Source organism: Nannobrachium achirus (genome assembly GCF_963921795.1).
Source record: "Nannobrachium achirus genome assembly, chromosome: 2".
NCBI lineage: Eukaryota > Metazoa > Chordata > Actinopteri > Myctophiformes > Myctophidae > Nannobrachium > Nannobrachium achirus.
The window spans coordinates 23,686,183-23,830,361 of NC_137811.1; the positions used below are offsets into that span (position 1 = coordinate 23,686,183).

The 144,179-nt window shown below is 42.3% G+C and overlaps 7 protein-coding genes, 1 long non-coding RNA gene and 1 pseudogene across 10 annotated transcripts in view; 6 read left to right on the forward strand and 3 right to left on the reverse strand.

The window, feature by feature from the left end:
* The first annotated feature begins 2,147 nt into the window (after window positions 1-2,147).
* On the forward strand, window positions 2,148-19,898 carry tbc1d31 (TBC1 domain family, member 31). Of its 2 annotated transcripts, none has more exons than XM_080747376.1 (24): window positions 2,148-2,527; window positions 2,749-2,837; window positions 3,348-3,488; window positions 4,184-4,299; window positions 4,911-5,089; window positions 5,986-6,137; window positions 6,588-6,747; window positions 7,836-8,036; window positions 8,559-8,732; window positions 9,191-9,270; window positions 9,645-9,791; window positions 10,390-10,523; window positions 11,394-11,527; window positions 12,583-12,762; window positions 13,591-13,823; window positions 14,616-14,688; window positions 15,488-15,567; window positions 15,673-15,808; window positions 16,202-16,294; window positions 16,704-16,832; window positions 17,638-17,832; window positions 18,918-18,987; window positions 19,202-19,384; window positions 19,501-19,898. In XM_080747376.1, the coding sequence occupies exons 2-24, from the start codon at window positions 2,767-2,769 to the stop codon at window positions 19,641-19,643; spliced, it is 3,204 nt and encodes a 1,067-aa protein (XP_080603502.1). In that variant the 5' UTR covers window positions 2,148-2,527; window positions 2,749-2,766; the 3' UTR covers window positions 19,644-19,898. The 2 variants fall into 2 exon arrangements, with proteins under 2 accessions (XP_080603502.1, XP_080603503.1); XM_080747377.1 differs by having other exon boundaries at window positions 2,148-2,372.
* A 2,227-nt stretch (window positions 19,899-22,125) lies between these two features.
* LOC308302690 (eukaryotic translation initiation factor 1b-like) lies at window positions 22,126-22,469 on the forward strand (the record flags this gene model as incomplete). The annotated part of the gene is made up of 1 exon (XM_080746981.1): window positions 22,126-22,469. The coding sequence occupies one exon, from the start codon at window positions 22,126-22,128 to the stop codon at window positions 22,465-22,467; it is 342 nt and encodes a 113-aa protein (XP_080603107.1). The 3' UTR covers window positions 22,468-22,469.
* An 879-nt stretch (window positions 22,470-23,348) lies between these two features.
* On the forward strand, window positions 23,349-26,861 carry LOC308301139. The gene is made up of 4 exons (XR_013962855.1): window positions 23,349-23,544; window positions 25,189-25,319; window positions 25,488-25,550; window positions 25,684-26,861. It is a non-coding gene; the product is annotated as an uncharacterized lncRNA (long non-coding RNA).
* Window positions 26,862-32,074: 5,213 nt separating this feature from the next.
* On the forward strand, window positions 32,075-33,022 carry LOC308297231 (serine/threonine-protein kinase Chk1-like; the record flags this gene model as incomplete). Its single annotated transcript, XM_080740647.1, has 1 exon — window positions 32,075-33,022. One exon carries the CDS (start codon window positions 32,075-32,077, stop codon window positions 33,020-33,022), a length of 948 nt encoding a protein of 315 aa, XP_080596773.1.
* A 3,489-nt stretch (window positions 33,023-36,511) lies between these two features.
* cUnh8orf76 (chromosome Un C8orf76 homolog) lies at window positions 36,512-45,080 on the forward strand. The gene is made up of 8 exons (XM_080738030.1): window positions 36,512-36,712; window positions 38,560-38,661; window positions 39,742-39,885; window positions 41,392-41,442; window positions 41,675-41,819; window positions 42,182-42,320; window positions 43,441-43,573; window positions 43,920-45,080. Exons 1-8 carry the CDS (start codon window positions 36,602-36,604, stop codon window positions 44,103-44,105), a joined length of 1,011 nt encoding a protein of 336 aa, XP_080594156.1. The 5' UTR covers window positions 36,512-36,601; the 3' UTR covers window positions 44,106-45,080.
* Window positions 45,081-46,143: 1,063 nt separating this feature from the next.
* LOC308304813 (single-strand DNA endonuclease ASTE1-like) lies at window positions 46,144-52,209 on the reverse strand. The gene is made up of 5 exons (XM_080749442.1): window positions 50,984-52,209; window positions 49,848-50,049; window positions 49,257-49,401; window positions 47,421-47,846; window positions 46,144-46,438 (listed from the first exon to the last, which is right to left on the reverse strand). The coding sequence occupies exons 1-4, from the start codon at window positions 52,196-52,198 to the stop codon at window positions 47,456-47,458; spliced, it is 1,953 nt and encodes a 650-aa protein (XP_080605568.1). The 5' UTR covers window positions 52,199-52,209; the 3' UTR covers window positions 46,144-46,438; window positions 47,421-47,455.
* Window positions 52,210-53,004: 795 nt separating this feature from the next.
* LOC308297241 (cyclin-dependent kinase 10-like) lies at window positions 53,005-60,445 on the forward strand (annotated as a pseudogene). The gene is made up of 11 exons (XR_013963385.1): window positions 53,005-53,184; window positions 54,149-54,221; window positions 55,403-55,474; window positions 55,832-55,934; window positions 56,491-56,572; window positions 57,380-57,438; window positions 57,677-57,729; window positions 58,184-58,253; window positions 59,328-59,387; window positions 60,029-60,145; window positions 60,264-60,445. The product of XR_013963385.1 is annotated as a cyclin-dependent kinase 10-like (transcript).
* Window positions 60,446-102,034: 41,589 nt separating this feature from the next.
* Window positions 102,035-120,820, reverse strand: zhx1 (zinc fingers and homeoboxes 1). Its single transcript, XM_080749638.1, has 11 exons — window positions 120,733-120,820; window positions 116,882-117,205; window positions 115,171-115,434; window positions 114,514-114,725; window positions 112,769-112,990; window positions 110,589-110,804; window positions 109,240-109,404; window positions 105,955-106,362; window positions 105,294-105,485; window positions 103,672-104,346; window positions 102,035-103,328 (listed from the first exon to the last, which is right to left on the reverse strand). Exons 2-11 carry the CDS (start codon window positions 117,084-117,086, stop codon window positions 103,029-103,031), a joined length of 2,859 nt encoding a protein of 952 aa, XP_080605764.1. The 5' UTR covers window positions 117,087-117,205; window positions 120,733-120,820; the 3' UTR covers window positions 102,035-103,028.
* A 2,590-nt stretch (window positions 120,821-123,410) lies between these two features.
* Window positions 123,411-144,179, reverse strand: part of atad2 (ATPase family AAA domain containing 2) — a gene marked incomplete at its 3' end in the record, with an annotated part of 27,682 nt that continues 6,913 nt past the window's right edge. Inside the window, exons 8-29 of the mRNA XM_080740668.1 lie at window positions 143,911-144,031; window positions 142,314-142,430; window positions 141,197-141,305; window positions 140,154-140,269; window positions 138,780-138,954; window positions 138,027-138,115; window positions 137,191-137,350; window positions 136,148-136,238; window positions 134,467-134,644; window positions 133,769-133,905; window positions 133,522-133,663; window positions 132,177-132,363; window positions 131,153-131,338; window positions 130,457-130,592; window positions 128,835-129,031; window positions 127,820-127,979; window positions 127,242-127,364; window positions 125,860-126,030; window positions 124,457-125,137; window positions 123,942-124,075; window positions 123,542-123,670; window positions 123,411-123,443 (exon numbers count right to left, since the gene is read on the reverse strand). Coding sequence (XP_080596794.1) covers window positions 123,411-123,443; window positions 123,542-123,670; window positions 123,942-124,075; window positions 124,457-125,137; window positions 125,860-126,030; window positions 127,242-127,364; window positions 127,820-127,979; window positions 128,835-129,031; window positions 130,457-130,592; window positions 131,153-131,338; window positions 132,177-132,363; window positions 133,522-133,663; window positions 133,769-133,905; window positions 134,467-134,644; window positions 136,148-136,238; window positions 137,191-137,350; window positions 138,027-138,115; window positions 138,780-138,954; window positions 140,154-140,269; window positions 141,197-141,305; window positions 142,314-142,430; window positions 143,911-144,031 — 3,572 coding nt within the window. The remainder of the gene's footprint in view (window positions 123,444-123,541; window positions 123,671-123,941; window positions 124,076-124,456; window positions 125,138-125,859; window positions 126,031-127,241; window positions 127,365-127,819; window positions 127,980-128,834; window positions 129,032-130,456; window positions 130,593-131,152; window positions 131,339-132,176; window positions 132,364-133,521; window positions 133,664-133,768; window positions 133,906-134,466; window positions 134,645-136,147; window positions 136,239-137,190; window positions 137,351-138,026; window positions 138,116-138,779; window positions 138,955-140,153; window positions 140,270-141,196; window positions 141,306-142,313; window positions 142,431-143,910; window positions 144,032-144,179) is intronic.

The following is a 144,179-nucleotide window of genomic DNA, read 5'->3' on the forward strand; positions in this document are numbered from 1 at the left end:
AATATAGCTCAATGTATGTGAGTTTCTTCTTTTACCACTGTGTTAAGGTCTCAACTCTTATTGTGACAACTAAACGGTGAAATCGACTGTGTGGTTTGTGTTCGACAACTTGACAACATTCTGGCTTTCTTGCTTTGCTTTACTTCCTCACCCGACTCAAGATAACTATAAAGAAGGTAGAGTCACCAAAACGGCTGGGCATCCGCCATTGACGCTCATGGGAGCCAAAACTGGGACCGGAAGTTGTGTGAACTGCAATGGAGTCCATGGCAGAAGGATGACAGCCAGCTGGACCATGCTTGTGAATAAATTATTTCTGAACGTTTGTCTCTTTTGTCAGTTAATCGGTCCAGGAATATAAAAGAATGCATATCACAGGTTGTTTTCCAATCAATTGTTTTTTTATGTGCACACTGTATAATTTTATTGAGGCATCTAAACAGCGTCATCCTCCGTCATGTATCGTTTCTGGTAGTGTTGCCAGGTTCTGAGAAATACGCAACCAGGCCTAGGAAAACAAGACCAAAATAACCAACCAGGGCCAGGCAGGTACTAGGCTTTTATGAGCACTTACTGCTGTATTGAAAATAACCATCAACAAGCTAATAGATCTGCTAAGAATTTGATAACTTTCTGCATAATGAGCACTTTCTATATTGGTACTTTTTAAATATTTTATTTTAATATCATTCATTTTTAATTCCTGAGTTTAACTTGTGAGATTATTTCTAAATTGCTGTATTGATTGATTACTTACAGTTTGCAGAGACAGGTACAGAGAAGTAGGCTACAGTAGGCTACAGTACAAGTTCTGCTAAAATTATTTTTCCAAAAAAGTACAAGTAGGCTATGGCTTGTTTCCATGGGGTCCTTTGTACTCAATTGATCGAAACGTTGATAATATTGATGATACTTTTACTCAAGTAAAAAACGTTGGTACCACCACCACCACTTAGAACCACTGGTTAAAACAATAAAAATCCCATTCCCTTGTTACTGCATATCCTATGCAAAGTAGCCTACTGTGCTCCATCGGTCTCTTTCAATGTTATGAGATACATAAAGTGGCTTAAAATAAGACGAAAAGCTTACTAGGATCTCCTTTTAGCTGACCTTGTACCAATGATTAGGCTACAAGTAGGCCTACTGTCATAAAACTGTACGTTTTCCAGGCTGTTAATACATTCTTCAATCAATAAAAAAATAAAAAAATAAGCAACTTGTTCACTTTAGAACAGAGGTCTTCAATGGAGCAGATTGAACATTCGGGTAGGCTATATTCATGTATGACATTGTGTTTCATATGTATTTTTTTTAAACATGAATACATAGGCATACCTTATTGAGAACAATGTCAATAATACTATCAACAATGTCAACCTCCGCAGACCCCCTGGGGGTCGTCGACCCCCCCCCCCCCACACACACACACACTCCCAAGACGCCACCTGCAATAACCAATATTTACAAGCAACTTCACAGACAAATAAGTCCAAAGTCGCTTATAATAAGCACACATGGCAACACTAAATCCTTGGCACGTTCAGAACGTACATTGTACTCTTTAGATACCTCTATAAAATTGCACAGTGTGCACATTGAAAAGTAACATAGCAGAAAAAAAGTTTTATATGATGTCTTTTATTTTCCAGAAGTGATTATTTGACAAAGGTCTAAGACAGTCAGAATAATTGTTTGTTGTTGGTTTGTTCATGAGCTTCTCCACGGACTTCCATGGAATCCAATGCAGGCCACCAAACTTCCGGCCGCAGGTCTGGCTCCCATGGTGAGACGAATCTGCCGTCTGGAATTGCATGATAGCGAAAATGACGTATATGTCCCTACCTTGTTTTTAATTTCCTTGACCCGACTAGGAACAACAGTGGCCTTTGAGAGAATTACACACTGGTGTCTTATTAATTCATAATTCATAAAAGTTCACATTTAAAATTATTGTCATTAGAATGTGCATACAACAATAGCCGCCCTTCAGTGATGTAACTTGTAACCAAAAACTATTCTGGAATTAGCGCTGAATCATTTATTATGGACTACAGCTCCCACAATGCACACTTCTGTTTACATGCGTGCGTGACGTCTAATTCAGGCGACGAATATCTGTTGTGAAAATAATTATCACAAAACGATTCTCCCGACGATTACATCAACGGGAGGACATTGGTTGATTTTCAAAATACATTTTATAGGCGATGCATAAGACGGCGTTTAGCTCTTGTTGTCAGTGAATTCGTGGAGAAAGTGAAATGTAATGCTCTTTCAAATTTCGCGCTGTTCACCCCGCCGATAGGCTGTGGCTGTGTGTGGCTAATGGAGGCTAGCTAACTGTGGTTTTCAACCTTTTTCATGTCGAGGTACATTAATTATTCGGCATTTGAGCCACGGGCCACCATTTGATGACATTTAGCCTCTCAGACACACACAACACATAGAATAGCTTGTTGTCGTTGGATAGATTTTGTCCACAATTCCATGCTGTATTGATGTGGTGCCAAAGGAGAGATAACAGGTCAATCAACATAACAATTCTTCTACATTCTGTGATTGTGTAGATTTCTTGTAAATTAAGTGATACAGGTCGATCTGGTTTCATTTTACGCTCTCAAGAGTTACAATTTGGTTACCAACTCTTCCATCATTTAGGTAGGGGGACCACCTGGAACCCCCTCAAAGACCACTGGTTGAGAACCACAACTCCTAACATTAACCCTCTCTTTATGTCACCTGTAGCTCCTGTCGCTTTCCAACATGCAAGTGACCGACATAGGAAACAAAGAGGAGGGGAAAGTATGGCACCGAAAGCCAGCACCAGGCATTGGGTGAGATTTAAATATTTTAATAATGATTGTACACCACGTAATGATGGATCAGATTCACATGATGTGCACCAGTGTTGTTTTTGTAACTGTATGCTGTGATTTAGCTGGGTTATGTCAATTTATGTGTCTCTGATTTCTTAAACATCTTACAAGGTTGTTTATTGAGAGACATGTCAGCCAGCCAACATCCACTTGTCTTTGAATACCTTATGATCCCAGCAGATTCACCCAGCTGCCAGCTGCTCAGAAGATGGTTACGGTTAGCGCTCAGGGAGGAGCACTTCAGGGTTAAGTGTCTTGTTCATGGACATATAAACTGGGGCCAAGGGGGATCTGGTGGTAACCTTTAGATTACCAAACAGCCGCTCTATCCACTGTCAGGGTGAAGCAGTAGTGACTGGTCGTCTAGAAACCCGTTGTTCAAATCCTTGTACAGTGCAGTTTCAGAGTTCAGAGAAAATAGCAATGGAAATGTTGCTTAATATGTAAAACGTATCATTTGCCTCTCAGAATCTTAGTGACGGTGATGCGCAGTGCCCAACAAGCCAAGACTGTGCGTTTCCTCCACGTGGCCTTCGACACCACAGGAGATTGCTTCCTGGCTGGAGATCATCATGGCAACATCTACGTCTTTGACATCAGCAGAAACAGGTCAGCTACACTGGCACCGAATTATGCTCCCGGGGGCTAAACCTGGTTAGCTATATTCCACTGCCACAGAACCAAATCACTAATCGATTATGTTCCCTAACTTCCCTTCATTGGCTTCTGGATGCTGCCAGCATCATTTCAAACCACTTGTGACGACTTACAGCCAAAACACTGGGTCAGGAGGACCCATTTGTGGGTCACAGACCGTTGTTATGGGTCTTCATGAAAAACCCAATTTTATTTTCCTACATTTAAAAAAAATACATGTTGTGTGCTTGTAGATCTGCTATTTTCACTAGGCAAACGTCTAATCTCTCTTTCGGGTCTCGACATGATACGTTTGGGAACCACTGACCTACAGATTAATCAAGGGCATGGCACTACATTATTCTACATTAATAACATTATTATTAGTCGCCCCGGCCTGAATAAGAGCGTCTGCTACTGTAAATGCCCAAATTGTAAATGTAACTATTGTATAATATTTTATAATGGTCTGTCTCCCGATGGTTGAATGTCATGGTTGAAAGTTATACTGTCCACTCACTGCCATGTAAGTGTCTTCCAGTCTGATAGAATTTCATCTGATTGCATTGCATTAATTTTTTGCACTGTTCTGATCTTCAAAACCACTTTCAGACTCTGTGAAGTGTATTTGTATCATTAGTCTTCCATCTTACTTTGACCTGAGACAGGTTCCGCCTGGTGCAGAAAACGGGTCTGGCCTGCACTGCTCTTGCATTCAACCTCCGCAGGACCACAGAGTTCCTGGTGGCCCTGGCTGACTACTCTATAAAATGTTATGACAAAGGTACGGCAGTTATTTCTACGTAAACAATGAGCCATTCCCTTGGCATTCCTTCAGTACTTGTATACTTTAATGGCATGCAGATATACACCACCAGTAAAGCATAGAAGTATTTAAGATTATCCCTGAAGAAGACTTCACACATCACAGTCTTTGTCCACAGTTTTGTTCAACAGTTTTACCATCATTTAAGACAGTGGTGGGGGAAGAAAGCTCTTCCACCCCATCTATTCAAATTCAAACAATATTGAGAGAACTGCAGGCCAGACTGTGCATCACATTCACTATAATTTGATATGATTTTGACCTGTGATATGCAATTTTAATATTTACAACCGTGACATATTGTGAGCTTGTAGATTGGCTATTCTGGAATAGCCAAAGTATAAAATAGGGTTTAAGGGGTTAAACTGAATTTGATGCTACATATATCAAAAGATTATTTATAGTGGAAAGTTGAAATGGACATGAAACAGGGAGAGAGAGGTGGGGGAGACTGCTGTAAAGATTTTTGGGGATGGGACTCAGGTGCCAGAACAGGCAGGCCACGGTCTTGGCCATGATAGTCTGTTGGTTGTTTAACTCTTCATTCTGTTCTACTCTTTTACCACCAGACACCAAGCAGCTGGTGAGCTGGATGCGGGGTCATGAGGGGGCGGTCTCTTCCATCTCTGTCCACAGCTCAGGCCGCTACGCCATCACCTCCTCCTCAGACACCGCCCAGCTGTGGGACCTGGACTCCTTCCAGAGGAAGAGGAAGCTCAACATCAAGCAGTCTGTTGGCATACAGAGGGTAAGCAAAGATGTTTATGAAGATAGTGCAACCTCATTGGATGCACTAGAGTGCGACATTGTACACAAAGCCTACAAATAGCCTCCTAAGTGGGTGCCGGCAAATCTCGCGAACGTCCTGATTACTGGTTCTATAGATCCTATAGAGTGTGTTTACTGGTGCTGCAGTCCCGTGAGAGTGTGTTGCTGGGACAGATAAAGGGCGATAAAGTATTATGTGGCTTGTGATGATCGGGTCCAATATTTAGTTCAGTGACCATGGAGCAAAATAATAGTTCAGAAGCTGTGTTCACGTTAGCTCTCTCATTGGAAATGAATAGACTCCAAACATGCTTCCGCCTCCTAAAAAGGTATCCACACACGTCACGCAGAAACGGGAAGTACAGGTCTGTTCCGCCCTCTTGCTATCGCCCTCTTGGGGGTGAGGAATCACACACAATATGAACCGTTTTGGCACTGTGAAATGTATGGGGTGATAAATGGTATTAAGCAATAATTAAATTAACGTAACTTTACCGTTAAAACTGTCATTTAATTAGGGCCCGGACTGCTGGTCTAGCGGTCCGGGCACTTAGGCTCCAATGTAGCTTAACAGTATATTGCAGGTTCGAGTCCCGTTCCTGACAATCTTTATGTCTCTTCCCATCTCCCTCTTCCTGTTTCCTGTCCATCTCCACTATTATCCGATTATTATTTCATTTAGTTATCGATTAGCGATTATTTCTTAGGATAGATTAAATGGATTAGTTTGATTAATTGTTGCACCCCTCTTTGGGTGCATTTGTGTTTGATGCACTAATGTTGCATTCTCTGAGGTGTACCTTGCCTCAACAACATCATGAAGTGCGTCCTGTTATTGATATTGTCGTTGTAATACAGTTGCTGTTTGTGTCGTAGGTATTCTTCCTGCCTCTGAGCAACACCATCCTCAGCTGTTTCAGTGATGACTCCATCTTTGCTTGGGAGAGTGAAACGCTGTCCTGCAAATACCAACTACCGGTCCCAGAGGAAGGGCCACGGATCTGCTACAAGGCCTTCGCTGTCACACGGTGGGTTTTCTATGGCAGTATCAATTAGGGCTGGGCAGTATATTGATATGAGTATGGATATTGTCTATATTTTACATATCATCATATGGCATAAGTTTAGTATTCCCCTGTTTTTTTCACTTAAACCCTATTTTATACTTTCAAATGTGAAGGCCAGACCGCACCAATGCAACTGCTTGCTACTGCCTTTGAGGACAATGGTTGCAAGTAGTTGCATGTTGCAACGAGTTGCAAGGAGTGGTTGGTGTGGACTGGGCTTTAGACATAATCAAGGCTAAAACAAGTTGGCTGGCTTGATGACTGCAGGTCTGGCAGGCAGACATTTGTCTTTTTATCCAGGGGGATAAAAGAAAGAAACATCAAACATAAACGTGACGTCTGTTCGTATTGCACTGATGTTCTTCTCCGTATGCAGTAACAGTGAGTGTGGTGGTGTCTTTGTGTTGCCAGTGATGGTAAGACTCTTGCAGCAGGCGGGCGCTCCAACCTGTTCCACCTGTGGTGTCTGGACAGCAAACAGCTGATCAGGGTTGTTCAGATGCCTGTCAAGGTCAGAACCATCCGACAGCTGGACTTCCTCCCCGACAGCTTTGATGCAGGAGCCAGCCAGGTACCCAGAGAGCCCCCCTTCTCTTCTCTTCTCTTCTCTTCTCTTCTCTTCTCTTCTCTTCTCTTCTCTTCTCTTCTCTTCTCTTCTCCTCTCCTCTTCTCTTCTCTTCTCTTCTCTTCTCTTCTCTTCTCTTCTCTTCTCTTCTCTTCTCTTCTCTTCTCTTCTCTTCTCTTCAGTGCCAATGTACAGTATACATAGTGTGTATTTGTGCTTGTCTGCCTATTTTGTTCTAATGTGGAGGAAGTACTATTTTATTTAATCACAATATAAAGAAATACTGATCTGCTGTTTTTGTGAAGTTTGACATAGGCCTTAATTGATTCATTTACATTTTGTAATAATAATAATCTAAATCTGCAAAGTAGCTAGTAACTTAACAGTTTCAAATAATTGTTGTGGAGTAAAAGTACTCAAGAACAATTCTGAGAAATTGCTTTATTAAAGTACAGTACTTGAGTAAAGTTACTTAACCCATTTAGGCCTGAACACATTATGACGCAATATTTTATGCTTTAAATATAAAAAAAATAGCAGATATACAAGCTCACAGCGCGGCACCGAGTGCCGCGCTGCGAGCTTGTAGATCTGCTATTTTTGAAAAATCGTGAAAATTAGAATTTTGACCCGATTCTATAAGTGTCTTTTGAATCCTTCTAAGATTTTTTGAAAAATCCAATGTTTCTATGTCAGCAATCTGGCCAGCCATCATCAAAGAAAAGGTCCTTTTCACTTCACTGGAGCTCAGTTAGTCTGTTCTCGAGAGACTACTATGTCAGTGATTCTCATAATTTGTCATGTGAAGGACCCCCAAAATGATATGTATTTGGCCACGGACCCCCATCTCAAAATATCTAGTTCCAGGGACCCCCCAGAAGCTGAATTTGAGTTAGAAACATTCGCCTAAAAATACATATATTCAAAGATTTGCACACATTTTCACGACTTTTTCAAAAATAGCAGATCTACAAGCTCGCAGCGCGGCACTCGGTGCCGCGCTGTGAGCTTGTATATCTGCTATTTTTCACTGGTTAAAGCAGTCCTCCACCACTGGTTCTAATGGATATGATTCTATTTCTGTGTCTTCCCAGACACTCGGCGTGTTGAGTCAGGACGGTGTCATGCGCTTCATCAACATCCACACCTGCAAGCTGCTCTTCCACATTGGCTCCCACGACGACGCCATCACCACGGCAACCGTCAGTCCTAATGGACGCCATGTTGTGGCCATTATGGATAACGGCAGCATCAATGTTTACAGTGTCCAGAGTCTGACACAGAAGATGAACAGGGTAACGATAAGTGAATGAAAATGTAAATTAGCAGCAGCATCTTTGTTGCTGCTGCTATGATTTATGTTGTATGAGTGTGGATTTCTATACAGAGCAGTGAGGATCATTCAGGAATAGAGCAAGGCATTGTGCTCGTTGGTGTGTGTGCGCTTGTGCTATCGGCTTTTTCTAGGAGTCGGTTGGATTGAGGGGGTTGTGAGTGGACAGTTTGCCACTGATGCAGAACCACACAGGCCTAAACAAGCCAGAGACATTTTCCCTTCCACATTTTAACTAAATACCATATTCTCAATCTCAACTCTCAATTCCTATACCACTCTGATCCAAAGCAAAGCTAGAAGGCTATTAATAGTGCTGCTGCTGCTGCCTGGGTTGTTGTTTTCTCTCCCTTCCAATCCTCACCAGCTTGCTCCTTTGTTTTCACTGTACCACCAAGAACCAATGCAGAACTAGGGAGTGGATACAGTATGGCATAACTCCTGCTCTGTTCAAACCTCAGTTTGTCCCTCTCTGCCCCCCCAGCCCCCTCCTCCTCAGGTGGCAGTAGTGTCAGGTGGAGAGGTTGATGGTGACTCCTCTAATCTAAAACTCAAGGTTGGGTCAGAGGTCACTCAGAGACCAGCCAAGACCTCCGGGAGACGGCCTCAGAGCAACGCCATTAAACCATGTCCTGGCTCCATGACAGAGGACAAAGAGGTAGGACTGGACAGTAACGTTTCTTTATCTTTTATGGCTGCATGCACGCATGCTAAAGTTCACTCACATCATCATCATCATCAACTCTTTGCTGACAGACACATAAGGTCCTATAAAAAGACACACAATACAAAGGTCCTCGGACCGCTGGTGTCAAAGCATGTGACATACACACCAATGTTGGCAAACCTCTTGCTATACAGTACGTCACACACATATCTTCACTTTCTTTTGGCAGAAGTGACATTGTATATACAATATTGTTTTTACACAAACATAGCAAGAAGTGACATGTCTTTATGACGTTTGAACAGTCATAAACCTTACTTTTAGCCAAATCATTAGGTACTCATTTTTGTAAGATTGTTTTGCTCTCCCCTTTGATGAAATTGAACAACTCTTTTGGTTCCCCAGGTGGTTGGCCAAGTCTTAACTTGTATTTGTTTGTCTTTGAACAGAATGAGCTTCCAGCTGGTCTGAATAAGAAGAGACTGGTGGGTTTGCTCAAGGCCTTTGGAGAATACCCTGCTAAATACAGGTAACTTTAGACAGGCAAGGCTTTTAGACTCATTGGTATTTCCTGTGTACTGATCCTTGTTTATGAATGCACACACATTTCTTTTGTCACTTCAGGTTTTAAAATTAAAAAAGCGACTTACAGCCCTGGGTTGTGTTCTTGCCTTTAAATTAGAAATGTAAAATATGCAGGGATATGTCATTGTCAGCTACACACGTTTGGAATCACAATTTGGGAATTAATATGCTGGATATCTGTTGGAAAATATTCAAGATTAAATTATAAATTATATTTTGCATTAACGTAATCTTTTAGCACATTAACAATCTAGATTTATATTTATTTATTCAGTCTTTTTATTGTCTGTATGCTTATGTTTTTCCTGTGTCTTCCAGGATGTTTGTGTGGCGCACGTTGTTGCGTCTCCCAGAGAACCATGCGGCCTACAGCAGTCTAACAGATAAAGGTCTTCATTTAGCCTACCTCAGCCTACATGAGAAATACCCCATCAAGAGCTACAAGCTACAGAGGGGTTTGCAAAGGTACATCACCAATTCACATCATAATGTTTGTGTGAACACTTTCTAAGCCATTAAAACCGGGAAAGCATCTGTGTCATTTTAGATTTCTGCTCACAGCGTGTCACTTTGTGCTGCGCTGTAAGCTTGTACATCAGCTATTTTTTTACATTTTTGAAAAATCTTGAAAGTGTTTGGGGGTCCTTGGCATGAAAACCTGTTAGAACTCAACTGATTACTGATATGTATTCGATTCTGCAAGTTGATTTAAATGCTCTACTGAAATAATTGGGTACCTACTTGTAATGGAAACGCGAGGCGTTGTGAGCATGTAGATCGGCTATTTTACAATTTCTGCCTCTAATATGTGACAATTGGCCAATGTTTAATTTGTCATTAAAAAGTCCTTAAATTTTCACTTTAGAAATGTGCAGATACCCTCTATACATTTAAACTTTGTGTTGGTTTGTTTACTGGTGAGTGAGAAAACAATGTTGCACATTAAGTTAATCATAGGGGGACCCCCACAAATTCATTTGGGAACGCCCCTGGGGGTCCCGACCCACAGGTTGAGAACTACTGCAGGCAGCAGACATTTCTATATCCCTTCTTCTTTCTACAGAGTGTTGTCTTCATTAGCCCACTGGGCGGCCATCTTTGGAGAGACGGAGTACCTTCCCCTGGTGGCGTTTCCTTTCGTCAAGCTGTTTGAGAACAACCCACTGCTCTGCTTCGAGGTGGTGGCCACAGTTATAGGTACACATTGTTGGTTAATAGGCAGGCAACAGCGCAGTTGGTATCGTTGTCACCTCACAGCTAGAAGGTCCTGGGTTTGATTCCTGCCGGGGGACGCTGTGGGCGCTAGGGCGTGTTCTCTCCTCTGCGTCCAGGTGGGGTTGGCGAAAGGGCCTCCCTGTGGAGTTTGCATGTTCTCCCCATGTCCCCTAGGGTAGGTACCCTCACAAAAAACGTGCCATAATCCCGAACTCTATAATGCCTCCCCCTGGCCAGCCGGGGCGCCTGATGGAGGGGAAAGGAACTGGTTGGAATAAAGTATTTCGTCAACAAATAAAAACTAGACTAAAATGTTATAGGGAGGGACTAGTGGAGAAGAGATCCAGTAGAACTACTGTAAAAGACGAGTCATGTTATTTTTGGTTGTGAGCTTGTAGATCGGCTATTTTCAGCTTGCAACCAACGTAAAATCAGGCATTATGATGCCATCAAAGCCTACCAAAATACATTTTAGTCGACAAAATTAACTATTTACTCAACTAAAATCTAACTAGACCATTTTAGATATAATTGAAATTTTATTCAAAAGACCATGACTAAAGCCCTTTGCACACAGGACAGTTGCGTTTTTTTCGTTTGCGGCATGAATAAAACGCATTGGATTAGGTGTGCAAGGCTGTGCGGAATCGGCGCTGCGGATCCAAAAAGGAGTCATAAAAGGAGTGATGAGTTCTTTACCGCATGCGACAAGACGCACAAATCGAACTGGGTTCGATCGAGAAAAAAACGCACGGCGGCAGCCACTTAGTACATTAATGCAACTGAAACAAATAAGTGAATATACAATATAACCTCAACTATTTTCTTTTGCTCATAAATGTGTGTGTGCAGTGAACTGGTGCCAGCATTGGTTTGAGTACTTCCCCAACCCTCCACTGAACATCTTGAGCATGGTAGAGAACGTGCTGGCTCATCACGACAAGGAGCTGCTCCAGCACCTGGTGGACTGTGGAGTTACTTCACAGGTAACAGCATTACAATACAAATCACTTGAAAGCAGGGGTGGGACGATATGAACATGTCATGTCACGATTATTGTGACCAAAAAAGTTGCGATTTGTGCTATTATCGCGATAATCAAAATATCCCCAACATCCATTATCTTGGGACATTTGCCAAGACATAGCAGATCTACAAGCTCACAACGTGCGTTGTGAGCTTGTTTTGACGGTGTTTAGTTTCCATGTTCACGTCTGTGTTTTTGACGGTGTTTAATTTCCATGGTCACGTCTCGGCTGCTTGTCTTTGTGTAGAGTTCCATGTTTGAGATTTTATAGGGCCAGAATATACGGCAGATCTTCCTCAGGCAGCCATTGTGGAAATTGCTTTGCAATTATTCGGTTATTCGCCAGCACTCAGCCACATATAATAAGACTGGCTTGACAAGGGTGTACTTTTTGTACTGCCCATAATATACCGGTACTTTGTGAGTGTTTTCAGCTAGACCTAGATCATGCTGGACCTTCCCAAAAACGTGTTCCGGGCCCTAAAGTAAACTGAAGCGTGGCCTACTTCTGGCCCAGATATGGCACGCTGTGATTGGCTAGTGCAGGGGTTCCCAAACGTTTTTGGCTCAGGGCACCCCTATAAATATTTTTTTCATCTAAGGCACCCCTACATTATATGCATAATTTTCACTCCCAGCACCTTATATTTATAGCATATTTTAGTGATTATGTTGTGAGGAAAACGTTGAGATATTTTTTGGTTAGAACTGACTTTGTACTTCAAGTTTATAATTATACAAAATATTTTTTTAAGTGTCCAAATAAATTCCATATATCATCAAATTATCTCGCGGCACCCCTGGACTGCCGTCATGGCACCCACTTTGAAAACCCCTGGGCTAGTGGGACGATTGATGAAATTCATTCATAAATAGCACTTCACTTCACTAGGTGTGATTCTTTTTTTTTTTTTCTTTCTTTGCAGAAACATTATTACACTGTATTTTGGTAGTTAACTTCACTTGGAAGCCAGGTGGAGTACGATGTGATACCAGTGTGTGTCTCTCTGCCAGCTGTACGTGTGGCCCCTGTTGGAGACGTTGTTCTCGGAGGTGCTGACCCGTGACGAGTGGCTCCGCCTCTTTGACAACGTGTTCTCCAACCAGCCGTCCTTCCTGCTCATGGTGTGTGTGGCCTACATCATGTGCTGCCGTGCTCCGCTGCTGCTCTGCTCTCACAAACAGGACTTTGAGGTACACTAGATCTCTGCTTCTCAAACTCTTCTGACTCAGGGCACCCCTGTAAATAACCTTTTCATCCACTGCACCCCTGAATTATACCGTTAATGTTTAGAATCTTATGTCATATTATTCTCCTCTAAGATACAGTGTATCACAGAGGAAAACTTGAGTGAGTATCCGTTTCCATTAGAACAGACTGAAAATAACTTTATACTTGACGTTTAACCACTTGAACCCCAGCATTCCTATTCTGGCTAGAAGGTTGACCAATGATCGCTGATCTAGAGGGTCACAATGCATCACAGCGTGGCGCATCGTGAGCTTGTACATGTGCTATTTTTGGTGATGAGAGTTCAGGTCTGTTTTGACTAAGCTTAGAGGGTCTAAGTCGTTAAACTGAAGAGATATTGATGAATTCCAAATATTGTCTAAGTATTCTGTGGCAGCTCCAGACTGGCGTCACGCCACCCTAGGGAGGGATCCCTTGCAGTAGATGGTTCTTGCTGTCTGGAATAGGGTTTTCCCTTTCTTGTTTCTGCTCTGCTTTTCTCCTCTCTTTACATTTTTATTCTGTTATTTTCAGTAGAGAAATTCAATGAAACTATAGTAGACCATGTCAAGTGATTCAGAATTCCAAGATCAATGAAAATGAATCACCATCTTCTCCTCAAATCACTTAGTTTTCCAGGGTACAGGATAGTTATTCATAAAACTTCAAGAAAACAAATTAAAACACTACACCACAAAAGCACACTCTCAGTATATCATTGCCACTTGTTTTCTCTCAAGTTAAATCACCAGTCTGTGTCCCTACCTGTTTCTCCTCTTCTCGTCCCGCAGTATTTCTTTCACCATCGCAACAACCTCGACGTGGGAGCAATGATCAAAGAGGCCTATCGTCTGATGAGCAACACGCCGGCAGACATCCACCCCAGGGCCATGTTGTCTGACTTCACACCTCTGACCAAGGGCCAGTACCCAGTCTTCAACCACTACCCAGAGTTCATAGTGGAATACCAGAGCAGGGAGAGGGAGAAGATACGACAGCAGGAGATGGAGTACCTCAGAGAGAGGTGAGCATCTATGAATCTCCCTATGGAAGAACTTTGGTACTATTCATAATACTAAGATATAATCCTGTTTATAATGGTGCATGATGAAGTCAGTGTGCAACTGTGCATCATGTACATGATAACAATACCTTAAAGGTCTTTGCACACAGGCGTGTTTATCCGCCCGGATAAAACGGACAATTTAATTTTTTTAAAAGAAAACAATGATTCTCTATGACCTCATGCACACCGGATCCGAATTAGCCGTGCGACGAGTGGCTGCGGCCGTGCGTTTTTTCTCTCGATCGAACCCAGTTCGATTCATGCGTCTTGTCGCATGCAGTAAAAAACTCATCACTCCTTTTAGGACTCCTTTTGGGATCCGCAGCGCCGATTCCGCACAGCATTGCACACCAAATCCAATGCGTTTTATTCATGCAGCAAACGAAAAAAACGCAACTGTCCTGTGTGCAAAGGGCTTTACTCTTGTATGGTATTTTGCAGACGGTAACATTAATATTTACAGGCAGTATCATAGAAAGTGATGTTTCTATGTAGCACAGTATGTATCTGGTTCTGAACAGACCAGGTACAGACATCTCTTGCAGAGAGAACTGTCAAGATTGCTCATTTGTCTTTCTCTCCCCAAGCAAGTGTTATTTGCGCTGTGTAGAAAGTGTACAAGAAACGTGTGAGAGATAATTTCTGTCACTGTCCAGGTGAATGCTGTTGGAACTTTTGCCTGTCTGTCTCTCAGACTGTATGTGATCTCCTCAGTTATTTTAACCGTCTGCTGTAATTTTATATCACCAGGCAGGCATTATCCGATCTGCGTACAGATTTTGTGCGCCGCAAAGCTGAAGAGGAAGCTTATTATGCACAACAGGTAAACGAAAATATATCTAAACATTTTTATAAAGACACAACATTGTTGTTGTCACTTTTGTGAGCACGCTGATCTTGTTTGCAGTCATAGAGTTCACCATTCACTGATCTGTTCACAAGACTAAAAGAGCCATGAGTTCATGAAGATCAGAAAGATACATTGCTATCTGATTATTATGCGATTCGTCTGCGCAAAGTTGACATTATGTGGGGGTGTTAGTGGAAAGGACATGGAGTCACCCTCTGGATGGTTCATCCTCTGAGGGTTTCTTTGCATTAGAATTTGCTATATGTTGTGTGCAAGTCAAAATTGTGGCCCCTGGGAGGCGCTATAGGATAGCAGGTCATTGGGGCACCAAAATCTTTTATATAGTGACTGTGTCATATTCTATTCTACGGCAATCCATCTAGTATTTTTTAAGATCTCATGATTCAAATCAAATCAAATCACGTTTATTTATAGAGCACATTTAAAAACAACTTTCATTGTACCAAAGTGCTATACAGGCATTTCATCATCATAGTACAATAAAACAACAACTCAATGCATAACAATAAAAGCAATAAGGACGATTGGGACCAAAGCGGTGGTTGAACAGACCAACCGTGTCTGACCAACCGTGAGAACAAGTCACAATCCGTTTAAAAGAAAAGAAAGTCAGTTTAAGTTGTTAACCTTTGTTGAATTGAATGGAAATTACTCTTTAATTTACCTTTTGTTGAATTGAATGGAAATGACTCGGACTGAATTGAACTGCATTGTTGAATTGAATGGAAATTAAATGAACTGTTTTGAGCAGGAGCTGCTGCAACAAGCAGAGGAACAACGTCGACACATCTTGGCGCAAGAGGAGGAAAAACTAACACAACAGAGGACTAAGTAAACACTACATAACGTTTTCCACTTTACTAAACGTTCATGAATTATTGCGGTTGGTTATTGTCGTGTTCCTATTCCTAACGATGCAAGTCTGTCCTCGTGCAGGTTGGCAGCCATGAAGAGGGAGATGAAGGTGAAGGAGTTACAGCTGCTGGATGCCTCTAGAAGACGCTTCCTCAAACACCAGCAAGACCTCAGAGCCTCCCAGATACAAAGACTAGAGCAGGAGATCAGCAGGAAGGTACGCAGGGGTCCCAGTAACCATGGAAGGTCTTAGCATTGCGACGCAGATGAGCTTTGTGTCATAATGGCATGAAACACGTTTTGTAGATTATTACATGAACCATGTCCTCCGCCCGCATTATCTCTACAGCCAAGCGATCAAAATGGATCCATTCGATTTTTCATATTCCATCCTGATTGGCGAATTCTGAACATTGCTGGCCCACAATAACCTACCTGACCTGGTGGAGACCCGTGCTCCAAGGAGCACTTTTTCTAGTTGTGTCATTGTTCTCTTGAAGATGTGAAAGATTATAAGCATTTAACATCCTTTTATGAACCAATATTGGTTTCAATATTGTTTGTTAGTGGATTATTGTGATTGTATGACATTCATAATGTCCTGCTATAGATGGATCTCCGTGAGCATGAAACGGCAGCAGCGGTGGAGGATCTGGAAATCAGACAGATGGAAATGGAGGCTCAAAGGAAACAGTTGGAACAGGTGCACTTCCACCTCCTCGCTTTTGGGCTGTGTGTGTGTGTGTGTGTGTGTGTGTGTGTGTGTGTGTGTGTGTGTGTGTGTGTGTGTGTGTGTGTGTGTGTGTGTGTGTGTGTGTGTGTGTGTGTGTGTGTGTGTGTGTGTGTGTGTGTGTGTGTGTGTGTGTGTGTGTGTGTGTGTGTGTGTGTGTGTGTACAAACATTTATGCAACCAATGCACCAGTCACCTTAAGACTAGTTATATTCAGCAAATGTTGAAAATCTTTACACATGGAAGGTTGAGTGATGTTCAGTGAGTTGCCATTGGACCAGCATGCTACGCAGTATTGGCACATTTAGTTGACTGCAGAATTGTCTGGTTGTGAACTTTAGTTTTGGTTGTGAACATTAGTTTACGTCTCTGTTTCCTTCAGGAACTGCTGAAGGAGCAGGAGCGCGTTGGCCAGGAGGTTGAGCAGGAGGTGGAGATGAGAATGAGGAGGGCAGACAAAGAGCAGGAGAGCTACAGAGAACTGGTGCACAACACAGAGGAGAACCTGAGGGTTAGTTGTACAGTCCCTCACACACATGTCACGCATACTATGCGTCTACAACCGATTAGCCTTATTCACGGCCCGCCCACTCAGCATCCCCCGGGTGCTGAAGTCACATTTTGAAGGGGAAAATCCTACTATAGCTTATAGAGTTAACACAGAAATCGCAAATTTAATGCAATTTCCGAATAGTAAAGTATAAAATACGACTAGCATGATAAAGAACACAAGATAGTAAAAGGCACAAAGCATTATAATTTACTTTACCGTTCGAAATAATGATTTGTTGGCTTTAAGTCCAGCTATTTCTGTTATAGTTTCCCCTTCTAAATTGATGTCAGCACCCGGGGGATGCTGAGAAATTTGCTGAGTGGGCGGGCTGTGAATAAGGCTTATTACATAAAACCAGAAGCGAATACACACAGCAATGGTTCTGGCTCAAAATCCTTGGGAATCCCTGCACTAACAGGAGGTTCAAATAATGACTCAATAGGGGTCCTGGAGAAAACACTGTGCTGTGGTTGGTATCGAATGAGCTTTACTACACTCAAACTTACACAATACACACTTGATGTGCCAATATATTAACTTTTCTTCAACCCCAAAAGTCCATGAGTTTAATGGATGTTTCTTTTGCGACCTTTTCTTTTAACCCAAAAGTCCATTGAGTTCAATTTCCTAGAAATGCACTTTTTCTAGTTATGTATGTCACTGTCCGAGTACGACCTTTTTGACTTTAATGGGTACAGATATTTATGATTGTCTTCTCTTCATGCTGTGCCGCGGACACACGTTGTCACATCCTGTACTGCAGGCCCTGGAGGAGTCCATGGTGGAGGCCTGTCAACTGGACATAGAGTCAGACTGGGAGAGACAGGTGGCACAGTGTCTCCAGAGGGCCGACGCAGAACAAGAGAGGAAGAAACAGAGGCTGGTAGGGCTGCACGCAGAAACCCTGGAACAGCAAGACAGGCTGGTGAACACACTGAGAGAAATGGAGGGGAGGAAGGTAAGTGTGTGTGTAACTAGTACAAAAGAAAGCAATAGATGGATTCATTGCATTGTTATTGAAATGTTGACACCGGTGCATGTGTCAGCGTGGACACGAGTACAAGCTTTGAGGATTGCAAGGTTAATGTGTCATCTCAACATAATGTTCAAATACTCAACACAGACAGGGGAAACTACCATGTCCTCTTTTCATCACACACGCAGGGGTCATCAATATGTCCGTACATTGTCTGCAGAAAAGACTAGGCCTTGTCCATGGCAAATTTTAGATTATCTGTTTTACACACGATTATAATGTTCTTATTTAGATGATAAGACCTGATTACTGAGCTCAAGTCTCCAGGTTTTCTTCAGAATATGTATGACACTGATTTACTACGACACTATGCTGCATTAGGAGTCCACTTTTACTAGTGGTTCTCAGACCTTTTATTTGCAAGGACCACTATAACTCTGAGGGCTATCTCTTCATGTGTTTCTGGTAATGTTATTTTGTATGTCTGTGACAAAAATTTAATTTTGAAAAGATGTACACCACAAGCCCACAGTGCGATCACACAACCTGATGGCGATCAGATTATTCAAATGCGTGTGTGTTCTTTCAAAAACCTTTACTGTGCCTAGGTCTGTCACAATTAATACATAATCGTCAAATCGTGATTATTTGACATAATCGCGATTCCTTTTCATAATCGTCTTTTCATAATCGTCATAATCGTTTCCATGTTGAAAAACGTTCATATATTTAAAAAAAGAGTCAAAAGTAGTGGAAATGGCAGATCTACAAGCTCACAACGCGTCGCATCGCGACGCGTTGTGAGCTTGTAGATCGGCTATTTCCACTATCAATGTTCTTTTTTAAGTATAAAGTTGTCAAATATGTCAGTAATTTCTTTGTATTGTTATGTGTCCTATCTACCATGTGCAACTTAAAAGCCTAAAAGCCAAACAGAAATGTAATTGTCATTGACAAAAACACAATTAAATCGTTAATCGCAATTATTTGAGGGACAAATAATCGTCATGTAAAATGTCATAATCGTGACAGCCCTAACTGTGCCTCCACCTTTCTGTGTGCTCCAGTGGGATGAGGTCATGAGTGCCAGAGCCACGTTACAAGAGCAGCACCCATCACTGTCTTCAGCAGACACAGGTAAATGGACTGACACACACACACAGAGACTAGTACCAATTCTAGAAAATCAAAGTACCAAGTACCAGACATGTGCTCTGTATGTTGGCGGCTGTAGCTGTTCTTCCAACAGGTTCAGTTGTAACGGGCTCTCTCAGATGCTTGAGGCCACCACCCGCTGGCTGTGTGCGTCTTGCCGTCTTTGATCGCTAACTCTTCCCTAATCTCCCATCAGGCCATGGACAGAGGAGGATCAGATCACCATGTTCTACCAGAGGTCTGCTTCATAAACAAAGTGCCATCCCCGCGGCTGCTACTATTAACGGTGATGCCGTCGCAATGGACAGTCCAAGCCAGGAAGGAACCAACATGGTGTGTCTCAACAGCCGCTCCCCTTCAGAGAGCACCTCCACCAACTGTGAGCACCGTCTCTGTTTGTGTTCCACACAATCAATACTACAGTCCATTTTCATGCATCATGCATGGTGACAACCGTCCTTTTCTAGTTGAGCATGTTTTGTGAATGTCTTTCAGTTTCACTGGACAGAGGCCGGGCCCAGTTGGACAGCAAAGAGAGACAACTGATGAGGGACGTCAGAGAGCTGAGGCAGAAGATGGCGGCCAGGGCCAGAGAAGGCAGCAGCTCCTTGGCTTCACAGTCCGCTGTCTCCCAGTGAATGTGCCACAAAACCTTGTCATCTCAGTGTACTTAAACTGTGAAAGAACACTTTCTACCAAGATTGGAGGCGAAGGCTGAAGCAGAGCTGCTCACCAAGAATTAAAGATATATAAAACTCCCATCTAGGCTACAGCAGTCTCAGTGCGCTCTTGTCTTCTGTGTCTCAGTAAACCCATACCAAATCACCAGTTTGGTTCACTGATGCACCACCATATGAATGGACACAGACCCAGGACACTGTAGTAGCTGTTGTTGCAACTGTGTTTGGTGACATGCCTGACAAACATAAGCAGACTTTGTAGACATGTGTCCAGTGCAAGTTCCTTGGCGTAGACATGTTGACAACATCCTGCTCCACTGTGATAGTGTGCCAACCGACTTTTTACACCATGGAAATGTTATGACAATCTGACGTAGCGGTTGTCCAGGATTAGGACCTGGTGGTCCTAGGTGTCCGGTAAGAACATAACTGAGATGTCAACCCTAATGCCTATGGATAATGGATCTGAAGATCCCTGTATAACACGGAGATGTCTGGGTTGTACCCTACAAGTCAAAGGTTTGGACAAAGCTTCTATTCAATGTGTGTGAGAAGCTGTGTCCAAACTTTTGTCTTTATCAGTGGCGGAGAGAAACAAAAGATCATGCTATGCCATTACATCTTCTTTATTGTTATATACGTGTATTACACACACATACAGCAATATGGATAATGTGTATTACCGATGGCCTTCAGATAGCTGGAAGTTGCTTGCAATATTGATTTGAATATAGAGTTGCAACACCAACCATTGACTATACATCCTAACAGAAAAGTCCTATTTGATTATATTAAACAACTCAGCAACATTGCAGCTGTACTACGGAAAGCTTGAATTATCTTTCTATCTGAAAAGTGTTTGTTTCATAAAAATCTTTGGAAGCGTTGGTGTTCAATAACGCAACATCCTGCTGCCTCCTGCATTATGTGACATTTAGAAACGGGTGGTACGCTTGCCCATTTAGTGCACTTGTAAACACCAACACTTTAAAAAAATAATCACCTGCACGGAATTCATTTTTATGAAACAGACACTATGCAGATAGAAAGAGGATAATTCAAGCTTTCCGTACAGCTGCGATGTTGGCGAGTTTAACATGGTTTAATACAATCAGATAGGACTTTTCTGCTTGGATTCACAGGCTGTCAATGGTTGTTGTTGCAACATATTTAAAATCTAGAGTTGCAAATTGCGGCTAGCCTTCAGACTGCTGCAGGTACTTAGAGGAACATTTCCCTTTGTGTCAGACGTTCCATTCACGTTCAGGATTTATTTATTTTCTAGTAGCTGCTTTGTTGATTTGAATTTTAATGTGTTTTATATGAATGATTTGACCCATTTAGATGTTTATAATAAAATACAATTTCAACAAAATATCATGCTGTAGAATTCATTGTGCAGTCTGACATGCACATGCTTTAAATATCAGTATGTGTACTTTACCTCTACACATTGCTTTTGTTTGTCTAAAGTCTCCTTTAAACATACAGAACATTTACTGCATTGCCTAGGATGCTATTAAACTATCCAGTGGTTGTATGGAGATCTAGTACAGTTTTATTTCAAATAAAATGTCTTTAGACATAGGCCTATCCCTCCCCTGAAAAAGTCAAATTAGGTCATTCGGAAAGGGTGTTGCAGTTACATAACATAAATTGTAATTGGTGTAGTCTACTCAACACGTCGTGAGCTTATAGATCTGCTCTTTTCACTAGTTTGGATCCAGGGAAAACGTCTTCTTTTAACAGGCTAAAAAGTTTGGGAACCACTGATTTAGGCTACTGTAGGGCAGGCTACATTTTGTGTACATCCGTGTCATTCTGCAGAGTCGACGCTAGGTGACAGTGTTGCACAGTTTGACACTGACTCCACAGCATTATACAAAGATACAGTTCACTTCAATGCCTCTGTCCAATGTCCAAAAGGAAGATTTTGAGTCTAATTTGATTCCATTCGGTTCCATTTGCACTCTCAGAGTTAAATAAAAGTGGATTCTGCCTTTCATCCAGCAGCACATAGGCATTATGTAATGTGATGATCAGATAATATAATACATCTATCCTATTAACGTTGATAGTTACCGTTTATAATTTAATGTATGCATTTTAGTTAACGTCGGTTATTTTCCCGTAAAAAACAGCTATGTAGGCTACAACCATAGTCCATAGCAACGGTTGCTATGGACACTCTGGACGGGGGGGAGGGGCTTGGCGACTTGGCTGAAACTTTCGTCATGTATGCCACGTGCGTCACACAAAAAGTGATATATATCAGACAAGTGACGACATACTCGATTTTGTGAGCAGCCTTTGAACGGTGCAGAAGCAAGAAGAATCGTCCCTGAACCAACCAACAAAACATACTGTGTCGAACAAGACAAGCCGTTTTAACCGCGCGATAACCAATAGTTATTATCCGAAAGAAAAGCCAATCTTATCTATGTCCGATATCCAGAACCTCCAAACTTTTGACCCGTTTGCTGATGCAGCCAAGGGTGGTGACCGCCTCCCACCTGGGACAGAGGACTACATCCATATCAGAATCCAGCAGAGGAACGGTAGGAAGACCCTCACCACCGTCCAGGGCATCGCCAAAGACTATGACAAGGAAAAGCTAGTCAAGGCCTTCAAGAAGAAGTTTGCCTGTAACGGGACAGTGATTGACCACGCAGAGCATGGTCAAGTGATCCAACTGCAGGGAGACCAGCGCAGAAATATCTGCACGTTCCTCACAGACATTGGCCTGGCCAAGGAGGAACAGCTCAAAGTCCACGGCTTCTAGAGGCTTCCTTACAGCAACCCTCCCCATCCCATTCCTCCTCCTGTCCTGAATCTACTGCCAGAGTGACATTTTAAGCTCAGACGAGCTAGAAAAAAACGAGAAAAAAAAACGGTTTTGCACCCAATGAGTGCCAAGTGACAGTTTGAGCGCAGACTTGAGCTAGCAAAAAAAAGAAGAAAAGAAAAAGTTTTGCACCCAATGATTGCCAGAGTGCCCCCCAGCCCCCCCCCCCCCCCCCCCCCCCCCCCTCTCCTCTTGCTGTGACCTTGCCGTGGTGGAGAGGCTTGAGTGACTCAGTGACCTTAAGAGTGATGCTGGTGGGTGGGGGTTCAAATCCTGACAGGTTCAATATGGTTGACCGACCTGTCAGGGGAGGTTGGACCCCAACCAGCATCGCTGATGGTCACAGATAAGAGTCCAGACAAACAACAGCACCAGTGACATGGGGCAACACCCTCCCAATAGTCCAGTGAAGTGTGACGTCATTTCCACTAGATGGCGCTATTTCGCCTGAAAAAAATGTTTCGTTCCGTTTTCATTGCATTGACATCGCTATTGTGGAATCTTAGATCGCCTAATATAAGACCTGTGTTCAAAATATAAACACAAAACTCTTGCTTTTTGACTCAAATGGATATAAAGCATTGACTGAGGTGGAAATGTACATATCTACCCACCGATTAACACAATAAACCGCTAGAAACGATTTTAACAAAACACAACAACTACATTTCCCATGAACGCCGCTGCTGCCTGGCGCACACAACATACGTCACGCGCAGTGTGTTTTCAGCTGTTTTCAGCAACGTGGAGCGGCTGGAGCCAAAACCCAAAACAACACAGCTTTAGACTAGTACCATAGAGAAGACTAGTATTGTTTCTGGACCGCGATACAGTTGTTGGAGGTTGAACGTTTCAACAAACTCAAAAGAAAACCTTTACAAAATTGCAGAAATGGTACTGTGTTTTGTGCCAGATTGCAATCATTATAGCGGACCAAGTAAGTGGCCATGGCTGTTCTTTTCACCGTTTTCCAACCCATGAGAGGACAAGACGCTCTTGGATTGAAAGGATACGGTAAGTTCTATTCATGGAAACTTTGAGCTAAAATGTTAAAAGTACTATACCTTTGTACAAATCTGTACTTTACTTGAGTATGTCCTATTTATTTTACTTCTACTCCACTACATCTCAAGCCCTAACATTGTACTTTTACTCCACTAAATGTATTTGAAAACATAAGTTACTAGTTACTTTGTGGATTTATTATTATTACAAAACATACATTAAATGCCTCGACATTTTGGTCATTTGAAAATAGTCTATCTACACGCTTGAGACATGTGGTACACTAGAGCATGTTATCGTAATAATATGGGTACATTTTATACCCCCCATTTAGCCCCATTTGTTTATTTCATTTGTGACATCTGCTAGGGGCAGCATGGTTGTGTTGTTACTGCATGCTGGGGTCTTGACTAGTTCATACAGTAGGCTACCAAGCTACTGAACTATAAACAAGCCCTGATTCTATGTCTGGTGTTTTATTCCCAATTCCTAGGTAGGTAAAACACACACATAGAACACTGGTTAATGAGTGCTGAACAATGCTGTCCGTTTTGTTACTGAGGAAACTTATTTTGCTTGCTTGTGCATTTCATTTAATGAATCATTTGTTAAACTCAAACAAAGAATGCTAACGTTAGCATGATGCTAGCGAAATTGCTGACATCCAGTTTAGTTAGTGGTTAGCTCAGCAGGCATCTGGTGTTATAGGATACTGTTTGGATTTAATGCTAACTAAAGTAGAGGTTTGGTAGATCTGTGCACTTACATCTGTACACTTGAAATATACAGTAGGCCGATTTATTTTATTACAGCAGAAGTGCATTTGGGATTTGAAATCTGTGTGTTGTTATAAATGCTGAGTTATTTAATTACAGCAAACATTGTTATTACAATGTACAGTACCAAGCTACTGAACTATAAACAAGGCAAGCCCTGATTCTACAGTATGTCTGGTGTTTTATTCCTAATTCCTAGAATAAACCCCATAAGGGCAACAGACACATTGTGAGCTTGTAGATCTATTTTCAAAATGTCAAAATTTTGAGAACTTGAAATGGGACATTCTGCATAAAAAGTACTTTTACTTTTGTACTTTTATTTAAGTACATTGGAATTCTGGACTTTTACATGTAACAGAGTGTTATATTGCTGTTTTGGTGATTTTACTTCAGTAAACCATTTGAGTACTTTTTCCACCACTGGATGCTGTCCTGTGGTAGGGTGTGCTTTAGGGTGAAGCAGGGCTACGTATGTGTCTGTTCTAGCTGGGTTATCAGGGCACCTGTTGGCAAGCTGGCTCATATCCTACGGCCTCCCCCTGTTACAGTTGGAGGTTATAAAGTGTATCTAATTGGCTCACCCAGTGAAAGCAAGGGGAGAGATTTTTTCATAGCCAGCCAGCCTTTAAGTGTCCCATGTAAGGGCATGATAAAATGGCTGAGTGAGTGAGTGAAAGTGCCAGCCCTGCCTGCAAGAAATGTTCTTTCCCTACTGATTTGTCTGAACATCTCAATTATTGCAGACACATTCTTGGGTATTATTTTATTTAATTGTAATGTGACACTTAATTGTAAATTAAAATGTCATGCGTGTGACTGCCCTACTCTCTAAATAACAATGTCTAACCTCTTCTGTTATCATTTTCTTTTTTAGACGGAAAGACCGGAGGCCCAGTAAAGATTCGAGAGTCTGCAGCTGTCATTTTCCTGCCGGCATCTCCAAAGGGCCTATATGGTTCGAGGGTAGAAAAGGCCCTAGGGTTAGGGTTATGCCCTGTTCTGCAGGTATGCAACCTCAACCAAGTCACCTCCACTTCCATACATCTATGTGTTTAATGTTCACCCTTATCCACTTCTACATCTGCTCATAAATATGCTTCTACCTCAATCTTTTCATGACCAAGTTTCTCTCTCTCTCTCTCTCTCTCTCTCTCTCTCTCTCTCCACCCCCAGCAAATCCAAGCACCTCTGCAACCGATCCAGGCACATTGGAAATACCAGTTCCATGCATTTCATGTATGTTGTTTTTAATGTTGAGCGTCATCCACCATCATCTGCCTGTAAATATACTCCCACCATAATATTTTAATGGCTAACACCGTCCATTTCTGTCCCTGTCCCTGTCCCTGTCCTTGCATGCAACCACCAGCAAGTCCATGCACCTCTGCCTCTGCCATGGCACCTCCTGTTGCATGCACCTCTGCAGATTGGCCAAGAATCCAGAACATCATTGACGATGCTCATCATGAAGAGTGCATGAGGGAGCTGCAAACTTTAAGGGATAAGAAAAAAGAGTACTGTAGGGTTAGGTACTCTGCCTCTGAACTTCCGGATGATGTCCTGCGCATGGAGACGGGTCTGCCAGACAGAGCAATATTCCTAGATGTTTTTTATGTGGGACTACAGTTCAAGGGTTAGCCACAGCTCCTCAGCTTAATTCCACACCATCTTCGATGCTATGCTGATGTGTTAGTTCAGGTCTGTTGTGTTTTGGTGAACATGCAGGTTCCTTTGATAGATCAAATGAAGGATTCTCTGGTATGTAATTGACTTGTTTACCGAAATGCGATCGTGCGTGCTGCCCAGCCCAGCCCAGTTAATTGACCATCTGCATACATGCACTGTTCTACATGGCCAGATTTGAAGTGATTATCCCCTCTCTTCACAATTTTCTCTTTTTAAAAAGATTACATGAAGTCAAAAACAGAAACTGATATTGTTAGTCTATAAACGGCCACAGCTTGTCCGTATGTATGTAGTGTACTGTATGTATCTCTGTCACGCCTTACACTGGTTCTATGGGTTTGTCGCTCTGACATCATGTTCTGATGTCACTGTGATTTCAGGGGAACCACTCTAGCAGAAGGGGTTTGCTGCTCTGACATCACACTCTGAATTCACTGTGATGTCACACTAACAGAATCCTTTTTATGCTCATATATGGAGTTCCCTATTCTCATCTAACAGGACTTGGGAATGATGTCCTATGATGACCCCTGGTACCCATATAGGGAGATCCATTTACTGGATATGGAGACATGCTTTGAGAACTCAAACATCCTTACTCAGTTATTCATTATGTGAAAGTCCTATGACCTGTATGACATCTGACATCATAACCTCGTATGGAGATCCCTTTCTGTAGAACCAGCCACACAGATATGGGCTGTCTTGGCCATATATGGATTCTGTTAGTGTGGTACGTGGCCGATGTGGCCTCCATATACTACTGTATGGGTAACTGGTCCGATATACATCACTGGCCAGATGGCCAAGAATTGTCACGTCACCCTGAGGTGTCTTACCTAGTTGTATACTGTTGTATAAAGTTTATATTATATGTGGCTCAGTGTGGACATCTAGGACCGGCTGCCATCCTCTCCAGAGGAACAGCAGCAGATCATCCAGCCGATGACTGTTGGCCAGCGGGACAAGTAGGAGTGGCATGCTCACAGCAATTTTGGATGTGTACTCAAAGCCAAACGCATCACTGAAAAGGCTACGTGGGGAATACGACCTTGAGGCTGTTTTACCGGTATCACTGACAGCTGATGCAATTTATTTTATATTAGCCTATTTTTTAATCTTGGCAATATTTATTTCCTTTATTTCCAACTACACACAACAGCTTTGGTATGATTCACTGAACATCTTGTCACTTGGCAGGTCTCCATGGGGAATGCATCTGTTTCAGACACAGAAGTGTCTGTAGTTTCCAACTTTTCAGACTGTTGATTAAAATTTCTTTTGTATAATTGACTTGTTTGATCTGTTATTAAAGATGCTTGGGAATATTTGAAGTGTCTGTGCCATGATGAAGGGTTTAATTATGACTTTCCCTTAATGTTTTATATAATTCTTAAAATGCAGCCATGTTTGCCATAGATAGGCTAAGTTATTGGTCCCACTAATATAATTCGAAGTTTGCAATAGGAAAAAGTACTGTTTCATGACAGCACAAATCACTGGTACAAGGTCAACTAAAAGGAGACCCTATTAAGCATTACAGCTTATTTACACTTTGCCACTTTGTGTCTCATATAACATTGAAAGACTGACAGAACAGAGTAGGCCTACTTTGCATAGCATAACATCAATTAAACATCTTGGCTTTTGAGGAGAGATGCTTTTGCAGGTAAATTTACCACTGGGGATCTATGAATGTTTATTTTATTTTATCTTTTTTAGTTTTTCATACTGATTGATTGATTGATTTATTGAAGAATTTATTAGAAGTTTGCAATAGAAAAAAAAAGTACAGTTTCATGATAATGAAACAATATAATCTATCACGCATGCTGGCTCTGACCAGCCAAGTTAAAATGACCATTTGCATACACTGTTCTACATAGTCAGATTTGAAGTGATTCTCCCCTCTCTTCACGCTTTTCTATTCTTTAAAAAAATTACATATCAAAAACAGAAACTGCAATTTTATTTATACTTTTGTAATAACGTTTGAAATCTATAATTAATAATGATGATTCACTGTGTTGTGTCACTGACAGCGTAGTGAAAGAATCTCCGGAATGTTTTGAAGGAGCCGGGGCTGCGTGACGTATTTTAGCAGCGACAGTCTGACAGTCTGTCTCAAACCCTGTGTAGTTTCCAACTTTTAAGACACTGTAGATTCGATTTTCTCTAACAACAGGCTATATCAAATATGAATGAATATCATAAACTATGCAGAACCACCCCCTTGACAGAAAAGCAAGAGTTTTGTGTTTATATGTTGAACACAGGTCTTATATTAGGCGATCTAAGATTCCACAATAGCGATGTCAATGCAATGAAAACGGAACGAACCATTTTTTTCAGGTGAAATGGCGCCATCTAGTGGAAATGACGACATGACTTCTCTGGTCTATGGAACCCCCTCATAGCTCACACCCTTGTAAGCACTTGGAATTGTAGACATTACATTTAGTTTGACTTGGTTTCGCAGATTAATATTGTGAATATAGCCCATCCGTAAGCTTGAAGATTGAAGGCTATTTTCACAATGTTTGCCTCTTTCTTGCGTAATATTTGTCAATTTGTCCATTGGTATTAAAACGGTCTTAAAGGTCATTAAATTGTCACTTAGGTTAAGAAATGTGCAGGTGCCCTGTATACATGTAGGTTACACTGTATGTTGGTTTGTTTACTGTTGAGTGAGAAAACAATGTTCCAAATCAGACAACCCCCAGTTTTGTCAAGGCCCGAAATGCCCAAAAGGTGAATTGTGTAGGCATTTTTGAGGAAAAGTCGGCATTCAGCATTTTTTTAAAGTTCAATGTGTCCCGAATAAGAATCCACTTTATGCCAGTGAAAAAAGGGTCCAGTTTTTTTTATAATTCCCCTGCAAAAATTGCCTAAAACATGAATTATAGATTTGTATGTAGGCCTGTCTGTGTGTTAACATGCAAACTACTGGACAGATTTTCATTCAACTTCGTGAATGATATCATGGACAGAAGTACAGTTTAACACTCAGGTCAGTGGTAAAGTAGTTCTGCAAAGAAGAATGGTCACACACTATAGTTATACTGTGTGGCTTCAAGGCCTCTTGGACGAGCTGTACCATAACAAGATGGGCTTTACCAAAACAATAGCTACTGAGGCCTGGTGAAGGCCTCTCGACTCCTAACTATCAGTATTACTGATGAAGGTGAAGGCCTCTCGACTCCATAACTATCAGTATCATTATGTTTCTTAAAGAACTAGATATCCCATCCCAACTATCACACACAGATAAATCTTTGCCTACGTTCTTAGCTACTTTCCCTACCATTAATGTACTTGCATGATGTACAGTTGTACAGCCGATCCAACATGCCCATATTAAATATAATCACTAATAACATCACACATAATCAATCATGATAATATAATATCTTCTACAGCCACCCTCTCTCTATACAGTGCTTGGCTGTGTGCTCGTGACGGATATGTCAGCTATGCCATATATGAAGTTCTACATTAGACTGATGCCAGCTTTAGATGTCTTTGCCAGCTCCATATACGGAGCTAAAGATCGTCCATGAGGTCAGACCCAGATAAGTCAGTAGGATGTGTCAGGTAGCTCCACATATGGAGTACCAATATGTCAGGGATCTCCATATATGAGTCTATATCCTATATCCTTCTGCTGAATGATATTGATGACATCAGGGATCTCCATAATCAGACTGTATCTCCATATATGGGGCTATATCCTATAGTCTGCATGCACCCTTAGGGCGTCTTACTGGTATAAGATAACATTAAGTGCTTGTATCGGTTTCTTTGGGTTTAAGCCTATTGCATTTGCTCATTACGCTAATTTTTCAAAACGGTGACTTGTATCACTCTGTGTTGATTTGAATGTTAATGTGTTTTATAGGAATGATTTGACCAATTTAGATGTTTATAATCTTACAATAAATGCGAGACGTCTGCGTGTATGTAATCCTCGTAAAATACAATTTCAACAAAATATCCTGCTGTAGAATTCATTGTGCAGTCTGACATGCACATGCTTTAAATATCAGTCTGTGTGCTGTACCTCTACACATTGCTTTTGTTTACATGAGACGATAAAAACCACGGTAATATGAAATGTTTAGTGTGGTTGCCCTGCAGGGGCAATCTGAGGGCCTCTGCTGCTAGAGGCCCTCAGATTCTGTGATACCCATTGCCGAGTTAGAACTAAATGCAAGTTGCAACCATGTTTTTTCTTATCTTTAGGGACTCTCATTAATGAAATGGATTGTTGCGAAATTTTATTTTTGGGGGATTTTTTTTTTCTTTTCTTTTTTTGCTATTCTTCACACCAAATCTCTGAAAAAAGCAAATCCAAAGGAGACAAAAAAAGCCTAAAACTATATATATATATATTACAATTATATTGTTCACTCTCATCTTATATCCTACGTCACCAAGAGCCAGAAATGCAATTTACCTAAGGAAATACTGAATTAATTAATTAGCATACAGAACATTTATGTCAAATTAGCTGTTACTGCATGCTATTAAACAATATCCAGTGGTTGTATTGAGCTCTAGTACAGTTTTATTTCAAATAACCTTTCTTTAGACATATCCCTCCCCTGAAAAAGTCAAATTAGGTCATACTGAATGGGTGTTTCTATTTCTAACATAAAACTATTTGTTGTAGCCTAGTCTACTCAACATGCAAGGTTCATATTCTGGTAAGTGGACTAATGGACCAATGTGAGACAAAACTAATCAAATCACACACAACACACATTGATCACAATACAACTCTATGTACAATCCTCTGAACAGGTGAGTCTCTCCATACATTAAAGCAAAAATAAAATCTCATGGCTGAAAGTGAAACATTTGATAGGCCAAGTCCTAATCTGCCATGTGTGAGACAGCTGAAAGAGGAGCCCCCGCCTCACACACAATGTAGCCTGCAGTTGCCTAAATCAGAGTTCCCGAATGTTTTAGCCTGTGACCCAAAAAAGAAATTATGTTTGATCCAAACTAGTGAAAACAGCAGATCTATTTTCACTACTTCTTAAACATTTGTTTTCTAGTTAATGTAATTCCTTTGATTTCTAAATTAAATTACTGAGAAAAAAAAGAGAATTGAATTTAGTTTTTATTAAAAAACTATTAAAAACAAAATTATTATTATTAAATGGGCCTTTTGACGCTAGTTTGACCACTTTTCATCTTTAAAAGAAATGGGCTATCTACCATAGCTATCTACAAGCTTATTGCAGCCTATCTGAATTTTTTGAAAATGTTTGATAGATTCTCGTTAATCTTCTATGGAGGTCCCTGGCATAAAATACATTTAAATGATGTTTGAGAACCACTGAACAAAAAGTTAAAAGCTATATCAATGTAACGTCAGCAGCTGACATCTGACAAATGGATGGCAACCAAGTTCATCAGATCATCACAATGTTTTCTTACTTGATCTGGGCTGTACAATTGTAAAAACGCGAAACTATAATATGCTAACATTAGCTACTGAGCTTAGGCTATTATCTATTTACTTGCCCTACACTGAAGCCAGTGATTAAGTGGATAAATAAATGTTAAATTTACCCGAGATCATTTACAGTAGTGGTCCATCTTTGTCATTCTGCAGAGTCGACGCGAGGTGACAGTGTTGCACAGTTTGATCCACACTGACTCCGAGTCCACACTACAGCATTATCCGGTTCACTTCAATGTCTCTGTCCAAATTGACCAATTGGAGACTTTATATGTACAAATGCACCCGAATTCGATTCCATTCGGTTTCCATGTGTACACTCTCAGAGTTAAATAAACGTGGAGTCTGCCTCTCATCCAGCAGCACATAGGCTATTGCTATTTAGTACACTAGCAACCATAGTCCATAGCAACGGTTGCTATGTACACTCTGGACGCGGTCGCTATTGGGGGGCGGGGCTTGGCGCCGCGGTTTGTTTATAAACGCACGTGAGTGCTGCAAAGACTACGTTTGATTGGCTGAAACTGTCAATACGCCACGTCACGCTGTAAACAAAGTGATATATATCAGACAACATTGAATAATGGAATTCATTCTCAACATGATGGAAGTGCCAAAGGGTTGGACCGTGGTCAGGTGGTTAGGACAGGGAGCTTATGGAGAAGTCAGAATGATTGTCAACAAACAAACTGAGGAGGCTGTGGCTATGAAGGTGGTGGACACCTCCCGGAGTGAATGGTGCAGAGATGTCACCAAGCAGGAGATCCGCATCCACAAGGCTCTAAAACACGCCAACATCGTACGTTTCTACGGCCTGCAGAGCAAGGGCCCGACGGCATATCTGTTCCTGGAGTACTGCAGTGGAGGAGAGCTGTTTGGCCGCATACCGATTGTGGGGCTGGAAGAGCCACAAGCTCACAGGTATTTTGTGCAGCTTGTGGCGGCCGTGGAGTACCTTCACCTTCTGGGGGTCACACACAGAGACATCAAGCCTGAGAACATCCTGCTGGACGAGGGAGACAACCTGAAGTTGGCTGATTTCGGTCTGGCCGAAGTGTTCCGTTGTGGTGGCAGTGAGAGTGAGCACCTCCTCTACAGGCGGTGTGGGACACTTTCGTACATGGCCCCAGAGGTTTTGGTCCAGACAGGGTTCAGAGCCCCACCTGTAGACCTGTGGGCCTGCGGGGTGGTTCTGACCGCCATGCTGACCGGAATGCTGCCCTGGAATGAGGCCAGTGACACATGTAAGGAGTATCTAGCCTGGCTCAAGAAGAAAATCTACTTGGAACCTTGGAAAAAAATCCAAACCACCCCACTTAGTCTGCTGTCTAAGCTGCTGATGGCCAGCCCAGAGGGGCGCATCTCCATCCCGGACATAAAGAGACACCGTTGGTTCACTCAGATAGCAGCTGGTGGAAACCTGCACTCCCTGCTGGGATCTGCACGCAAACACAACATAGGCCTACCCCGAACTAGCTGTGAAGTCTATTTGGCTGTGGGAACATGGTCGATGAAGGCACTTGCTCATGAACTCCAGTATTGCACCCAATGAGTGCCAGAGTGACATTTTCAGCTCAGACTTGAGCTAGCAAAAAAAAAAAAAAAAAAAAAACGAGAAAGGAAAAGAAAAAAGGTTTTGCACCCAATGAGTGCCAGAGTGACACTTTGAGCTCAGACTTGAGCTAGCTTTAAAAAAATATATATATAAAAAAAAAAAAAAAAAGATCCTCTCCTCTTGCTGTGACCTTGCCGTGGTGGAGAGGCTTGAGTGACCTTAAGAGCCTTAAGAGCCTTAAGACCTTAAGAGCGATGCTGGTGGGTGGGGGTTCAAATCCTGACAGGTTCAATATGGTTGACCCTTTTCAGGGGAGCTTGGACCCCAACCAGCATCGCTGATGGTCACAGATAAGAGTCCAGACAAACAACAGCACCAGTGACATGGGGCAACCCTGCCTCCCTATGGAACCCCCTCATAGTTCACACCCTTGTAAGCACTTGGAATTACATTTAGTTTGACTTTCGCAGATTAATATTGTGAATATAGCCCAACCATAAGCTTGGAGATTGGCTATTTTCACAATGTTTGCCTTTTTCTTGCGTAATATTTGACAATTGTCCATTTTGGTATTAAAAAGGTCTTAAAGGTCATTCAATTGTCACTTAAGAAATGTGCAGGTGCCCTGTATGTAGCCTACACTTACACTGTATGTTGGTTTGTTTACACTAACTAAGCTAATGATCTGGACAAACCCCCAGTTTGGGAACCGCTGACAGTATGTCAAGAACCTCCGAGAACCTCCCTAGGGAGACACTCGGGAGGCATCCGTACAGTCTAGTGGGAACTGGGAAGAAGGGGGGTTTTCATTTCAAATTGTTAATATGAGGCGGGGCAAGCACTGCACAGATTGCTGTACACAGGGTTGCAACCTATCGTGGATGTACCATTCAATCCATTTAGGCTGCTGTAGCCCTTCTTTTGAATCCTTTTGGGGATGTTGACATTGTCATCTGCCCATTTGTCAATTTGGTCAAAATAAATTGGTGGAACAGAACTCATATTTTGGGACCATCCATTGTTTATAATGATTTGTAATGCAGGCCCAGACATGTTACCACCCCATGTGGTCATGTGATCCAAGATGGTCATGGTGTGAATATGGTCAATAGGCACATTTAGAGTATACAAGTATACTGTAACTGTACCCTAGTCACAACTCACTACCTTCAATCAACAACACAACATAAACAGCCTAGCATACACACATACGGTACCCTGTCGCAACTCTCCCCACAACAACACAACAGACACCCTGAAGACTGGCATCAGCCCTCAATTCCTGTGCCAGAAATGTTTCAGTGCCACCCAGCCATTGAGTCCTAATGTGATAACAATAGAACAACAGCATGAATCACATTAGTACACAATATACAACACAGGCAGCGGCAGCAAAGAGAACATCTCTAGCCTTTCTTCTTTATTTTTTTCAGATTTATTTTTGAGCTTTCATGCCTTTATTGATAGGACAGTAGACTGACATGATTTGGAGAGAGAGATGGGGAGTGACACACAGAAAAAGGTTGTTGGGGACGGGATCATACAAAGCATCATCACCTCATCTATCACTGTCTGGTATGGTTCAGCTGATCAACTCTCAAAATCCAAACTACAGTGTATTATTAATACGGCAGCAAAAATCATTGGTTGACTTGTGACCTCCACTCTGAACTCTATATTGTATACCTCCTGAACCATCAACCGTGCCAGTAAGATAATTAAGGAGCCCGCCATCTACAGCTTCTACCCTCAGGGAAACGCTATAGATCAATTCATGCCAAGACCACCGCCCGCTCCTTGTTTATGTTGGAAGTGGTAATGGTGTAAACGTCTACATGTAGGCCTACTTGTTGTCATGTCTTGTTCCTAGTTTTGTCAGAGCTGCAACAAATGTATGTACTGAATGTACTGGGTCCCCAACTCCATCCAGAATCAATGGCGGTAAATTTACTATGATCAAATTATTGTCTATAGGAATGCGAAAATTTCTAAAAAAATATTATTGAACTGAAGCATTGAGTTGAGGATGGATGTATGTTCTGTTGTCTGTATGTATCTGTATTTTGGGCTTCAGTACCCCCTTTTCCTAATCGCTGAATCCAAGTAGCCCTACCCCTTATTGACAACAGCATTTTGATTAGAAAATAGGCCTCGACTTATCAAAAGTCCAGTTTTTGTCAATATGTTGAAAATAAAAATAAATAACCCCCCCCCCCCCCCCCCACACACACACACACCCCGACGAGCACTAGGGGTTAGTTGAGGAATTACATTTTGTATAACTGTAAATTGTGAGCATGTAGATTGGCTATTTTCACAATTTCTGCCTCTTAATATTTGACAATTTAATTTGTAATTGCGACCGTAAGGTCGCAGTTTAGTATGAAAACCTCCACCGGCCGTCCGTCGGTCACACGTGCGGTCGACCGCACGTCACACGTGCGGTCGACGTCTGATGAGGTCACGATGAGTCATCTATGCCCAAATATAGATTTCTAGGTCAGATGGCCCATAGAGTTTGTGATGTCAAACCTAGCAACCCAATATAAACAAACCTGATGTCAGACCTGAAGTATCCTTTTATACCCATATATGGAGATACAGAGATCTCCATATATGGGCATATTAGAAAGCCCATATATGGGCATATACGGATGACATCAGGGATATCCATATATGGGCATAAAAGGGACAAGGGCTTACAGTTAAGAGATCTCCATATATGGGCATATCAGAAAGCCCATATATGTTCATATACTGATGACATCAGGAATATCCATATATGGGCATAAAAGGGACAAGGACTTACAGTTAAGAGATCTCCATATATGGGCATAAAGGGACAAGGACTGTTACAGATATAGAGATGTCCATATATGGGCATAAATGAACAAGGACTGACAAACACTGAGATCTCCATATAACCTATGGGAATATAAGGGACGAGGACTGTCAGCTTGTAGACCTATTTTCTAAATATTGTTGTACATTAAAAACTTGAAATGGGTCGTTCTGCATAGTACTTGGGATTTGTTGATGTAAATGTTCACATAGAGTGTAATAATTGGTAAAACAAACTTTTGGCCTATTTGTGGAGATAAGCGACCAACGGTCGCTTATCTCCCGATTAGGGAGTCTTACTGGTTTTAGAGGTATTAAATTAGTCCTTAAATTGTCACTTAATAAATGTGCATAAAGCCTCTAGTCTATACACTTAAACTTTATGTTGGTTTGTTTACTGTTGCGTGAGAAACGGTTACCAATGTTGCACAATAAGCTAATCATCTGGGGACCCCCCAAAATAATTTGGGGACCTCCCTGGGGGTCCCGACCATAGGTCCCGACCCCCAGCTTGAGAACCACATTCACGCGTAAACGAGCGTCGGCAGCGTCCTGTCCTGACGTTGTCTGCCTGCGTAGTGACGTAAAATGCGTGGACCACGTGGCTCCGCCTCCTCGTGTCAAGATGGCGATCTTTGGAAGTGCTTTTGATGATTCAAAGATGTTTGTGTAAATAAAAGCCTAGGTTTTCGAGGCTAATGTTTGTGGAGACGAGAAGAGACAGGGTTTAATAAGATGGAGATCTTTGGAAGTGGGTTTGATGATTCTATGTTCGTGGAGACCAGAAAAGACAGAGTTTCTACCACTACGCTGCTGAATTATAATGCCAAGTTCTGTGAATCTGAGGTAGGCATGTCTGGCATTTATTAATTACAGTTGGAAGTTTATGACTCAAAGGCAACATTAAGGCGATAGTTTGATTGGTTGATTGAAGCTTTTTATTAGAGCATTTGTTCTCAAAGCAGGGGTGAGGGAGTCCCCAGCTAAAAGTATAGAAATACTCTGTAACAAGTAAAAGTCAGGAATTCAAAGTACAAAAGTATTTGTTTCAGAATATATTTATAGTACCAAAAGTAGAAAGTACTCATTATGCAGAATGTGTAACAAGCTTTTGAAAATGGCAGATTTACAAGCTCTCAAAAAAATGCATCGCGTATTTATTTTTCTAGTATAAATTGTGTGTGGCTGCACATGGCTTAACGACAACAAATTATCAATTCACCTGGGAAAAACGGAGTCCATCCTCTTTGGATCAAATCATAACCTCAAAAAAGTCGAAAACTTCACAATCAAAGTGGGTGACAAGGTCATAACACGAAAAAACGAAATCTCTTACTTAGGATGCATCCTTGAAGCTAATCTTTCCAGTGAAAAGATGACTTCTAAAGTAATAAATAAAATCAACCAACGAACTCGTTTCCTACAGAGGATCGCCCCGATGGTCAATTTCAACACACTGAAGACCATAGCTGGTGCAATAATCCAGCCCCTCTTTGACTACGGAGTCCACGTATGGTATTGTGATTCGTGACGCACCACAAGCCCTGAAAACTAAACTCCAAACAGCCCAAAATAAACTAATTAGGGTCCTGCTTATCCTTCCCTATCAGACTCACCTCACCGCTACTCACCAGTTAAGAGTGGGGTGGCTCAGAGTAGATGACAGAGTACAGCAACTTGCAATGGGCCTGGTGTACAAGATACACTACACCACTCAAAATACTTTATAAACATTAAGGATGTCCATAATTACAACACCAGAGGCAGCGCCACAGATCACTTTCAACCCAGAGTCAAAACCAACAAAGGGTCAAACTCTTTTTTCTGCTATACCACCAAAATGTGGAAAGCCTTACCGAAGGCCATAAAGGAGTGTGGATCACTAGCATCCTTTAAAATTGCCCTGAAAAACCACTTACAGGCAGCAGCCGTTCGCAACTGGTAAAAAATGAACCTAGCCCAACCCTCCCCTCCCCTCCCCTGCCCCTTCTTTGTATATACTGTTTGTTTTAGACTTACTGTCTTTTTTTTGTTTTTCTTTACATATCTACTGCATAGTACTGTGTTCTATTTGTCTGTCATTCAATGTTATATGAGATACTTCAATGGTTTCCAGTGGAAATAAGCTTAGTCTTTTCATGGATCTCCTTTTAGTAGACCTTGTACCAGTGAACTGTACCGTCATGAAACTGTACCTTTTCCTATGCAAACTTCTAATAAAGTCTTCAATCAATCAATGTGTGTGTGAGAGAGAGAGAGAGAGAGAGAGAGAGAGATTCATTGAAAACAACTTGAAACCAAACTCAAGAAGTAAACTAACTGTAATATGTGTAAGAGCCATTTCAGGCATCTTGTTGTTTAGGCCTAATTGATGATGTCATAGTAGGGCTGGGTCAAGGCCATGGTTGCCTGGGTTATATACAGGTTGCCAGTGGCAGAGGCAAAACTCTTTTTGACTGTGATTCATGCACTCTGTGGTATGTTAAGAGCGCTGACTGTTTATTTGCATATGTATTTATTCTATGCCAAAGTACAGGACTTAGGATAATAAATATTATTTGTTTATGAACTTATTGGAAACGTTTGGACTCCAGTTATTGAGCACACGTCCGAACTCCCTCACCAACCAGTAGCAAGTATAGGAGTTGGGTACTACGAACGATATGCAATGAAGTTTGTTCTTTCTTTCCCAGTGGTTTTGTGATGGCTCTGCTCTTGACACAGACGATTCTTTGGAAAAGCAGAAAGTCTTCAAATTCCGAGGTGATTTGGCCTTCAGACAGGGGGGCTATCAGGTAATTGGAAACTATGAATTGATTAAAGTCTTTCAAATTTGTTATTGACTTCATATAAGAGCACACAACGCAGGATATCCCTTGATATTAGAAGTTGCAGTGTCAATTATAAATAGGGCATTTTTGCCAACCTCCAATCCTCAAAGGAAAAAAAAAAGTTTTGCCATAGACACACTACATGGGCTAACAATAATATTACCAGAAACACATAGAGCTAGCCCTGAATGCACATAACGGGTATGTCGTGTCCATTTGGTTCCATGTGTACACTCTCAGAGTTATGGGCGTCCTTGCAAATAATACCTTTCAGAATCACCAGTAATAGTGGACTCATAATGTCCCTACCATAGTGTCGTCTTATATCAGTGTCATACATATTCTGAAAAAATGTACATTTAGTTTCTGATCAAAATAAGAACATTATAATGTTTTGTAAAATAGAGAATGTAAACCCACAGACAAGGACAAGTCTTGGCCACGGACACATTTGTCTGTGTGTAGACATATTGATGACCCCTGCTCCCCCTGCCTTTCCATCTACGGCCAACTCTCTTCACCAAAAAGAGCAGACCTACAAGCACACCATGCTGTGAGTTTGTCAATCGGCTGTTTTTGGTGAACCTTCCCCCCAGAGTAGGAATGCTGGGGTTCAAGTGGTTAAACATCAAGTATAAAGTCATCTTCAGTCGGTTATGATGGAAACGGATATTTCTCCGTGACATGGCCTACACCTAGCTCAGGTGGAAAGATGTGCATATTTACATCGCGTAATATGATGTATTAAGGTTCTAAAAATTAACAGTGTAATCCAGGAGTGCCTTGGATGAAAAAGTTATTTACAGGGGTGCCCTGAGTAAAAAAAAGTTACACCATCCTAAAAGTATGTTCATTCTGTACTCTATTCTGACACCCTGGTGTCCTGGTAATACCAGGGGTCTAATAATCAGGAACTGGTTAGAACTGGGATAGAACACCAGCGGCACCAGGGCTCCCAATGACATGGGTTGGTAATCTCTGCACTCTACTCTGGAAAACAAAATAGTCCATTATACTACATTAACACAACTATATGTGTTTCAGAAAGCTCTGGATGCATACAGCAGTGTTCTGGAATGGCTTCCTGACAATAACCTGACCATCAGAAGGGATGTCCTAGAGGGAATGGCCCGGTGCTACACCCACCTAGGACACAAGGACAAGGCCTTGGAGATGACCGACTTACTGGTAACCATTACTGCTGGAGTTGTTATTGGACCATGTTCCCTTTGCTGAACTTGTTCTGTGAGTTGTTTTACATAGAGATAGATGATGTTCATAGAAGTCATACTCTACAAACACCTTACCAGACAAACGAGACAGCATTTCCATCCTGTCTCATCATCAGGTCAAACAGATTGATTAAAGGACAACTTTTTTTAAAATGTATATCAAGGGTTAATATTTTAGGTTGTAATTAGAGAAGATGAGAGTTACAAATAATTTCATTTACTGCTTTCTATCGTTTTAGCTATTTTAATGACTGATTTCAGTGGGTGGGGGCGTACAAGTGGCTAAATATGTCTTTTTAGACACAATAAGCTGGTGATTTCTTTATTACTATTTACAGTAACACTACTAGCCTCCATAAGTCCCATCTGCCCGGGGCGTCCGCTGGCCTACTGGTCCAGGCGCATACCACTTATGCATTGCCACATAGGCATGGATGCCTGGCGGTGTCGCTGGTTCGATTCCCGATCCGGACGACCTTTGCCGCATACCACTCCCCGTTATTGACATATTTAGCCACTTGTGCGCATGCCCCCAACCACTGAAATCAAAGTAATTAAAATCGCTAAAACAGTAGAAAGAAGTAAATGAAACAAAGTTGTCCTTTAAGTTAATTGCTATATGCTGGACAAATCATTTAAACAGAAACATTTGTGATGCCCTGCGCATCTGCTCAGATATCCAAATAACACCATCACAAAATAATGTCTCAGTGCATAAAAGTGGACCTGTAATCAATATAATATATACATGAAAGTAGGACAAGGTCACGAAATATTTTATTTTATTGTTGGATTTGTTGGTTTTGCTGGAAATTGTTGGCTTGCTGAAATTGGTGTATTTTGAGGGTGACATTGTGTTAGTGCCATCTGTTGTTCAGTCACTGTCATGCATGGCACAGGTAATGGTCACAGGGTACTAATTAGGGGTATATAAAGGCCAGGTTCAAATAATCAGATGACTAAGAACAGACACACTGAGGTTGGGTGTAGAGAGGAGCACTGTCTATCTGAGAAGGGTCTCTTAAAATAAAGACTGAGCCAAGAAGGGTCTCCACAAAGATTAGAAAGATAGAAGAAAGTAACTTAACAATCCTAAATATTCAGTTCAGAAGGCCACACGGTATGTCACTTTTGTTTGGTTTGTTTTCTTATTGTTGGTTCACTGTTTGTGGAAGTTATTGTTTGGTTTAAACTACTCATTGTATTGCCTTTTATTATTGTAACTGCCTGGTTATTGCATTGTTGCATATGTATGTTTCATTATAGCTAAACATATCTATGTTTGTACTGTATGTCTGTTACAGTTTTTCACATTGTCTACACATTGGTGCAAATTCTTATTCTGCCTGGAGAATGAGAAGATGGTTTAGGAGTGGTTACAGTCACTGCATGTCACCTACAGGAGCCAGAATGTATAATAAATACCAGACATGCTGATGATTTGTTTTTCTCCTGCTTCCAGAGCAAAGAAGCCTCTAACACATGTCATCTGATCGGCCTACTGCTGCTTAAGGTCAGCAAAAGAACTGTGTGTGTGTGTGTGTGTGTGTGCGCGTGTGTGTGCATATACATAGTTGTTTTCCTTTTTTGAGCAGTAATAACCGCTCCAATACGTGACATTTATGTGTTCTAAGTGTTTTCCCACGGTAACAAATACTGATATCCTGTGAAGTCATGTGGGAGTGTTATCATCAGCACTGTTCACTTCACTCTGGTGTGATTATTTATTTTTCTATCTCTAAAAGGTGAGCATCCACCAGCACTTTGGGGCAACAGGATCCAAGATGTCCTCTCTGCAGGACCTGTGCAGCCTGCTGCCTTTCAACCCATGGTACTGGTATGACCTGGGCCTGACCTGCCTGGACCTGCTGGAGGCTGACCAACTACAGGGTACGTTTAGGGATTACCAGAACACTCGCCCCAAAGCAGTCGCCTCGGGTCTATCCAGTGGAACGGTAGAGCGATGGTATTCCTAAACGCAACCTCTGTAAACTATGCCTAAACTGTTAAACCGAACCTTGTTTCTAACCTTACCCTCAGTAAAAGAAAAACAAGAATCGGTGTTGTAAGGGGAGCGTCCTAAAAACCACTGATTTTAGAAGGATTTAGACTTGCACAATGTTTTCAAGATAATTCGAAAATAGCAGATCTACCAGCTTGCAGCGCGCTGTGAGCTTGTATATCTATTTTGTATAATGGTTAAAGTGATAATGCGTTCCAGGTAAATGTTTCCTCCTTGTCTTTGCCAACAGCGCCAGGATGCTGCGCCCTGCAGTGTGACTCCTCAGCCCTGCAGCCTGGCAGACCTAGAGGAGAGAGGGAGGCTGTGGACCAGCAAGAGGAGTCCCACACAGTCTGGCTCAAGGCCTGCACATGTTTCATCAGAACAAGGTATGTTACTATAGAACAGGGTTTCCCAAAGTGGGTGGCATTCTAGGGTGCCGTGATGGGTGCCAGGGCATTGGTCCGACATCTCATTGTTCCTACTTCCCATTAGTCAGAATCTGGTGATGTTAACCTGGTGAAAACACTATGCCTAAACCTAACCTCAGTAACACTATGCCTAAACCTAACCCCAGTAAAACTATTCCTAAACCTAACTCTAAAACCTAACCCTAACTAATGAGATGTAGGACTAATGAGATTTCTGACTTATGGGCAGTCCCCGCCGTGATGCCAGTCCAGGGGTGCCTCAGAATTTGGAATTCATCGATATCAAAATCACTTCACTGTGCTTAGTAAAACAGCCGTGATTTGCACTGTACTGTTCTTTGTACTGTTCTTTTTCCATCTACAGCCAACTCTCTTCACCAAAAATAGCAGATCTATCGGCTATTTTTGGTTAAACCCCCCCCCCTGTGGATGAAAATGTTAAAAAGTAAAAAATAAATAATTCGAACCAAAACCGAACAGACTGGATGACTGGGGGGTCTTCGTGACTGTGTTCCTGTTATGATCTTTCTGAAGGCTTGATAGTCGTTCTGTAACAACACACCACCATACCCACCAAACGTTTGTCTTCCTCCACGACTGAAGTAGATTTCATCAGAGAAAAACATTCACCATTTGTTTTCACGGAGAAAGCAGCTGGTTCAGATATTTTATTGAGTTCAGAGAGAGGCACGCACATCCCCAAAAAATGGTACCGGGTGCTGGACTAAAAATACATACTAGAGCGGACTTCATCTTCTTTCTCAGATATTTTATTCACATTGTGCATAGTGTTTGGAGTGTTTTTCTGAGTTTACATCCCACCAGAACTCAAAATCTGTTTTCAATTTAAATAGAATTTTAAGGTAACCATCACAGGTTCTAACTGCAGACCGTGACTCTGCAAAATAATTATATTTGAACTGGGGAACCCCAAAATAATATTTTGAACTGGTAAGCCATTGGATTTTAGGGACCCCTAAAAAAACATTTGGGTTAAAGAGTTGTGCATGTTGCATCGGTCATGTTGTAGAGCAGTATTAATCTATTCAATGTTTGTCTTGTCCTCTGTTCTTTGCAGACTCTTGTTGAGAATCCTGAGGCAGCAGCAGTCCTCCTTTGTGCTACAGCGCAGCGACAACGCCCTCCAGAGGTCAGACGAAGTGTTGGATCAATTAAATCCCAAAGAGGGCACAAGGCAGGCTCTCACTGAGGTCAAACTTAATTCCTTCTTTTGTCTTTTGTTATGTTATGTCCATGATCTGCCCAAATGCACAGTACAGAGATGACCACACTTGATATTAAAATGTATTTTTAAATGCAAGGCAACATTCACACTTCTGTTACATTTTGTCCACAGTAGGATTTAATTTTGATTCCTCCATGGGATTTAATTAAGGCACCAAATATGATGAATGTGTCTATTAAGTGGTTAGAATTCAGCTTAATTGAGAGCTATGTAGTTGCAAAGATAATGGCTTGGGGTTTTAATAGCATATAGCAGAATGAATGAGGTTTTTACAAGTATAATGTATTATTTTGTCTTTCTCTGACCATCAGGTGATGTCAGAGGACCTGATTACAGAGCGGATGAGAGAAGAGAACCAGGATGGAGAATGTCTGGCTGGTCTGTGCATGCAGAGCTTCAAGGATCGCTGGTGGAACAAGATCCTGTTGACTGGCGTCCTGCAAACCGATGGACCTGGTGCTCATTATAGAAAGAGAAACACTCAACACAAAGTGTAACTGTGAACGCCGTGTCCCGGGCCCTGGTGGGCACAGAGCTGTTCACGCACGCCCTCACGAAGAATCTCGAGAAGCATATCCTGGAGAACCTGGACGAATACCAGAAACTGTTAGTGGACCATTATGAGGATTGGGACAAAGTCATCAATGAAACAACATGCTGTCCACCTGATGTTCTCCACGAAAAAGTGTGACTTGATGTCCTTGAATCTTCTGAATAGCAATGTTTCGGAGTGCTGATGTGTAACTGTGATCATACACATTCAATTAATTTTAAAGAACGATTTGAAGATGGAATGGAAATCCAAGTTATTCAAGTCTACCTACAAATTATTTGTAGGCCTAGTGACTATGTGCAACAAAAACAATCTGTGTGCGCCAACATTTCCTTTCAAGCTTTAGACACAAGAGGGCAGTGCTGCTAATTGACATCCGCACTGTTCTATGAGATCTGACATAATACACAATCCCTTTTATGCCATATCCCTGCACCAGCCACACAGATATGGGCTAGGCCATCTGTCTTGGCCATATATGGATTATGTTAGTGGATGTGGCCGATGTGGCCTCCATCTATGGGCATTCCCATATGAGATCCTGTAAGATATGGGCTTAATTTATGACACCAGGGATCTCCATAAAAGGGATTCTGTTAGTGTGGTTCCCCTGACATCTCAGTGATGTCAGAGGGTGACGTCAAAGCGCCAATCTGAGGTGTACTCTGATGGAGACAAGAAATGACGGTTCTCATAGTAAACTGTGACCTATGGTGGTAATAAGAATGCCTTTATGGAAAGCTTGTGGCTGCATGCTGTAGATTGTAGAATGACCTCCTTTATGTGCCTTCATTGGAGCAATACATCCTTAAAGATCATCAAGTCTCTGATAAGACACCCCACTGTGACAAATACAGTACATATTCTGAACTTGCCTGCATGGCTCCAGCCAATAGAGTAGACCCGCCCACTCTCTGAGTGACTCCAGTGCAGAGTCTGAAATCAGGCTAATTCTGAACCAGCTATAGTCATATTACTAGAACTTTACAAACTGCATGAAATAGGTTGGCCTATGTATACACCATTCTCCTTAACATCCAATCCAACATATAGACTCAAATACCATTAAAACACACACACACACACACACACACACACACACACACACACACACACACACACACACACAGAGAGAGAACCAACAAAGAGACAAGTGAGATATATACTGCTTCATTAGTGTAGTTACTGTTATTGCAACAAAAAAGGTAAAACTTAAGAAAGTTGATTAAATAATAGTAAAAGTATTAACACTGTCGACCCATCATTTTACTCTGTCATCTACTCAAGTTGAGATAATCAACCGATTGATTCTCTAGTCTAGTTTATTGTGCAACATGTGAGATTTCCACTGGAAGGAAAGCGAAACCTATAGTTGCAAATACACACTCAACTTGTTTATTGCACACTGGCTGAGGTAGGTGTCAATGATTTTAGACCTATTTTCATATTTCAGTTGTAGAATCCAGATCGTTATTGTACGTTGTGTTAGTGGTTAAAGGCTTAAAGTACTATTAATCATAGGTTTTAAAGATTTCAAATCTAGAGGTCAGGTTTTAGAAACCCCTCACTGAAACTGTCCAGTGCACACCTTAAGGTCATGAATGGTTTGTTATCTGCTGATGCTGGGCAATCCTCTAGTCTTGTCCTCCTAAATTTCAGTGTAGCCTTTGCTACTGTGGAATGTGGATCATACTATCCTAAGGTACAGACCCCTGTGATTTTTCTCTGAAATGTTTGAATGCTTCATTTATGCTCCACCGTACAATGGTTTCAAGTACAAGCTCTTGGATATGACTTGTGAGCAGCTTAAAAAACGACTTCATCCATTTTCATAGAATCACAATCTAATCACAAGGTGAAGAGTAATACAAAAATGGATAAAAGAGCAGAAGTCTGTAATTTACCCACTACCTTTTTTATTTTACTGTACTGAAGCAAATAAACAATGTAGTAGTCAAGAAAATGAGTGGGTAACAGGAAAAACAAAATACCCAATACCTAAAATGATTCTGCATAAAATGGCCACATCAGATGAATGCCCATGTGCTTGTGTGTCTATTTTTGTATTTTATTTTGAACATGCACAAATCCTGTTGAAGATTAAAATAATAATCTGAACAGGCATAACACATGTTGGAGGAACGGAAGTAGACGTGAAGAATGAACAGAATAGCAGAACACTCGTAACCCTGGCCATTTCATACTCTGCACACCTCGTCAACCCATGAAATTTGTCCCTTTTATCTGTCCATCCAAATGGTTGTTTCAGAAGCTGGTCTTTTTGATTGATTGATTGATTGATTGAAGACTTTATTAGAAGTTTGCATAGGAAAAGGTACAGTTTCATGACGGTACAGTTCACTGGTACAAGGTCTACTAAAAGGAGATCCATGAAAAGACTAAGCTTATTTCCACAGGAAACCATTTAAGTATCTCATATAACATTGAATGACAGACGAATAGAACACAGTACTATGCCGTAGATATGTAAAGAAAAGAAAAATGAGAGAACCAAAAAAAAGAGTCTAAACAGTAAGTAAGTATATACAAAGAAGGGGGAGGGTAGGGTTGGGCTAGGTTAGTTTTTTTTACCAGTTGCGAACGGCTGCTGCCTGTAAGTGGTTTTTCAGGGCAATTTTAAAGGATGCTAGTGATCCACACTCCTTTATGGCCTTCGGTAAGGCTTTCCACATTTTGGTGGTATAGCAGAAAAAAGAGTTTGACCCTTTGTTGGTTTTGACTCTGGGTTGAAAGTGATCTGTGGCGCTGCCTCTGGTGTTGTAATTATGGACATCCTTAATGTTTATAAAGTATTTTGACAGGTACTTGGGTATCATAGTGGTGTAGTGTATCTTGTACACCAGGCCCATTGCAAGTTGCTGTACTCTGTCATCTACTCTGAGCCACCCCACTCTTAACTGGTGAGTAGTGGTGAGGTGAGTCTGATAGGGAAGGTTAAGCAGGACCCTAATTAGTTTATTTTGGGCTGTTTGGAGTTTAGTTTTCAGGGCTTGTGGGGCGTCACGATACCATACGTGGACTCCGTAGTCAGGGTTGGATTATTGCACCAGCTATGGTCTTCAGTGTGTTGAAATTGACCATTGGGGCGATCCTCTGTAGGAAACGAGTTCGTTGGTTGATTTATTACTTTAGAAGTCATCTTTTCACTGGAAAGATTAGCTTCAAGGATACATCCTAAGTAGGAGATTTCGTTTTTTCGTGTTATGACCTTGTCACCCACTTTGATTGTGAAGTAAACCTAACTGCCTGAAAATGGTCTTTGTTAGGAAGAGCCTACCATGCAATATTCCCCTTCTTTCGAGAACGTTCTGGGTTCTTGGGCCTTTGGCCCCTGTCTTTGGCCTTGTAGCGTGTTTTCACTGATACTGAATCCCAGCCTGCGCATTCCTCTAAGGGCACTGTGTCGTCCCTCCTTTCATCTTTGTCCAGGTCTTCTTCCAGGAGCTGCAGAGCAGCCAGGTCATCTGCTAGCTGGTGCTGCTTTGGAGCTGCTCCTCTCCTCCTGGTTGGCGAGGTGGACACGACGTCCTGAGACGGGAGCACAGCAGCAAGAAAGGCCTTGTAGAGTGGCCTGCTAGTGGCCTTCCTCCGCAAGAGCTGCTCAGTGTCCGCCCCCAGCCTCAGCCTGTGCACCATGTAGTGGACCAGAGTTCCCTTGTACAACCTGATCAACACCAGAAAATTAAAGGTTAGACACATTAAGAGCATCAGAGCATTGACTAAAGGTGGTTGCACACTGCTGCGTTTTTCGTTGCGAAATGCGTTTTTCAGGACAAGGAGAGAGAGGGAGATAGAGAGAGCAAGGGACTGAGTGGTGCGCGAAACGGGCGGCAGTGTGCAAACGTGACTGACATAACGTGAGGTTGATTTTTTTATTTGCGTTCTCCGAAATTCACTCCGATATTCGGCCCGAAAAACGCAGCAGTGTGCAACCAGCTTTAGACATATCAGAGCAGCTGTTCTGATAACTCCATCCCAGAAGTAAAGTGGAGGCAAAGTGCACAGACCACAGCAGATTGCGGATCAGATGTATGCATAGGAAGAAATCATTGAGAATTATTGTCCTATTATCTCATTAAAGATAGCCCTACTATCTAATTAAAATTAAATTCCAAATCTGCAGCCATATAACTACATCCAAATCGTCAAGTATCAAGTCCAACAGAACCAGTACTACCACTGCAACTAATAATTATAACTCTATTTGTATAGCACTTTTAACTAAGTCATCAAGGGAAGTACAGCCCCCTTGGAACACCCTCCTTTCAGCTTGATATACTTTATATGACAAAATCCCCAGTGATTGAAATTGATTGACATTCTTATGAGAGGTTTGCATAGGAAAAGGTACAGGACAGTACAGTTCAGTTCACAGGTACAAGGTCAACTAAAATGATAAAAAACACTAGAAAGCTTTTGGAATGTTAAATTGGGGTCCCTTTTACAACTTTAAATGACAAACAAATAGAACACAGTACTATGCAGAAAATATAGTGTAAACATTTCCCTGTGAGCAGGGGTGTCGCACCAAATTCTGGGCCCCGGGTACAAGGATTCACTGCGGGGCCCCTGTGCTTTAACTATTGAAAAATAGCAGATATAGTGCCGCGCTGCGAGCTTGTAGATCTGCTATTTTTGAAAAATCATGAAAATCTTTGAATATTTCAAATCCTTCTAAGGTTTTTTAGAAAAATCTATGTTTCGACGGCAGTGGTTCTCAAACCTTTTCATGTGAAGGACCCCCAAAATGGTATGTATTTGGCCACGGACCCCCATCTCAAAACATTTAGTTCCAGGGACCCCCCCCCCCCCCAGAAGCAAAATTTGAGTTACAAATGTTCGCTTAAAAAAATACATATATTCAAAGATGTGCACACATTTTCACGACTTTTCAAAAATAGCAGATCTACAAGCTCGCAGCGCGGCACTCGGTGCCGCGCTGTGAGCTTGTATATCTGCTATTTTTCAATAGCTAAAGTGTAAAATAATTAAGGCCCCTCCACCACCTTGGGCCCTGGTAACTCAGTCCCACTTTCCTACCCCTTGTGACGCCCCTGCCTGTGAGCCTTCTTACCATGCGATTTGAGGCTCTAGTAAAGGACAACATAGTAGCTGGTTGAGGTGAATGCTGTCCTTCAAGCAGACCTGCCATTGGTTGTAGGCATGAGCTACACCCAAGTCCTGTTTGTGTCTGTGGTGTTTTATGTGGCGCTTCAAACCTACAACAAACAAACACACACATACACAATCACATATACACATGATTGATGTCACTATTTTTGCCAAATAAGTTTGACTACTTGGAAACGATATCCAAAATGTTTTGGATTTGGGTGATTTTAGGGCAAAATCTGTAGGAGCAGTGTCCAAAAATGTGTTTTGCAAGAATCTGCCTCGTGGTGGCGCTAGAAGAGGGCCGTGTGAGAAATGAGGGGTGGAGGTTGTGGTTTGGCAGCCAAGGAGTATGTGTGCGAAGTTTAATGGATCGGGGCAACGGTGGCGGAGATATGAGTAGAGGTAAAGTGTGATGTGACAGACTGACTGACTGACTGACTGACTGACAGCCGGTGGGGGTTTTATGTAGTATGCCTATTTAGCTCGTAGTTGAATACTACAGTAGCCTATACATGCATGCATGCACTTTTTCTTTCTTTTGTTGTCCTACCTCGTTGTCTGTTGATTTCTCCAGCCACCATCCCAAGCAGCAGAGCCTGAATGACCTTCTCATGGGGGCGAGGCCTGCTGTGCTGCAACCAGTAGCAAGTGACAGCGACTGGCAGGTGCAGGTTGGCTGGCACTCCTTTCAAAGTGTTGTGGCTCACCCCAAGCGTCTCCAAAAAGACCCGTTCAAGAACGGACTGCTCAGCCTGTTAAATACAAAACAGACAATTAAGTAAGAGAAGCATAATTTGTAGCCTATAATCTGGGTTGATATGTAACAAATATATTCAAATAAAGTTGAATATTTGTATTAGACAGAAATGCAAAACAGCCCAAACAGTCAATACACATTGTCTAAAAGGATTGGAGGGGTGGTGACTTTTCAGGGCTGTTTTAAAGGAAGCCAGTGAACTGCATGTTTTAATTTAAGGCATGGGCTCAGGCAATTCCACACTTGGGTGGCAGTGCTTTAGAAGGAGAATTTTTGTTTGTTTTATGGGTGGGTATACCAGATCGTTGTTTATACTCTATATTGTGGCTGTGGGTGTTGCACATCTTTTGGAGGTACCGGTAGAACTATGTAAAAACAAACAAAACTATAGAAGCAGTGGTCTTCTGAGCACAGGTCTCCGCCAGGTCTGAGCACAGGTCTCCGCCAGGTCAAGTAGGTTATTGTGGCCTCCTGGTGGTGCTATAATAGGCCAATGTGAAAAGATTGCCATTCTTCTGTCTGTAATGGCAATCAGACAATGCATTCATGATTTGAGTTATTTTGTTCCAAAAATGTATTTAGCAAAAGTCGAACTGCTGGTAGCGCTATAACAGGCCAATGTGAAAAGGGTGGAATTTGTCCATGCCTATGTGAAAGATGTGGGGCAGAGGTTCTGAATTGGCATCCAGGGAGTGTGTGTGCACAGTTTGGCAGCGACCGGGCCAACAGTGCCAGAGCTGGTAACAAATGGACGGACGGACACGCGCATGCACGGACGGACGGACGGACGGACGGACGGACGGACGGACAGACAGACAGACAGACAGACAGGGTGCAAAACATTGTCTCCGCCAGGCAGGTGCAAAACATAGTCTCCTCATGCCTTCGGCCTGGTGGAGACAACAAAACAAAACATCATGATAACTTACCTGATGCAGTGAGTCCAGTTTTAGTTTTTGGGCAACGCCACGGACAATTGGCCGGACCATGGTCTCTGACAGCTGTGTGCCCTCTCTGTCCCATTCCTCCACTCTGGTTCTTGTCTTACAGCCTAACAACAGCCCGTACATCACCTGTCGGATGGGCTGAGAAATAATATTGGCGCTTGGCAAGTGGGCATGGTCCACCTGACAACGCTGGGCCAGTCTTCTGTGCAGCAGCACGTCCAGAATGTCAGAGGTCAACCGGCCCTGGGTCAAACCAAGGCGGGCCCAGTCGGGGACTATGCCCACCGCCTCCGGTTCGAGATCCAGTGCTGTACCATCCTTGAAGAACCGGGGAAGGCAGGTTGGAGGGAACTGGTACTCCTTCATTGCCTGAGTCAAGGCCTGCAGGACCTCAGCCTCTCTTTGTCTGCTCAAGCCACCCATCAGCCCCAGCACCGCCTTCAAAGCATCATCCGGACTATGAAAGTCCTTCAGCCACCGCACTATCCCGTCAAAGCGGCTCCCCTCTCTGCTGTATTCCGCCCAGCGTATTGACAGGCCCATTTCACGCAGCTTGACATAGTCGTTTCCGGCCAGTGCAGCCATGAGAGGCAGGAGTTGGATGTCAATATTGAAATAGATGCAGAAGTAGGATGTCTGGTAGTATTTGCAGGGAATCCCACTCTGTGACACTGCTTCGTACTTGAAGTGCGAGATGGGCAGAAACCCCCCGGGGAGGTCAAAGACATAGAAGTCGCTGTCGCTGCTCAATACCGGACACCGCCACTCTTTAGCCAGGGAGGCGATGTGGCTGTCAGCCTCTCCATAGCACTGTGCGAATGGCACCTTCAGGTTGGTCAGTGTCTGTTTCATCACCAATTTAACCAGGGGTGGCACGATGTTCCCCCTACCTCCAATAGCTCCAAGCTGGGCTCTCCTGATCCATTCTTCAGCTTGTTTCATCAGGGTGTCATATTTTAATCCATCCAGAACTACATAAGGTTCAATCCCAACGTATCTCAGAGCATGGACAAACGTTGTAATAAGGTCCTCATAGGCATCATACTCTCCACCATGGTTCTGTTCCAAGCCAGTTTTAAGATAAAGCAAATAATACAAGTTGCAGCCGTCCATAATAAGCTTGCTGTTTTTCAAACTAATCTCTCTAAATATCTGACTGTTGTTCTCGATAAAGGTAGTCAAGCCCTGGACCCCCATTGTGAGTTCAGATTCTGTGTGCCTCCACTGCCTTGTTGTGATGACTGCAGTCTGCAGGCCTATTTATAGCAAGTGGAGTACTGTTTGCTTTTCCTTAAGTTTCATTTTCCTTACCTCAGTCTGACAGTCACTAACGTCAGGTGACTGTGGGGAGATAAGGAAAGGGTATATGCTGTTGAAGAGCTTTCCAGCCAAGACTGAAATGAGGAAAACCAAGGTGAAAGAGCTGAAATCCCAGCTAGCAGCTGATTTCAGTGAGTGGGAAAGGTACTCACATTTCTTACTTATAGTAAATGTGTCAATACTGCAATATAGAAATAGGCCCACTCTGTTTACAAGTAGGCTACAAGCACAAGCCCTGAATTCGAAATTTACTAAAAGTACAAAAGTATTGGCATCCACTGCCTTGTTGTGATGACTGCAGTCTTTTCCTTGAGTTTCATTTTCCTTACCTCAGTCAGTCACTAATGTCAGGTGACTGTGGGGAGATAAGGGTGTATGCTGTTGATGATGGTGCCATAACCAACAAGATAAATAGCCTGAGATAACATGACATAACACAACATAGGCTGAGATAACATAGCCTGATTTCAGACTCTATGCAGTTCACTCAGAGAGTGGGCGGGTCTATTGGCTGGAGCCAGGCTAGAGATAACATGCCATCATAATATTGTTGGCTCTAATCGCTCAAGAACAGATTCCGAGCAAAAAACGGCAGAGGGCGCTGTTCCCCCCTTCTGGCTCTACTCGAACTCCGTGAAAGGATTCAGTTGTCCTTTTCGCAGGTCAAACTGAACACGATGGCGGCGCCCACAGTTTGTTTTGTGTTTTGATCATAAATCGTAATCATGTCTTGACTGTTTTTGCGCAGATTTAGAGTAGACGGGGGTAATCTCAGAATGGAGGCTGCTGATGACGAACCGGAGCCTATAAGGCTGAAATCCATAAAGAACAACAGAACATTTACTGTCCCGCAAAAGGATAGGGTAAGGAGGATAACCAATTGCTTTATTTACTGTCGCCGTTAGCTGTGAGGAAACTCTGTTTGGCAAGGAACTGTCTGTCTGTTCCATCAGTACCGCTACAGTACCCAACCAACTAAAGTGTTCCTAGTTTTAGAACCCATTTACAACCACTTAGGCAAGTGGTTCTCAAAGTGGGTTCCAGGGACCCCCAGGGCTCCTTGAAGAGGTTCCAGGGGATGCCCAGCAAAATAAGTTAATAAGCTGCATCAAAAATAGTGCTGCATGACATGACTAAACCCAAACGAGCCAAAAACATCACTGACCAACTTGAATGCACCTGGGTTAATATACTTTTCTTTTACTAAAATGTGCTTTCTAAAGAAGAAAGTCTTGGGAAACGAAAAATATATACGTAATAACAAAGATGTAAACTCGTTGAATGCAGCAAAACATTAACAGTTCACAGTTCATCTAAACTTTTTAGGTGCTTTTCCTTTTTTGTAGTTTCTTTTTCGTTAAATGAGTATTTGTTCCTTTTTTTGGGTCTGACTTTACTGGCAGCAGGCATTGCTACCAGTTTATCTAGTATCTTAAAACATGTTGCCCATTTGCTGTATGTTGACAAGACTTTTATCATGTGTTCCTTGCTTTTAAGGAGGTAATAGCTTTTTTCAGTTTTGGTCTTGACCTTTTGGGGGGGGAATCCACCCATCCATCTTCAATCGCTTATCCGGAATCAGGTTGCGGGGGTAACAGTTCCAACTGAGACCCCCAGATTTCCTTATCCCGAGCAACTTCCTCCACTCCCTCAGGGAGTATACGGAGGCATTCCCAAGCCAGTTTGGAGATATAATCCCTACATAGCTTTTTTCAGTTTTGGGCTTGGCCTTTGGGAGGGCAGTTTGGGAGTTTTTTTGTGGGAAACTTTATTCTACATTTTGCTTTATAATTAATTTCCCGGCACACTTTCCCTCTCCCTTTTCAGTTTGGGAACTGCAGGAGTGTCAAAGAGTTTGAGAAACTGAACCGAATAGGTGAAGGAACCTATGGCATTGTGTGTAAGTTATTGCTGTTCAAGTTGGCGTACATTTAATGTACACCAGGGTTCCCCAATTAGTTTTCCCCAAGGGCCGAATTATGTCTAGGGTGCCAAGCCGAGGGCCACAGCATTGCAGGGGGCGATGGTAGAGATGGACCGATTGCAAAATTCTTGGCCGATACCGATCCACCGGTTTTATGAAGGTCTGACCTGCCAAAACCGATTTTTCCGATACCGATTTCTTTAGCTAAGAACTAGGAAATACGGTTGCTCCAATACCCTTTTGTTTCAGGCCAAGTAGGGCTACAAGACATACTTCAATTTGAGTACCAATAAGCTAGAAGAACACTAATGCCAAATCAATCACAATAGTACAATATCCAAAATCACAGACAATATCCAGTCTAATATGACCGTCTAGACTAGGCAGGAGGAAAGCAGGTGACGCATGCTTTCCCCCCCCCCCCTTCTTTTTGGAGACGACATTGACACAGGATTATGGAATATATCCTTACATTGCAAAGGTAATCGGCACCATCTGTATTCTGTAGGCTGCCTCTAAGCAGACTGGCTGCTACTTGCTAGTGTTTACGTCACAGGACCGAGCATCATGCTGTGCAGTGCAAGAGATACAATTGGCCGATTTTGGCATATTTATGTCAGTGACCTGCCGATCACCGATTTGGCCGGTTTGATATGATACCTGCCGATTTCTGATATTGGCCGATACCGATGTCCATCCCTAGGCGATGGTGGTGTTCCCGCTACTCCAGCGACAGTTCAGATATCGTCGTCGTCGGGTGAGAATCTTGTATGTCCAAAACCGTTCGTTTTGCATTTATCATTTTAAAAATGATTTAAACTAGTGAAAACAGCCGATCTACAAGCACACAACGCCTCGCACCGCGAGGCGTTGTGTGCTTGTAGATCTGCTGTTTTCACTACTTTTGTGCGACGGCCTTGTATGATGAAGCAGGGCTTTACTTTGCGAAAGGACGTACACATTTGGAGGTTTCCACCCAACAACGACGATATACTTGCTGCTCTTATACCACCATTATTACTGGGGTTGGTGGGGGCCAGACAGTAGCCTCCCGCGGGCCGCAAATGACCCACGGGCCACCTATTGGGGAACCCTGATGTACACCATACAACATCAACTTCACTGGACATGCCTGATGTTCCTCCCTTTTCCCGCAGACCGAGCCCGGGACACCAAGTCAGATGAGATAGTAGCACTGAAGAAAGTCCGCATGGACAAAGAGAAAGATTGTAAGACCATTGCTGTAATAAACTTAGATTTCCTAACAGAATAACCTCAAAGCTCATGTTCTCTATGTGGCAAGAAAGATGCAAACAAAGGAGAAGTGTGTGTGTGTGTGTGTGTGTGTGTGTGTGTGTGTGTGTGTGTGTGTGTGTGTGTGTGTGTGTGTGTGTGTGTGTGTGTGTGTGTCCCAAGTTTGTGCATCTACCATTGTTTGTGTTCAAGAATTTCTTGTTAAATGTGAACGCAGATAAAGATGTTAAATGTGTGTGCCTATTTGTGTCTTTATGTGAGTGACATTCCTGTATGTGTGTATTATTGTTTATTGTCTATGTGATGTGTTTGGGATTTCCATTCGCTCGCAGGTATCCCTATCAGCAGTCTCCGGGAGATCACACTGCTGCTGAGGCTGAGACATCCAAATATAGTGGAGCTGAAGGAGGTAGTCATAGGAAGCCAGCTGGAGAGGTAACGCACGCACGCACGCACACATACACACACACACACACACACACACACACACACACACACACACACACACACACACACACACACATATACTGTACACAAAGACATGTGCAGAAATACACATGCTCACTGCACACAAGTGCATTTCAGAGAGAGAGACTCCAAAGTAAATCTGTGAGTCACATACAGTATGTGACTGAGAGAAAGAGAGAGAGAGATCCTGGAATAGACCACTCCCATCAGGATAGAAATGTTTCACTATAGAATATGAATAACCTTTTTTGATTTGCAGAGTCACCCCCTCACTATTAGGTTCAAGCATTCAAACCTGTACCGTTTTCTTGCTTAACGGCACACATGCACTTACCTGCCGGTTTTGTATTCGTCTCTGTAATGAATCAGGATTTTATACCTGAAAGCTCATTGATGATGTTAGTGTTTTGTTGGGTAACAGTGAGAGTTCTACTGTTTTTAGCTTACATCAAATCTAACATCACAAATTCATGTTGAGATATAAAAGAAAACAAATAAAACATATTTTGTTTGTCTTGTTTAGCCTGTTTCTGGTAATGAGCTACTGTGAACAAGACTTGGCCAGTTTACTGGAGAACATGCAGACTCCATTCTCTGGGGCTCAGGTAGGTCAGAGTGATGTCTATAAATGACAAAAACTATTGTTTCCTGTCTTTCAAGAGGTATTCATATTTAAAGGGGACATCCAGACTAAAACATATCCCCCCTTAATTTGCCTTTTTTCACAAATGTTCCTACCCGGTTTGGTGGAGTTCTGTTATTGTTGCTCCTCATCCGAGTTTTGACGACCACCTCCTCACATCTAAAATGGTGCCGGATGGAACTCGTCCAAAAGCGCTTATTCTGGCTGTTCCAAAGTTATTTTCTTCTTCATTAATCGTCTCTTTATAGTTCCCTGAGACCACACAAAGTGTTTTCAGTCCACCACATATTGACCCGGATGAGAAACGGGATGTGTTTACTTTCCAGAGAGCTCAGGCGGGATTCTAGCATATGACAAGATTTTTCGGTTACTATGCTTTTAGTTTAACTTCTTTACCACAAAGAAGGCTTTTTCCTGGAGTTAGCCATTATATACACAACAAGGCATTGTGGTATAAATAACTAAAACATGGCAGCAAAAGAATATAATTTAGTTAGTCTGTTGATCGCTAGAATCTAGTAGTATGAATGAGAAGATAACGTACGCTTCTAGCGCAGTAAGCTTCTAGAATAGACTTAGTTACGTACCTACGTTACGTAGCTGCGTAGCTACGTAGTTACGTAGCTGCCCTTTAATAGCTGTTGTTTGAGAGTGTCCTTGGTCTTAAGAGCACATTTAGTTTGGGTCTTTGTGTTCAGTTCCACGGTTTTGCTTATTATTATGACTGAAGTTGTGTGAACTAATGCTCAATTTACTTTGATATTGCCAGGTGAAATGTATTGTCCTTCAGTTGCTGAGGGGCATAGAGTATCTCCACTATATATTCTGATCTATATTTTCAACTGCCCCATCATTTAATTTTTTCTTAGTCAGTTCTTATATTTATTTATATCGGACAATCAAGAGAAAGTTTCCTAACTTGGAAACTTTCTGGACATGCAACACAGGTCGCCTAGCGGAATCAAACCATGGGCTGTTGTGTGACTGTGATTATGTGGTCGACACTATCCGGTGCCCCCATGAAGATTTTAATATATTGACTCTGTGCTGTATGTCTTGTTACCAGGGACCTGAAGGTGTCTAATCTGCTGATGACAGACAAGGGCTGTGTAAAGATAGGTGAGTCATCATTACAACATAATAACTACCACCATCTCTTAACCACTGGTCCTTGCAGGGGACAGTGGGTGTTGTTTTGCTTCCTTTATTAAAGACTGTGTGTCATGCCCTGAAAATTAACATTATGACACAGTAGGTCACATTGTCTCTGTAAACATTCTGAAAACATCACTGTAACAGTGATGAAGGGCAGTGCAAATAAACGTGACTTGACTAAAAGGTTTCTCACTTTTGAGCGGTGGTCACAACGCTCCTATACGTGGCCGTGTGTGTGGGTCTGTCTGTCTCCGTGTCTCTGTGTCTGTCTGTCTGTCTGTAGCCTGCAGTAACCTTTTCTGACCACACATGTTAAGGGAGGGGCGCTGTTGCACACACACACACACACACACACACACACACACACACACACACCACCGCTCAGTTCACACGAGTGTAATTTTTTCTCTCTTCACAGCTGATTTTGGCTTGGCCCGTATGAACGGCATACCCATGCAGCCTATGACCCCCAGAGTGGTCACACTATGGTAAGTGGTGTGTGCGTCTGTGTGTGCGTGTAATGTATGCATTAGGGCATTAACGAATAGTGATTTTTAGTATTCGAATTATTCAACCTCAAAGTATTCGCATAGTCGAATATTCGACAGGACTGGCCAACCTGTCAAATATTAAGTAAGCAAGAGGCGAACGTTGCGAGGCGTTGTGAGCATGTAGATCTGCTATTTTCACAATATTTATCTGTGGAACCGAGTCACATTAAATGTAATACCTACAATTCCAAATGTTTGTCAGGGTGGGAGTCCCCAGTTCAAAATGTTTATTTTGGGGGTCACAGGCTAAAAAGGTTTGAGAACCCCTGGTATAGAGCATTAACAAATTAATCCACCAGGGGCATTGACAACTCATTCTTATGACTACCTATGAACAAGCTTTATAAACTATATATTTTTTTAAGAGAAAAAATAATAATATTCGACTTCGGTGAACAACATCGAATAGTGACTTTGATATTCGAATAATCGAATATTCGAATATTTGGTGAATGCCCTAGTATGCATGCTCCATAGCTAAACCTTGTAATTAGATTGTCCTTGTACTGCCCTTATCCTCTTAATCATTCTAATTAATCCATGCTCATCAGCTCTTCTCCCGCTGATTCTCTGATTGTCTCTGTGTCTCAGTCTGACTGTCGCTCATCATTTGAATGCCTGTTGTTTGACTGCCTGTCTTTCTCATTGTCTTAATGAATTTCTCTGTTTGTTGGCTGACTGGCTCACTTATCCAATTGAATGCCTTCCCCCTCATGATACTGACAGCCTGGTTGACTGTGTTATTTGCAGGGTTCCCACGGTCATGAAATTCCTGGAAATATTTTGAAATTAGAAAAATATTTTTCTAGTATTTTGGAAATGTTTTGGAAATTCATTAGTGTGGGAACCCTGTATTTGCCTGCCTAACAATTGATCTTTACGTAACAATATTGATATTTGCAGTTCGAGATGCACAGCGAGAACTGATCTTCAACTGAAAAACTTGACCACGGCCATTGTGAGTCTTACAGCAAAGTATAATTTAGGCTTTATCTGTCTCTTTCTCACCAGGTACAGAGCACCAGAGCTCCTCCTCGGGACCAAGACACAGACTTCAGCACTGGATATGTGGTGAGGCTCCACGCTCTAACATCATTAAAAAGCAGACATACTGTATACTGTCTATTATATACTGTAACATGTAACACAAGGAACCTATTTTTGACAGAACAGGCATTTCAAATAAACATCTCTGACTCTGTGAAGGCCTAATCTTAGTGTGGTGGTTCTTTTCCTTTATTTCTTTATTTCGTGTTTTGTGTAGTTTTTGTTTTACTGTAGAAAGGCACCAAGGATCTGTTAGCTCAGTGGTTCCCAAACCTTTTAGCTCAACAAACTTTTTAGAAAGAGAGATTTGACGTTTGCCCTGGACCCGAACTAGCGAAAATAGCAGATCTACAAGCTCAACGGGTCGCTTCGCACCGCTTTGTGAGCTTATAGATCGGCTATTTTAACTGCTTCTTAAACTTTTTAAAATGTATTTATGGAAATGGTTAGTTTTTCTTATTTTATTCATGGAATACTTTTGTAACATTTTGGAATTGTTTTTAATTGATGTTTTAAACTTTTAAAAATCTTTTGAAATAAGATAACAAAACAAAACGAAAAGGTGGGGGGGGGGGGATTTACTCACGGCCCACAAAAATTGGTTCTGCGACCCACACAAACACAGTTTGGGAAACGGTGTGTTTGCTGATGTTGTTTGTCTGCAGGGCTGTAGGCTGCATCCTGGCAGAGCTGCTGGCACACAACCCCCTGCTGCCTGCCTGGTAGCTCTGAGATCCAGCAGGTGGACATGATCGTTCAGCTTCCCTTAATGGCCACTGACTGTTTGCTGTGTTATAGATCATCATTTGACAATGGAGCAGCAAGCACCAAAGGAAGACAGTGGTCCAACTGAGACTCCCTTGACTGTGACTGTGACTCCCTCGGCTGTGACTCCCTCAGGCTCAAAGAAACCAGATAAAGCTTATTATGAGCCCAAAAAGCGCCAGGAAGCATCAAAGGAGAAACCCCAAAGCCAGGGAGAAGCCAAACCAAAACCCAGACCTCTTTACACAGACAAGGCGCGGAAGAATGCTAAGAATAAGAAGAGCAAGGCTGGGGTTGGGGGAAAAAGCGGCGTCTGAAGGAGCAGGAGAACAGGGAGGTGATGCCAAACCTGCTGAGGATGCAGAGCGGTTACAGGATGAGACCAGACAGACCGCCTCGGCCGGTGAGGGAGAACAAGCGGAGGATAGCTCACGTCTGGAAGTGGAAGAGGAGGAGGGAGAGAGTTGGGACAGGCTGTTCAACGATGATGGGAACTGTCTGGAGCCACATCTTCTTGAAGAGGTGAGTGCTCTACCTACGTTTACTAAGTGGTGCCAGGTGAAAGACTCCAGTGATCAATCTGACTTATGCAAAGTGGAAGAGAAAACTGACCGTAAAACTAGTAGAAAACGATTTGTTAGGAGGTTTGCTGAACATTGTCTCTTTCTTCATCCTTGCAAATTGTATACACATACACATGTCATGGCCCGTTATCCCACACCCCAGGACGGCTGTGGCTCAGGAGGTAGAGCAGGTCATCAAACTAGTAAGACGCATCAGGGCGACATGGAACCTCGAGGTCGCGCCAATTCTTGGCCATCTGGTCAGTGATGTATGTTGGACCAGTTAACCATATATGGAGATCCCTGGTACCCATATATGGAGATCCATGAACTCTATATGGTACATCCCTTTTATGCCCATACATGGAGGTGGAAATCTTGCTCTTTCGAACGACCGTCATTTCAACAAAGGAGCGTCAGGAGGGTTGGCGACTCACCCCACGGAGGTTAGGTTTAAGGGTTAGAGTTGGGTGTCGAAAAGATGACACGTACGTCACGTAGTAACAGCGAAACGGTCCCTACATGGAGATCCCTGCCTGAACCAGCCACACAGATATGGGCTGTCTTCCTCCATATATGGGCATTCCGATTTGAAGTCCTGTTAGATATGGGCTTAATATTGATGACATCAGGGATCTCCATATATGTGCATAAAAAAGAATATTTTAGATTGGTTCACATGACATCACAACATACAATCCCTTTTATGCCCATACATGGAGATCCCTATCTGAACCAGCCACACAGATATGGGCTATATCTTGGCCATCTAGTGGCCAGTGATGTATATCATATATGGGCATAAAAGGTATTCTGGGGAATACCCATATATGGACTTTTACACAGTGATGATGTATCAGGGGAACGAAGTACAGCGTCAGGCGTGACCTACATACAGACAGAGATACGCGGACAAGATGTGCCGGTTTTCATAGTAAACTTAGTTGCAACCTACAGTCGCAATTAATGATCTGTGGGTCGGCGGTTCGAATACCGACTCCTCCTGTGATTGTCCACATGTCAATTGTTGAAGTGTTCTTGGGCAAGACACTGAACCCCACATTACCTCCAATGCGTAGGTCGGTGCTAGCTTGCCACCATTGGTGTGGGAATGTGGGAAGAGAGGACGCTGGGGTATACTGTTCGCTGCTTCACTTCCCAATGTATGAATGAATGAATGGACCCAAAGCTCTTTCTCAACTTACTTAGAAAAGCATAATAAAAGTGCAATCCATTATTATTATTATCTGTCCTTTGTTGTCTCGTCATTCATTCAGATGGGTGTGATGGAAGGCAGGAAGAAAAAGTCAATCCAGGAGGCCAGGTTTGACTACTACAACATGGACAGAGATGAAGATGCAGACATCGACCTCCGAGAGGACGAGCTGTCTCACATCGTAGAGATCTACGACTTCCCAGCTGAGTTCAAGACAGAGGATCTCATCAAGTCATTTCAGTCCTACCAGTAAGTACAAGATGATTTGGTTGTACTAATCGAAGCATTCATGTCTCACAAGGTTTCAAGTGTAGAATTCCTACATAATTATGCCCTCTGTGTGTGTGTGTGTGTGTGTGTGTGTGTGTGTGTGTGTGTGTGTGTGTGTGTGTGTGTGTGTGTGTGTGTGTGTGTGTGTGTGTGTGGGGACAGAGAGGTTTTGACATCCAATGGATTGATGACTCGCATGCACTGGGCCTCTTCTTCAGCCCCATAGCAGGTTGGTTTAAAAAGGACTGAACAGTTACTTTTCGAATGTAACAAAGTGTAATGTGTAATTAATTCTCTTCTATTATATAGTCTTGTAGACTTGTACATGATCTCAAAATGCACTCGTTATATTAGAGGCACTTAATGATATGTATGATTAATTGTTCTTCTTTGTGTCAGCTCGTGAGGCCCTGAAGTCCAAACATCCGTTGATGAAGGTGCGGCCTCTCTCCAGATCGTCTGCCACTACCAAGGCCAAAGCTCGTAGCTGCTCAGGTTTGCAGAGATTCTCTCTAAGCATATTGTGAGCTAGCTCAGATTGATTAATTTCTATGCCAACTTTGGTAGGAAAGAGTATGTTTTTAAGTGTTAATTAACATTATATTGAGTTAAGGCTTTTAAAAAACAAAGTATTATAAGTATACTATACTATCCTAATGGTTATTTGTCCTTCACTGCTGTGATATTCTGCTCACATCGTACCTAGACATTGTCATGTGATCATTTTGAGACCCTCGTGGTTCCGGAAGAATTATGTCTGTTCTAATATGCTACAACAAAAACAAAAAACTACACATAAAATAGACATGGTCACAAGATCCAGATAATAATACCATCTGGATCTTGTTTATGTACCAGTATGTTAACTGTGTTTTAGAGTTTTTATTATCTGCTGTAACATAAATTGCCCAGTTTAGGACATAATTATAAACTTGACCTTGACACATTTCATCAAGGTACCTGGTTACTTATTCAAGTGCTCTGACATTAGACAGGATCAGGGATTATAACTGTAATTGAATAAGAATTGTGTTTTTCCAAAAGTCATGGATACACAAGACTACCTATTCGACAAAAGTGAGGTGGTGATGACTACAATTTCTTAGATTTAGGCATCATAGCTTTGAGTGTAGGCACCGCCCATGGTTGAATAGTGAAAGTCAAGAGCAAGCGTTGGTAGAAGGTTTTGTACATGATGTTATCAGTGCTCCTGTGTCCAGAGCGGCTCTGCGTTTTTATTGATTTAAAAGGAGGGTGGATCATTGTTTTATGGTGAAATACTTAATTTCTTCAGGGCGGCCTTTTGTGTATCTAATATGCAGTACTTTGCAGTGCAGAGTGTTAAGGAACACATAGCAGGAGGTTGAAATTTGTAGCTTGAAATGGCAGCTTAAACGAGGCGCCACGGCATGCAACCGAAACAAAACATCAGTTGTTGCACTCTTGTGATTGGTCACATATTGACTTATGTGTATTATGTTTCTTTAAATGTATTGGTTGTGACAGTAATGTATTAATATGTTCCTGTGTATTATGTTGCTTTAAATGTATTGGTTGTGACAGTAATGTATTAATATGTTCCTGTGTCAAAGATTATGAACCTATAAATGATGCAGTTTGGCCATACTGATGTACATTTGATTTTCAATGGGCGAATGGGAAAACTATACTATGGGGAAAAATCACAGTGGATGGGACCGTAAGGCCCATTTCTATTTCTATTGCATCACTATTGCATCCGTATTAACAGCAAAAAACAATCGTATCTTTTAAACCAACCTCCAGACTACCTTTTGCCTGCTAAGGAGCGACCCCAAACAAGTGCAGCGTTGGCCCGCAGGCTTGTGATCGCAGCCCTGGGTGTGAAGAGCAACCAGACCAAGGAGGACCGCGAGTCAGAGAAAAAGAAGCTCCAGGAAGCCAGAGGTGAACACACACAGACACATCGTAGATGTAGATAGGTAGATGTAGGCTAGCACTTGGGACTGCACCGTGGTCAACAGCAGTCAAATCAAATACTGTCAGGCTGTGTCCTGTCACCCCCAGAATCTGATAGATGTTGGCAACATGGGCCTGTCACTGGATGGGTTTCAATTCTATTCAGTGAAAAAAAAAAAGCATTAACTCCAAATTGCTCAAGGCACGTGAAGCAGGCAGCGAGACCTTGCACACTCAGTTAGCACAAAAAATACAAAGCAGTCGTCAGTACATACAGTACTTGCATTGCAAGTTTTCTGCCACAAGTGGGAGCCGTTGTTAAACTTAACAGATAAAATGAGAGCAGTATTGCAAGCTGTTACTTTTGAGACATTGATGTCCATCCCTTCTGTTCTGTATTGCTGTGCAGATCATAGCAAATCTATAATCAGTGTAGCAGTCATTTCCCCTTCGCAGAAGGAACATAAGTATATAGGGGCACGGAAAGACACAAGTGGCTGTCCACTAAGACAGCGACCGTTCTGCTCTTCCATCCTCACAATAATCTCTCCTCTGAACCTGTAATGTTAAAAATACAAACGAGCGACCACATTTAATTGGGATTCACCCACCCCCACTATCATCTGTAGGAAGAAAAATATTAAATTTAATTTAATTTAATTTAATTTAATTTAAATTTAATCTTGTTTTGCTGAATTGATCTGTTGTGAGTTGTAGTGAAATGTTGTACCATCTCCTTCCCAGCTTGCTTCCATATCCTGGCTGCCAGAGAGAGAATGAGAGATAAGATAGTATGTCCAGTACTGGGTTCAGGTCCAACACGCAACAAGGCAGAGTAGAGTCCACACAGCTAGAGTAGTGATTGATCACATGCTGAGTGCTTGTCCTCTATCATCCAATATCCCTAAAGGCAACAGCATCTGCCGTTGTTTGCAAACATTAAAATTGAATGGATTCCGTAATACTACAGTGTCAAAAAAAGAACTGCTACAATCTAACAACATGTCATGATGCAACATTAGTATAAATGTATCTTTCCGGGGATAATGACCTTCAAATGAATTTGAATAATGCTTTCTGTGTGCTGTTTGTCCTCTAGTTCCACAACCTGCAGGAGCTGAGGCATAGTGCATCGCTGGGCCCGCTGGCCAACAAAGTCTTCATTCAGAGGGACTACAGCGAAGGCACCACCTGCAAGTTCCAAACTAAGTTCCCCTCTGAACTGGAAAGCAGGGTGAGGGGGCGTATAGGGAACATTTTCGTTTGTTTTCTTTTCAATGGCAAATGTGTGTGATTCAGTGAGTAGATGTGTGTGTATTTGTGTCTGTAGTGTAGCTCAGAAGTAAGATTGCAACTGCTGCTGCTTGTGGCAAGGCCACTCGGTCAGCAGTATTAATATATTTGAAGAAAAGTGAGGATGTGTGTTGAATTGAATACTGCTGGGGCTTCTGCTCAGCTGCTCCACTGCTGTGGAATGCCCTCCCTGACCACCTGAGAGCACCACAGTCAGTCGGGGGACTAAATACCTTTCTTTTTCACAAAGCATTTGCCTTTTGGATGCCTTATGTGCTTTTTAACCATATTATTTTAGCTGTGTAATATAGGTGATCCACCATGTGCTTTTTCTAAAAAAATATGTGTTTTTGGGCTTTTTATGCCTTTATTTGATAGGACACAGTAGACTGACAGGAAATGGGGAGAGAGATGGGCGAATGACATGTGGCAAAGGTCGTCCGGATCGGGAACCGAACAGGCGACGCCAGCAGTCATCACAGCCCAGTATGTGGCATGCGCCTAGACTACTAGGCCAGCGGGCACCCCACCATGTGCTTTTAAACCATAATCTGAGCTGTGTATAATTGTGCACCGTTCTTAATTTACTAATTTAAACTGCCTTTGACCATTTTAGTCCTTTTTAAATCTTCTTGTTTTGTTTTTGCTTTGTTTCTTTGCCTTTTTGAATGTAGCACTTTGAGATTTGTTTCAAATTGAAAGTGCATTACAAATAACATTTATTAAATTATTATTGTTATTAACATTATTATACAATGAGGTGAATAAGGGTTTACTACTCAAGCTTTATTATGTTTGGATGCACACGTTACTCGCAGTAGCATAACATATTATACTGTATGCTCATGCTTGTCTCCAGATTGAGCGGACACTGTTTGAGGACACTGTGAAGACGTTGAATAACTACTACACCGAGGCGGAGAAGATTGTAGGCCAGTCCTACCTAGAGGGATGCCTGGCCTGTTCCACTGCCTACCTCATCTTCCTCTGCATGGAGACACGCTATGAGAAAGTAAGACTTGGAGAAGATGTCTCACTCTCTTACTGGCCCAGGATTACCTGTGTTGATAATCTGGTGCCATTTGTTCTTTCATTCGCTCATGTCAACTTGCCATTATGATCTGTCTGTGATTCAGGTACTGAAGAAGATTGCCAAGTATATCCAAGAACAAAATGAGAAGATCTACGCTCCCAGAGGGCTGCTCATCACAGATCCCATTGAAAGGGGAATGAGGGTTGTATCCTTACTTGTGTGTGTGTGGCACAAATTTTCATGATTTTTCAAAATAGCAGATCTACAAGCTCGCAACGCGGCACTCGGTGCCGCGCCGTGAGCTTGTATATCTGCTATTTTTCAATAGTTAAAGCACAAAATGTGAGTGAATCCTTGTACCCAGGGCCCAGAATTTGGCACGACATCCCTGATTATGATTACCATGTGTGATCATTGATCAACTTTCACACCTCTTATATCTGAAGCCCTTAACTCCTCTTTCATCAGATTGAAATCTCTATTTACGAGGACCGAGGCTCCAGTGGTTCCAGCTCAGGCAGCAGCACAGAACAACATCCGGTAGCACTGGTCGATGACGAGGCACACACACAACCACTCAACGATACCACTAGGCCTGTTTTTCACTCACCACCATGGATGGTCCACCTGGAGAAGCTTAGACAACAGACACTAGAGCTCTTGGCTAAGTTCCCATAAAGGCTAGCATGTAAAACTAAACACAAGGCCAGGCATGTTGCTCCTCATCTCTCACGGCTAAAGTTGTCCTGGTCTGACTCATGTGCAGGCTGCTAGGGAGGGAAAGAGACTTCACATGAGAACCCACCTAGAGTCAACCAACAGAAAGCTCATTACCATCAACTTCTAGGGCAGGGGTCTTCAACAGGGGGTCCTCAGAGTTACTACAGGGGGTCCTCCAAATCTTTGTGTGTGACAGGAACTTTTTTCTTTTCTCTACACTACCACTTGAACCCTAGTATCCCTATTATGTGTGGAACGAATATCCAAGCTACAAAATAGCAGATCTACAAGCTCACAACGCCTCATGCTGCGAGGCGTTGTGAGCTTGTAGATCTGCTATTCTTGGCAAAGAGGCGTTGTGAGCTTGTAGATCTGCTATTCTTGGAAAAGAGGTTTGGTGTAGAGGGAAACAAGACAGTCAGACTTAAGTATTGATGGTTCAAGTGGTTAAATGTCTAGAAATACACATTAGACCAACAACCTACACTGATGATTGTGCTGTGAAACAAGTCTACTCTGTCTAAGAAATCTACAAACACAATTTTATACAGTATGTAATGGGGGTCCCTGCTTCATCTCTCTCTCAGTTAAGGGGTCCTTAGCCTGAAACTTTGAAGACCCCTGTGCTAGGGGATTAATGACGTGTAAAAAAGAAAAGGGAAACATTGGCCATACAGTCTTTCCAAAACGTGCTGGAATGTTATTTGACCGAATTGTGAGCAAATTATGTTGATGTATGCAAAGATTTGATGAGGTCAAGCTCATCTACCTACCTGGAACCTAGCAGCCAGATGTGCTAGAGAACAGCAGCAGCCAATCTGCTTATTTAAATTTTATCTGTCTGGTAGCTATTGAATGTAGGTCAGTACCCCCACGTACATTCTGTAGCTGATCTGTAGTCTTTCTCACTTGCTGCTTCCATGTTATTTATTACATAATCTTAAATTACATTCACATGCTCATAGACACAACTGTACAGTAACCTCTTGGTTACAATGTACGGGACCAACTCCTCCTAAATGTTGATTATGCAAATACATTGTGTACATTAAATGTTGCAGTCCTTGAAGAGAGAATTAATTAAAGTCTTCCTTGTGTCATGTTCAAGATACACAACCCTTCCTTCCTTTTATTATGGTCTAAACCTCCAAAGAACCATAACTGCCAAAATGATTCATTTAAATGTGAATGTGTTACAGTACAATATTTGTGCAAAACTGAAAGGCAAATTTATACTTAATCACATAACCCTTTTGAAAGAAGTGTCGATGCAACACTTTTTTTCCCTGTTGAAAATGAGTCATTTTTATCAAGCAACGTGTCAAGAGGGTTGTGCAACAAAATATAAATTAGCCTTCAAGAAACACATTTTAATACTGCTTTTTTGTTTAATACACATGGTAATGAGGTGTGTACTGTATGACCAACATCAAATAAATACTGCTTCATCACCACAATATCAAGGTAATGTGTTTTCTTTTTGTGCATCTTGCGATAGCCAGTAGAGGTTTATAATCCCCCTGAAGATATTGATTGGAACACTTTGAATCGAGTTTGGTTCCTTGTGTTTCATTCATTTCATGTGTTGACATTCAATGACAAGCAAATAGAGGCGATTTCCATATCGTCGTTGTCGGGTGGAAACCTCATGTACAAATACTGTTCGTTTTGTATTTATCACTTAAAAGACTTAAAAGACTAGTGAAAACAGCCGATCTACAAGCACACAACACCGCTTGTAGATTTGCTGTTTTCACTACTTTTGTGCGACGGCCTTGTGATGAAGCGGGGCTTTACATCTAAAAAAAAACATGCACATTTGAAACTTGGAGGTACGAGGTTTCTGCTTGAAGTGACGATATGCAACACGTAACAAAACTTGAGGAGAGGGACCAGAAGGAGTAAAGGAGAAGAGGGGTGAAGGGAGGAGTTAATTTGTTCTGGGCTGAATGGGGTCATCAAAATGCCACCTGGCCCAGAGACCTCCAAAACCTTCACCCATTATGTGAATTAATAGGAGATTTATAGTAGGAGATATGAGGCTCAAGTTCAAGTTGGGGGCTTTATTGTCTCAAAAAGGAAACTTGAAGCTACCTATGCACATTAGAGATATAGATAATACATCCTTTTTTATGGCAGAGATCAATCGATTCTAGATCTGTATGGAGCAAAATATTTAAAGGTAATATACACCTCTAGAGAATAGATACAATTTTATCCTGTCTTGCACACACACACCAGAGAGGCACTGTGTGACCTTGTGGACTGAGATGTGACACACTGTCAAGGGCCAGCAGCAGGTCCAGCTGCCCATCGCTGTCAAACTCTTGTCACCGTGCCACCTGTCACCCTGGGAGACAAAATACCTTTCTACGAACCATCTTATGTAACAGTCCAAATGCTATGTTTATCTAGCATTTAGATATAATACAACTCCCATACCCAGACCTGCAAGGAGAGTGTGTACAGTTAGTTTGTGTATAGTCATCAGTCAAACCTCAAGCCTGTAATAAAAAAGAAATCAACAATTGTTATTGCAATCTTCAGTTACTGGAATGAAGCACTTTGCATTGCTTATATTTCACAGTTAAAGTCAAAGAGAAGAAAAGAACGAGATGAAGCTTGATATATGATTGATTATCAAATAAAATACATTATTTATTACACAAGCACAACTTAAACTGTATAAGAAAACATTTAATGTATAAAACAAGATAATTAAAAAACACAAGTGAGAAATAAAAGATTAAACCATTGTCAATGTAAAATATAACACCAATATTTACAGAACTCTTGAAACCAAATATGCAATAAAAATCAATGTGCAAAAACAAAGGATCATGAAAATATACTTTCTGTACAAAATAACATGACTACAATTTATTTGATGAATCAAAGAAAAACTAGGACCCATCTCGTAGTGGTGTCCAATAAGAACTAATAACCAAAATAACATGACTACAATTTATTTAATGAATCAAAGGAAAAACTAAGACCCATCTCGTAGTGGTGTCCAATAAGAACTAATAACCAAAATACCAAAGGAAAAACTAGGACCCATCTCGTAGTGGTGTCCAATAAGAACTAATAACCAAAATATCGAACCCATGTAATGTTGGGAGCTTGTCACTAAAATTGAAAAAGGGCATAAGTTGTTAATTCATAATATATGGTTATGCTCGAAATTATTCAACCAACTCTGAAAATTAGGTTTATTAGTATAGCCACTGTTCCTTTAACTTTGAACTTGTGAACTACCGGTATCCTCAAAACCGTACTTTTAGGAGCATTCGTTGCTTGATTGTCTGCCGACCATCCTTATGTGTAACATTAAAAGTTATTCAAATAATATTCAAGTTATTAAGTTATTAAAAAACATGTATTTGTCATACTAACAATAATCTATGGTCAAAAGTAATGTAGCTATTCAACCCTGTTACTGTCATTTCAACCCCGTTACCATATCATTTTAATCAAAATGAAACATAAATTACTTAATCAGCACACAAGAGTTTGATCTATTGTCTTTTAAAAAGCTTAAAAAAGGAAAAGGATATTAAACATTGCAAAGGCACTGAATGTTCCTAGAAGTACAGTCTTGAGCATAGTTCACAAGTTAAAAGTCAAAGGAAGAGTGGCTACACTAATGAACCTAATTCTCAGAGGGGGCACAACTGTAGTAGGCTATTTTTGTAAGATTGGGTCTAAGAGTCAAAAGTAAAATTCTATTTGAAATGAATTGCAGTGAAAGTCAAGTGCTTGGAAGGGGAGAAATAAATAAATAAATAAAACACACTCCAAAAATGTACTTGAGTACTCTACTCAAGTAAACGTCCACGTGTCCATAAACGCCACTGTGGCTCAAATGTCCTGTAGTTCAGGGATTGGAGATCCTGGCGAGCATCTGGGCTCTCAACAACCTCAATCGTTGGCAGGGTCCAGGTGGTCTCTTGGAGGCGACGGCAGCAGATGGTCCCTGTGGATAGAGAAGAAACACAGGTGTTTTAGTATCAATGTCCAGCTCTTTCTCGACTACAATGCGTAAATATCTTGCCACACGAGTAAATCATACATAGAGTAAGTTATGTCTCGCCATAACTAAGACAGTTACTAGTTACATACATTATTATATATTCAAACAATGCAATTCACAACTACAACAAAACATTTAATTACAATATTGTTATCCTTGTTTATATTTATTTTAATTTCATCAAGCCTACCAATATGTACATATTGTAGCATTAGCCCTAAAATTAAGCTTTGTTTTGTGCTCGTATAGGTCGGTAAGCTCTCTCATTAAAGAAATTAAAATAAAAACAAGCATATTTCGCAATTTCATTTAGCGTTTGAGTACATAATTTGTGTACAATGTAACCAGTAACTATGTCACTTATGGTAAAATCTCTATATGAACGTTTTGCCTCACCTTCCTCCTCTGGGCCATCCTGCTGTTGTTGGGGTCATCGATGACGATGCACGTCCTACTGTTGGCGACGTAGGTCAGCAGGTGGTGTTTGGGTGGCGGTGACCTCTGTCCTCTGCAGGCAACACCTTGGTGGCATTCTCCCTGGCAGGAGTCTCCCTTGCAGGTTCTCATTGTTGGCCTACGATTGGCGCCTGTGGTCTGAGACACGTACTTCTGCTGGAGGAAGCCTTGCATACCCCTGCAAAAAGAGAGAGATGACAATAAGCAGAGGGTTAGGGTTATGAACTCCAGTCAGTAAACAACAAGGTAAATAGTCACATAAATACAGCACAGAGTAAACTCGCCCACCAGGCTTTCTGAGGGAAAGCCTGGTGATTGTTGATCCGGTCTAGGCGGAAACCACAAACCGAAGAAGTGGCATCGCTTTTTGTTTTGTTTCCCTCCCTGTTTGTTTCCCCAATCCCTATTAAAATGCTCGAGTAGCCCAGTGCAGTCTTGCCAGTCGCTACGAGTTGGAATAAAAGATGCATATCCCAAACACATTTTTCAAAAGCAAAACTACGCTGCATCAAGGAGTTTATTAGGTAGGCCCTAAAATTATGTCCTTGAGTGCAGGGGAATTATTTTGGGTTAAAACTTCCGGCAAATTGTAGTCCTTTGAGTACTACAACATGACTTAAAGTGGTTTCCTCTTCCGACTGGATCAAAGCTCGAAAAGTGAAGTGATCCCATTCCCAGACTAGCACAGAGAGAACAATGTGGTGCCTAAGGTAACCAATTAACCTAGCATCTGTCTATACAACATGCTAAATACCATCTAAACATGATTCTTAAACATGTGGTCAAGATAACAAAACCATGAGAACAAGCCTTACTTCAACCAGCCAGTCATGGGTGCACGCTTCTTCTTGTCCACGGCAACTCTCTTCCTGGTGGTGACCTGTGGGGGAGAAGAAAGAGGAGAGTCAGTTTCCGTGTCTGAACTGTCGGTCAGACACGGAAACCAACTCACCTGTTGCTTGGCTGCTGCTCCTGCTGAGGCATCCTTCTCTGGCACCCTCCTCCTCCTCAGTGTCACCCTGGGATTCCGGGGGTCATCGACCAGGGTACACGTCCTGTCGTCCTGAGTCTCCTGACGGCGCTGGGTCCAAACCCTCTTCAGGACCACCCTGGTGTTTGATGGGTTGTTGGGGTCCTGGATCAGGGCAGACGTCCAGGTGAAGCTGGCAGCATCCTATGGGAGGAAATGGAGACATTAGTAAATTGAGTTCAAGTACTAAATCAATGTCCAAAAGTGATACTTTTCAGGATTCAAATGTAGATAGATAGATAGATAGATAGATAGACAGATAGATAAATAAATGTATCAAACACGCCGCTTCTTCGAGCTTGTAGATCTGCTATTTTTGATTCTTCTGTTCTGTGAGAAGCTGTATCAAGTAGGGTAAAAAAACAAAAAGTTAAGAGGACTCTGACTGACATCATTTTTGTTTTTAACAATAATGATTAGAAAGGATGTATGAATGAAACTTAGCCAGGAGCCATAAGCTCCTTCAGGTGGAAAAGGTTCAGGCATCTAGTATGGATGTTCCCGGTGCTGCTCTGGGCATGTCCCACTGGAATAGACCCTGGAGAAGACAGAACCAGATGAGGAGATTATATCCCCCCCCCCCCCCCCCCCCCAGGATGACAAGTGGCTAATGGTGCCAGGGAAGAGTCTGGAACTCTCTGGTGGAACTGTTGCACCCTCAACCCGACTCCAGATAAGCAGTTGAAGATGGATAGAACATTAAACAGTTGGTTATTTGCACAGTAAAATCCTCAGTGTTCATTTGTAACTCTACTCTAAACGTGTACAGGTCCATTGGTTAGAACTGTAGGGGTCCTTGAAGGGGTCCCCAGCACAATATAGTAGGCCAAACAAAATCAGTTAATACATAACTGATGTACAAACTCACTATGTGTCATGACTCATTATGCTGCTATAGGCATTGTGAGCATGTAGATCTGCTATTTTCAAGATAGCTTGAAAAAAATGTTGAATTTTAACACAAATCTTAAAACAAAACAAAAAAACAACATATGTTTTGATAGGGGGTCCATAGCCAAATAATAATCTGGGGGTCGTTGACATGAAAAAGATAACATCCTCGTTCGGTCGTAAATGGCCGTTTGTAACAATGAGAGTTAGTCAGTTAGCCCCGTTTGAACCTCACTCTCACTCACTAAACCGACATTAATCTAAACGACATCGAACAAAAACGACCTCATGCTAACGTTTCAAATGAGCCGCCGTTTCAAGTGAGGGCCAAAACAAACCGTCTATCAAACAACGTGCTGTAAATAACATAGTTGCCTATATTATGTTAACATAACGTCTCTGCTAGCAGCTAGCATAACGTATCTAAGTTTCAAATTCGTCTAATACCAGATAGGGCCTAAACAAACCGTCTGTCTAAACAACAACGTGCGCTAAAAACAACATAATTACACGTTTACAGTACATATTATAATAATGAACGGTTAACATACCATCTCCGTCGTCTCAGGTGTCGTTGTTGTTGAACTCGAACTTGTAGCAGCAGTAGTAGTGGTAGTAGTAGTAGTAGTTGTAGTAGGAGTAGTAGTAGTAGTAGTAAGAGTAGGAGTAGTAATAAGAGTAGTAGTGGTGAAAAATAGTCTAATCAACTGTTAACTCTGCTTGAAAAAATGAACGCCCGGTTCGCAGTTGTCAAAGTGAAAGACTAACGAAATACCATAGATGACAGGTTCATATTATGAGCTGGAAACGTACCCGTCGTCTGATTGGTCCATTTGACAGCAAAGGCCCGCTGTGATTGGTCAGATCGGGAACCGCCCCCGTCGCGTGCGGAGAGAGAGAACGAGAGCGGAGTCAGCAGAGCTATAAGCTCACAACGCGCCGCACCTGCACCGCTTTGAGAGTTTGTAGATCTCCTGTTGTTGTGTTCTCGGTGCAGTTACCGCGATGTTTGTTTATATACGGAATATATACCAGGCCGGTACGCACTGCTGCCACCATCTGGTGGGGGAGAGTCAGGTTAGCATAACACGGTACTTTTCAACTGGCAGAAGTTCGTCAACATTAACAACACTTGACAACACTGTTTAGCCATTATTAGTAGTAGTAATAATACATTTTCCCACAGAACTTGGGATTAAAATGTGTGTCAAGATATACCAAGAAAGTGAGTTGTATGTTGTTTTGAAATTGATATTATCCTAGTCTAGATAAAGTACTATGTTCTACTTCTATCCGTCTGTCTTTCAATGTTATATGAGATACTTAAAGTGGTTCCTGTGGAAATAAGCCTCGGCTTTCTAGGATCTCCTTTTAGTTGACCTTGTACCAGTACCAGTGATTTGTACTGTCAAAACTGTACTTGTTTCTATTGCAATCCTCTAATAAATTCTTCAATGTGTATGTGGACAAACTAAACATACCTAGCTGACAGTGACCAGCAACTGTCAGTGGTGGTAAAAGTAGGCCTACTCAATGTTTTAAAAAGTACTCATGCAGAATGTCCCATTTCAAGTTTTCAGTAATTATTGTATAATAATCTTTTGAAAATAGCAGATCTACAAGCTCACAATGCTTGCTTTACTCAATGTCTGACAATCTGGACCTCCAGTACGTGCTGCTGGGTTTCTTCCTATCATGAGGAGAGGACCACAGTACTGCTGGTTTTGAGCTATGCGACCTCGCCCTTGGCCAGTGATGTATATCGGACCAGTTACCCATATATGGAGAACCCTATATGGAGAACCCTGGTACCCATAGCCTGATACTTCAGTCCGCACAATATCACCACCCCCTTGAGTCTGACGCTTGCAGTCAGGCTATGGTACCCATATATGGAGATCCATACTGTATATGGAGATATGCTGTGAGAGCCCAAACATGCTTACTCAGTTATTTGTTATGTTAAAGTCCTATGATGTCTATGACATCTGACACCATACCCTTTTAGGCCCATACATTGAGATCCCTGTCTGTAGAACCAGCCACACAGATATGGGCTGTCTTGGCCATATATGGATTATGTTAGTGTGGTATGTGGCCGATGTGGCCTCCATATATGGGCATTCCCATATGAAGTCCTGTTAGATATGGGCTTAATATTGATGAACAGGGAACTCCATATATGGGCATAAAAGGGATTCTGTTAGTGTGACATCACAGTGAAGCCAGAGCGTGATCTTCTTCTTCTTTTTCGTTTCCGGCAGTGTGGACGCCGTTCGGCGTATTACTGCCCTCCACTGGTTTGGTGGTTTAATTACTCATATTCTTCCATACAGCCCAGTGTCATGCAGGAACTGCAGTACTGCCTTTGTAATCTTCTGGTGGTTCTCACCTATTTCTGCCATGCTTGTAAAAAGCCCCTGTCTCTCAGTCTGATACTCCCTACACTCCAGTAACACATGAGTCACAGTTTCTGACTGCCCACACTGGCATAAACCAGTGTCATGCTTCCCTATAATAAACAGGCTCCCGTTCAATCCACTGTGCCCTAGCCTGAGTCTACATAGCTTCACTTCGTCCTTGTGAGATGGGGCGCTACAGTTACACTCCTTATTCACTTTTGGCTGTACCTTGTGGTAATGTCTCCCCTTTTCCTCCCTCTCCCAGCCTGTCTGCCACTCTTTCATTAGCCCTTCTCTAATTAGACCCCTCAGTTCCACCCTCCCCAGGGGTAAATTAATATCTATTTCCCTATCTAAACTCTCCTGGGAGGTCCACCCTCTCATTCCCCTCCACCCCAGCGTGCCCCGGGACCCAACACAGAGTCACCTCACAGTCTCCTATTCTTCCCATGACATTTTGAATGTCTACAACTATGTCAGGCCGGGCCTTACTTTTTCCCCTTCTCAAAGCCTCTAGTGCTGCTGCAGAGCATATTACTACTTCATTTGGCCTCTCCCGCTCCACCCATCTTAGTGCCCATAAGATCCCCATCAATTCTGCTGTGAACACAGAGCTTTCGTCTGATAGTCGGACGCAGTATTTTTCCCCCAGCTGTTCTATATAGATGCCAAATCCTGCCCTCCTCCTCACTGGATCCCTTGATCCGTCTGTTTATACTATTACCTTACTTGCCCTAGCTACGTTTAAGTACTCCTCAACTCTCCCCCTCACCTCACTCTTATCTTCCTCCTGCAGGAAACGGAGCTCCACTTCAACCTCGGGTACCAACCACGGTGGTGTAGGAGGCCACATTGTTTGTTCTGCTATGCCTACTTGACCAAGTCCTAGTCTCCCTGCCCACTGGTTTACACTTGCTACAAATGGTTCATATTTTTTCCCTCCCTCCTCCTCTAGCAACAGACATCTAGCTGGGAATGCAGGGCTGCTCCCACATACCTTTGACCAATACTGTAGTCCCAGCTTAACACGTCTCATCCATAATGGCATTTCGCCCATTTCGACCAGTAGGGCTGGTATGGGTGACGTTCTGAACGCCCCACAACAGTGCCTCAGCGCCCTGGCTTGGATCACGTCCAGCCTACTTAGTACAGTTCTTGCTGCTGCCCCATACACCATACTGCCATAGTCTAGGGCCGCCCTAATCATGGCCTGATAAATTAAATGCAGCGTGTCCCTGTCTGCGCCCCACTCACACACAGCCAGGCTTCTCAGGACATTAATCACTTTTCCACACTTCTCAACTGTTTTGCTTACGTGCACTGCCCATGTCATTCGCTCCTCAAACCAGACCCCCAGGAATTTGAACACCTTGACCTTTTCAAGTGGTGACCCATATAGTGTCAATGCCACCTCTGGTTGCTTCCTTTTAAAGCCGAATATGACATATTTGGACTTGGCCGCTGAGATCTTAAATCCCCACGTGTTGCCCCACTCCTCTACTGCCTGTAATGCCTTCTGAGTCTGTTTTAAAATAAACCCCACATTCCGACCCCTTTTCCAAATCGCCCCGTCGTCAGCGAACAGGGAAAGGCCAAACCCTCCTCCTATTTTAGCAAAGATATTGTTAATCATTATATTAAATAGGACAGGAGAAATTACACTCCCTTGCGGGGTACCGTTCTCTATACGTACTACTTTTGATCTGGTGCCTCCCACCCGGACCTGAATAGTTCTGTCCCTTAGGAAGTCCTGCACCCAATTAAGCATTCTTCCCCTAACCCCTAGGTCATACATTTTAATTAGAAGTCCCTCCTTCCACAGTGAATCGTACGCTTTCTCGATGTCCAGGAATACCCCAACAACAACCTCTTTATTTCTAAAAGCCCTCTCTATGTCCTGGTCCAGTACTGCAATTGACTCCATGGTGGACCTCCCATTCCTAAAACCATTCTGGACATTGACAAATAGCCCTCTGGTCTCCAAAAAGTGTACTAATCTATTTGTAACCATTCTCTCCATGATTTTACACAGCACTGCTGTCAACGCTATGGGCCTATATGACCCTGGGTCAGACGCCTCCTTGCCTGGCTTCAAGATCGGGACCACTACTGCGTGCTTCCACTCTTTTGGTAAGCACCCCTCAACCCACACTGTGTTTATTAGACATATGATCTCATCCTCCACCTGATCATCAAGATGCTTAAACATTTCATAGGAAAGCCTGTCCCGCCCTGGGGAGGTGTTTCCACCGGACCTGATGGCATCTCTCAGCTCTTTCCAGGAGAACTGTATATTCGTTGGACTGTCATTATCTGTGTTATTTTCCAATTTCCACCCATTAGCTGACAATATCTCTGCTCTCCTCCTACACCTCTCTTCTCCTATGCACTCAGAACTATGCACCTCCTGGAAGCTGTCAACAAGTAAGTCTGCGTTCTCCTTATTAGATACTGCCTCCACCTCACCCTTCTGTAACACTGGTATGGACCTTTTTTTGTAAACCCCAGACATTTTGTGCACCGCTGACCATAACTGTCCTAGTGGTGTCTCTGGGCCTATCTGCTCACAGAATGCCCTCCAGCTGTTCCTCTTTTCCCCTTTTATTACTTTCCTTGCCACTGCTCTTAACCGTTGGTACTCAACTATGTTTTCCATCACAGGATACTTCTTTAGTTTTTTAAATGCCTTATTTCTGTTTCTTACTGCTTGATCGCACTTTTTGTTCCACCAAGGCACCCGCTTTCGGGCCTTGGGCTCTTTTTTCAGCGGGATTGTACTACTGGCTGCATCATGGATCATAGCACACAACGAGCTGTTCCACTGGTCCACTGAACCGTCACTGTCTACCTCTAACACTAGTGTATTTGCCTTTTCCTTGAACTCCTCCCACTTGGCCTGCTTAAAGTTATACCTTGGAACCGTCTCTCCCTCTTCCCTTCTCAACTCCCTCCCAAACCCACTCAGTACTGGGTAGTGGTCACTTCCCAAATTATTTTCCCCTACTGTCCACTCCCCGACACGAGCTAGGCTGGGGGAGGCTATAGTTAGATCCAAGTGACTAGACGAGTTCCTTGCTACATCGTGTCTTGTCGGTCTCCCGTCATTTATGACAACCAGCCCATGCTTGTCCACCCAGTCCTCTACCACCCCCCCATTGCCATCTCTTTGGCTACTTCCCCACAGCGGGTTATGTGCGTTGAAGTCTCCTGCCCATATTACTGGGCCCCTTACCTTCTCCATTACTTCGTCGAGTTCTGACATTATCAAAGGCTTACACGGGTTATAAAAGTTAACCACTGTCAAACTCTTACTAACATTGTCATTTCCTGCTCCACTTGCCATGCCACTACTGCTGCCACTGCTCCTATGTTTTGGGTTTTCCCATACCTCCACAGCTACACACTCCAGCTCCCCCTGTACCCTCTTTCTCAAGCCTATCCACAAATGTCTTCAATTCCTGTCCATTTCTTATTAAACTACGTGCATTCCATTGGAGTACACTAAACATGGCTACACTAGTCAGAAACCACATCATAGGCTGTATCTTCTTCCCCAATGTTATCCTCCCTCTGCCTCTGCTCTCTCTTCCGTCCCTCTGAGAAGTACTGGTGCAGCTTTTCTGGCTGCTGCTTCACCCCAAGGAACCTGTCTGCTGCTACCACCACCTCCTGTATGATATCCGAGTTATTAGATGTCTCTTTGGCAAATATCTTCTTTGCTGCTGCCAGCACCTCCACTACAAAGGACAAGAATGACTCCTTAGTCCTTACTCATGATAAGCATGTCCGGCGGCATGGCCGCATGCGGACCCCTGTTACTGTTGATAGGCTCACTTCTCAGCTGTCCTCCTGTTACTCCTTGTCACTCTCCGAGCTGCCTCTGCATAGGTTACCTTGTCTCTCTCCTTCGTTTCCTGCACCTTCCGCGCCTTGGCCGTGTGTTCACAACCCCAGTATGCTGCCTTGTGCCCACCCCCACAGTTAGGACACTTTGGAACCTCTGCCTTGCATTCTTTTATGCCATGCTCTCCCCCACACTTAGCACACTTTTTCTTGCCCCTACAAGAGTCCGCAATATGCCCGTACCTTTGGCAGTTGTAACAACGTAGTGGTGGTCTTCTATACTCTCTTACCTGATACAGCCCCAAGGAACACTCTACTTGGCAGCTGGGTCTCTTTAAATTCAAGCAGGACCGGAGGATCCCTGCTGTCTCCCTCCCGGCTCCTGAATCTCCTCACACTGCCTACCTCCCCTCCTTTGATGTTTTCCAATATCTCTTTCTCCGAGAGCCCGGAAAACATTCCGTACACTACTCCCTTACTGCCCCCGGTCTCTCTTGGTTTATAGTTAAGAATTCTATCTTATTCACAATTTTTCCTATCTTCTTTGCGTCCTTGAATTGCTTGGTGTTCACACAGATAACTTTGAGTACCCCATTGTGTAGTACTTTGGCCGAAAACCCCCCTCCTATCTGGCTCCGTAAGCTAGAGTCGATGAGGAGTGGGCTAACTGCCCTAAACCCAGGTTCTCCTGGTTTAGCTCCCTTGACTCTGTACAGCACTACAAACTCCTCCACCTGGCTACTGGTACTGGGGCTAGTTCTCCTTTGCTTCTCTGGTATTTCCTCCTCACTTTCATCTCCCTCCCTCTGTGCTGTTCTCTTGTTCTTTCCCTCCTGTACTGTCTGCCACCCCCCTCCTCCTCCCCCATCCCCCCCACCCGCTTGAACATCCATTGACCCCCCTCCTCCTCCCCCCTCCTCCCTTCCCTGGTCTGACACTGTACCCTACACTTCCTACAAAGTAAAGACTACTAGGGACCTAATCAAAATAAAGTGCGCCACAAAACAGAAAACGTACTATAGTGATAAACAAAGGCCAGTGAGAACCACCTAGACTACACAAACTTAAAAGGTACTCATTCAAGTTCAATGTCTCCAAGTGTTCGTCTCGCCGCTCCTCCGTCAAACATCAGCGTCTTCCATTCGCCAGAGCGTGATGTCAGAGCGGCAAACCCTTAGAATTACAGTGTCAGGCGTGACAGAGATACATACATACGGACAAGCTGTGACCGTTCACATACTAATCTGCGGTTGCAATTAAAGATCACATGTTTGATTGGACTTGAGAGTCTAAAATGCACAAATTGCGCATTCAATCAATGTGATTGATTATAATTTGTCCAGTTGTCTTTGTCTAAAATTCAGTTTTAATGTATTTTTGAAGGTTTTCAGAGTACCACTAGAGAGCCTACCTCAGTATAATACTGAACACATGGGGACATACCTAGGTAAGTGGAGACAGCTTATTTAAAAAGGCAGAAAATGATGTCTGTTAATGTTCCTGTTAAAAAGTTGTATTTCTTGGCAAATTTCCTTTCATGTGTGTGCTTTCTCAGGTTTCTGGTTGATGCCTGTACGAAAGATGGGTTCCATTGCTGGTCGGAAAGCTCTCAGGGTGAGTCTTGGCTTATAACGTTTCTAACTTAAGGGACCTGTGTGTTGTTGTTTTTATCTAATTTATGTGGGAAATGAAAAAATTAAAATAAACAAAGAAATTACTTGGAAAGACATCTGCCAACAGAACCATGGACGTGTGTTATTCAATGAATCTAACATGGTTAAAATGGAGTTTGAATTATGGGTTATAGGAAGGGGGCTTGTCTGATAAAAATCCAATATCAAACATCTAAACATTGAATCAAGCAACTTAAACACTGTCTGGGGTGCACACAAAACCCTAAGTAGTTATTAAAATGACCCCAAACATGTTTCATGGTGAAATATTCCATTAACTGTTGCACCCCTACATCAATGTCCTATTCTGGGGTCCTTTGTGTTTAGCTGACCCAACATGTATTTTCTCTCTACCCTTGTGAACAAGGAGATGGCAAGATGGAGAGCAGTGCAGTCAGCAGACATGGGCTTGAGGAAGAGTGAGTGCAGAATGCAGTTGTTGGACATGTTGCAGGAGCAGATGGAAGAGCTGTTTTCCCTCAGCCAAAAGGTAAGTTATTGTCCTGTCAACAGATGGCTTTGACTTTTAATTTTCACATTTCATTTTCAGTTCTCAGTATTTTCTTTTCCAAATGTCATGTAAATCATTCAACTTTTAATACATTTTGTTTATGTATACATTGTAAATGTATATAGTTTAAACAAAGTTATTTTTGTTTTCTCTTTCATTTCATTTGGAGTTTGGAGTCATAGTGAATGTATTAACATTAATATCCCTACATATAATGTAAGATCTATGGAAGAAGCAATCACTGTGCTCTTATTTTAGTGGGTCAAATGAAATCATTTGAATAAAAAGATCTTCCAGGATTAACTTCTTGGATAAAAATATCAAGTTATGATTCACTCTACTACCACAAGTGAGAAGTGCATGTTATGAAGGTTTCAGCATAATAATCTACAATTTAGGCCTTTAGGCCAATTAGGCCTTTTCTTTGGCCAAGGAGTCATTTTTACTGATAACTAATGGTTGGAATGGATTCAGCAGCCCAACAATACCCTAATTACACACCTAATATGTTCATTCATATTGGCCATTTTTTATTTTTCCCCCTTTAATCCCAGGCCCTGGGTATCCCGATACCCCCAACTTTGATTGGCTCCCACAAAGTATGTCAAGGGAGTTGGGTTTGACAAAGTTCAGAGGTGATAGTAGACACCTTTATGAACACATTTGTGAAGAATCTAGTGATTTAGATTTAGTTCCCAGATTGGTCTAGCAATAGGCTAACTTTCCCTTACTAATAGGTTGACAAGCTTTATATGGAGATGATGATTTCCTTTAGTCTGAAGCACTTGGCACCTGTCCACAGAGCCCAAACTACTAGTAACAGGTGTACTGACCATGGTATTACTGGGCTTAACTCAACTGACCAGCCAAGTGAGCCAACTGGCCTGACCTGAACCCCACAGAGAATCTGTCTGTGTTGTGTTGTCTCAACAACCACACAGATGAGCTTAAGGCCCCTATCAAAGCAAACCTGGGCTTCTATAACCCCTCAGCAGTAGCCAACCACAGGCTGACAACCTTCATGCCACGCCGCATTGATGAAGACATTTGTTCAAAAGTATTCCAGACCAAGTACTGAGTGCATAAATTAACATAACCTTTCAGAAGTTTAACATTTCTGTACTATAAATCCTTCATTTTGAAGTAATATTCTAATATTTTGAGATATGGAATTTAGATTGTCATGAGCTGTATGCCATAAAAATCCAAATTAAAACAAAAAAGGGTTTGAATATTTCACTGCATGCACAATGAATCTAGAATACATGAAAGTTAAATATATATATTTATATATAGGAGAAAATGAACTTTTACACAATAGATTTTTATGGGTCCCATAATTTCCTACACTTTGTTTTTGACTATCATTATTTCAAAGCATTTTCAATTTAAAAGAATCCCCAAAAAGCTAATATTTTCATGAATTAAGAACAACATTCAAATAAATCTATTTTCACTAGTTTGGGACCCTGGCAAACGTCTAATCGCTCTTTTGGGTCTTAGACATGACTTGAGGACAGTCCTCTTATTTTTTATTTATTTAATCAACGCCTGTAAGGAAAATGAATTTCCTCCAGTCAAGAAAAGAGTAACATTACCTTTCGACATTAACACACTAGAGGGCACTGTTGCGCCTTGATAGATATAATTGATTTCACGATGTTAGTAGTGTGATGATTGATTGATTGATTAGACGTTTGCATTGGAAGAAGTACAAATCACTGGTACAAGGTCTACTAAAAGGAGATCTTAGTAAGCTGTTTGGCTACACAGGAACCACTTTATGTATCTCAGTTCATTGAAAGACAATGTAGGGGGTAGAGTGGGGGAAAAGGCCCCCCTGGGGTAATAAGCCCCCCAGCTGTATTTTACTACAGAACTAGTCTGGGATCACTTCACTTTTCGGGTTTGTAACCGGTCTGGAGCGGAAACCACAAAACGTCATGTTGTAGTACTCAAGGACTACAATTTGGCCGGAAATATCCACCGGAAACAGTTTTAACCGAAAATAATTCCCCTGCGCTCAAGGACATACTTTTATGGCCTACCTAATAAACTCCTCGATACGGAGTAGTTTTGCTTTTGAAAAAATAGTTTGGTATATGCATGTTTTAGTCCAACTTTTAGCGACCGGCAAAACCACACTAGGCTACTCGAGCATTTTAATAGGGATTGGGGAAACAAACGGTGGGAACCAAATCAAAGCGACGCCACTTCTTCTAGTGGTTTCCGCGCTTTAGGCGGAAACCAAACGGTCTGTTGTGAACGAACACCAGGCTCTCTCCCGGGAGAAAGCCTGGTAGGCGAGGTTACTACAGAACTACAAGGTGGCAATGTATTTGATTTCAGCACACACCTGGCATCCATAGCTCTTCATGGATACAATATTTCATTGTCTCACCTAATCCAGGTCATAATTTTCTTGCTCAAACACATTTAAGATACATTGATCTAATTCTTTGTCATACTTAAAATGTTGCAATCTCTGTGTAAATAAGTTGAACCTCTTCACTTATTTTTTGTACATCATTAGGAAGGCCTTATTATAAATTATCAACTTAAAAAAAAATAAAAAATAAAAAAGGTTTAAGATTTAAGATGACACTCTTTGCAATGACAGCGTTGGGGTAATAGGCCCCCCCCTCGTGTGGGGTAAGAAGCCCCCGGGGGCTTTTTGCCCCATGGAGAGAATAACTGTGTATTTTTGTCAGAATCGTTCAGTTAATGATACAAGTGTGAAAATTGGCATGAGCTGTCTCCATGGGTCACTTTTGAAATTTGAAATTTCAAGATGATGGCCATTTTCAAGATGGCCGACACCTTAGTGGAGCAGTTATGTGATATAATGGGTTATTTTGCCGATACAAGCATGAAAATTGTCATGAGGAGTCTCTGTGGGTCACTTGACAATTACCCACCCACAGCTACTTGAAATTTCAAGATGGCAGAATTTTTTCAAGATGGCCGACACCTTGTGGAGCAGTTAAGTGATATAATGGTTTATTTAGTGCTCCACTAAGGTGGTGGCCATCTTGAAAAATGTTTGCCACATTGAAATTTCAAGTGGCTATGGTTGGCTTATTATCAAGTGACCCACAGAGACTGCTCATGGCAATGTTCATACTTGTATCACCAAATGAACCATTATATCACATAACTGCTCCACTAAGGTGTCGGCCATCTTGAAAAATGGCCACCATCTTGAAAATTCAAATTCCTCTGACAAGTTTTCTTTGTCAAGTGACCCATGGAAATGCTCATGTAAATTTTCATGATTGTAGCACCTATTCTGCTCAACTACATAGATGGGGGCCTTTTACCCCATAGAGGGGGGCCTATTACCCCAGTAGTGGGGCAATAGGCCCCTTTTACATGTTTTTCTTTTTGTACTATAACATCAAATGTATCTAATGTTTCAACATGGTGCCCATATAAGTGTATTGGGTAAAGCATTGCTAACATGTACATACTGAATTTATATCAAAATGTATTTTAATTGGTCATAAAATGGACATTATCCTTATGGGGGGCCTTTTACCCCACTTTACTCTACTAAAAAGTTAAGTACTCGACATTGATTGAGTAGGCTACTTTATTAACATTGCAGGGAAGTACACAGCTAAAAGGATCTTTCCAAGAAAGCCAGGCTTGTTTCCATTAGGGTCCTAGTTGATGATGTTGATGACTTTCATTATAATTCATAGAAGCCTGTGCATGGCAATTAAACAACATTCTGATTTCTGAACCAGATATAGCTATTTACTTGCTTCAATCATGCTTGAAATGGGCTGGGCCGGCTTATGCTTATGAAACCCATCTCCCCACTGGCCCCACCACAGCCCACATGGCATGGGCCACATCCAATCCACCCTAACATTCTTTACTCCAGTGTTTAAAAACATTATCAATGTAGCAGGCATTATTTTATTTGGGGGGGGGGGGGGGGGGGGGGGGGTCACGTAAATCAGGTCTCGCATGGGTGGGGGTCATGTTGATTCCTAAACCCACCAGGCTTGAGTTAAGACCCGCCTCGCGGAAACGCGAGGACTTCCAGGAGTGGCTGAAATCCCTGCCTGAGTCTGACACATGGAGGGTGGATAAAGTCAGAGGCATGAAGACTTGTACTTGAGAAAAGCCTGCATTTGCACAATGCACAACTATTAATTTCTCACTACTGTGCTCAAAAAACTGTGCAAAAAAACTTGAAACTGACTTAATTGTACTGTGCTTATAAGGGAAAACTTTGTAACTTTGCTAAAGAGAAAAACGTACTGAGAAAGCTATTAATTTGTCACTACTGTGCTCAAAATAAAAACTCTTACTGATTATCAGTTAAATTGTTATGGTTTGGATATGGCTTTGCTTTGGGCCTATTATGCTGCGTGTATTATTGTAATGGATCAGTAGGTAGGAGAGGAGGCGGGTCTTAACTCAATCCTGGTGGGTTTAGGAATCACGCTGTTACAACACATCTGTTTAAGTTTGTAGCGCACAGTTAATCATATAACAATGCATGACTGAGTGCTTTTGTCATTTTTGTAATATATTTTCATTTTATATGGCGGTGACGTTGACGCACGTAGCAGCAGGCCTTGAGCAGGAGCGATTGGCGCCACAGACATAGAAAGGTAGACGCCTCTTCCGACTGGGGGGTGCTGGTCCAAGACTCCTGGCAAGCCTCCCAATAACTCTATGCAAGCCTCCAGAATTCTGAGGCGGGGCTCTTGGGAATTCTGAAGGACGCTTCCTTGTGCGTCACAGAATGGGAAGCTCGGTAGTCCAATCAGATGCAGTCCTGGCAGGACTCCCTCTTTCCCATTGGAGGGGGCAGAGTGCCTTCCGCAGTTCCACAGTTATGCACTTCCGCCAGGGGTGTTTGACCAGTCGCGCTAATGAACTGCAGCGGTGGAGGAGGTATCTAGCTTTTTATATCTGTGATTGGCGCCCTTCTTTCGCGAATGACCGACTCTTCTTCGCTGGGAAGCAGAAAGTGAAAGATACCATCCGAACCAGAGCAGTATAATCAGAGAGTGGTGTCACCGCGGGGTCAGAAACAGCGCTGGTCACGTGGTTCATTGTCACTTTACACCTCATAGACTTCAATGCATTTTGTAAACTTCCGGTTCGCCGTTTGTCACTATACGCCAATAGATGTGTGCGTAGAAGACCTGGCCCCATGAAGTGAACGGGAGTGACGCAACTCTCCATTCTAGGGCTCTGATCCGAACGACAGGTCCGTGAAATGAGCAGAAAGAACGTTTCCGGTCTGGGCGCTAGCAGAAATAAGCCAGGCTTCAGCCTTCAAAATAAAAGTACAGTAAATAATGTATATTTAAAAGACACAAATGTATTTAAAAGATGAGTATATGATGTATGTCTCTATAATGGTGTACTTCTAATTGTCCTAACACATTTTCTAGGTTCTTTCAGATTGAAATTCGTGGAATGCGAGCTATTAAAGGCCACTTAACAATAATTCCATTCCAATTCAATTCGTTCTACTGTAATCCCATAAAAGAGCTATCATAGGCTAGCAGGGGTTTATCTGTTTATTTTGACAGGACAGATGCAAAGTGAAAATATACCTGTAACAACTCACCATAAAAGTGCTATATAAAATACTCTGTTGCAAGCAAAAGTCACAGACTTCAAAAAAGTATTGGCATCAAAATGTACTTAAAGTATCAAAAGTAAAAGTAGGACTACTCATTGTGCAGAATTCCCATTTAAAGTTTTCAAATGTTTAAATAAATATCTTTTGAAAATAGCAGATCTACAAGCCTGTAGATCTGTTATTTTCAAATTAAAATTGAGTACAAAAAGTGCCGTTTTCAGAATCTAGTTGGCCCTGGACAGCAGACGTCTATTTGTGTCGGCACTTTGGACACACGCACGCGTTCGGGGAAACCTCCTCTATCACGCCACACTCTCCGCTAAGCGGGAGAGGTGTAAAATCTATTTCTGTTGGCTTTCCAGTGCAGCCACCCGCTCAAAAAAGTTGACATTTTCAGACATTTTCAAACTCTGGTTGGCGCTGGAGAGCAGACGGCTCGCTGCGTCGGCACTTTGAACACACGCACGCGTTCGGGGAGACCTCCTCTATCACGCCACACTCTCCGATAAGCGGGAGAGGTATAAAATCTATTTCTGTTGGCTTTCCAGTGCAGCCACCCGCTCAAAAAAGTGACATTTTCAGACATTTTCAAACTCTAGTTGGCGCTGGAGAGCAGGCGGCTCGCTGCGTCGGCACTTTGAACACACTCACGCGTTCGGGGAGACCTCCTCTATCACGCCACACTCTCCGCTAAGCAGGAGAGGCGTAAAATCTATTTCTGTTGGCTTTCCAGTGCAGCCACCCGTTCAAAAAGTGACATTTTCAGATATTTTCAAACTCTAGTTGGCGCTGGAGAGCAGACGGCTCGCTGCGTCGGCACTTTGAACACACGCACGCGTTCGGGGAGACCTCCTCTATCATGCCACACTCTCCGCTAAGCGGGAGAGGTGTAAAATCTATTTCTGTTGGCTTTCCAGTGCACTGCAGCCACCTGCTCAAAAAAGTTGACATTTTCAGACATTTTCAAACTCTAGTTGGCGCTGGAGAGCAGACGGCTCGCTGCGTCGGCACTTCATGATAAATCATGATAAAATGGGCGGTACAATAGAAAGTGGGTCTCATCCTTCTCTATAGCCACATAGTCTTTGATTTAATTCTGTTCCAGTTTACCGTCCTTTTTTTCCCTTTTTTTTAACTTTTATTTAAGACATGCATGCACATTACAAAACATCATATAAAAAGGATACATAAAAACCTCACACCAGATAATATACAAGGATATTTACAAGGAAATGGGAAATATACATAGGCTACTGTACAAAGGAGGAGGCAGGATAAAGGATTAAAAAAAGCTAAAGAAAATATTCCATGTGGGTTTAATCCAACAACCACAATAAATCTGCCCAGGCTTCATTACATCTTGCCTCATCCACCAAGAGATCCATTTTAATTATTGCCTTCAATTCTGTAGAGAACCTTTGGTGATCGTCCTTGTACCTTATCCACATTTTAAAGATGGACAGTTTAGATATTGTTAAAATCAAATTGATACAATATCTGTCTCTAGGTGTTGTACTACTGAGACCCAAAATAATGTTTGACAACTCTAAATGTGACATTAAGATGAGACATAAGAGCAGAAACATGGTTCCAAAAGTTACCCAGACACCGACATGAAACAAACATGTGTTCTGTATCTTCTTTTACCAAACAAACAGCACATAGAGGATTGGGAACAAGCTTCCATTTATACAAGTTTGACATATTTTGGAGAATTCCATGTAATATTTTGAAATTGAACTCTGCCAATTTTCTATCTGGAGATGGTTTTATAGTTTGTAGCCGCCATACGTTACTCCACATGATGTTTGCTCAACTAGTACAGCTTCCCAATATGCCTGCATATATGATGTTGTTATTTTTTCTTTTAACAGCAGCCTATATATTGTTTTACAGGTATAACCTGTCAGAGCCATGCGTGCAGCAGTATTTTCATCTCTGGACGTTATATTGTTGGGAGCCATTTTTTGGGAATTGCCTTTCTGATGATGGCTAATTCTCTCATTTCTCTTATCCAGTTACGAAGCTTTGGTTTTTCTTTAACAGATATATCTTTATAAATTATTCCAGGGGCGATCCAATGTTTATAGAATAGGGACTTCCCTCTAGCATCTGTCATAAAAGCAGATCCCCAAATGATATGGTTTCCCACTTCATCTGCTGTACATGGCTCCTTCACTGACCCACCTCCCGCTTTATGCCAGCTTTGAATAATGCCTTGATAAAAAGTAGGAATTCCTGTCAAATCTGGGCAGTGCTTTTTTCTCTAAAATGTTAGAGAAATTCTTAAAATAAGGAAATCTTTGCCTAATCTGTTTAAATACAATTTTGGTAGCAGCTTCCAGTCCCCTGATGATGCATCCATAATGCGCCTCACCCAGCCAGTATGAAGTGCTTCTATATGAGACTGAATATCTAACATTTTTATACTCCCCGTGTCATAGTCTCCAAAAATAACAGATATTTTAATTTTATCTCTCTTTCCAGACCAAAGAAAGTCGAAAAACAAAGTATTCAAGTTTACTGTCCTGATTCAATACGAAGTGGCAATATTCCCAAGCAAAACAGTGCACACAGAGATCGCTGGCTCATAGATAGATCACACACAACACATTTTTCACATTCATACACACAGGAGTGACCCTCCTATTAAAATATCCCACCTTAAAATCCTACTTGCCATTCTGTCATCTGGCAGGTCAAGCATTCTGTTCCACAGGTTTATCATATTAATCTTCCACCTAACTTCACACGGTATCCATCCCATATCACCATTAAAGCAGACATAGGAGCAAATTTGTAAACTCCCAGAAAATATCTAATATCCCTCTCATGCACACTTACACCTTTGTTAAGTTACCTGAATCCAAAACTCCAGAGGAGTATTCCAAGATAGGACAAACACATGAAAAGAAAAATTTGCAAGTCGTTTTAATTTCCATCAATAAATACTCATCTCATTCTCATTTCCACTTATTATCCCTACTCACAGCTTTTTGCCTTTGCCAAGTAAAAACGTCACTTTTTGCGAATGGCTGCACTGGAAAGCCAACAGAAATAGATTTTACACCTCTCCCGCTTAGCGGAGAGTGTGGTGTGATAGAGGAGGTCTCCCCGAACGCGTGCGTGTGTTCAAAGTGCCGACGCAGCGAGCCGCCTGCTCTCCAGCGCCAACTAGAGTTTGAAAATGTCTGAAAATGTCACTTTTTTGAGCGGGTGGCTGCACTGGAAAGCCAACAGAAATAGATTTTACACCTCTCCCACTTAGCGGAGAGTGTGGCGTGATAGAGGAGGTCTCCCCGAACGCGTGCGTGTGTTCAAAGTGCCGACGCAGCGAGCCGTCTGCTCTCCAGCGCCAACTAGAGTTTAAAAGTATCTGAAAATGTCTCTTTTGAACGGGTGGCTGCACTGGAAAGCCAACAGAAATAGATTTTACGCCTCTCCTGCTTAGCGGAGAGTGTGGTGTGATAGAGGAGGTCTCCCCGAACGCGTGAGTGTGTTCAAAGTGCCGACGCAGCGAGCCGCCTGCTCTCCAGCGCCAACTAGAGTTTGAAAATGTCACTTTTTTGAGCGGGTGGCTGCACTGGAAAGCCAACAGAAATAGATTTTACACCTCTCCCGCTTAGCGGAGAGTGTGGCGTGATAGAGGAGGTCTCCCCGAACGTGTCTGTGTGTTCAAAGTGCCGACGCAGCGAGCCGCCTGCTGTCCAGCGCCAACTAGAGTTTGAAAATGTCTGAAATGTCAACTTTTTTGAGCAGGTGGCTGCACTGGAAAGCCAACAGAAATAGATTTTACACCTCTCCCGCTTAGCGGAGAGTGTGGTGTGATAGAGGAGGTCTCCCCGAACACGTGCGTGTGTTCAAAGTGCCGACGCAGCGAGCCGTCTGCTCTCCAGTGCCAACTAGAGTCTGAAAATGTCTGAAAATGACACCTTTTGGGTGGCTGCACTGGAAAGCCAACAGAAATAGATTTTACACCTCTCCCGCTTAGCGGAGAGTGTGGTGTGATAGAGGAGGTCTCCCCGAACGCGTGCGTGTGTTCAAAGTGCCGACGCAGCGAGCCGTCTGCTCTCCAGCGCCAACTAGAGTTTGAAAATATCTGAAAATGTCACTTTTTGAACGGGTGGCTGCACTGGAAAGCCAACAGAAATAGATTTTACGCCTCTCCTGCTTAGCGGAGAGTGTGGTGTGATAGAGGAGGTCTCCCCGAACGCGTGAGTGTGTTCAAAGTGCCGACGCAGCGAGCCGCCTGCTGTCCAGAGTCAAATTTGTAAAGGCTGTGCACTCCAGTGCACAGCATTTATCCATTTATCATGTTTTTATGTTATTAAAATCTTTCTTTTTTACACAGAAACCTAATTTGCATTTTGTAGGTTCGTTTAGATACTTAATCTATATTTTTAACGTCCATATTATGGCAAAATTATCCGTTTTCAACGTTTTTCAATGGCTTTAGGGGTACTCTTATTCTGAAGAGATCGGCGCCGGAAGCCTTATTTCTGCTAACGCTATTTCTGCTCATTTCACATAGGCCCGAACGACAACGTGACCAACCTGCCGAAGCCTCTGACTGCCTCTGGCTGTTGCTGCATCGCTACACTTCGTCTGCAGACAGCGTCACTGCTACCTGTTGTATTTACACTTCAGAATTCAGAATGAGCTCAGGAGTTAGAGGAAGAAGGAGAAGCACCAACAAGAGAGGAAAGAACCATTTCCGCGCAGAATGGGAAGAGGAATATTGTTTCGTCATGTCGGAGGAGGAGGGAAAGTGCACTTGTCTCCTCTGCAACCACTGCTGCTCAGCCCCGGCCAAGAGAGGCACCCTGGAACGACACTTTAGGAGCCGTCACAAGTCATTCAACAAGAGTTTTCCAGCCAAGACTGAAATGAGGAAAACCAAGGTGGAGGAGCTGAAATCCCAGCTAGCAGCTGATTTCAGTGAGTGGGAAAAGTACTCACAATCTCACATTTCTTACTTAAGTTATAGTAAAAGTGTCAATACTGCAATATAGAAATAGGCCTACTCTGTTTACAAGTAGGCCACTAGGCCTACTAGCCCTGTATTCGAAATTGACTTGACTAATAGTACAAAAGTATTGGCATCAAAATGTATTTAAAGTACCAAAAGTAAAAGTACTCATTGTGCAGAATGTCCCATTTCACAACTTTTCAAATGTATACAAATCTTTTGAAAATAGCAGCTCTACAAGTACAATCTCACAATGCATGGTGAGCTTGTGATAATAATCTAAATCTCCAAAGTAACTAGTAAACTTAAAGGTATATTCAGTGATTGTATTTCATTCAAATAAAAATATAATTGGTACATTTTCCATTCATTCTCCTCACTAGAATATGTGCTGACCTTATAAGAACTTCCACCATGGCCCGTGTTGCGAGCATAGCTAGATTCCGTTTTCAGAGGTGGCCAGCCAGTCCTCGACCAATCAGGATAGAGTATGACCGTAGTTATGTTATGATGTTTAATTATGATGGTCAAAATAAAGGTTTCGAGAACCACAGTCGCTCTGAATTAAGAACGTCTGCTAAATGCCTAGATTGTAAACTACTGAACTCATAAAATGCCACAGTCTCGTAGTAAATCAGTATCATACTACCTGAAGCTGGAGATGTAGGCCTACCGATATTCAGTGATTGGGTCTAATGATCAAAACGAGAACATTATAATGGTGTAGAAAATCAATAAAAAACTAAACATTTCCACGCTGTGACAAGATGACCCCCGGCCACTTTCATTATCACTGAATACACCTTTAAAGGGATCCCTGACTAATACGACAAATATGCCATAATACATTATAATTGTCCTCTATAACTACAATCTAAAATTAAAATCACCTTAATTATTTTATTTCTTCTAGACATAGGTAATCTTTCAATCAATAGGGGAAATGCCTGTCGCAAGTTGATGATGTCATAAAACCATGTGTGATCTATCCCTATGGAATTCATGGCATGCATGTGAAAATAAAACAAACTTAATACTTGTCTTCCTATGGTTAATATGAGCATCAAATAAATATCTCAAATGTGTGTGTGTGTGTGTGTGTGTGTGTGTGTGTGTGTGTGTGTGTGTGTGTGTGTGTGTGTGTGTGTGTGTGTGTGTGTTTTCTTTTGCACATGCACAAATACCTAAAAAAATTATTTAAGTAGCCTACAGTACTTAAGTAAACATACATAGTTACTTTACACCACTGTCTGATTTCACAGAGAATCCGGTTGGGACAGAGACGGACTCGGAGGATGATGAGGAGAATGCGTCGACCTCAGGGGGGAACGCTGCGTCCAGCTTGGCCTCGGACGCTCACCGTGTGAGCCTGGTCCTGGCCAGATACAAGATGGACGGGGAGAACCTGCAGTTCTTCAAGGACTGCTTCTATGCCATGGCCAGCTGCATGCTGGAGGAGGAGCAGACCAAGAGGTGCATGGACGTCCTCGATGCCATTCCCCAAGCCAGACACGAAGACTGACAATAATGTGATTGAGTGGGAATTTCTGATGACTTCCTTGTACGAGTTCTACAGTACAGGACTGTTCACTGTTCGAACTGTCTTAACGGTTTTGCACACTCCCCCCCCCTCCCCCTCCCACTTCCCATATAATCAAGTCCATGACAATTTATCTTTCTTTTATTGTTTGAATAAAAAGACAGTTCAATATAGCCGGTAATTTTGTTGTATGCCGCCTACTTCTCAAATAAAGACGGTCTTTATTTTTACAACTAGGCTCTAAGACAAGTGGTCAAAAACTTGGGTCGCGTAGGGTGGTTGCCAATTTCAGGCAAGAGTATCAATTTATCATTCATCAGTGAGTGTCCCATTGCCGTGTGTCATCACTTGGAGAGAGTTCTGTTACTGAACAAAGATTCTGGCAATGATTACTATAACATTTATTTTATCTACCGGTATTTAAATATCAGTTACCGTACCTTTTTGAATTTCAAGGTTAGGATGATTAATGACTGTTGTAATAGCATGGCCATTACCATGGCAGTGTTATAGTCAGTATCTTGGTCATCAGTATCATGGCCAGTATCATGTCTGTATCATGACCAAATCGAGTTAGGTTGTTTAAGATACAATCATCCTGTCCCAGAGTTACAGCAATGAGCTACTGTAACAATGAAATTGTCCAATGTACATTATATCATGACAAGTTATGTCAGACATGGCTGCATTTATTAGTTATTTAGTACATAGAAAAGGGGTAGGGTTATACTGAACTCTACTCATTATTCACTCTGAATACAGCATGCAACATTCATAAATACGAAAACATCGTTTCATCAAAATTTATTGAATTTTGTCCTCAAACAAGTATAAAATATAAATCTATTTTTTCTAAATCAAGCCACAGCCTCAACCTAAGTTGGGATTTAAATTAATAGCATTGCACAAATTGTTTGCCTCTGTGGCACAGCTAAAGCTAACAAAGATTACAGGGGCCTAGAAAGAGACAATCCTTTAGGAGTGATGGGCTTGCTTTAGCATTTACAGTAGTCACTCTCTTATCTTTGATAAGATCTTGGATACAGGCATCAGGTGGTATATTTTTTGAACGTGGGAAAGTCAGTTCCAAAGACACAGAATAGGCCAAATCCTACTTCTATGATACAAGCCAAAATATCTTGTAAGGATCTCACTTTTTGTCGGTTTCATACAAAGAACCTTTCTGCCAATTAGAGGGACTGGACTGGATAAGAGTTAACCATACAGGTGGAACAGATAGGGTTTGTAGAAGATTGTCATAATTAAACAAGTAACAGGTTTTCCAGTCGAACAGCTGGTGTGATTTCACCCTAGAATGTTATGTATTGTGGGTCAGGATGAGCCTTGGGCCAGACTGCCGGTTTTAGCAAAGCTAACTTCCACAAAATGCAACCCTTTTTTAAGCTCTGTATGAAAATGTTGCTTAGGAGCTTTTTCCAGGAAACCTGAGAGGTCAAGATTGAATCTGGAAAATTCTCATTGAAAACTACTTTGTCTCAGATTAGGCAATATGAGATTTCAGACATGCAAGGGTGTTAAGGAAATATTTGCATTGTAGCATGTTGCTGAATAGAGTACATTGTGATCATAGAAACCAATGTATAGAACTAACATTGCCATTTAAAGCAATGTTTCTATATTAAACAGTTATCATTCCTTGGAGCCTCTGTGCTTATTATGAAGATGTGTTGGTTATGGTATCCAAGTGTCATCTAAACCTTTATATATATGGTGGGGAAACTGAAGAATATAATTGTTTTGCAGTATCCGGGGAACCAAGTCAACCAACTCTAACTGGAAATTTAAGCTGTGTTAAATTAAGATAATCAGAGAAGAACAGTAAAAAGAAAAGCAAAAAAAACAACAAGAATACAAACTTTTATAAGGACTGGTCTCCTAAGCACAAAAAGATCAAGCAATTACCTTGAACAAAAACTGTCAATGGGTAAGGGGAGGGGAATAAAAAAACCCTATTGTCAAAAAGTAGTAGAGAGTGGAAGTTCCCATCACAGATCCATAAATGTACAGGAGATCAACTAAATTCAAGTACTGATGAGGCTTGATAAGTTCCAGAGAAACCAGTCCTTAAAGAGCTAAACATTTTGAACCACTGCGTTATTATCGGTAACATTCAACGGCTACAAACAGATTGTTGTTCTAGATACAGAAAACAAGTGAGGACTATTGAGAAATAGCAGAAGTATAGCAAAGGACACAGATATGAAGTGTGCATGATGAGACAGCAGGTAACTACTCAGTTCACAATGTTAACGCATAGATCTACTGCACAAGGATAACTGGGATATAAGATGGATGTCGGATAGAATCAGAACTCACAAGCACTATAGCACATCAGCGGACCAAGTAAAATATACAGAAATACAGAGGAACGCTTAGTTTATAGCTAATAGGATCACACTGATATCGAGACCAATGGTTTCCTTTACAACCAATATGCTTTTTCTGCATATCTTCGGATACAATCAATATAGAATATTGACTAGTCTGATTGTGGTAAATTGAGTCTCCCTCTCGCTTTCTTTATTGTATTTCTGGTTTCCTGATAATAAACCATGATTTCCACAGTGTTTCCAAGTGTATACTGTATCTGCAATAAGGGAGCTGCAATTTAAAGGGTTACACAGTTTGAACTTTGAAGACACTTTAAAAGGCCTTTCAATAAAGGACATGATTCTTTAATTAACTTGTATTTATCAACCACTGACTGCTCGTTCGTTCATGTGTTCCTGTATCCAAATACAGGGACACCAAAAAGGGAGTGCAAGTTCACCCCACTCTCTACATAGTTCAACTTTGCACATGTTCTGACTCCATGCTGCGTTGCACAGGCAGAAGGCAACTAAAGTAGCAAAAAGCCCCATTGGGCTACAATGATGATCTCAAAATCTGAATCTATCTCAAAAACACTATATTCTATAGTATATATTGTATCTATCATCTTAACGAGCAGTACGTTGGGACTTTGACAAAGGAGTTGCAGTGGACATGATTTTCATAAATAGAAACATATAAAAACCCATTTGAAACAGACTGTTTAGTAATACATGAGTGAGTATTGTAAAATACATTGGGCTGGATACTAGGGAAGAGATTAAGCCTGTCTTTGTAGAAACACTAGAGCATATTATGACGTATAGCACCTATAGGACATAGTAATAATTATTAACACATTTATGAGCAGCCTCATGGACATGAATTAAACCTTCGGCAGGTAAACTTCTATCTATCTATGTACCGTTATCTATGTATCTATCTATGTATGTATCTATCTATCTATCTATCTATCTATAAGTTCTGTCTATCGCAGGGGTCTTCAACAGGGGGTCCGGGACCCCTAGGGGGTCCTCAGAGTTACTACAGGGGGTCCTCCAAATCTTTGAGTTATAGAAAGTTTTTTTTCTCCTTTTTTATATTAACCACTTGAACCCTAGTGTCCATAGTCTGAGAACTTTAGCCAAAAAATAGCAGATCTACAAGCTCACAACGCCTCGCAGCGCGAGGCGTTGTGAGCTTGTAGATCGGCTATTTTTGGCAAAGAGCTTTGGTGTAGAGGGAAAAAAGAGCTGACTACAGAGTGAAAGGTCAAGTTTATTAAGTATTGACGGTTCAAGTGGTTAAATATCTGAAAACACAAATTGACATGAATCCAAAATACACTGATGATTGTGCTGTCAAACAATGAAACTATATGGAATCTATGAACAGGTTGTGGGGGTCCCTGCTTCATCTCTCTCTCATCTAAGGGGTCCTTGGCCTGAAAACGTTGAAGACCCCTGGTCTATCGTATCTAAATATCTATCTATCTATCTAGTGTATCTAAAGGTCTAGCTGTCTATTGATAAGGGGTGAGGAACATACATTGCAATTCGTGGCCAAAGCATCAAGTGAAATAAAAATATACCTGGAATGAAATGAGCCTTTACAGTGTAATGTCTATAAAATCACATCTCTGGGTTACAGAGGATCTTTTTTAAAACAAATGTATCCATATTATATAGTGTCCATGTGTCCATTGTGAGGTAATGGGTTAGACGTTTTACTCCCCACCACCACCACCACCACCACCTCCAAATTACATTGATCCTATATAACGCAGGGGTCTTCAACATTTGTTTCCCTTTCAGACCAAGGACCCCTAGGCTGAGAGTGACATGATCCCCACTACATATTGTAATTGTGTTGCAGATTACATTTTTTCATATAGATTTCATGGATTCAGACAGACTTGTTTGACAGCACTGTCTTCAGTGTTGTGCTGGATTCGTGTTAATGTGAATTTAACCACTTAAACCATCAATACTTGATCAATAATCTTGACCTTTCACTCTGTACTTTGTATACTTTTTTTCCCTCCCAACACCAAAACTCTTTGCTGAAAATTGCCAATCTACGAGCTGAGCTTATAGATCGGCTATTTTCCGCTACAGCTCTTCTATCGGGATGCTAGGGTTCAAGTGGTTAATTGTAACCCCCCCCCCAAGTAACTCTGTGGACCCCCTGTTGAAGACCCCTGCTATGAAGAGAAAGGTGTTGTTTTTTCACTAAGACTAGGCCTCCCCTGTACCTAGTAAACCAGCCCAAATAGCCTACTGTATGTACAAAATGAGCAGTTGATCATCTTAGTTATTGCATGCAGCACTGGACTAGAAGAATACCATAAGATTTTTGAATTGTGTTATCTTAAGGTTTTTCATGACCAGACAGTTGTCACAATGTGGCGTTTGCAACATCTTTTTCTCATTTACTATGAAAAACAGCTATTTATTTCGCTTCCTCGTTGAAACCAAGTGTTGCCGTGCTGCAAGCACGCTGCTTAGCTTGATTTCATTGATGTATTGATGTATGCTGAAATTTGAATTGGATCAAATTTCCCCTACAATGTGACAAGTGCATAGATGAAAAATTAAAACCATACAAATTCTAAATTCCAGGTATGTCTTTCAAGACGCAGAGGTCTCAGATGCCAACCTCAGAGAAGGCAACTTTTCTTGATAGCAGAAGCAGTTTGGTCATGCATCACAACTTAATTTCAACACATGCCTTCGATACCAGAAGATGCTTCCTAACATCAAATGATGTCCAAAACATTCACGATCCTCCCCTTCTTGTCCATCTGGTGAAGTTCTACCCAAACAAGCAAAACAGCCGTGTAGGCACAGAGGTTTATCTTTTCAAAGCTTCATTTTTGTCTGTCTGTGAAAACAGACAAAGATGAGATGAAACAACTGAACTGTACATCAAAGTGTATTGAGAACAGTTTGAGAGTGGAACAGTATTTGGTGATTATCCCTTCCACTGTAAGGTTCAGGGAAAGCTGTGCTGTTTCTTCAGGCATCATTTTTGAACAATTCCTTCCCCACAGCAGATGCTGCCCCAAAACGTATTATTATTTCCAAAATGTCTGCACAGGATACAAGTTTGTTTATCAGTCCATTCAAAAGTAAGTAGGCACTGCATCCTTCTGTCTCTGTACCCAGTGCTTGGTGTTGGTAGGACATAGCAAACGGGACATTGCTTTTACTGTACAGAATGTCTCTGGAAGTGCACATCAAGAATCTTGGCATAAATATTACAGTAGGGGGTAGGGGGAAAAGAAATAGTCAGAGAAGGACAGTATTTTACAAGTAAGAAAATCTAAAAGCTGAACAGACATGCAGCATCTTGGGACATAAATTAGAATAACAAATTAAACTTGTTCTATTTCCCTAAACATTACATAAAGAATACCAACAAAATGCCCTGTAACTTAAACACAAGCACGCTTTCAAAAAAGGGCCGACATTTTAAACTGAAAGTTACATTGTGCAAGTTAGTTAAAAGAAAGTAGAGGGTGATTGCTCTAGAGGGGTCTTTTAAAAACATCCAACTCTTGAACAATACAGTATAATATATTAATATAAAATCGGGGCAACAGGTAAGATTCCTCAAGCTGAGGAGATTAAAAAAGGCAAAACACTGGTTTAGTTCATAATCATACAAAATGGGTTTGGTCTCTCAGAGCCATTTCATGGTATAATAAGAGATAAGGTGCCTCATCAGCTTTTATTCCACTATATGCACAAGTGGACAAAGTGCACTGTTGTTTTAAATTTAGGTGCTTCACTCTTTAATTTTCGTCGCAGAACTGAGACAAAATACAATACGAAATGCTACAAAATGCTGTTTCTCAAAATATGGGTTCCTAATTCTCAAAGATCCACAACGCCACTACGTTCTACAGAGCCTGGGTCTGAGATCAAATTCTCTTATCCCCGGTCCCACTGAGAGAAGGTGCGCAATGAGAAAGCACGCAAGTAGTTCAGGTCTCAGTCTGAAATCATCTAAGAACCCCTGGGCCTAAGTAATTTAGGCACTGGTTGAACTTGAAGCACTTTTATCAGAGTGGATCCAGTAGTATTCATTCATCTTGTGCCCATCTCCCAACCTTTTTATGAGACAGTCACTCCCGACAGACCATTTAAAATCCTACTTACTTCATTGACTGGGGTCCCCCAGGGGTCTGTGCCTTCCCTCTCTACACCAAAGCAAATAGCAGATCTGCCCGCTCTCAGCGGGATGCATTCCGAACTTGTATAGCTGTATATGCCCATTATGACATGGCCAGAATCGGGAGGCTAGGGTCCATGTGGTTAAGATCACATGGACCTTATATTTCTATACAATAAAGGCATGGATTGATTTGGTGAAATGGAAGTCCATTCACTATATCAAATAATACCCATGTCAAAAAGTTGAATTGTGGATCAACAAAGGTACAGCAAATCCCATTCCAGAGACTCCTATGAGGAAAACACCATCCTTGAGCATTTCTATAATCACTTGACTCAGCTCTGCCTCACAGTGGCCATTAAACAGTTCATAGAAATTACCTACAGTATGTGGCATACTGGTTCCTCAGCGTAGGCTTGTACAACACATTCACTAGTTTAACTTTGGCACCGCATTGGTCTCCATCATCTGAATCCACTCTTTAAAAAGTTGTGTTAACAATAGCACAGGGGGTGTTCCCAAACTACAGATCACATGTTAATATAGTGTATCTTAAGGATATTTTTGCATAATTATCCAGAATATCTGAATGTAAAATAAATGATAATTGTAATAATAATAATACTGATTATTATTAATATTATTATATCACTAGCCAAATAATTTACATTTACAAACAAAGTCTAAGCTATAAGAAAGGGAAGGTTATTGATATATTTTGCATCATTTAAGAACATCTTTTTAAAGAGTGCATTCTTTCTTGGCATTCATTCTCAAGATAAGGCCTAACAAGTCTCATTGTCAGGCCTGTATCTCAGAGAAATATGAAAATGTTGATGACTGATTGCATGTAAATTATACTGTATAATGGTTAAGGTATCAACATTATCAATTGTAGTCATTTCAGCCAACTTCTCTTGTTCAGTAGGCTAATATTATTCTCAGCACAGAATAACGTATAGCCATTGTAGAGCACAACACAAAGTTACACACATGTAACTAAATGTTTGTGACAACACTTCAAAAATAATGTCAAACCACTCCACAAATAGATGTTGAAAGGGTCTAGGAGTGGGCAAGGTGTGCACTGTGCATATCGTCGTTGTCGGGTGGAAACCTTGTATCTCCAAGTTTCAAATGTGTACGTTCTTTCGCGAAGTAAAGCCCTGCTTCAGCATACAAGGCCGTCGCACAAAAGTAGTGAAAACAGCAGATCTACAAGCACACAACGCCTTGCGGTGTGAGGCGTTGTGTGCTTGTAGATCGGCACGTTACACTTGTGCAAAACGAGCGGTTTTGGACTTGCGTTGCCATGGCATTGGTCCGAAGGTTCATTAGTCCGAAGGTTCATTAGTCCGAATTTGTTAAGAATACTATGCCTAACTCTAACCCTAACCCTAACCTTAACCTCAGTAACCCTAACTAAATTCGGACTAATGAACCTTCGAACTAATGAACCTTCGGACTTATGGGCAGTCCCCGGACATACAAGGTTTCCACCCGACAACAACGTTATTCTGTTTTTCTTTAGTCGTTTGCTGCGGGGACATTTTCACCTCCTGGTTTTAGATAAGCACCCTTACAACATACCACACATACAGTATGCTTTTAGTCTACGCATGATGTTTGCCCGCAACAACGGTTAAACCTTCACAAAGTCAAAATGTGGGCTACAAACAACACTGATATAGGCCTATTCTAAACTAGGGCATGACAAATACGTCTACCCAGAACCACACTGGATACAGGAAAAATCTGCATCACCCAGGATCATTTTGCCTTGTTAGTAGCCCTTACTAGCAGGCAGTATGTCCAGATTTAACAAGGGACAGGGTGTAAATTACAGTATCCATAAAAAGATTCCATTGTCCTTTAAATCCATGGTGCCACTCCCTGTGCAATTTATTTCTCTTTGACTAATTCAGCCACCAGCCAATGACAGCCTTTGGTTATTCTCATAGGAGGGAACTATCCACCCTCAGACATACTGTATGTTTTTTATTAATAAGGCTCTGATGATGAAAAATATTGTGATCCAAGTACTGTAGCTTACTCTTTTGTTATTTGGTGTGCCATCAATGGTTTACAAGGAAACTTATATCTTTACAGTGATTCTGCTCTCACCTTTTGTGCCTCGTTTGCAGTCAATGGTACAATATTGGGACAGTGACGGGTTTTTCTGTTGCACTTAGAATTTCAACATGGTTTACCATGGAGGACAATGCAAGCCCATTATCTTCATCATGACACGACAATTACAAAGCATTCATAGTACACAGTAGATACAAAAAATGAACGTCAGCCTACTGTCTCAATATTTACATGACTGACTTTTCTTTAGAATATCGGTTGGTATAGCATTCCGCAATCTTTTCAGACCACGTGACCACCGCCGCTAATCTTCAGAGCCCGACAGGGACTTCCTAACACTGCGAGACGGTTCCCAGACCTCACTTTCGTCAGACTCGTCGCCCTCCTCCTCCTCCTCCTCTTCCTCCTCTTCCTCCTCGTCCTCCTCTCCCACGGGCGTGGCTCTCTGGTCCTCGGCGACCATGGCCGCCTCGCCCTGCGCCTCCTCTCCCTCCTCGCCTCCTTCCTCTCCTCCTCCGTCGTTCCTCCCTGTGGTGGTGGGCTCCTGGAAGGGATCCGCCCCCACCTCCAACCGCCTGTGGACCTCGGCGAACCACTCCCTGACCTGCCGCCCAGGGAGAGAGAGCACGTTGGACATAGGTGCTGCAACTAGCCATTCATTTCTGAGACATTATTGTATCCGTTACTTTTTCTATGTATCAAATAATCAAGAAGCGATATATATATTCTTTTATATGTCAACAAAATTGATTAACCATGTAAGCGCTATATTATACTTTGTCGCACAAAGGTGTCATGAAAAAATAGTGAAGAGTTTTTTTTACTCTTCGCCTATTAACAACATGCCCAAAATAGGGATTATTATTGTATTAAATTATCGATCATCGATTATCTTTAGTTTGCACCCCTGGTTGGACATGAAGAGCATTAATAATGACATTCCTCACCTGCTCATAGCTCATGTTGCTCTTGGCGACCAGCTCGTCCAGATCCTGCTCGTTGAGGAAGCGGTGCTTCAGGTAGTACTCTTTCAGGATGTCCCGGCCGCTCTTGAACTTGATGGCCCGGGGGGGCCTCTCCGGCCTGAGGTCGCCGTCCGCGCCGAAGGAGGCCGACCTCTTTGGCTGCTTCCGGGTCCGGGAGCGCCCCCAGCCGCGGTTCCTGACGCGTCTCTTCCGGCTGTTGCCCGGGCTTCCTGTCTTGCTGCCTCCCGCTCCTCCTCCTCCGCCGCCGTTCAGTCCCTCCGCGCTGCCACCCTGGTACTGGAAGAACCACTTGAGGTTGCCGTTCTTCCAGGAGTAGCGCGAGTCCCCGAACCAGTTGACGATGTAGGACCTGGCGAGGCCGCTCTCCACCGACAGCTGCTCGTACTCCTCGGCCGTGGGCCACTGCGTCCGCACGAAGGCGCTCTTCAGCACGTGGAGCTGCTCTGGAGTCTTCTTAGTCTTATCTCTGATGTCTTTGCCACCGCTGCTGCTGCTGGCCACGAGCCTCTGCTTTCCGCGTCCGCCGCCCGGAGGCGTCTGGCTCCCCTTTCGAGACGACAAGGAGGACGACGAAGACGAAGGGGAGGTCACGCCGCCTCCTGCCCGTCCTCCCTCGCCTCCCTTCCCTCCGTCCACCTGATTTATTGATTGATTGATTGAATACTTGATTAGATGTTTGCATAGGGAAATAGTACAGGACAGTAAACAGTGATACAAGGTGTAACTAAAAGGATTTAAACCACAAGAAAGATCAATGGCTTGGGTTTAAATTTGGGTCCTTTTGTAATCAATTCATGTAAACATTCAATCACAGACACATAAAACACAGTACTATGGGAAAATATCATCATAAAACAGTCGGAAAATAGAATAAAACATTATTGGTACAGTATTTACAGTAAAAGGGTGAGGGCAACTGGGGAAGCCACCTGTAAGTGAATTTTCAGAGCGTTTTTTTTTTTTAGTTTTTTAATATAATTTTTATCCCACGATTTTGTAACCCATTTTTTTCACCCAGTGCCAATTGCAAAGCTGTAATCCTGGGCTCTGCTCTCCCTCTGCCGCGCCTGGGGAGACAACGGACTGACCTCATGCTTCCTTCCATGCATGAGTAGTCCAAGTTGCTTCTTTTCACCTGACAGGGGGGATTTCCCCGGTTTGGACGTACCGCGTTGAAAGAACACGTTATTCCAACCAGTTCCTTTCCCCTCCATCAGGCGCCCCGGCTGGCCAGTGGGAGGCTTATAGAGACCAGGATTACTGCATGTTTTTGTGAGGGTATCTACCCTAGGAGACATGGGGAGAACATGCAAACTCCACACAGAAAGGCCCTTTCGCCAACCCCACCTAGGGTGTGGGCGCTGATGACGCGGAGGAGGGAACACGCCGCCAGCCCCCACAGCGAACCCAGGACCTTCTAGCTGTGAGGCGACAGCACTACCAACTGCCCCACCATGTCCCCCAGAGGAGTTTTAAAGGAGGGTATGGGTTTACACTCCTTTAAGGCCGTCGGTAGGGCGTTCCAAATCTTTTGCAGCATAGCAGGAGAACGAATGTAACCCTTTGTTTGAGCCAAATCTGACCTCCATGTGTCCTCCCTCTGGCGATTCCGAGGCGGAGGGGGCCGTGGTTGGCGGCGGCGGAGGCGCCTTCCGCCTCTCGGTGAACCAGGCGTCGATCTCCCTCCGCGTCAGCTTGGTCTCCGTCCTCAGGCGGGTCAGCTCCTCGTCGGACGGCGTGCTGCCCTTCTCGAAGCTCTCCTCCAGCACCACCAGCTGCTCCGGGGTAGAGACGTGCAGAGAATGTTAGAGAGGCAGGGGCTGAAACTTCTAAAAAGGGCCTTTTGGTCGAAATATCGAAAATAGCCGACCTCCAAGCTCACAACGGGTCGTGCTGCGATGCGTTGTGAGCTTGGAGGTCGGCTATTTTCGGTGCTTGATACCACACTGAACTAAGCATATTCAAGTCAATACTACAGTATATGTGGTGTAACGGCATGGATTTCTACACAAAGAGGGCAATTCTTTCAACATAAGACACTGCATTCAAGTTCAGGAGAGTGTGGACAAACGCAATGAATTCTCTTGAATGCTGCCTTCAAGTATGCCATAGCTTAGAAAGAGGGCATTTGCATTTCTTACACCATAGTAAAAACTGCATTCATGGTCTGGATGAGGGCACTTTTTACAGACGGATAAAAGGGCAGGGGCTCAAGCCCCCTTTGATGTCTATGAGTGCACGTGCCTGCTCCGGCGTCCTCTCCTTGAACTTCTGCAGGGTGAAGTCGGGGAAAGGGTTCCACGTCTTGGGCCGCGTCTCCTTCTCCTTCACGGGGGGCGTGCGGGGGGGAGCAGGGGACACGGGGGTCTCGTCGCTCGAGTCGATGACGATGGTGGCGCTGCTGCTGCCGACACTGCCCGGTCCGTCGTGGAAGACGATGACGGGGCTGTTCTTGGAGTTCCTCTGGTTGTACCTGGTGTCGCTGAACCACTTCTTGATCTCTCCCTTGGTCAGGTTGGTGAGCTTCATCAGCCGCGCGATCTCGGCGTCGCTGGCGAAGTGGTTCTTCAGGTAGCTAGCTTTGAGCTCGGCCAGCTGCTCTTTAGACTTCTTGGGTCGCAGGCTGAACGTGTCGTTGAGGGCGGAGTTCTCCTGGAAGGGGGCGGAATGGGGTGTCATTAAAGGCAGGCATTAAAGATGGGATCATTTGAAGGATTGTTATTTTTTCTTCTGACAAACTGGGACTGAAGTCAAATTGTGTGAGATGGGAGCTGTAATACATATATTTGCTTGGATAGCCATGGAATATGTATGCGATAAGGTCTTGCTGCGCGGTCATTATGGGTTAACATGGACATGACAGGCTGATAATGATTGTGTCCATATTAACCCATAATGACCAAGCAGCAAGACGTTATACTGTAGCACGTATTACATCAGCTACAAAATACAATTAATAATTTGACTCAAAACTAAAAACAAAACAAAGTATTTCCTTGTTTACAGACTGCTGAAAGTGTTCCACAAGTGTTGCGCTGGGTGTCCCCCCAGCGCAACACCGGTCGCCTTGAAAAACAAGGAAGTGCTGATCAAATAGAATCAATTTTCTGATCCTGCGTTGTCTATTTCTCGCCTCAAATGTTTTTGAAAACATTCTTGAGAGCAACGTTAAGTTGTAAATTATGCTGTGTGTTTGTTTACATGGCTGACATTGGATACAGCACTAAATTCACGCAGTGCAGCCTGAGCGCAGCAGGTGCTCTGAGCCTTTGATTAGGCAGCGGTGCATTATAGAGCAGAGCGGCCATTATTCACCTATAATTGTGGGCTCGCCTGGAAGGCGAGCACACGTATGTTATCTTCATTATTTATCTATCAGTCAGTCAGTATCTCCTCAAAACTTTGGCGCGCTTCATCTCTTAAACGCTTACACCTTTCAACACCATTCAAATTTTTATGTGTTCAGCTTACTGAGGACACGTGTGCTTGTATTTTTGGTTTTGAAATGTTTTGTAGTATAAATATAAAAAAATAAAATGTTTAACTTTAAGCACCCAATGCATTTCCAATGGGTTTAGTGAGTGGGGACAGAGTGGAGAGAAGGATAATAGACCCATGTTTATGTTAAGGCGCTGTGGCTGCAGTGTTCACACTTCAGATATGCTATCTATATCATTGCGTTCACACAGGTCTGCTCTCTGATTTGATCCAAATATCTAAGCTTTGTGATGTATATATTCTGAGTTAAAACTACAAATATCTATAAATGTCCCTCTCCACTCTACTGATTGAGACAGCTGTGATTAAAGGCCTGTCTGTCATTGGCTGTTCTGTGGTGCTGCAAAGTAACTAAGTACATTTACTCAAGTATATACAAGTACTTGTACCTACAGTACAATTTTGAGGTACTTTTACTCTACTTTCCATTTTTGTTACATATACTCTACTATAAATACAGCATTTGACAGCCTCATTTACTTGTTACTTTGCAGATTTTATTATTAATAAAAAACATAGATGGACCACTTAATACTGCTATGAAGTTGATCTACAATGTGCACACGCACGCACGCACGCACGCACGCACGCACGCACGCACGCACGCACGCACGCACGCACACACACACACACACACACACACACACACACACACACACAAACAACTGTTACTGTGTTACTGTGAAGACGTTTGCTTGTATTTGTCTTTGAGACATGTTTTGTAGTGTTTTAGAAATTGTTCTTAAAAAGAATAAGGTTTTAGGATCCCGGGCAATGGGATTTACAGTATATATCCTAGAACCCGCAGGGACAATCAGCCGTATTAGTGGTTGTTGTTGGTTTTCAGGGAGATATCACAACCGATGCATTTTCAAATCAGATCCACAAACACAATAAAAGTCATGCTCTACTCCTCAGTCTGGAGTGGCCACATAGAAGAACGCCTTGGTTATAGACATAGTGGAGGACAGATGTGATCTGGGATTGTTAACCTACAGTATATGCACTCAATATACACCTCTAGAACCTCTATGTACAGTAAGGTTCAGTAGAGTACAGTAAAAGTACAGTTAGGTTCAGTAGAGTACAGTAAAGTACAGTAAGGTACAGTAAAGTACAATAAAGTACAGTAAAGTACAATAAAGTACAGTAAGGTACAGTGGAGTACAGTAAAGTACAGTAGAGTAACGTAAATTACAGTAGAGTACAGTAAAGTACAGTATAGTAAGGTACAGTAGAGTACAGTACAGTAAGGTACAGTACGGTACAGTAGAGTACAGTATAGTATAGTACAGTAAGGTACACTACAGTAAGGTACAGTAGAGTACAGTAAAGTACAGTACAGTAAGGTACAGTACAGTAGGGTACAGTAGAGTACAGTAAAGTACAGTAAGGTACAGTACAGTAGAGTACAGTAAAGTACAGTAAGTTACAGTAGAGTACAGTAAAGTACAGTAAGGTACAGTAAAGTACAAAACAATACAGTAAGGTACAGTAGAGTACAGTAAAGTACAGTAGAGTACAGTAAAGTACAATAAAGTACAGTAAAGTAGAATAAAGTACAGTAAGGTACAGTGGAGTACAGTAAAGTACAGTAGAGTACAGTAAAGTACAGTAGAGTACAGTAAAGTACAGTATAGTAAGGTACAGTAGAGTACAGTACAGTAAGGTACAGTACGGTACAGTAGAGTACAGTATAGTATAGTACAGTAAGGTAGAGTACAGTACAGTAAGGTACAGTAAAGTACAGTAAGGTACAGTACAGTAGAGTACAGTACAGTACAGTACAGTACAATACTGTAGGGTACTGTACCTTACAGTACCTTAAAGTATCCTATTTGTTGGGTTGGAATCGAGCCCACACTGTTTCGAAGGAACAGTATTTCTAGTTCACCACTGATTTCAGTGCTCGACCAATCAGAATCAAGCATTCAACCAAGCCGTGTAATAATATTGTATAACAACACTGAGACTGTAAGTCATCCCATGGTAAAATAATTGCAATATCTGTATAGTCTGGTACATTTGTACCTGTGGAGAAAGGGAGGGTGGTTGGACAGTGGTGGCCCGTTTCAACTCACTGTTCCCTGGGCTCGGCTGGCAGGATGCTCCCTTGGAGCTCTGGGATTGGCTTGATAGCCCAGCCACAGTCAGTGTGATGGGGCTGGTTACTGGAAGGTTGCCACCTGGACCCAACTACAGTGAGAGACAGAAAACAAATAAGGATTAATAGATAACGATTTAGGAGAGACGAATAAGGATAGGTACCAAGAAAAGGTTCTGGTGGGTCCCCCAAAAAAGAGTGCTACTAATGAAGATGAGTCAGTAAAGAAAGGGAGTCTAGTGGCGTGCCTCAGCCAAACATAGGCAAGCGAGGTGCATCACAGGAGCGGGACGGCACAGCATAATGTAGACAGGACATTGGAGGTTGGGCAATTGAAGAGATGAGAAGACTGACGTTTCGATGCTACTGCATCGAAACAAACATAAACAATTCTGATGGTAGCCTATAGCCTTTAGTGAGCGTGGAGAAAAAAAAAACTAGGTCCAGTTACTAACTCAGTTCAAGTCAGTGGCAAGTCAGAATTGTGTAAATTCAAGTTAAACCAAACCAGGTTAAGTCAATTTGTCAATATTCTCAAACCAACTCTAATCACTGACCATACTCACATCATACTCAGGCCATTTTGGTCTTGCGTAGTATAAAGTAAGAGCAAAATTGGCTGCCCTGTGAATATAGACCACATATTCCTTAAATTGACCAAATTGACCCTTATGGGTCTGTAACTCAGAGTATACAAATGGAATCAAATGAACCCTAACAGGTCAATTTGGTTCCATTTGTACACTCTCAGAGTTAAACTAACATTGATTTTACTATATAAATTGGTGTCTTATGGGGGTCCCTGGCACATATTTTCAAATGGGGGTCTGCGGACTAATACGTTTAAATCTGGGGGTCCTTGACATGAAACAGTTTGAGAAGCCCTGCCTTAGACCACTTAAGGGGAACAGGTTTTATATTAACCTTTTGAACCCTAGCGTCCATATTCGGAGAACTTTAGCCAAAAATAGCAGCTCTACAAGCTCACAACGCCTCGTGCTGCGAGGCTATTTTCGGCAAAGAGCTTTGGGGTAGAGGGGAAAAAGAGCAGACTAAGAACAAAGTGAAAGGTAAAGTTTAATAAGTATTGACGGTTCAAGCGGTTAAATATCTGAAAACACAAATTGACATGAATCCAAAATACACTGACAATTGTGCTGTCAAACAATGAAACCATATGGAATCTATGATAAGGTAGAGGGGGTCCCTGCTTCATCTCTCTCTCAACTAAGGGGTCCTTGAAACATTGAAGACCCCTGCTCTAGACCTTATCTACCTGTGTGAACACCAGGCCATGCTGGCCCACTATCTGGCAGGTCTGTAGGATGGACTGGAGGCCGTTGGCAGCCGCTGACAGATGGTGAGCCGGGATGACGGTGATGGTCTGGGGCACGGTGTGCACGGTGCCGTTAAACTGCTTCCTCCTGGCCTCCTCCACCTCCTCCGGGGTCCAGCTGACGCCGTGCTTCAACCGCTGAGCCGAGAACCACACCTGTAAGACCATGAAGATGAAATGGATTTTTAAGTTCCTTTTATTAACACCTTCTAAGCCAAGGGGAGCCCCTTAATGTTAAAACCGTACTATATCGCACATCCCCCCAGGGACTCTCAGCCACGTCGCACATTCCCGGACTTTGTCTTTAAAACCGGAATAAAAGCTTTTGATCCGAAAATCGGCGATCGTCTAACCTTCCCTAGTCACCACTCGTGCACTGATGGCTCATGCAGACCGTGCATGAAGCAGAGGTGACGTCAGCGCCTCTCCTTCTCCAAGGCACCTTCCACCCATCCGTTTACTGTCTACACACTCGAGCTCCTCCTGCAGCCATGCTTGGGGCTATGCTAGCGAAACTTTTCAGGTCTGTTCTTCAGTCACACATGGACTATTTGCGGGGACATTTACGTGAAAGGATCGCGCACGCGAAACGCACGGGGACATCGACGATCGGCCAAAACCCCCATTCTATCCCAACGGAGATCGAGAAAATCATGGTGAGTTACTGGCCTGGGGGAAAAAAAAAAAGAAAAAACAGCGGCGCTGTTCAAGATGGAGGGGCTGCGGGGTCATGTTTATAAACATAATATTATGTCTCAGATCACAATACAATAATAGAAATTTCACGGCTAATCTACCAACCCCCATTCTATTTCGGACTGCAACGTGTTAAGGTAATACACAACAACAGCACAATGGAAATGCAGTGGAAGTATGTAGCAGTGTAACTTTGGCTATGAGCCTTTAAACGGTTTGTGTTCTAAATCCCACTTAAAGGTCTCATGACATCAAATTTCTATTTTTCTTTTTTAGGTTTTCTGACCTTAACTCATTTACTGCTTTATGATGAGTTGAGTTATAATCAATGTTCCACTGATGAGTTAGATGAGTTATTTGTTTTATTTAATTTAATTGATAATCACGATGGTGCGCATCTGGCATCTGCCTAAAAAAGAATTGGATCCGGTTTCCAACGGGAAACAGGAAGTATAGGCGTGATCAAAAAACATACATGTATGGGTAGGTACCCTCACAAAAAACATGCAGTAATCCTGGTCTCTATAATGCCTCCCCCTGGCCAGCCAGCGTGCCTGATGGAAGGGAAAGGAACTGTTTGGATTAACGTGTTCCTTTCACACGCTACGTCCCCCCCGTCAGGTGAAAAGAAGGACTCCTCATGCAACTGAGGGAAGCATGAGGTCAGTCTGTTGCTCTCCCCAGGTTGGCAGAGGGAGTGTAGCGCCCAGGATTACATTAGACAAATGACACCAGGTGAAAAAAATGACTTACTAAAATCGTGGGATAAAAAAAAAATGTTTGAAGGGCTTTTATGTTTTGTAAAAACAGCCATGTCATGAGACCTTTAAGTAATAAGAGTATGGACATAATTCTGTATATCAGTGGTTCTCAACCTGTGGTACATGTACCACTGATGGTACTTGCGCCCCCCTCTGGTGGTACTCAGAGGAGTCTACCAAAAAATAACAAAAAATACACGTGGAGTGAAATATTTATATTCTACTACAGGTAGTTCTTCTGACCTAGCAATTGGTTGAAATAGGTTCTCCAGACATTCTGAAATGAGCATGACAGCACACCTAGCCGTTAATAGAAAATTTGAGAACAGATTAATCACACTAGAAATATCATCAGTTGTGCAACCGATTAGACGGACTGACGGAGTCTCGTCAGCGGCAGCACTGATGCAACTGCAGGAGGCTAAGCGCAGTTTGCACGGGAAGTTCACAGAAGTAGTACTTTAATCGTCAAATTATTGCCGTAGAAATGCAAAAAAGGAATAATGCCCTCCTGTCTAACTGTGCATGGATAGGTATGTATTTAACATGAGTCATGGTGGTACTTGGACAGAGAGATATTTTCTGAGGTGGTACTTGGTGTAAAAAGGTTGAAAATCACGGCTGTATATCGTTCCCAGTCTCATCTAACTGTACTGCATATACCTTGATCTGTTCCTCTGTGAACTGGGTCTGTGCGGCCAGGCTGGCGATCTCAGCCATGGAGGGATAAGGGAACCTCTTGTAGGTGTTCGTCAGCAGAGGGTTTGTGTCCATGGCCGCGCTGTACGACGGGATGCTGCTGATGGGGATGAGGAGCTGGGGCTGCACGGCTGCTGCTGCTGCCTGAGCCGCTGCACTGTGCTGGGCCTGCAGCGCTGACAGCACCTGGAGAGGGATGGGACCACGATCCTTATCATCGTTTATCGTGATTAACAACCCATTTAGGCCTAGAATCGTTGAACGCTTTAACCAGTGAAAAATAGCAGATATACAAGCTCACAGCGCGGCACCGAGTGCCGCGCTGCGAGCTTGTAGATCTGCTATTTTTGAAAAAAAGTCGTGAAAACGTGTGCAAATCTTTGAAGGTATATGTATTTTCAAAGCGAACGTTCTGTAAATCAAATTTTGCTTCTGGGTGGTCCCTGGAACGTAATATTTTGAATGGGGGTCCGTGGCCAAATAAATATCAGTTTGGGGGTCCTTCACATGAAAAGCTTTGAGCACCACTGACATAGTAGTCTCTCAAGAACAAACTGAGCTCCATGTAAGTGACCTCTTTCTTTGACGATGGCTGGCCAGATTGCTGACATAGAAACATGTTTTTTTTTCAACAACAAAAAAAAAGATCTACAAGCACACAACGCCTCGCATTGTGTGCTTGTAGGTCGTCTGTTTTCACTAGTTTTGTGCGACAGTCTTGTTGTCTGATGAAGCAGGGCTTTGCTTTACCAAAAGACGTACACATTTGAAACTTGGAGATACGAGGTTTCTGCCCAACAGTGACGATATTTTAGCGATTAGGTTGTGAGGAAAACGTTGAGATGATAGCCATTTTTGGTTAGAACTGACTGAAAATAACTTTAAAATTATACTAAATATGTTTTCAAGTGTCCAAATAAATTCCAAATATTATAAAATTATCTCGCGGCACCCCTGGACTGCCGTCACGGCACCCCAGGGTGCCCCGTCACCCACTTTGAAAACCCCTAGTGTAGACTCTACACTCTTTTGCTTTATTAAAAGGAAGGGCTTGAGGAAGGTCTCACGACCGAAACGTTGCTCTAATTAATTCTCTTGAACTTGCAAGTGGCAGCAGTGTGCGACTGTGCGGGTCTAATCTTTCAAAGATTCGTCCTACTACTTATACTGTCTTGTCGCCTAAGCACCTGCTCCAAGGGAACTGGGTGTGCAGAATTCTTCTTTTCAACATAATTAAAAGAAACATACACAAATGCATTCAGGATGAACCAGTCTGTATCAGAGCAAGATAGAAATCCAAGAGTACAATTCAACACAGCTCGTCTTTAACCTCATTAGCCTCCACTCCCCCCCTCCCCCCACCCCCCAACCAACATCCTGTTAAGTCATCTGTTGATGCCCAGCAAGGAAAATTCAATTTAATTTTAAAGTAATTGAATAAGCTCTCCGCAATACATGCTCAAAAGCAAGAGCATTCCATTCTTCAGATAAGGAGTTTCGACTCCCCATCCCCACACTGCCTACTGAGGGTATATTGACCTCTGTGTTTTCTAAACTTTGCAAAAGTGATGTGTGTGTCGATGACGTCATATAATTGAGGACGTCAGTGATCGCCACATTAGGGCACGGATTAACAGAATCTTGGGCTAAATTATCTGACATCCCATTCCTGCATAATTGAGTGTTTTCTATAGTCTTAAGCGTCCTACCTGTGCCAGACCAGCTGGCAGAACGGTAGGGTTGAAATAAGAGAATTTCTTGTGCTGCTCCGAGGGCGGCAGGTTGACCAGCAGGCCGGCTCCCCCTAGCTTCATGGAGTCCTGGAGCAGCATCTCCATGGGGGTCATGGGAGCTTCGATGGGCCCCAGGGGGGCTTCGATGGGCTCCTGCTCTCCCCCCTCCTCCCCTTCTCCTCCTCCTCCTATGAATAGGAGTGTCACAATTACTACATACCGGTAATCGTCTAATCATGATTTTTTTTAAATAATCGTGATTATTTTTCATAATCGTCATAATCGTTTCCATGTTGAAAAATGTTCATAATATTATGTTAAAAAAATAAGTCAAAAATAGTGGAAATAGCAGATCTACAAGCTCACAACGCGTCGCATCGCGACGCGTTGTGAGCTTGTAGATCGGCTATTTCCACTATCAATGTTCTTTCTTATAAAGTATAAAGTTGTCAAATATGTCAGTAATTTCTTTGTATATTTAGGTAATGTGTCATGATTGCCATGTGCAACTTCAAAGCCTAAAAGCCAAACAGGAATGTAATTGTCAACGACAAACACAATTAAATCGTTAATCGCAATTATTTGAGTGGCGAATAATCGTCATGTAAAATGTCATAATCGTGACAGCCCTACCTATGAAGCCCTCGAGCCCTTCGTCGGCAGACTTCATGGACACCGCTATCCTCTTGGGTTCTGGCTTGCTCTTCATCCTCATGATGGGGGTCTTGCTCAGCGATATGGCGGCGACAGCGTCTTCCTCCTCCTCCTCTGGCGCGTTGCAGTGTTGCTCCAGGGCTGGCTGCTCGCCGCTCGTCTCCTCCAGTGGGTTGGCAGCGCCGTGTTTCAGCGAGGTGCGAAGGACACTGCCGTCCTCTGCAGTCGGGAGGCTGGGCTCATCTGTAAATGACAAACAATGTGATTGAGAGATATACTATTTCCTTATATGCATGTTTCCCATCCAGTCCTCCACATGGTAATACATATTGTACGGCCAATATCTGATACTGATACAAAATCTTATCCAACGATATCAAAATATTCTACGTTTTGGGTCTGAGAGGATAAAACAAATGGTGGTCCGTGGCTCAAATGCCGAATAAATAATGGACCTTGATATGAAAAGGGTTGAAAACCACTGATTTAATGCATATCATTCTTTTAATATACAAAACTACTACTAGGCTATACAAGTTTATTAACTCACTGGATCTGCACTAATGTGTCAGGGAAGGAATTTTACTGTAAACTCAGGTTTGTAAATCCTAATTTTAAGAAATTAATACTCATACACAGCTAAACTGCTATTTAACCAAGTTCTTTGACACATTGCACACTGACACTCAACAGCAACACATTGAACTGCACTCTGTCGAGGTGCCAACTTGCCTCTTGTGCACAAGTTGGCCATGTATGGCCTACTTGTGCACCAAACATGCCAGTGACATCACCACTGGCATCACCCGGAAATGCTGGTCCCTGATTGGGCTATGGGTTTAAACATACACAGACACTGACATACATACGCAGGCGAACGCAGTACTTGCGCACTCTGCTGGTGGAAGTAATTAGATGATGGATAACACTGCTGCAATCACTTTGAAATCAAATGTTCATTAATTTGTGTTTAAATAAATGGGATAGTCTTAACAATAGTGTTATAAATGTGTATTGGCTTTGTAAATGTGGAGTGGATTCAGTACAGCTCAACGGTTGTAGTACCAGTAGGAGACCATTATTAAAACCATTCAGAACGGGTAAACATTATTGTGTATCATTATTTTATGCTTTAACTATTGAAAAATAGCAGATCTACAAGCTCACTGCGAGCTTGTAGATCTGCTATTTTTGAAAAATCGTGAAAATTAGAATTTTCACCCAATTCTATAAGTGTCTTTTGAATCCTAAGGTTTTTTTTAAAAACCTTTGTTTGCAATGTCAGCAATCTGGCTAAACGTCGTCAAAAGATCCTTTTCACTTAACTGGAGCTCAGTTAGTCTGTTCTTGAGAGACTACTATGTCAGTGGTTCTCAAACCTTTTCATGTGAAGGACCCCCAAAATGATAAGTATTTGGTCACGGACCCCCATCTCAAAATATTTAGTTCCAGGGACCCCCCAGAAGCAAAATTTGAGTTACAAACATTTGCTTTAAAAGATTTCAAAGATTTGCACACATATTCACAACTTTTTCAAAAATAGCAGATCTACAAGCTCACAGCGCGGCACTCGGTGCCGCGCTGTGAGCTTGTATATCTGCTATTTTTCACTGGTTAAAGCATTCAATAATTCTAGGCCTAAATGGGTTAATCTGCATGAAACCAACATAATATGAGATGTGACCATCACCTGCGTCTGGCGGAGTGGGGACGACAACCACCGCCTGACCAAGCTCCTCCGCAGTCAAGCCCTCTTCTGTCACTTCCTTCCTCTTCTCCTCCTCGTCCTCCTTCCCGTCCTCCCCCATCCCTTCCATGGCGTCGTCCACCTCCTGCTCCACCACGTCAGATGGCAGCACCATGCACGGCGTGGTCGACTTGCGGCGGCTCGACATCCTAGGACTAGACTCCAGATGCTTGGATAAACGTTGACGTCTTGGTGAAGAAATCTAGAACAGAACTGCTGCCGAGGGCTCACGAGTCTGGGGCGGGTTTGGGTTCACATGCTCATGTCCTTCATTGGTGTATTTTGTAGCGAGAGAAACAGAGGAAGAAGACAAATGAAGTAGGAAAAAGCAACATAAAGAAGATGTATAATACTACTGTAAGGACCCCAATGTAAACAAGCCATTGTGCTTTCTTGGGTTTAAATGATAGTAGACCTTGTACTGTCCTGTGCTTTTCCTATGCGAACTGCTAATGAAGTATTCAATAAATATGTACTGTGCTAGAGCTCAGGCGGCTATCCCTCTATCCAGCCCTCACACCTACAGTATGTCACACCGCCGATCCGACCAATATGTCTGAGTCATTGTGTTGTTGGGGCTTTGTCAGTTTACCCGGTATACTCGTCTGTATGCGTCCCTTTTGTGCCCATAAATGGAAATGTCTGTTTCTGTCCGTCTACTTTTATTAGTCTGGTTGCTATAGGCAACATACTATTGTACTTGTTTTGAGATTTTTTGCCAGCAGAGTGAACCTGCTTTTTGTAAACATTTGCACAAATGTAAAAGTGAAGCTTTTGGTCTTGCTTCACACACTGTTGTCATGCTTCACATGACATCACAATACATAACTTGTGACTCACGTCAGAACAACCACACTTTCTAGTTTGTGATGCTGCTGGGCATATACTGATGACATCACAGGGATCCACCATCCATGAGGCCCATTGGCCAGGAGCCTATCTCTTGTTTCCTTAGCGTGAGGCAGCTTGATGAACAAGTACACCCCCTGGACCTCACAAGTATGTCGCAAGGACTTACCCCCCCAATCCAACCCTTGATGCTAAAGCCCCTTTTCGACTGCAGCTTTAGCACCACACCACACCACACCACACTACACCACACCACACCGCACCACATAAAAATATCTACATTTTCCATTACACAAAAGTACTCCTATCGGTAAGAAGCAAATTTACCCTTTTAACTGTGATTATAATACAATATAAATTAGTATTACAACTATATCCTAAATTATAATACACTATAATGGATTATAACTGTGATTATAATACACTATAAAGTATTAATGTATTACTATGACAATTATAATACACTATAATAGATTATAATAGTGGTTATAACACAATAGAATCTATTATCATGTATTACAACTAGGTCGTCTGAGGACGACCTAGAGAGAGAGAGTGAGTGATCAGTCATTATGAAGTGTTTGGCCCTGTTTGGCCTAGCTCAGACCTACTCTTGAGTGGATACCTTTTAGTACCACGTTTAGTACCAACTTCACACCACTCTACCCAGGTCCTTGTAGTGGAAAACCTGGCATAAGTGAGCGGTGTGTTGTGGAGTGGTGCTGGGCCTGTGGAAAATGGGCTTAAGTGCCAAGCAGGAGGCACTGGGTCCCATTTTTATAGTCTACTCTTTGGTATGACCCGGGCCGGGGATCGAACCCCGACCTCCCAGTCTCAAGGCGGACACTCTAAACACAAGGCCGCTGAGCTGGTGTTCAGTGCCAAGTGACAAATTGATCAGACCAACGGTTTCCGAGAACTGGAAAACCAGGAATACTGTATATCTTTATCCGTCTGTCTGTGGGTTTGGGAGAACACGCCGAATCTCTGTGTGTTTGGGAGGTAATGTGGGCACCAGGCTTCCCTGATTGGCTACCCAGACCCGTCGTCACGATTGTACCGCTTCCCCAATGTAAGTGGCAGCGTGTGAGCAAATGTGACATCAGGTAAAGGGTTATTGCACAAACGGGTAGGCATGTGTATCCTGACTTGCCACTTGTGTGGCACCCGTAGGCCGAGTAGTAGTAGTAACTAGACTGCACTCTGTAGAGGTGCCAACTTGCCTCTTGTGCACTGCACTCGCGGCCATGTATGGCCTACTAAGGCGCCAGCAGAGCGCGCCTTGTTATTCATATCAGGTCGCACTTGTTGATGGTGACGTCACCAATAATGCTAGTCCCTCATTGGCTGTTGATGATGTGATGTCACCAGGAATGCTGGTCCCTTATTGGCTACGGGCGTAAACACAAACAGAGGGCGCCACAGAGGATGCGACAGAAACACAGGAAGCAGTACTTGCACACTCTGCTGGCATAAGCAATAACTAGAAACGTGCAAATCTGGGAAGCTGACGAGTCGTGGGTTCACTGAAGAATTCTGTCTTACCTATTTATATTCCACACACAGGCTGCCTCTGATCCAAGACAGGGCAGTGCGTGTAAAAGATGTAAAGTGAACTGTGCCAGTGTGCTTGGCATGTTGCATAAAACATGTTGCAACTCCGTTAGGCATTATCGATGATCTGAGAAACATGACCCACAGATCAAATAATTGTTAACTTGGCTTCACTCATGTAGTCTGTTTAATTTTCAAACACAACTACTAAGTAGCCTATTTGTTTCTTTTGCTCATAATGCATTACTAATAGTCACTTTATGTGCAGTGTTAATGCAATGCAATAAACAAATGCAAATCTGAAAATTACATTATGTATTAATACATAATATAGGCCTACTTTATTATGTAGGCTATAACATGGTATTGTACAATGAGATAGCAAATTCTAGAATAATTTAATGCAGTGGCTTTCAACCAGTGGTCCGGGGAACACCAGTGGTCCTTGAGGGGGTTCCAGGTGGTCCCCAGCTAAATGATGGACAGTTGGTAACCAAAGAGACCCTTATAGATCTTTAACTCTTGAAAGTGTAAAATGACCCATAAGGGTCCACCAGGTTTCATTTTACTCTCAAGAGTTAAATAAGAAGTCTAAGAAGTCTACACAGTTAGAGACTGTAGAAGAATTGTTATTTTTATCAATGTTTGCCTGTTACCTCTCCTCTCTCCTCTCCTATGGTACCCCATCAATACAGCATGGAATTGTGGACAACATCTTATCCAATCTCATCAAATGGTGCTTCGTGGCTCAAATGCCGAATAAGTAATGGACATTGATATGAAAATGGTTGAAAACCACTGATTTAATGCATATCATTATTTTAATAGGCCTATACCAAGTTTATTAACTTAATGTAGGCGACTGGATCTGCACTAATGTGTCAGGGAAGGACTTTTACTGTAAACTCAGGTTTATAAACCCTGATTGTAAGAAATGAATACTCACATTAAATAATTTGCCATTTCACAAAGTGACACATATTGCACATTGTCATTCAACAGCAACACATAGGGCCATTGCAGGCTTAAATTTAGAGGATGGCTAACACTACTGCAATCACTATGCAAACAAATGTTCATTTTTTGTTTTAAATAAATAGGATAGTAGTGTAATAAATGTGTATTGGGTTTTGTAAATGTGGAGTGGATAAGCTCAACTGTTGTACCAGTAGTAGGAGACCATTAATCTGCATGAAATCAACATTTGCGATGTGATCCAATAATCCAATTCATAACCAAAATGTGCATAATAATAACAGAACCATACAAAGACAGCTAGCTGTTCTAGCATGTAGCCTTTGCATGATGTGAGGTGTGGGGGCTAAACTAAACTAGCCCAGTTAGCAGGGCCAGTCATTACTGGGTGATCATGTCTGCTGGTGTAAACTTACTGTATAACTACTGTACTGTAACAGTGTTGCTATCAGGTCTGTAGAGAGAGACGATGAGCAGCGTTGGTTGGCTCTGCGCAGTGGAACTGGTCTGTCTGTAGCTTTTTGTCTGTAGATCACTGTCTGTCACTCTCTCCTCTCCTCTCCTGTCCTGTCCCAGTGTCCCGGGCAGATCACTCAGTCTCAAGCCGAGCCGGACTGCAGTGTTTCGGCTCGCGGGTCTCCCAAAATCCGCGCAGGAGGAGGGAGGCAGACACAGGCGAGACTCGAGTCTACCACCGCCGCCGCTGCTTGTTGTCTGCAGATGCTGTTTAAAACATTAGACATCTCTCTTCTTTTTTTGCAACAGTTATTTCCCCCCCAAACAAGACCTCTCCTTTGTAAAGTTATTCAAACAGTAATAAAACGATCATCGCAGGCCCCGCAGACACCGTGATGGTTTTGTTGACCTAATTTTCAGATATTTTTTAATGGCAGATTTTTTTTAATGATCAAACGGCGTCATCATTCAATGTGATACGTCCTGACGTCATTCCTCGGCGACTAAAAATTCCCAAATTATATTGCTCGTGATAATTATTTTATTTACATTTACTGTTTGTGCATCAGGTGCATACATTCATCTGCCATGATCTATAGTGAGAAGAGCTTTCATTTATCCGGTGTAAATCCCGTCCATGAATGAACATGGTGGCTTGTGTGATTCTGGCTGTCTGCCACAACGTCCTTACATGACCTGTCAATTCAGTTTCAGGCTGCGTTCACTAGACTCTGGCAGTAACCTATGGATCAGCCACTAGAGGCATCATCTTACTATAAAACGCTTTACTACAGCTTTGTTTAGTCCTTTCTTCTATTTTAAGCGTCATATAAGATGGAATGTTATTTTATGAATTGAGCACAAAAGGAGAGGAATGTAAACTAGCCATTGTGCGTTCTTGTGGCATCTTTGTTAGACCTGTACTCTTCTTATGCAAGCTTCTAATAAAGTATTCAATCTACATCTATCTATATACCTCTATATCTATGCACACACCACACACGTTATATTTGTAATAAAAATGAAATTATATAGTTCTGTTAAACTTGTATTTAGGTTGCTGAGTAGCCACAATCTTCTTACGGATAAAAGCAGTTATACATCTAAGTACTACACATTATGATTACATGTGTTGTTTGTGTATGGTGTTGAAGAATTCAATATACAGGACCACAATGGAAACCACAAAAAATATTGTAGGACTTATTGTTCCTGCGTTCAACAAAAGGAGAATAAAATGTAGACCAAGGACGATTTTGGTTTGAGAACAAAACCACTGGCTTTACAGATCATTTACATTTTCTTATTGGCAGAATTAGTTAAACTGCTTTTAAATGACTTGCAGATCATATAAGCCCATATGTGGCCTTATCCTCTGAAACATAACACTTAGTTGTCACAAAACAAGCACAGGTCAGGAAAGTTATGTTTTATTTAAATAAAAGCGAACATGTATACAAAATGACTAATAACCACAAAAAAACAGTGGAGGAAGGGCTTCTCAAGAGGCCCCAGGTAATGAAGTAGTAATGAAGTAGGAAGCCCCTCAAATGCAGCAAAAACATTTATTAGTCCTATTGAGGTAATGCGGAGTTTAAGCAGCACTTTAACAGACAGAAATGCAGTAGGCCAGGGTTCCCCAATAGGCGGCCCGCGGGGGGCTACTGTCTGGCCCCCACCAACCCCAGTAATAATGGTGGTATAAGAGCAGCAACAACACTAGTATATCGTCGTTGTCGGGTGGAAATCTCGTATCTCCAAATTTGTACGTTCTTTCGCAAATCATACAAGGCCGTCGCACAAAAGTAGTGAAAACAGCAGATCTACAAGCACACAACGCCTCGCGGTGCGAGGCGTTGTGTGCTTGTAGATCAGCTGTTTTCACTAGTTTAAAACATTTTTAAAATGATAAATTCAAAACGAACGGTTTTGGACATACAAGATTTTCACCCGACAACGACGAAAACTGTCGCTGGAGTAGTGGGAACGCCGCCGTCGTCCCCTGCAATGTTGTGGCCCTCGGCTTGGTACCCTAGACATAATTCGCCCCTTGGGGAAAACTAATTGGGGAAACCTGCAGTAGGCTGTCCTCATAATACAAGCAGCACAAGCAACGTGTCATTCCTCAGGTAGATTTGCTACACATCTCGGATGTTCCGCCATAAGGCTTTCCACCACTGGCACACTGGCTTGTTAGTGTCATCGTAACAAAGCACACTCCCATTAAGGTATTATCGTTTAATAAACAAACATGTACGTTGAGTTTACCCACTAACCTTCTACAGTATTATAAAAAGGTTTTTCAAGTTTGTTAATTTTTAACCATCCCTCTCAACTCCTCAAGTTATACCACCGAGGACATGATGCTGACAGCCTACTGTGTTCCTGGATTTAAAACTTACACTTGAACTCTGTGCATAATAATATTTTGCTGCATTCAAAAGAGCTTCCTATATCCTCATTTTCTTTGCTTTTTTTTTCCTTTTAGTTTTTTACAAAGAACTACCGGTAATTAATACACAAATAGTACAATCTGTATATTTCTATGAAAATAGAACTGGTTGTTGTTTATTTCTACTCCATTGACTTGATGGCAAGTAACCCTTAAAACTGGTCACGCTGTTCCTAAATAAACTCCTCAGCAGAAGTCTTCAATCTCTTGCTCCATCTCCTGTTAAAAGAAATTAAGAGTATAAGCCCAGGTAAAACATGAAATTCAGTGCAATTCAAACCAAACAACCCTCCGTTTGTTCACCACCCATTCCTGACCTGTAATAGTGCAGTCTTGTTGTAGTCTCGTCTGTGTCTATATATGCTCTGACAGAGCAGCGCATACAGTTTCTCCAACTGATAGACCTCATAGCCTTCGGTCTTGGTTACCGATTTCTCCAACAGTTCCTGGAAATGAGAGAACAAATGAGAGGAGAGAGAGAGAGAGCAAGAGAGTGAGAGAAAGAGATAGAGAAAGAGGAGAGGAGAGAAAATGTTTAACCTGCAAATTAAGTTCAATACCTCCTGCCCAAAAAAACGGAGAACAGGGATGAGAGAAGGATTGAGTCAGATGATGTGTGTTTGACTCAGAGCCTGTTTTTTCAAGGGCCTCTATAAAATCCAGGTTACAAGTTTCCCAGCTTAGTGTGGGCTTACACACATACACAGTGTCCCATACCTTTAGTTTTTCCCGGTCTAATACCAGTGGAGGAGTCTTTTGGTCCAGGATCTGTAGAGCTTGGTCCACATCGATCATTTGCTGCTGTGCCACAGCGTTTTTCAGAGCTCGTGTCATTCGCCTCACACCGTGCTCTGAAGTAGGATACAAAAGCGCATTAATAATATAAGATGTACAGCTTTTAATGATATGCAATGGACTGTCAAAAGTGTCTAGAACATTGAACGTTTCAATATTGCTTAAAAAAAATACATTTTTCAAATATATCGAATTTTGAAAACATTTATATAAAAGAAATATTGTTTGTAGTAAAAGTTCTTTCAGACATCCCTTTTCTTTCTTGTTGTAGCTGAGAAATGTACTCTATTCTCAGTTTAATACGTTTACAATATAATGTTTTAAATACAAATCTGGAGAACTTGCATGCTTCGCACTAAGTCCGAGCAACATACACTTTTTTACAACGAGTCGAACATGGATGCATTTACAGCTTTCATCCTGTGTGTGACACCAACCTGCCCCGGTGTCCTCCTCCATGTGTTCAGCTTCATGGGGGTCTGTGTTACAGGTCTGTTCAGACTCCTTGCTCTCAGCCTGAGGTAAACCGCTGCTCTCAGCTCCTTCCACCTCCATAACCTCCTCATCCTGGCTGTTCTGCTCAGACACCTCGGCAGTGGTTGCTTCAGTGCAACTCCCGGCAGATGCTCCGCCGTCTTGTGCTCCTCCCTCTGCTGGGGGCTTGCCGTTTAGGCTCGACTCCTCTGGTGAGTTTGAGCTGGCTTCTTTTGCATGTTCTTTCTCCTCTGGTGGGTTTGAGCTGGCGTCATCTGCATGCTCTTTAGGGGTGTTCACCTGGTCATCATTTTTTGAACTGGTGTCGTTGTTCTGTTCAATGCCCTCCTCACCAACTTGCCTCTCCATCTCCTTTCCCTCAGGTTCTTCCTGTTCTTCCTGAGAACTTCCACAAATGTCCTGAGATGTGTCAAGTCCTGACTGCTCCTCGTCTCCTCCAGTCCCCTCCTCAGTGTCCATTCCCCCCTTCCCACCCTCCTCCTCCTCATGTTCGCTCTCCTCCTCTTTCTCATCAGACTCGACTAGGTGCGCTGCGTCTTTGGAGACGTGAGGAGAAGAGCACGTCTTCTTCTTAGGACAGATGCCGGCGGACCAGCGACTCTTCCGCCTCCTCTTCTTCTGGACTGGATAGAAAAAAAGAGCAAAGGAAAGTTACGGAAGCTCTAAGGGAAAAATATAAAGATTTCATGATGGGACCCTTTCCAAATTCTGATTTGATAAAGTCTGAATTTTCAGACTGTACAGGCAGTAGAAATATAGTCTATAGCAAAGTTACTTCGGTGGATCACGGTCGTTAGCTACCAACAATCAGTGACGGTCCTATACAATGTCAGGGTGAAGGAGAGTAAAATACCCAGTGTCCCAATTTTGGGCATTTGATTATAATGCAAAACACATCAAGAATAGCAGTCTCAGAATATGTTGCTTCGCACTGGATCGTAAGCATATAGACTTTCACTGCACGGCAGCCGCATAAGTGAATTAGGGCAGTGGTTCTCAACCCTTTAAGTCTGCGACCCCCAAAATAATCATATTTTAACTGGGGACAAAACGCCTCGCGTTGCGAGCATGTAGATCGTCTATTTTAAAATTAAAAGGTATTAAAAAGTTCTTAAATTGTCACTTTAGAAATGTGCAATTCCCCTCTAATACACTTAAACTTTATGTTGGTTTGTTAACTGTTGAGCAAGAAAACAATGTTGCACATTACGCTAATCATCTGGGGACCCCCCCCCCCCCCCCAAAAAAAAAACAATTTGGGGACTCCTCCCTGGGGGTCCTGAGTCCTGACCCACAGGTTGAGAACCACTGAATTAGGACGTCCAATCAGTACTTGCACACCAACCTGAATGTCTGGGTGTGTGCACGGCAGGTGCAGCAGGTAGAGCTGTAGTAGTCGTGGCTCCAGTGGACTCTTTGGCCGGGGCAGCGTTGCTGGTCTTAGCCTCAGTAGGTTTGGGTTGCTTGGGAAGGACGTGGTAGAAGGAAGGAGCATACCGCGTGGAGGTGGAGCAACCTGACACACAGACAGATGGAGGGACAAACCAAACGTGTGAACTCACAACAGTTCAAGGTTCAAGGTTGTACTTTATTGTTACGTCTTTTGTACAGGTACATAAGAGTAAAACTTGTTTTTGTTTGGCATCCTTCAAACAATGCAGTGGTATATATAATAATAGCAACCATATAATAACAGCAAGCAACATCTAAAACATAATAATCTAAAAGGGTAATAATAATAAGACGTAGAAAGACTTGAGAAAAGAAAGAGTGCAAAAGGCAAAAGAGCAAAGAGAAAAATAAAAGAGCATATTTTTTTCCAGTAGTTGCTACTGTACTTAAACTTTTGTAAAAATCTTCACAGTATGTTCTAGGTGTAACAGGTTAGTATATTCAACTTCACAGTATACATTTATGTACAGCAGATGATGGGCCTGCTTCTTTGCCTGCCAGAAGATACCTTGTATAATCAGAAATAGTACTGATGCCAGTACCACTACTTTGTCTTTGTTTGTGGAAACATTGGACATAAAACAAACACCTACAAACATGATAGGACACATGACCAAGATGTTAAATAGCTTCTTTTTTATATATATATTCCAGAAAAACAACATATTACTCAAACAACATCCTTCTCGTGGATCTTGTCTTAAAATACACATTGTTGTCTGTAGTGCATTTTATCCCCAGTATCCACAATGACAGGAGGTGGGGCCCATGAACTACAGTTCCTGTGGCAGCCCTTTGGCCAGTGACACCCACTGAGAAGGATACACTGAATTTGACAAGCTGCTGAAAGCACCGTTTTTCAACACCCACTGCAGACAGTATCTTGTTTTTTAACAAATATATTTTGTGAAAGGGTAATTAGAATGAGTATCACGAGGGAGAACCTTGTATTAAAAAATAATGCCATCTAGGGAAGGTGGCAGAAATGCTGTAATTGAATATAATGTTTGCAAACTGTCTTTCCCAGTGGTATATAGACACAAGATGTGTGTTTGTGAATCTCTCAATACATCCTTTTCACATACACGATTTTAGGACTGAGGCGATTCTAAAAACGCCTTCTAAAATCATGAAGAGTCAGTTTTCAGAAAAACTGGCAAAATGTATTAAAAGTAAAACATAAAAAAACATGATGCTGCTATATACTGTACATAGCAACAAGAACCCCAAACGGGGTTCCCATCCTGAAGGGTAAAAACACACACACAAACGTACCTCTTTTGCTGCGTGACTCCTTGATTCCCTCGCAGATCTTCTCAAAGTCCTCATCCAGTTCATCTCTGATGATGGCGTGGACGGTGTCCTTTAAAGCACACGCCCTGTGGCGGATCTGACGATCTGGAGAGAACACAGACACGCAAGAGACGAGATGCAATGAAACAACGTTCTGTATTCTTTCAGTGTGGGTGAAAGACAATTGCATTTCTGTTTGGCTTGTAGGCTTTGAAGTTGCACATGGCAGATATGACACATAACCTAAATATACAAAGACATGACTGACATATTTGACAACTTAATACTTAAAAAGTAACATTGATAGTGGAAATAGCCGATCTACAAGCTCACAACGCTTTGTGAGCTTGTAGGTCTGCTATTTCCACTACTTTTGAAAGTGCTTGAAACTATATTAACATTTCTCAACATGGAAACGATTATGAGAATTATGCAAAATGATTGAGATTACGTCAAATAATTGCGATTAGACGAGTATGTAATAATTGTGACAGCCCTATGTGTGTGTGTGTGTGTGTGTGTGTGTGTGTGTGTGTGTGTGTGTGTGTGTGTGTGTTCACCTGAGGGGTCTCTATCAGGGTTGTACTCCAGGGCGTTCTGCCAGATCAGATCCACGTCATGGCGGTACTCCTTAGCCGTGCCGTACTGATGGAGGTCTATCCTCGCCATGACGGTGGACAGGTCCATGGGCTGCTTGATCACCTCAGCATAGTCTGGGACCTGAAGCAACACAGCACATATCAAGTCTTTGTCACTTGACAATTAGAATTAGGGCTGTCACAATTATTACATAATCGTCTAATCATGATTATTTGACATTATCGCGATTATTTTGTCATAATCGTCATAATCCTGAGTGTTGGAAAATGTCCGAAATAGTGGAAATAGCAGATCTACAAGCTCACAACGCGTCGCATAGCGACGCATTGTGAGCTTGTAGATCGGCTATTTCCACTATCAAAGTTATTTAAGTAGTAAGTTGTCAAATATGTCAGTAATTTATTTGTGTATTTAGGTTATTATGTGTCATATCTGCCATGTGCAACTTCAAAGCCTAAAAGCCAAACCGAAATGTAATTGTCAACGACAAAAACACAATTAAATCGTTAATCGCAATTATTTGAGAGAAAATTAATCGTCCTGTAAAATGTCATATCGTGACAGCCCTATTGACAATAATAATGAATAAATAAATAAAAGACTCAAAGCTGTGCCAAAAAAGGGTTTCAGATGGACAAAATAAAATGTCACCATCAACATTTTTAAGAGAATTGGTGCTTTCCCAAAATATTAAGGCATTGAGATTTTCTTTTATAAATAATCATCGTCAATGTATAATCTACTTGATAGCTAATTGGGGAAAAGGCAAATAAGGTATTATACTGTATCATCACTCTAATCGGTAAAGCAATCTTTATAACCAGAAAAAAGACACTTATGCCATATCACAATAATATTACAATCCCAGATGACAACCAGTCTAGTATCACAATATCAATACAATATCAATATACTGCCCAGCCCTACAGCGAAGAGGGTGGCCGGTGGGCAGATCAAATGGAGCAGGATTCTGACCTCTTCCAGATCCACAGGTTTGGTGAAGGCCTTGAAGCGCTTGTCCTGGGACAGGCGGTTGGTGACGTCCCGCAGGAAGAGGCGGAGCTCCCTGAGCGTGTCCTCCTCCTGCTCCTCCAGCCGCTGCACCTCCGTCTCCGTCAGCTGGCGGGGGGGCGCTGGGGGGGCCACGGGGAGAACCTCCAATGCCTGGATCACTGAGGAAGAAGAAGAGTTAAATTAAGCCATTCAGAACGGGTACACATCATTGTGTATCATTATTTTATGCTTTAACTATTGAAAAATAGCAGATATACAAGCTCACAGCGCGGCACCGAGTGCCACGCTGCGAGCTTGTAGATCTGCTATTTTTTAAAAATCGTGAAAATTAGAATTTTGAATCCTTCTAAGATTTTTTGAAAAACCTATGTTTCTATGTTAGCAATCTGGCCGGCCATCGTCAAAGAAAAGATCCTTTTCACTTAAATGGAGCTCAGTTAGTCTGTTCTTGAGAGACTACTACAGTATGTCAGTGGCTCTCAAACATGTGAAGGACCCCCAAAATTATATTTATTTGGCCACGGACCCCCATCTCAAAATATTTAGTTCCAGGGACCACCCAGAAGCAAAATTTGAGTTACAAACGTTCGCTTTGAAAATACATATATTCAAAGATTTGAATATATTGAATATATATATATACACACACATTTTCACGACTCAAAAATAGCAGATCTACAACTGACTGATAATAACTTTATACTTGACATTTAACCACTTGAACCCCAGCATCCCTATTCTGGGGGAGGTTCACCAAATAGTCAATCTACAAGCTCATAACGTAATGCGTTGTGAGCTTGTAGATCAGCTATTTTTTGTGAAGAGAGTTGGGGTAGATAGAAAAAGAACTCATCGAGTATCCTACAGTGCAAATCAGGTCTGTTCTACTAAGGGTCGAAGTGGTTAAACTTACTGAACTTACTGACACTAGACTTGATTTCCTCTCACACTCCTATGTTTACATTCCCCAGGGAAACACAAAGAAGTGAAAATTGACATACAAGGGGGATGCTGTAATATTGAGAGGCAATATTCAATGAATTGAATGAACAGGTTGGTGTAGTTAGCTCCTCCCTTTGACACTGGAACCAAAGAGCCTGTTCCCATGAGGTTACGACCCTACAAGGCGCTGCAACAGGGGTCTTCAACAGGGGGTCCGGGACCCCTAGGGGGTCCTCAGAGTTACTATAGGGGGTTCTCCAAATGTTGGTGTGATAGAAACATTCTCCTTTTTTATATTAACAACTTGAACCCTCGTGTCCTTATTCTGAGAACGGCTATTTTTGGCAAAGAGGTCTGGGGTACAGGGGGAAAAAGAGCAGACTAAGTACAGAGTGAAAGGTCAAGTGTTTTAAGTATTGACGGTTCAAGTGGTTAAATATCTGAAAACACAAATTTACATGAATCCAAAATACACTGATGATTGTGCTGTCAAACGATGAAACTATATGGAATCTACGAACATGTTGTGGGGGTCCCTGCTTCATCTCTCTCAACTAAGGGGTCCTTGGCCTGAAAACGCTGACGACCCCTGCGCTGCAACATCCATCCATCCATCCCTTCCACAGCAGTTTAATTCTTACCAGCTTTCTTCTTGGAGGCGGGGGCCTTGGCAGCCTGCTTTAGGATCAGATCTTCAAAGAAGTTCCTCCTCTCCCTGCTGGTAGGAACCTGGACATGGAACACCTCACCGTACTCCTCACGGAACAGCTCCTGCACCTGGGGACAGTGGTGGCACAAACATGGACCATGATCACACATCTTCAAGAGGCATGGTGATAAAATGGCACGTGTGATGTTTTGGGGGTTAAAAGAAAAAAAGGTTTTTTGTTAAAGCTCTATATTCTGATAGTAATGTAAAGGGAATCATGCTAGAGTCAGGGTTCCCACACTTTTTTAACAATGACATTTCAAACTTCCAAAGTATTTCATGCCATTTCAAGGCCTATGGCAATCGTGCAAACCAGTGTGTTATCAATGTACGACGACTCGATTGAAGGTGTCACGTGACAAAAAGAACAGATTTATAAGCTAACAACGTATCACGTAGCACTGCATTTTACCATGTTACATCTTTCACACGATGTTAGACAAAAACAATGTAGCCTGTTCGTTCAATAGCAGGGGATCTCCCGTTCTCTCCAGCTTTCTTAATTAACAAAGAAATATGTTTTACAGTGAACGTGTGTGTGTCTGTGTGTGTGTGTGTGTGTGTGTGTGTGTGTGTGTGTGTGTGTGTGTGTGTGTGTGTGTGTGTGTGTGTGTGTGTGCATACATACCTCTACACTGAGCTGGTCATAAGGCAGGTTACAGGTAGCCAGCAGTAGTATGGGAGAGAAGGAAGGGATGGAGTTGAGCAGGCTCAGGAAGGTTGCTCTGAGCGTACATCCCACCGTCTCCCACCACTGTCCAACATGGGGGATGTACAGGATGCTGGGAGAGGTTCGTTTGGCTTCGACAAACACCTACAAACACCATGGGACACATGACCAAGACGTTCAATAGATTTATTTTTTAATATTGCAGAAAAACAACATAATACTCTTCCTTCTCGTGATTCTCATTGTAATTTTTCTATGTTGTCTGTAGTGCATTTTATCCCCAGTGTCCACCATGACAGGAGGTGGGGCCCATGAACTACAGTTCCTGTGGCAGCCCTTTGGCCAGTGACGCCCACTGAGAAGGATACACTGAATTTGACAAGCTGCTAAGAACCACTTTTCAACACCCACCCCAGAGTGTATCTAAATCAAGGGGTTTCAACCAGTGGTCCTTGAAATGATTCCAGGTGGTCTCCAGCTAAATGATGGAGAGTCGGTAAACAGTTGGACCCTTATAGATCTGTAACTCTTGAGTTACCCTTGCGGGTCCATTTAGTTTCATGTTACGCTCTCAAAGGTTAAATGATTGTTAAACACCTGCATCACTTTACAAGAAACCTACACACTTAGATAATGAAGAATTGATCTTTTTGATCAACATTTTGCCTGTTATCTCTACTAACACAAAATTGTGTCCAACGATAAAATATTTAAAGTTTTGCGCCTGAGAGGCTAAATCTCATCAAATGGGGGTCTGTGGCTCGAATGCTGAATAAATAATGAACCTTTAAATGAAAAGGGTTGAAGACCACTGATCCAGATGACAGAATATACCCCATATTAGCCATGTTTCAGTTCAAGAAACTTGACCGAACCTATAACAAGCTAGAGGGCACAGGGAGACAAATTAAGTGGCCTTATGTCCAGAGAGAATAGATGGTTTCCCCTCATCTTACACAGAGGAACAGTCTTTTTGTTTTACCTGAGCGCAGGTCTCCTCTGGTGCGCTGGCGCTGGCTCCAAACAGCACAGCCATGTCCAGAGTGTAGACGGTGAACTTCTCCAGGGCGTGCAGCAGAGCAGGGGCCAGGTGGGAGCTCTGACCAGAGCCTGGTCTGCCCTGCAGCAGCAAGCGGGGACGGTAGGAGGTGGGCTGACTCAACACACTCCTGGAGGAGGCACAGGACATACAGAGAACCAGACAGGGGTTGAGGAGGAGTAACGAGGAGCCTGCTGGTCAGGACAGTACAGTACTGTGGCAAAGGTAAACTAGAAAGGTGCAATTCTGGGAAATTCTGGAAAGTTTCGTGTCGCGAAGGGATGAATTAATGGATGAATTAATGTTTTGCGTCTTAACATTTATATTAAATATTGTGAAGTCACGTGAAGCATGACCAATCCTGTCTGATTGGACATTGTCTGTCCCTTTTCTGACTCAAAGGACTTTCGAGGTGACATAAAAGTTAACTGAAAACCGGTTTACTCCATGTGAAATAAAACTTTACAGAAACCTTTACAAAAACGTCCATTGAACTCAATGGACTTTTGAGGTTACAGAAAGTTTAATCTAGGGGAAATAAAGGTTTACAGGAAACTTTAGGAACACCGCAGCACAATAATATAGTGACTGATAAAGGGAAATGACAGCTAAAGAATGTATATACATATATATATAAAAGAAATAGTCTTAAAGTTACATAGTTTCCTGTTAATGTATGCCGTTATATCAAGGTCAAGGTACACTTTATTGTCCACAAGGGAACTTTGCTTAGACTTTCACCCCTACTGCAGCCACACATAAAACATCAATGACAAAATACATACTAGAGATACAAACAGAGGGGGGACACAACAATACACAAGTGCACAGAAGTAGTTAATCAAATCTCACAGTCAATGTAGTTTCAGAGCCTCGTTCAACATTTTAGTTGACACAGGGACAAAGGATTTTTTAAACCTGATATAGTGCCATATAGGTTCAGTGTATCTTCTGCCAGAGGGCAGAAGTACACATTCTCCATGTAAAACATGGGTAGCATCGCTAACAATTTTTTGAGCCTGTCTTAGTGTGGTCTGCTCATAAATGGACTGCAGAGAGGGGAGCTGACTTGCTCCTATGATCTTCGCTGCAGTCTGAACCAATCTGAGCAATTTGGACCTCACTTGCACTGAGAGATTACCAAACCAAACTGTAATGCCAAATCTGACCAGGCTTTCCAAGACCGCTCGGTAGAACACCAACATAAACTTTTGGTCAACATCGTGAACCCTCAGACGGCGGAGAGAGTGCAGTCTTTGCTGTAGTTTATGAAGCCATATGAACCAACCTGCTGAAATTGAGGAGTCCTCCTGAAGCAGGCACTTTGGGCTGAGACTGGGTGTGAGAAGTGAGGCCGTTTGTGAAAACCGCCGACTCTTCATCTTCACTGTACATCATGTCGTCCTCAAATACACCACGAGGCAAATGGTCTGGAAACGCATTCACACAACTTTTAAAACACCCGCATCCAATTAAGCGTAAACTAAGGCTTAAAGGGAAGAGAGGGAAAGGAATTTGAATGAAGTGTAACCTACCTGGGTTCCTCTTGGTCTTTAAGCCCTGCTCGGCGTGTGGGAACAGTCTGCACACGGTGTCTAGGAGGTTCTGCAGAGCCGCGCTGAGCAGAGGACGAATGGCAGGTATGAGGGCCTTGGCTGGTGACACCACAGCTCTGCAAATAAAAAAATAAAAAATAAAACAATATTAATGTAGGGATGGGACGATATGAACATTTCATATCACGATTATCCTGGGGCAGAACATTTGCCAAAAAATAGCAAATCTACAGGCTGACAACGCGTTGCGTTACGACGCGTTGTGAGCTTGTAGATCGGCTATTTTTTTGGCAAAGACATTTGATAGAGAGTGAAAAAAGACTATCAAGTACGTATATTATAAGTACCTTTTACCAATTATAGAGGGTTTGAATGGTACCAGTTATGCAGCTCGGCAAATAAAAGGTGAATTGATCCCAGTGCATGACGGAGGACGATATCACGATAAATTAAATCTCCACATTACGATTATCGTGTGTGTTTTTAATCACGATAAACGATAATATCGCGTATCGTCCCATCCCTATTACGTACAGAACAGAATCACATGTATTTGCAACACACATGCACCAGGAGTTCCGGACCTAAAATCATTTTACATAGACATTTAGACGGGATAAAGAAATCCCACAATGAAAGAAGAAATGAGAAGGCAAGTTAACAGTTGTTGGCCGTACCTCTGGGCTGCAGGCACCATCTTGGCCATGGCACACATGAAGTCTCTGCTGCCGATGGCGATGGAGTTGACATCGAGGACCAGTTTCTCCGAGGAGGAGTAGATCTGGGGGTAACGACGTCGCAGGGCACACAGAGCAGCCTCCGAACACACTGCCTTGATGTCAGCCCCACAGTAACCTTTACAAGAGAGGATCGACATGGGCTACTGTTACCAGGTGTGAGAGGATTTGTTACTTTCTGTATTGTTCTACCTCCCAAAAGATGTACACACATACAGTATGTAACATTTAAATCATAAATTATGAACGTAATGAGAATAAGAAAGGTCTTTAACCAATACAAGCTCATAGTGCAGCAACGAGGGCCGCGCTATGAGCTTGTAGATCTGCTATTTTTTTACAATTACAATTACAATTTATGCAAATCTTTGAATATATATTTTTAAAAATATATTTTCTTATGGTGTTCCCTGGAACAACAAGTTTTGAAATGGGGGTCGGCAGCCAAATACTTACAAAAATAGTTTTGAGGGTCCTTGACATGAAAAGGTTCAAGGACCATTGATCAAAGAAAACATACGTTTCTCAGACAACTGTTGTGATTTAGAAGACATTTTCTTTTTATACACATTGTCTGTCTGTAGTGCATTTTATCCCCAGTGTCCACCATGACAGGAGGTGGGGCCCATGAACTACAGTTGCTGTGGCAGCCCTTTTGGCCAGTGACGCCCACGGAAAAGGACACACTGAATTTGACAAGCTGCTCAATGCACCACTTTTCAACACCCGCCCCAGACAGTGTATCTTATCAGGGTTCTTCAACGTTTTCAGGACAAGGACCCCTTAGTTGAGAGAGAGAGATGAAGCAGGGACCCTCACAACCTTATAGATACCATATAGTTTCATTGTTTTTATTGAGCGGTGGTTACACCGTCTCCTATACGTGGCCGTGTGTGTATGCGTGCGTGTGTGTGTGTCTGTATGTAGCCTGCAGTACCTTTTATGACCACACATGTTAAGGGAGGGGCGCTGTTGTTCAGGCCAGGCCAGACCAGGCACACACACACACACACACACACACACACACACACACACACACACACACACACACACACACACACACACACACACACACACACACACACACAGGGGGGAAGGGGGGGGGGGTAAACCACCGCTCAGTTCACACGGGTGTGATTTTTGTATTTTGGATTCATGTCAATTTGTGTTTTCAGATATTTAACCACTTGAACCGCAATACGTAATAAACTTTAACTTTCACTCTGTACTTGGTCTGCCCTTTTCCCCCTCTACACCAAACCTCTTGCTGAAAATAGCCGATCTACAAGCTCACAACGCCTCGCAGCGCGAGGCGTTGTGAGCTTGTAGATCTGCTATTTTTAATGTTAAACTGCTAATGTTCTCAGAATATGGATTCTAGGGTTCAAGTGGTTAATATAAAAAAGACTTCTATCACACAAAGATTTGGAGGACCCCCTGTAGTAACTCTGAGGACCCCCTAGGGGTCCCGGACCCCCTGTTGAAGACCCCTGATCTAGATGACAGAACATACCATCCATACATGGCATCAGTTGTGTTATCAGCCTCAGGTCCTAATGTGTAAACATGTAGTGTGTGAAATAGTGTTTGTACGTGTCTTCAGGTGCAGGTGTGCACGTACCAACACACTTGTCTGCCAATTCCTCCAGGAAAGCATCAGAGGGTTGAGGTGTCCACTGTCTGGTGTGGATTTTCAGAATGTCCTTCCTTGCCTAAAAGACAAACACAGTGTTTGGTTAAATAATGTAATAACATTCATTATAAAGCTGGTTGCACACTGCACTGCGTGTTTTCGTTGCGTTTTGGAAATCCGAAATCCTCGAAAGCATTTTTCAGGCCAAGGAGAGAGAGAGGAGAGAGAGAGAGAGAGAGAGAGAGCAAGGGACCCAGTGGCGACAGTTGCGAAAATCGAAAAAAAATCAACCCTGGTCCGAAAATAAATACGAAACGGGCAGCAGTGTGCAAACGTGATTGACATAACATGAGGTTGTTTTTTTTTCTTCACAAGCTCCGAAATTCACTCCGATATTCGGCCCGAAAAACGCAGCAGTGTGCAAAGACCTTACGTCATGATATTGGCAACATAAATCGTATTCATGAGCTGATTATTAAAACACTTTTACTGCCAGCTTTATTTAATTTGGTCTTTCTCTGTGCCAGGTTTTTAATGACTTTTGAAACATTATAGAATAAAAAATGTCGATCAGATCCGGCCATCGATGGTGCACATTGATGTAAAGTTATATCATGTTGAATGCAACCTGCTCCAGACATTTTTTACAAAATGAATCAATGAGAGTCAATGGTGAGTGTGTCACACACACACACACACACACACACACACACACACACACACACACACACACACACACACACACACACACACACACACACACACACACACACACACACACACGATCATGTCACTGACAACACCTGCAGTGCTGTAGTGTAGAACAGCCTGAGACCAAGTCTGACTGCATATGTGGTTAACAGCACCCTCTAGTGGCCAACGGTGGACTCTCATCAAATTACTCAGCAGGGAGGGTTTTGTAAGCATTCTCATCATTCTATTTCCCTGGCAGTAAGCCAGTTAACAACCAAACTAACGACTATCAATTAATACAATTCCTTAAAAGTTGCATTCCTAGTTTGGAATCTGACCTCTCTGTCAGGCAGGCCAAAGAGGAACTCTCTGTCAAAGCGTCCTGGTCGTCGAAGAGCTGGATCGATGGAGTCGAGTCGGTTAGTGGCTCCTATCACCACAACCTCTCCTCTACTGTCTAGACCGTCCATAAGAGCCAGGAGAGTAGACACGATAGAACTACAGACACAAACAGAGAATAACATTCGTGAATACAATCATTGCGATCTCATCTGCACAGCAGCAATTATGTTACACTGAGACAGATTAATGTCATCTGGTCTGACTTCAGAGTTACCCAGGGTTTTCTATATTATTTTATCTATATTTATCTGTATATCCTGGAGTGGATGGCAGATGAATTCGAATGAGTACAGAGGTGGAATCACAGAACATGGAATAATTGAACATAACACTATCGAATATTTAGCACAGAATGCAAGTGGTGCTACGCTGTTGCTAATATTGTTGAGGCAGCCCAAGTAACAATATAAAGTTAACTCTTAAAGGAGTAGTTCACCCCCAAAATGATTTTTTTCCTATTGATTAGTCACGCCATGGAGACTAGAGTTCAATAATATTGTTTTGTCGCATTCCTAAGACAAAAAATTGATTTGAGTAAACTTAACCCCATTGATTACAGATGGGGACCCGAATGGATTTTGGTCCCCATCCGCAACGAATGGGGGTAAATTTATTGTTATCACATTTTTGTCTTAGGAATGCGACAAAAAACGAAACATATCATTGAACTCTAGTCTCCATGGCGTGACTAATCAATAGAAAAAAAATCATTTTGGGGGTGAACTACTCCGGCACAACGTCAAACTGCCCCCTCTGGGCCAGCCCTGCTCACCTGTGGATCTGGTCCTGTCGACTGGACCTGACGGGAGCCAAACCATCGATCTCATCAAAGAAGATAATGGATGGACGCATCTGGTATGCCTAAGAGGAATTAAACACAAATTGAGACAAATTCCTCCACAGATTTATTGCTCATTAGGGCTGTCACAATTATTACATAATCGTCTAATCGAAATTATTTGACATAATCGTGATTATTTTTCATAATCGTGTCCACATTGAAAAATGTTCATATATATTTTTTTTAAGTAAAAAATAGTGGAAATAGCAGATCTACAAGCTCACAACGCGTCGCATCGTGACGCGTTGTGAGCTTGTAGATCGGCCATTTCCACTATCAATGTTCTTTTTTTAAGTATAAAGTTGTCAAATATGTCAGTAATTTCTGTGTCTTATCTACCATGTGCAACTTCAAAGCCTAAAAGCCAAACAGACATGTAATTATCAACGACAAAAACACAATTAAATCGTTAATCGCAATTATTTGAGTGACAATTAATCGTCATGTAAAATGTTATAATCGTGACAGCCCTATTGCTCATCATTTCGTGATCTGTATATCACCGCTATTTATGGTTGCTGGGACTTTGCAGTATTATTGAGCAAGTTTAGGGATGTCAGGGACTGGGAGCCTAAAATAAGGCAGTAGGAAGCAGCGGGGGAGACGAAAAACATGAACGCGTTATCGAAATCCCTGGTCATTGTTAGCATGGTGTACATTTCAGGAACGACGATGATGATTTACCTGGTCAAACAATAGGCGCAGCTGTCTCTCCGACTCCCCAACCCATTTACTGAGGCAGTCGGCTCCTTTCCTCATGAAGAAGGACACCTTCCTCTGTCCCTGACTGCACTCATTGGCCAGGGCTCTGGCCACCAGGGTCTTCCCTGTCCCGGGGGGACCGTAGAATAGACAGCCCCTGGAGGTGAAGACACAATGTTAGTTAGAGCAGTGGTTCTCAACCTTTTCAGGCCGCGACCCTCAAAATAATCATATTTTAACTGGAGACCCCGCCCCCACCCTACGAGCAGTAAGTGTTACATATTGTATAACACGGTTCTATTGTGAAAATAGCAGATCTACGTGCTCACAACGCCTCGAGGCGTTGTGAGCATGTAGATCGGCTATTTTCACTATTTCTGCCTCTAATATTTGACAATTTGGCCATTGTTTAATTTGTCATTTTAGAGGTATTAAAAAGTCCTTAAATTGTCACTTTAGAAATGTGCAGACACCCACTATACACTCACTTAAACTTTATGCTGGTTTGTTTACTATTGAGTGAGAAAGCAATGTTGCACATTAAGTCAATCATCTGGGGACCCCTCAAAATAAATTGGGGACCCCACAGGTTGAGAACCACTGAGTTAGAGAATCATATCATAGCTACTGCATTAAACCGTCCACCGATTAGATGGCTGGCCGAGCACTGAAGAACAAGGCAGGTGCGCATAGTTGAGCCGCATGTTTGTTGTTTTTTTCCCCCCGACACCCTCTCTGGCAGACTAGTACAGCGTAGTCTCACGTGGCCAGACTGTTGCCTCCCAAAATGTTCAAATATATCTGCCATACAGTCTGGAGCTTGGAAGCTCTGATCATGATCCTCCCCACTTCTGTTTCGTCTTTACAGTCGCGCAAATTTATCCTAATATAATCAAAAATCATCATCTAAGCATATTATATAGCTTGCATCTTAGCAGAAACGAAAAATGTATAAATAAATGTTAAGATATTTTAAAATATAATTCTGTGAACGGAAATTCCAGCTTCCCATCTCTGATTTCGGAAGGTGTACTTCCAGACTATATACAGTAGCATTCAGAGATTGTGCAATAGTTGTCTAGCTACGCGAGATTAAGTACAGAGTGACGTGCTTACGCAGACACTCATTACAACAGTTTCCGGCATTCTTTGCATGGCTCAACTAATACATGAGACAGAAGATAGGAGAAGGGACATAAGGCAAATGTGGAATTCTTGATTAAACTAGGTTCTGTAGGAGGATGATGAGGACAGGCATGCAATCAAAATATTCTGGTAGATTACAAACAGACTTGGCAAACTAGGACACTATTATGACTGCCTTTTATTATGACTTGTTGCACACAGGTTATTTACCTGGGCGGTTGTATCCTGAACCTCTCAAAGACCTCTGGGTAGAGGAGAGGAAAGACCACCATCTCCTTCAGTGAGGAGATGTGTCTGCTCAGGCCGCCGATGCTGTCAAAACACACCTAAAGAAGCACAAAACAAATACACCATCACTTCTACTCCCAGCCTCAACACGGCTCTAATAAAGCAGATGTCAGTTAGGGCTCTGGTCAATTGATCAGTATTATGACTCATGTTTCCCCATTCACACAGTGATAGTCATAGTCTTTTGAATGAAATGTCATTTAGTTTTAGTCAGGGGTGAGATGCCGTGGGCTCGGTGAGCCCACACTTAATTTGCTGCACGCCCGCGCGCCTCATATGCACACAATAATTAACAATAAAAACAGCGTGCGCGCATGACGTCATGAATTTAGAGGACCCACACTTCTAAAATCAATATCACACCACTGGTTTTAGTCACCTGAAAAGTTTTAGTCTAATTTTAGTCAACTAAATATCATATGATTTTAGGCGACTAAATCTACAGTTGATTTAGTCAACTGAAATGTATTTTGGCAGGCCTTCATGGCATCGTAATGACTGACGTTACCCTTGGTTGTGTGCTGAAAACAGCACATCTACAAGCTCGCAACGCGTTGTGAGCTTGTAGATCTGCTATTTTCAGCACCACCTGAGAGCAACCAAACATAAAATTACTCTTCTCCACTAGTCCCTCCCTAACGTTTTAGTCTAGTCTTTATTTTGTCAATTTATTTAGTCTTAGTTTTAGTCATCACAGCTTCGTTTTTATTTTGTTTTCATCAGTGAAGAAAACGTAGTCGACAAACATTTTTCGTCAAGAGTTATAGTCGACGAAATCAACACCGCATTCATATGAGTTCCCTGGGTTACATGTTTCCATTCCGACATGTCCCCTTTCCGACACTAACCCCATCTCTAACCCTAACCTCTATGGAAGTTTCGCCACTCCGACAATAAGAAGTCAATGTTTGAGTGGCGACATGTCTTAATGGAGACATGTTCTCTGATATGTCCGTGCTGCCTACCGTCTTGTCTATCTGCATGGGGTCAACATCAGCCAGACTGGCTCCTATCTTCATCCGGTCCTTGTGGATGCCGAGCAGGTCCTCTTTCACCAGATTCATAGGTAGACATCTGGGAGAAAAACATTAATACAGGTTATTTTAATGGTGAAACACCAATACGATTAAGGATTTTAAAGGGCAAACTGTACATATATTTTTTTAACAAGATATTCAGAAAGAAAAGAAAAGCCTGTTTTAGACACTATTTGCTATGAACTAGCACAGTATGTATAGGAACGGGCAAGGTGTTGGGAATCTGCTGTGAATCCTGTGGTGCATTTCCTGAACCCATAACATAATATGGCTTCCTTTCCTTTAATTTGTGCTGGCTAAAGTAGTCAAATCTACCCGACTTGAATCCAATGTAGCAGCCTACTAACTATTCTAGGTACACATTAACACTGACACACATTTTGGATACAAATTACAAAATCTAAAATCCAAGCCAAATATAGAAGCCAACATATTCAAGCCACCAAACGTTGACAGTGACACCTGAACCAACGGGGTGTGTGTGTGTGTGTGTGTGTGTGTGTGTGTGTGTGTGTGTGTGTGTGTGTGTGTTTAGGTCATTCTAGTGATTTTTAGTATTCGAATTATTCGACCTCAAAGTATTCGAAGAGTCGAATATTCGACAGGACTGGCCAAACTGTCAAATATTAAGCAAGCAAGAGGCAAACATTGTGAAAATAGCCGATCTACATGCTCACAACGCCTATGTAGATCTGCTATTTTCACAATATTTATCTGTGGAACCGAGTCACATTATTATGTTTATTTTGGTGGTCACGGCCTAAAAAGGTTTGAGAAGCCCTGGTATAGAGCATTAACAAATTCATCCACCAGGGGCATTGACAACTCATTCTTATGACTTCCTATCTAGCCAAGCTTTATCAACTATATATTTTTTGAAGCGAAAACAATAAAAAAAAATGCGAATATTCGACTTCGGTGAACAATGTTGAATAGTGACTTTGATATTCGAATATTTGGAGAATGCCCTAGTGTGTGTGTGTGTGTGTGTGTGTGTGTGTGTGTGTGTGTGTGTGTAGAGTAGGTATCACAGAACAGTCCTAACCTGTTGACAGGCCTACTCCTGTTTTTACTTTTACTCCTCCGTCTCTGGAACTTCTCCTCGTCAGAGGAGGACGAGGAAGAGGAGGTGGAGTCACTGCTGTGGATGGCATGCCTTCTTCTGAAAAAAGAAAACACCAAAGATATAAATGGCATCATCTCTGAAAAAAAGATGAACTGACTAAAGAGTAGAGCCCGACCGATGCCATACATTTTGACCGATGCCGATGTTTTGCCGGTGGACAGTGCTAGACCACCGATTGCCGATGTTTAACCGATGTTTTGTAATGATATAAAATAATAATAGCCTAAATTTCAAAAAACGTCTTAACTTCAAAACCTTCTTTACCAATGGTCCGGGGACCACCAGTGGTCCTTTTCAGGGTTTCCAGGTGGTCCCCAGCAAAATTATGCTAATTTGGTAACCAAATGGACCCCTTATAAGATCTTTAACTCATGAGTGTAAAATTAAACCCAATGGGTCCTTACGGGCAACGACAATATATTATAATATATTAACAATATAAGTTTTGGATCCGAGGCTAAATGTCATCAAATGGTGGTCTAATATTACTTGTAAAAACGACGATACATCGGAGAGATAATGACCGATGTCCGATGCCGACATCGGGGTCCAAAAACGACCGATATATCGGTTTGACCGATATATCGGTCGGATCAAATTGTCACAAGCACAACTAAAGAATAATCGTATTCACAGTCACACTGCGCAGAGGCAATCAGTCATCACCATCACAGAAGTGATACCCCCACAAAAGAAAATAATTCACAGACATCATGCATGAGATGAGATCTCTGTGAAATGGCAACTCTGACTTGATCGCATCCCCTACTATAGGTGATGTGATCACTTAGCAAACACACTTCAAGTATAATAATTAAAAAGGACAATCAAAGGTACCCCAGATTTCCACATGTACAGGTATTATTACATAGGAGGAATATTTTAAAACAAAAAAAGAAATGGCTAGGACGAGACAATTTATTGCAGCCAGACTGTCTATGTTCACTGTTATAACAGAAAATAGGATATAATTGTCACCCAAGTGTGCCATAACTGTACACCAGTGCAAGTAGAGTGCAAGTATAGACAGACAGCACCCAAAAGAGGCACACAGTGATCCTCAATGATCAACTTAAACAGCAGTAGGGACAGTGGTCTTACCTCTCAGAGCTACTCCTGAGGATGCAGGGAGGGGAAGAGAATCAGAAAAAGGAGAGAATAAAGAAATGTAGGAATGGACATGCAATGATGTCTAACAGTAGACATACAGCCTACGATTTATGTTCTTATTTCTTCTTGGGGGGTGGGGGGTTACTGTGGTTAGTTATATTAATACAACACATCTGAACCTATTGAGATGGATCCTGCTTATGTTGGTTATTTCATTGTCCGAGATGGCATATTGTATGTTCCAGTTAATTTGTAGCATATGGATTTGTAAAATGTTCTTATTGTCACTAGGAGATATTTAAGAACAATTGTGGTCCAGATATTAACTAATTGGTCAATATTGTAGTGTTTCATTGTGGTACAGGCTGGGTAGGCATTGTGGCCCAGTAGCTGATATCATACTAACCGGCTGCTTCTCCTCCTGTTGTAGGGGCTCCTAGGGGCCGTGGAGCTGAAGCTAAATCTTCGCCTGGTTGGGGACGGGTGGCCCTTGAGGTACATGCGGCTCTTCCTGGGCTCTCTGGGCTCTGAGAGGAGAGACATACAGTATATTAACGACCCTTTAATTAGCAACCAATATGAACCATACGAGGGATGGTCCAAACGACATCAACTCTAAGCCGTACCGGGGACGGCTTAAACAACGTCAAATCTAAGACATACAAGGGATGTTTC

Bases quoted from the DNA above. Each gene is read 5' to 3' on its own strand.
- tbc1d31 (XM_080747376.1), top strand. From the start codon at position 2,767: ATGCAAGTGACCGACATAGGAAACAAAGAGGAGGGGAAAGTATGGCAC. The intron at 5,090-5,985 runs GTAAGCAAAGAT...TTTGTGTCGTAG, and splicing joins AGTCTGTTGGCATACAGAGG to GTATTCTTCCTGCCTCTGAG. The intron at 9,792-10,389 runs GTACATCACCAA...TTCTTTCTACAG, and splicing joins CTACAGAGGGGTTTGCAAAG to AGTGTTGTCTTCATTAGCCC.
- cUnh8orf76 (XM_080738030.1), top strand. From the start codon at position 36,602: ATGGAGATCTTTGGAAGTGGGTTTGATGATTCTATGTTCGTGGAGACC. The intron at 38,662-39,741 runs GTAATTGGAAAC...TATGTGTTTCAG, and splicing joins TCAGACAGGGGGGCTATCAG to AAAGCTCTGGATGCATACAG. The intron at 39,886-41,391 runs GTAACCATTACT...TCCTGCTTCCAG, and splicing joins TGGAGATGACCGACTTACTG to AGCAAAGAAGCCTCTAACAC.
- LOC308304813 (XM_080749442.1), bottom strand. From the start codon at position 52,198: ATGGGGGTCCAGGGCTTGACTACCTTTATCGAGAACAACAGTCAGATA. The intron at 49,402-49,847 runs GTAGGACAACAA...TGTTTGTTGTAG, and splicing joins AGAAATCAACAGACAACGAG to GTTTGAAGCGCCACATAAAA. The intron at 47,847-49,256 runs GTAAGAAGGCTC...GGTGTTGATCAG, and splicing joins CTAGAGCCTCAAATCGCATG to GTTGTACAAGGGAACTCTGG.
- zhx1 (XM_080749638.1), bottom strand. From the start codon at position 117,086: ATGTCGAGCCGCCGCAAGTCGACCACGCCGTGCATGGTGCTGCCATCT. The intron at 114,726-115,170 runs GTAGGGCTGTCA...TCCTATTCATAG, and splicing joins AGGGCTCGAGGGCTTCATAG to GAGGAGGAGGAGAAGGGGAG. The intron at 105,486-105,954 runs GCACGTGCACTC...ACCCCGGAGCAG, and splicing joins AGGAGAGGACGCCGGAGCAG to CTGGTGGTGCTGGAGGAGAG.